Source organism: Scedosporium apiospermum (assembly GCF_000732125.1).
Source record: "Scedosporium apiospermum strain IHEM 14462 chromosome Unknown SEQ_SAPIO_0143, whole genome shotgun sequence".
Lineage (NCBI taxonomy): Eukaryota > Fungi > Ascomycota > Sordariomycetes > Microascales > Microascaceae > Scedosporium > Scedosporium apiospermum.
The window spans coordinates 350,789-472,684 of record NW_015971844.1 but is presented as its reverse complement, the minus strand read 5'-3'; the positions used below and the strand labels follow the sequence as shown (position 1 = coordinate 472,684).

Here is a 121,896-nt window from a genome sequence, read left to right as displayed (position 1 = left end):
CGTATGTACCCGAAGTTGAGTGTAGAGATACAACAATTTTGATGAAGAATGGAGAGTAGATCTGGACACCGCTACCTCAAGGAACTTCTTCTCTGAAATCAAATGAGTCTCTTGCATTTCTCTAGCTTCTTTGCGCGGGAGAAACTCGTTGAACCCGACGAATGGCCCAAGGAATTGAAACGGGATCTCTTAATAAACGACTCTGGAAATATTTTGGAACCAAGCTAGATTGGGCGCTTGAATCGCAATGAGTTGGATTTACGCAAGGCCTACCAAGATAAGTACGAGGCTTTCACGTGAGTTAACAAGATGTTTTACCGACCCGAAGTCAGTGTGCTTAATCAAGCTACCTTTCGCGTGCAGTTTCTCAGACGTGGGCAGCTCAAGTACCTTCACACTTCGCTCTGGCATCCGGCGGCACTAAGCTAACCTACTACTCAGTTGTCATGATGGATTGATCAATTGATAGCGTTCTGATATAGTACGGCGCACGTCGAGGTGCTCTCCTGAACAGCGGCCTAGTGACCACACTAAGCCCATATTCGACTGTTATCTATCACAGATCTAAGTCCATACCATTGGAGAATCAGCAAAATATACTGATCCTCCCATCCTCCTTGGCCATTTTAAAATGCAGCTACGATACCCTCCCCAAGTACTTGGTCTTCAACGTCAACTTTCAAACGCCCGCGCCGCATTGTACGGTTGTTGTTTATTTCACATCCGTCATTGGGTGGGTGTGGGTTGCAGGGTCAAGTACTAGCAGCTTCGCTAGCTTTCTAAAATCTTTCCCATACTTCGCCCATAAATATACTGCATTGCCTATACTCGAAGTTCACCAGGGCAATATCGGTTTAGTGGGGCCGAGCGCTATCGCTATGGTAGGTTGTTGCGAAGTGCTGACAAGGTAGGTTTAGATTTGACGCTAAATCTTAAGTATTTTACGGATCAGTGAATGGGGACGTCGTAATTCTTATATCAATCATTCCTTCCCTCTCAGGCCTCTTCCAGCTGGTGCCTCTGAGAATTAGTCCGTCTCCTGGATGGAGTACAACTTGGTTGCCGTTCTGGGCTTAAAAAGGATGATATATGCAGAGTAGATTCTGCCACTCGTGGTGTTGCTAGTCACCATTTCCCCACTTGATAAACTCAGGAGCCCCCGCAGCATAGTTTCACTATCAGTTAGTATGTTTACCTTCTCCTGTATATCCAGATACGGGCCGTCCTGTCAAAGGACGCTGTGGCAAAGCAGTCGCCGGTCGGGCTCGCGGCGATGCTTACGACGCCACCACTTTTGTGACCTTGGAGCATGAACTGAATCTTGCCGGTGCGAGGGTCCCATAACCGGACCATATTATCCGCTGATCCTGAGAGAGCCCAAGAACTATCGGCAGTATAAGCAACCGAGAGAACACCATCCTATACAAATCCCTGTCAGTAATATGCGCACAAAGAAATGCTCGGAAGCTACTTACTGGATAGCCAGCAAACGTCCTGACGCACTTGTCACCCCCAAGAACGAGGGTAGATAGACCACGGTATGTCGCAAGTTCCCACATCTTCACGGTCTTATCTAGACTATTACCACTAAGGAGGCTCTTCCCGTCGGGAGAGACTGCAATAGTATGGGTGGCAAGCCCGTCCCCCAGACCCCCAAGTGTCTCTAGATGGCGCCCAAGTGGGACGTCCCAAATGTGGACGCGCCCGTCCATAGAACCCGCAGCGATATACTTGGCGTCGGGTGAAAAGGCAACGCTTGTGACGACATCGTCGGTTTTGAGAACGAGAGTGTTTTGTCTCTGCTCGATGTCCCAGAGGCGCACGGTACGGTCACCGCCACCCGTCGCAACGGTACGACCATCGGAGGCAAAATCGACTGAATAAATGTCTTCCTCGTGGCCAGAAAAGGTGCTGCGTATTATCCTGGAGGCAATGTCCCAAATCTGCCGGAGAACGCGCGTCAGTACGTGGGCAGTGACCGGGATTAGAGATGATAAGAGAAACTAACTCGAAGGAGTTTGTCTTCGCCAGCGACGGCAAGATATTTGCCATTGGGGCAGAAGCAAACGCTGCGGACGAAGTTACTGCCCGACATGTCTTCGGTACCGTCTCGAAAAACACAGACATTATCGCCCGTTTTGACATCAAAGATTCGGGCAGATCTCTTGCAGCCTGTTGCTACATACTTGCCATCGTGGCTAAAGCCAACACATACGACAGCGTTGTCATGCTTAAGAGTATGGAGGAGATCGACATCCAGCTGGCGGGGGACAGTTTGGTTGAAATTCACAACCCAGTCATCACCTGGGTCCGGCAACTGACCATCGCTCCGAGATGGCTTCGCAGTTGCCGTACGGAGCAAATCGACGATAGCTTTGTGACCCCGACGAGCAGCTCTGTTTATAACGTCCTCATCAACCAAGCTGGATTGCCCCTGTTGCAGGAGGTATTGCACCACAGCAAAATGTCCTGCGCCACAAGCGTAGCCGAGAGGTGTTGTCGTCGATTCGTCGGACCCGTCGCTGTAGCATTCAGGGTGGCGTGCTGGGCGTAGATCAGCCTGGATCTTCCCTGTTTCAAACAAGATCTTGACAATGTCCAAGTGGCCAAGCGCACATGCTTCGCAAAATGGCGACCGGCCGTAGCCGTCGGGTTCGTCCGGTAGACATTCTTTCTGGCTAACAAGCAACTGAACGATGTCTCGGTTACCAGCCACCAGGGCCGCATGCAGTGCTGTCCGTTGACTAGCCCTACTTCGTCCAGTAAAATCGATACTAGCACCTCTCTTAAGCAACAACTCGCAAACATCAAAGTGACCAAATTTTGCTGCCAAATAGAGCGGAGTCTCCATGCCACCGGGTCTGCTTGGTTGGTTGAGATCTACGCCGGAATCTAGTAACGCTTCGACCATGGGTAAATCGCCCCGCGTGGAGGCCTTCCAGAGTGTTGCCTCCTCCTTCGTGGCTACCTTAGGGAACTCAAACCCATCGTCCAGCTCAGGGTGGTGATGTCTCTTATGATGGTCCAGTTGTGACTGAGTAGCGTATCCGAGTCGAAATGCAAAGCAATCTTCAAAGGGACAACGGAACGGAAGGTCATGACCGTCGACATGTTGTTTGCGCTCTTCCACATTTCCGAAGCCGACCGTGAAAAACTCGCACCACGGCTTAGAGCATTTGTAGAGTGCCGCTGTTCCATGGAGGTTGGTAAGAACATCTCGCTCTGCAGGATCCAGAAGTCGACCTTGAAGCGCTTCGATTCTCTTCCGAATTTCGATTGTCCTGAATTCGATATTGAAATATGCGTTTCTCTTGTTTCCGTCTTTGGGGAGCCTCTCGAGGGCTCTGGCAACATCCTCGGGCCATCGTATATCATGAATTTCTCCCATTTTTGATAAAAGCCCGTAAGATTTAATAAAATCTCGTGCCGATTTCATTGCTTCTCGGCATGGGTCTAAGGTTGCGCTTAACCCAGCACACTTCCGGAAATGGTCGTACCAATACTGAACGGCGTAGTCTTGGAAAGCATAGTATCCCTTTACCGCATGGCCATCAATATCGTTCCCGGCAATTCCACATTCAAATGGTCCTGATGTGAGATATCTCGAACAGAAGATGGCAGCCTTGGCGTGCTCAAGACTAGTGTCGATCCACTTTCTTTGGACAAGATATCTTCGCAAATTAGCTGATGCCTGTCTAAGGACTGTAAATAAGGACTGAGGACTTACGCTCGAGCAGTCTCATGAACAATCTTTATGATATCTTCGGGGCCCGCCTTCTTATCGGCCGGATGATGCACGTCGATGAGAGATCCGCAAATGTCTTTGCACGTAACCCTGAGCCTTCTTTCCTCGTAGTCAACGACCCCCTCGACTGGGTCGATGCAGAAAAGGGACTGGATCTCGCGCCATCGAAGGGGCCGTCTGGCGCAAATGACCCAACCTAAGATTTTCAATGCGTACTCGCCTCCGTCATCATCATCTGATGACTTTTCAAATATCCGCACAGCCACCCTTTCGTATCTATGTCGGAGTATTCGTCACTTCCAGGTCTTGAAACTAAGCTTTCCGAGTGTTGATGTACTCACGCCTTCTCGATTCCCCGGGGAAAGGTTCCTGGCTCAAGTTCTTGCCTGAGCCGAGAAAGTTGTTTCTGGTTCAGTAGGTTTTCTAATACGACACGAGCGTAAAGGAACATGCCTGTAATTTTGTTAACATCGATCAAGAGCGCCTTGGATTCATTAGATACCTTCTGCCTCATTTGCAACACGGGTGATGATGTCTTCTTCCATTTTTGGAGGAATATCGAATTTCTCCCGTATCTTCCCACAGAAATCCCGACAATACCGACGAACGTCCTCGATATGACAGGGTGTCTCCAGGGAGATTGAAGGTTGGGTTGCAAGCAACTTATCCAGAACGCCATCTCGCTGACCGCAGAACAACACACGCAATACAGCGCTCGTGGCCTGCAATTTGCCATTAACAAGGGATAGGAACCATTTGACCGACTTTGGTGCTTCATTTGGGGCGCACTCGTCCAGGCCGTCAAGGACAATATAAGAGATCCGATAGCTTTCCAAAGCAGTCATGATCAACTCCTCGAGTTTCTTCGTTGACCGCAAATTAACCTCTTCAGTAGACAATATACTGCCGTAAAGGTGATCGCATATGGCGGGATCTTTGCCAATGAGTTGCCACAAAATCGCTCGGAGAAGACTGTTGTGCGACTCTTTGTTTGGCTGCTCGTGCTTGAAGTAGAAGTAAGCGACGCAGTACCCGTTGGCACCAGAACCATTCTCCCCTAGGAGTTTCTCGATAATAGCTGACATCAACGTCGTCTTGCCTAAACCGCCGTCAGGACTTCATTTAATCAGTCACGCTAAGGGACGACGACGCACCTGCACCGGGCACGCCGTTGACATATAGAACGGCATGGCCTGGTTTGTCTTTGCTGGACCAGGCCTGGAAGTTATGATCCAAAAATATCCACCTCCCAGAGCTGTCTCCGTTTCTTCCTTCCGTGGAGACCACTTGGTCAATCTGATAGTCCGGAGCCTGTAACTTTTCCCCGATTTCGGATACTCGTGCCCTGTGCTTCCTGAGGCTTTCTTGCTTCATTTGCTGTCTTTGCTCCGCGTGCATGGCTGAAAAGTCCTGCCGAAGCTTTTGGATCTCGTAGAGAGTTGCCGAGCCTTTCTCACTTTCCAGCAATTCGCGTCGATTGGCCAGACTTTGCATAATTGGCCCGAATTCCGTCTCGAACCCTTTCCAGGAGGACAAGAACATTCTCTTCCATTCTGTGTAGTTTCAGCATTCACAAGCATCCGTAAAGTAGGGTTGTGGGAAAGGAAAGAGCTTACTGGGTCGTGTGAAGACTACCAGAGCTGCTTGATGGAATCTCAAGATGTCTGAATAGTAATCCTCGAGAACAGCGGCTAGAGCAGGGTGTTTCTCGAAGCTGGCCTGGTAATGCAGAAGACCAGGTATGGCTTTTCCGACCTGGTCATATACGTCGAGCAACTTGACGAGGAATTTTGGATAAGCCCGTACCATCTGAGATTAAGGGCTCCGTTTAGTTTCAAATTCAGATTCGAGAAGCACAATTTCATCGCTGGTACTCACCCGGAGCAGGAACTTGACCGGGCCCTTTCAAGCGTCAGCAAGTACCGACTATGAAGAAGGTTATCGTCACTCACCCATATGAAGCATACAAGCAGATTTGCGTCCACGAACACATCAATTACTTTGCCGAGCTGCTCTATGGCCTCGATGAAACCGTCAAGTCGTCGCATATGCCAGAGTTTCCCGTCCCATCCGTGATTCTGCTGCATATCGCGGCAAATGTCGCGCACATCTTGCAAAGTGCAGACGGCAAACTGACTGACAAGGTCTGGAGAAAGAGACCTTTTGAATCGACTGAGCGCTCGCTGAAAGCTATCCGCATTTGGTCCCGTCATCTTCAAGGGAGGTTACGTGTTACCGGAGTCCCTTCCTTCGGACTCTTATGGAAAGCGTGGCCAGCAACTAGATATTCTAGGACTGGTGGCGGGAACGATGAAGATTAGAGAACTAGCCAAAGGAGCTCATGGAAATGGATAAAATAGGATTGTGAGTTGCGCGAAGCCAAGGTGTACTTCAAGGCACCCTCACGCGGGGCCCAAAAGAGGGGAAAGGACATGCAAGGCTTGGGAATACCCGATCGTTTTGTGGCTGGGTACCTGCACATCTTTTCTCGACTTAGACGTGTTGGGCACTCATGCAGGGCTTGAAGGAATAGGAAATGTGCAGCAAACAACGGGCTAACTCGGTTTAACGGTAAATACAGTCATGGCCTTTCTGTGTCTCCAGCGTGATAGATTGTATGAAGTTATTGCCAGGTTTGACCCCTTGCTAATTCTCAGATGAAGTGCGCCATTGTGAGGGGCAGGCTGGCGATCCTTTCGAACAATACATAGAACAGTCGTCTTAGGGCGTCCAATCTCCCGTTACCAGGCTCCATCCTTACCCTCCCGGGGCCTCATCACCTAGCCTGGTCCACCAACTCCTGACACTACATGGATCGTAGGCTGAGCCACTCTTGCCTGGATAGGGTTACGGGTACCTCCGCCGCAAACCTCTCAGGTCAGCGTGGAGATTTCTAATTCGCAGGCATGTGAGATGCGAAGTTCGTGCATGACACCGTATTTCGTGGCGGCGGCTTAGCCACCCAGCTGTTGCGCTGTCACTCGTTGGCAACCCCTGGGCCCTAGCCCATTGGGTATGAGTCTATGACAATCGAGAAAACGCCCTGTCTCAAAAATATTTTGGTTGGGCGCCTTCAAGCGGTATGCCTCGCCAGAGCGTTTATTTAATTCCTCCAAGACTCTGGTTCGACAGCCAATAGTTCCGCCAGCCCCCCCCCCCCCCAAAAAAAAAAAAAAAAAAAAAAAAAAAACAAGATATTCTTTCATCTCAACACTATTATTGAAGAACGAAATGTATGCGGTGCTTGCGATGGGGCCTTTCACCCAAGATAAAGCAAGCCACAACGAGATTGACGAAACGCAGCCCCTAACTATGAAGAGGCTTGAAAACAGAGAGCAGGGAGGCCTTGGAACGTAAGGAATCCAGGTTCATTTAATATTACCATACGAGCTCGTCGTCGTGCCGTCCAGTGTCCACTGACCTTAACCTATATCAGTTCCTCAAGATATCCTGGAGAGCCAAGTGCCGATCACACATCGAACACAGGGCCGGTAGGAGCAGTTGAATCTCCTCCTGGCCCCAAATTGTTTGGCGATGAAGTCTGTTACGGCGCAGTAAGGCACAGAGTTTGTCAGAAAGACTGAATTATCACCTCTCACACTTTATCGTCAGTTAAATGATGCGGCGGCAAAGGTCCTGGGTAAAACCGGGATATCATGCCATTTGCCCGCTACCGAAAGCGCCTCACCATTCGCACACTTTTGTTTACGGGCGCAAGACCACTACTATGTACTCTGCTCCGAAACTGGAGCCGAGTTTGCGGTCTTGGATACACGGACCATCTCCAAGTTGAAGGCTCTCAGAGGAACGCCAATGGTGCGGTTTGAGGCTGTCGCCCAAACCAGCGCTCTAACGAAGCGTCAGAGGGGAGGTAAACTGGGATTGAAATCATTTGATGTGTCCATTAACATCTTTGGCTTAAGGTTGACCGCTGACGACGTGGCATCCCAACTATCAAGAGTCTCTGCATATCTCCAACACCCCAAGTCGTTGTCTGCTGGGGTCGAATACTACAACCCACAATTCCTCACATTTGCTGACGACAACTTAAATATGAATGACTTCATAGGCATGGGTAGTGAGTCCCCATGGGCTTTGAAGATCAAAGTTTCGGAAGAGGTTGGGAATATACTGGAGTCTCTGGCAGATGTGCCTGCAGAGGGGACCCTGGCGTTACCTGCTGGGCTCACCTCAACCCTCAAAAAGTAAGTAGTGAAACGAAACATAGCAATCAAGTGGAGAGTTTATGCTAAAGAGAGAAAACAACGCAGACATCAGGAGGATGGGCTGCGCTTTATTCTTCAAAGGGAAGATGAAGGATTCTGGCAGCAACTCTTGTCCCAGCTACGCCAAGGCGTGGCGAGTCTGTATGCAAAGGTCATTCTCCTCTTTTATAATGGATCCATCGGCTCATTACTTGCTAGTACCAAAGAGGTCACATCTATTTCCTTTGGCGGCCTGATCGCAGATGTAATGGGACTCGGCAAGACGCTTACTATGCTCACGGCGATCTTGCATTCTGCGGCCCTGGCAGAGAGTTTCGGCAACTTTTACGAGATGCGCGAAAACGAATCCGTGGAGGCCAAAGTTCGCACGAAAGCGACTCTGGTCATTGTCTCATCAGCTCGTAAGTCGGAGAGGCCGTACGGTTGAAAATGTTCTAACCATTCGCAGAGCTTCTCGAAAGTTGGGGTTCGGAAATACGAACGTAAACAATTGTGACATCCCCCTTCGATATTCAGCTGCTAATCTCCATAGTCATTTTTATCCAGGAGTTCTCAGTACCGTCAACTTCCACGGTCCCGATCGACCTCGAGATCCGGAGACTCTGAGATCATTCGACGTGGTATTGACTACATATGGAACGCTAGCCGCAGACCACGCCGGCCAAGGTATCCTCCAGCAAATGGAGTGGTATCGCGTAGTACTAGACGAAGGTACGGACTCTAGGCTACTTCTCTCTCATAAGTCGATGTCCAATAGCTGACGAAATCTAGCCCATTGGATTCGAAACTCTGGTTCTAAGCAATTTCGGGCTGCTGTAAGTCTCTCCAGTAGGAGCAGATGGTGCCTCTCTGGTACTCCCATCCAGAATAAACTGAAGGATCTAGCCTCTCTGGCTCAATTCCTCCGGCTTCCACCCCTTTCGACCAAAGCAGCCTTTCAGAAACACGTTCTGGGCCCGTTTTTGAAACGTAAATCCAACTTCGCAGGGCCCCTTCGAAAATACCTGAAGGCTTGCTGTTTGCGGAGGACAGAGAAGTGTCTGACTTTGCCACCTTCGAGACAAGAAGAGGTTGTACTCTCACTTTCATCTGAAGAGCGCAGACTTCATGATCTGGTATTGGATACGACAAAGCGGGAGATCGATTCTCTCAACTCTAAGAGAGATGTCTCCAGGCGCAATAATAAGCTTTTCACAGCGGTTATCAAAATGCGCATGCTCTGTAACGCTGGGACATTCTCATCGGTTGAAGATACTGAGGCGCCTCTGCTGCATTTGGAAGCCGAATGCGAGCGATGTAGGGCCACGGACGAAGACAGTCTCATGCTTCTGGACGACTGCTCGTTCTGTCCAGGATGCGGCAGACCATTGGATTTGTCTTGCGCCACCCCGGGCTCCACCGACAGCCAGGGAAGCGACTCGGATGACAGAATTGATGATATAAGCATGGCCTTCGATGAGGTAGATCATGTTCTGGTAACACAGGAACATCCTGTCCCTCTTAGTGGCTTCTCGACGAAACTTTCTGCTGTTGTGCAGAATGTAGCGCGCAGCAGGCCGGAAGATAAGAGGTAAAGCGTATTATGTCCTTACCTTCAGTGGTCTCTCGCTAACCTAGCCAGCATTATCTTCTCATACTGGACATCGACACTGGACCGCCTCTCCCAGCTTCTCGAGGAAGCCAAGATTCCACATCGTCAGGTAGACGGCCGGGTGGGTTACGCAGAGAGATCGAAACATCTCAAGGCGTTCAAGGAAGACCCCCAACTGCTTGTGCTCTTGATGACCATTGGAACCGGTGCTGTTGGGTATGTCCATCTCAGCCGGCTGACCCCTTTGCTAAGACAGATTAATTGATACCTACGTCGCAACAGATTGAACCTCGCAATTGCCAACAGAGTGCACATTGTCGAGCCTCAGTGGAACCCAGCAGTAGAAGAACAGGCGATTGCGCGAGTCCTTCGTATAGGTCAGACTCGAGAAGTCACGATTTTCCGATATCTCGTGGAGAACAGTGTGGAGCAGGTACTCGACTTGGAGATGCACTTCTTCTGGTTTAAACCCCGGCTAACTGTTTGCAGAATATCATCAACCTTCAACGAAAGAAAAAACACCTTGCAAGGTTCACCTTTGACGTGGAGACCAAAGGAAACCTATCAGAGACGCTCGAGGTGAGACACTAATGATGCTGACGGCTTTGCGTCATGCTAACAAAGTGATAGGATTTCCGACAAGTTCTGGGTATTAATTTTAAGAGGAAGCGGAAGGCTTCTGGGGAATGGTTATCTCGAGATAGGAGATTACCAGTGCGCCCCCTGAACCGGAGGGACCTCGAACCGAATGAAAGGCAAGACGATTTCATATAGATAGCCCTGGGACAGAGGAATTGGTCTCACTCAGATAATTGCCAGCTCTTCCCACCAGTTGAATAGAACCTCCGAGTTGATATGAAATCTGAACGGGGTACCTAGAGCGGAATCTTTATCTATGGGAGAAGAATTACCGTCTCGCTATTCATGATGCCGCGTGTTGTAATACGGAGACTGGTGGTTCACACAGGTTATGGTCTAGACAGTCTTCAGTAAAGCTTAATTCAATTTCCCCTATAGACACGGTTCTCGTTACCATTATCTATGATTGTCAACCGACTTGGGGTACAGTTATTATGCCAAGGTAATTAAAGAAACGATTAGGGAATCCGTTTCGAGGAGAGCTCTAGCTAGTGGCACTCATTTACTTGTTGTTCTGGCTTCTTCCCTTCGTCTTATGTCTGCCCTTGGCGTGTAACGCATTCCAAAGATACCAAAGACTTTGGAAGATCCCTTTTCATAGGTGCCACAGTTTGGCAGTCCATCGCGATATTTCTCAACACTCCATTGCAATAAGCTAACAAGATCCACTCTGTTGGCGAGCAAGACTTATTTCGGACTGCGCTGGCGCCATCTACTTGTAGCTCTTTGTAATGTGGACCACCACCAAAGAATGGGCGCATGGTTTAGTGGTATAATTCCTCTTTAGCATAGAGGCGGTCCCCGGTTCGATTCCGGGTGCGTCCAAGGATTTTCCTTTTGACTTTTTTGTCTCATTTTCAATCACCTTTTCATATACGTCTCCGGCTTGTAAGTCGCCATTTCGTTTATTAGCTTCCTTTTTGCCCTACATTCTTCACCATCTCGACAGTTTTGGGGTTGTCCTCTGCGGTCCGGATTGCAAGCCGCGGCAATGGTGCCGTCGATTTCGAATTGATGGCGGAGTCGAAGCTCGAGGGAAACCAAGGCATCGGTCTTGTCCCTCAGCCTCGACATCGGCAAATGAGGCCGGCGATGTCGCGGGCCTCAAACTCTACAACTGGAAACTTACAACCTCGACGTTCCGTCTACGACATCAAGCTGCCACGTTGGGTCCATAACTGTTGAGGCATGTGGCCGTTCTCATCTCATTGTTTGAAGTGGTACATGAACCATCTCTCCTCGGCGCTGTCAATCCTCGAAACAAAACTGAGATAACGCATCGATCGATCAGTATTCTGATAATCCTTCCCCAAGCTACTCATAAAAACCCCATATCCGGAAGGAAGACGGGAAGTCGAGATGGAACCCTGTCAGTGGCAACATCACCACAATCATCATCATCACTGCCCCTCCGACCCGTGCCACTACCACTACCACTACCACCAACACCACTACGACCGTCCGGGCGACGATGGCCGAGGTCATCACCGGCCCGCGCCTGTAGACACGAATACTAAAGATGGGGTTCTTGCAGAAACCGAGACTCCCCCCACCAACGCTCCACCAGACACATGGCCTCGCGTGGGCGTCGTCTGGGCGGTCTTGATCCTCGCAGTCGCTTGCTTTGTGGCACTCTTCCTAGATTTTTGCCGATCGCTACGCCCCGATCGACGTCTGGCCAAAAGTAAGGGAAGTGGAGATCGAGATCGATGCACCACGCAAAGAAAGGCTCTGGTAACTGCTACGCAAGCAGAAAAAGACGCCAAGAAAAGTCACCGAGAGCTGCACCTACTCGAAACAACCGAGGCAAAGGCTATCAGACTACGAAGAGCTATAGCGGATTCTAAAGGCGATAACCGACGGATATAGGGAGTAGCGGCTGAGTCCACCAGAGCAACGAATGCTGCCCGAGAGTAATAGGCAGAGAGGGAGGAGGAGGGAGGAGACTTCCAAAAGTTGTATCAGTAGCTGATCTTCTAGTTACCAGAGGCTGTGTGGGAAAGGAAAAGGGAAGAGGGCTCTCGCGATCATTATCTCAGTCTCAGCTGTCAACAATTGCTTCCAATCTATAATGATCTTACTTAGAAGAGGCTATATCATGTGGCTGTGGTCGGTCCCTGTTGCTTTCACTCCTTCCCTCTTTCCTCCTCTGATTCTAGCGCTTTCCTTCTTTATTGACTGCGACGGAGCCAACCTTCTTTTCCATGTTTGGGATACACGCGGACTTATTCTTGTTGGGTATTCTCCGCGGAACATATTATTGTGTCCCGATTTCTTGACCAATCCATCATCGCCATCTTCATCACCATCGCCGCCGATCGATACTCGGCAGCAGCTGCGACAACTTTTCTTCTTGAGGCTCCCATTACTTTTTTTGAGGTTTCGTCTTTGATTCTTGCTCCTTGCCCCAACGGACAAGATAACTCGCTGAATACACCGGAATCCAGCAATGGGACTCTTGGCAGAGCCACGGCCGGGAACAATTTACCCATCTCCTAGCATCGTGTGAGCGCCAGGTCTGTTTGCAAATCCTGCTGCAAGAACTGTCGAACGTAACCACCAGCAGAAAGCCGAGCAACAATACCACGACGACCGCCGCGACCACCACCACAAGGGACGCCGGTCGGCACCAAAAACAGGCACCAGCAACATGAGAGCAGGAGCAGCGCCCGTGAGACGACCGATAGGAGCACGAGATGCAGAAGTAACACGGGTAGTGAATGCATGTGGAGCAATTCCAGCCGGGACGGCATGACCTCGAGGCCCAACAACCACCAACACCAGCACTGGCATGAAGGGCCGTCGAAGGGAAGGAACGACAGAAGAAGGCGGGGGCCAGGGAGACGGTAGAAGAGTTGGCGAGATATATCCGAGAACCAACCAGCGTCCAGACCACACGAGCAACCACGACGACTTCGACTACTCGACTTACACAGGTGGCTCTTCAGGTCTGGTATTAAGGGCGCATAGGCCCATACTGTCCAACTCTTCCACTTTTCGCCGCCGTCATCTGCACGGCCGCACGATTGGCTTCACAACACAGAAGTCGACATCGAGCAATGGTTCGGCAGTGAAGCCGCGAATGTGGTCCTCACCACATTCTCCCGATACCCTAAATTATCCGTGTCTTTCCACGTCGGACCTCCCGGAAACCGGCAGTGCTGAGCAATCGGGTCTATGCTCTCCCAAATTACCCTGCGGGATCGGCTCCTACACCCTGTCGCCGCACAGCTCATGATGGCCAGCACACTGATGGCCAGGACACTGATCGCTGCAGGTATCAGCGCCTACGCCCTCGCACGCCCCCGCTGTCACGACGTCTGGCAATCCTGACTCCAGGCTGAGCAAGTCTAGATAGATTTGGGGGGTAGGCTGTGTTTTGCTGTGGGTATCTCGCTGACCGACGTGGCCTTTGGATTAATCCTAAAGATAAAGGACCTGGCCGACTATAGCACCGTACCATCTTCAACCCGAAATTATTTCGTTTTTTATGAGGAGTTTCAGATGAGGAAGACAGAATGGAGAACGGGGAGAAGGGCAGACGGTGCTTTTATATTTCCAGCCTCGAAGCCGGAACGCCATTCTTGCCCTGAGATCATCCAGAGGCATCTCGATATCCTAAAGTAGTAGCCAATCAATGCCATTCACCATCATGATTACAATGGATTAATGTCCAAAAAACACTGTGTCTTGACTTTTGTGATTGTGATCACTAACTAATAAGCCAAAAGTCATCTAACTCGGCTTCCATTGTCATCTTCAGAACGAAATGCGCAACCTTCTGCCCTTCCACGATCGCCCACAGGAGTGTCTCAGTTCAGGCATACCTCATAAGTGATGATATTGTGTTAAAGGTACCATTCCAATACCCCGTTCTCCCCGATGCAGAGATAACGCCACTACATAGGTCTCGCACCCAGAAGCTTTCTTTGCCTAGAAGCGGGATTGACGGTGTACGAAACCTTGAAGATACACCTCCGCCTCTGCATAGCTCGATGGCTTGAGGCGGCCACCAGAAAATACTTATTCCTAGAGCGGGCGTTGTCCAATTCAAGCGAGACAGATCGACACCGCTGGGCTTTAGAGCTTTAGATGAGATCATTCATTTAAAATGGGAGGACGGGACGGGCTCCGCCGAGTAAGTATAGAGATGCCTTGAGGCAGGTGAAGGAGTCATTGACCCTCTCGACCACAGTACTCCACCGGTTTCGGGGGAGGAGCGTTGCCACATGTGGACTGCTATACATCAGGAAACCCTGACTGGAAGGACGTCGAGGAGTATATTCCAACGCATAAGGCTTTCAGACATGAGGTGTACATGGATATCTGGTGGTGATCGGTTTCGAGCCACCCTGAAGGTAATAAACCCCGACGGGAACTATGCAAGTAAAATGCTACAACATAGCCGTAATGATTTCTCTACTTCAAAGCCATGGTTGATGTTCATCGGTGAATTCGGACATTATTCCTACCAATCTAACCACCAAAGCACTAAGAACCGAAGCAGTTGAGCTGTAGGGACATGTCTAAAAGTTTGCAGGCATATCCGGCCAGAAAGCCTCCTCGGCCGACAACACCGCAGACCACACCTTAACCGCCCTCTCGAATAAATCCTTCTTAATAGCCTCCCCATGGATGGCAACCTGCTCCCCCACCCCCTGGTCGATAATATCCCCCAAATCCTTCACAAACTGGACAAACTCGTCGCAGGTCCAATTATTGATAAACTCCGTCCTCAACGCGCCACCGTCAGCGTCCAGACTCGCCTCCTGCTCGACAAGTTGAGCCTTGGACCAAGTCCACGCATCCAAATAACACTTTTCCGTAGCATAAAACAAAACAGCACCCTCCAACCAGGGAAGAATTTCGGGCCCAGCCTCAAGGGACCCAAACAATCCCTCATACCGACGCAGACCCTCGAGTTTATCGGCATCTTCGACCTTGCCGCCACCCCGCGCTTTCAGACTAACCTCGATACCGAACTTCCTAGCTACGTCGATAAAGAACTTCTCCTCGCGACGGATGTTGACCATCGACGCAACAATCCAGTCCAGCAGTTTAATAGAAGCGGGATCGCGATCGGCGGGTTCGGGGACTTGTTGGGGCAGATCGAGGATGGTGAGGAGACGGCCGATGGCTTTGATGTAGCTGTGGATGTAGAGGCGGTCATTGGCGAGCCATGTTCCTAGGACGTCTTTGGGGGTCTTGCCGAGAGCGGCGGATTTGAGAAAGTTGGATTGGGTGGCTTTTTGGAAGGCGGAGGGGTTTGAGGAGAGGAGCTCCGCGGTGATCGAGTGTTTGGACATTGTGATGATGATGGGGAGATGGATGAGATTGGAATAAGGGAGTCGATTTTATGGAGTGTGCTGGATGTGAAGTTTTACAGACTAGTAATGTGAGAAGAGGTTGAGCCGGCGAAAGTGCATCATGATAAAATTGATCAAATGTGGTGTGCAGCGTGTCGTGCCAGTGACGACATTATTTGATGGCAGGAGCGGGGCACCATCGAAATGGCCTCAGTGCTCTGGGCACGAAGGAAGCTTGGGTGGGGGCTCCATGTGGGCTTGACAGCTTTTTGAGTTCCACTTGGTCTTTGGGGGATTCGTCGAACCCAGCATCAAGGTTAAGCTTCATTTCGCCTTCGTCGGCTAGAACACGCACAAAACTCGAAGAATGGTGGCATACCAACGCGGAGAGAGCAAGAAAGGTATAGTTATTATATGTGGCAGGGTGCAGAATACTCAAAGACCATGATCTGAGCGACGAATTGCTTCTACTTGCGAGGAACATGATGCGTTGAATCGGAGAAACAAGCCTTGAGTAGTAGAGCCGGCTCTCCCAACTGGCTTGACTATCCATGGTTCCCTCCGCTTCCCATTCAAGCACTCCTAATTACCGCAATAGAAAACTTCAAGTCAGGACGCCGTCGTTGCCGAGGTCAAGTCCCAGGGCGTCCCCCGGCTCCTAGCGTGAGTCTTTGGGACTGTTTTCAGGCTCGTCTCGTTCTTCCGCTGTGGCTTCCGCGACCCCCACCGCCCAGCGCCGCAGCTCGTCACGTTCATTCCCCTCCCACGTTACGGAGCCGGCACCAACACTTCTACCCTCACTCTCGTCATTCTCTCCGTTTGGTGTGTCGTCGGTAGCAGCGCCGCAGATCGCAGCAACGCGAAGGAGATCCCATGAGAGCTGTAGCAGCTCGATACTTGTGGTGTCTTTCTGGCCCTGGGCCCTGAGGATAAAAGTCTGACCAGTCTTGAGTTTCAACTCACCCGACTGAAGTCCTTCGTTTCCAGCGGCAAATAAGCGGCAATACAGGCCGCTTCGGGATCCAGCATCCCAGTAAGGACACACCTCCAGTTGTCTCTCTGTTTTCACTAAATGCAAAGGTTAAAAGACATAGTTCCAGCCGTGGGAAGGTGATGACTGGTGCTCACGACCTTGACGGCTTCACAAATTTGGTTGGTCTCCGTGGTATGGGGGCTTGAACTAGGTAGTATGTCCGACGGTGATTCGTGACTTGATACTTCCATCGGAGATTGAATTTGGCAAGTCTCGCGGGCCTGGCCATGATCAGAAGCCATAGAAGCGGGCGAGGATCCAGGGCGGTCGGCAACGAGGGCGATAACAGGGTTGGATGTCAGACGAGGGATGTGTGATTCGATTCGGGAGAGCCTCTGGGCAGAAACCCGTGCTTTCTTCGTCAGGTTCTCACTGAAGGAGGAGATTGAGGGGGGAATGACGCTTCTGACACACCGAAACCAGCCTGAAATGAGGTCCGGGCTTGGTGAGGACTAAAGGCAAAGAAGAACGTTTAGCGGATAGCTTCTTACATAGAACAGAGAGTGCTGTTCTGGTACCAAGAGACATACACGCCTTTATCCCTTGGACGGCTGTTTCACGCATAAAGTTGGTGAAGCCCTGAACCCACAACAGCTGGTTCAAGCCGGAAGATTTGTCGAGGCTACTCTTCATTTCTCTGACGAGTGCCTGCAACCTCATGATCGGGGCGACCATGACGATACCGAGTGTCATGGCGTTCAGCCCTGGTTCGTCGTAGGTCTTCGATAGCTTCTGTAGTTCTTCGAAAATTTCGCGCCTAGTTTCCAGGTCGGTGATGTAGTCCAGGACTGGTTCCTCGTCCAGCTCGTCAAAGAGGATATGTGAGAAGGCATCCGGATTCTCGTTTGGCAGTGCCTTGAGTCGCCGGACTTGGTCCCGGCCCAGTCGTGATTCCATCGATATGGTACAGCTCTTTGACGAAGTGACAGTGGTGGTGGAAGTGAAAAGGTGGAAACTGGGAGAAGGGAAAAAAAAAAAAAAAAAAAAAAAAAAAAAAAGAAATGGGCTCTCATGGAATTTGAAGCCTCCGGTGTTTGTTTGCCCAGGAGATTCCCGACATTCACATGCCGTTTTAATGATACCAGCATGCGACCTTTTTCAGTCAATGCTCCTGCCAAACCTGCCGACCGCGTCATGGTGAAGTATCTCGTATCTTTGGTGGGGAAGGAGCAGAAGGCGATGTTGCTTGTTTGCGGTCAGCACCAAGACTGGGCAGGAACGTTCTTCTCCGCCTTCCCCAGGCATGAAATCTTATATGGCGGGAAACTACAGGTTCTGGCAGATTTCAGATTTCTACGTCTTGGTATTGGTGGTCAGTGAAATGTCCGAGTGTGTCTGTGTCTTCATGCGGTGACTCTATGTCTGTCATGTGCGCTGCATGCCTCGAGCAAACTAATTACCTGATGAAGGCACAATCTCATCCACTCACTTTGGCAAAATATTCAAGAGAGAAAAGGTAGACGAGAGTTTGTTCATTGTCGTGATATCAGACTGTTCTTTTCCATCCTAGAGCCATGAAATCAGAACTTCCTTCCGAGAGAGTGAAAACTATCTCCGGAGCTCTGTCAAAACCTGCCATTCGAAAGGGGGAAAGGGGGAATGAGAAAAAAAGACAACAAGAGGAAGAAAAGGAAACCAAAGCAATCCAGACTCCCCAAGTCCAAACCAATCATCCATAATTCACACAAGCATCACTCACGAATCACTCCCACTCCTTGCAGAATCCCCCGGCGTCGACGCCGCTGGCGACGCGGACGAAGAACCCGACGGCTGCCCACGGCGCTCGGCGTCGCTGCTGACCTTCTTACCCATCGCTATGGCGGCGTGCTTGAGAAAGTCGTCGAAGCGCGCGAGGAGACCCGGTTCGCTGCTGAGGAGGAGCCTGCATTTGTCCTTGGCGGCCTTGATTTCTTCGCAGGTGGAGGTGGGTTTCATGGAGCCTAGTGTGGCCATGAGTTTGGTTTTGTCTTCTTTGCGGAGACGGGCCTTTGTGTTTGTTGGTTAGCCAGGATATACATGAAATGGATCGAAAATGACGAGGGCTTAAAACAGGGTGATGAGAGGAAGGGACCTCGGGGGCATGCTGAATGGAGAGGAGGGGATGGCTGGTCTTTTTTTCTTCTTTACCTCTACATCGGCCATATATCGAGCTACCTCGAGGTAGGAGACGGTCTTGGAGCCGGCCGCGAGAGTCTCATCGAACTCTCTAGCGCGGGCTTCGGGCGGGGGTGGACGAGACATGATGGGTCAATTGTGATTCACGGGGACTTGGCAGGAATGTTTGATGGGCTCGTTGTAAGGACAGTGTCTCCCTCTTATTTCTTCTTCTTCTATGCCTTCCTCTGTTTCTTCCTCTCTCTATTTAAACTCGTTCGCGGATGAGGCTGTTTTGGAGTGGTGAGTCTGCCCCGCGGAGGAGATTGCTTCGTTCGTCAAAAGGGCTTGAATTCCTTGTCGAGGCCCGCGATGTTGCTGACCACAGTGTCGCACCTTCCATGACGCATTCGGCCTCTACACAGCCACTTTTGGCCAAATTAGAGAGCCGAAAGCGGCACAACCCCGAAATCAAGCCTGCCAGAAGGCAACGCATTGATTTCTCTTGAGTGACTGACCAGTGCCGAGTCTGCCTTGCCAAATGCTAGGTGACATGGAGATCAGAACGACACCAAACACCACGCATACACACGCGACGTACGAAGCCCTTGTTCTGGGACCAATAATTTCGCGACAATGACATATTGACAATGAACAATGAAGCTACTCTTTCTGCATAACACACCAGGACCCGAGTCTGGAGACCGGAGAAATAAATAATAGGGCGACGCTACACTAAAAACAGAACCGCAAGGCACGTTCCGACAACCTGGGTCACGCCCGGAAACTGCCTTCCCATCGCGACCACGCCACCACTCTGCACCGGCAAATTATCACCGCCCTCGCTAGCACCGGCAGCATCAGTAACCTGCCTGAGCTGCACAGCGCCCTTCGCTTCCGATGGCGTTTCGATAGCGGGCAGCATAGCATCGAGGATCGCGCAGTTGTCCTGCTGCGTGCGTGGCATCTCCTCCATCTTCGTATTCCCCGTCTGGAAGAGCAGGCGCTGCTTCGCGTCCGTGGTCCAGGGCATCCACGTGGGCATGTCAGCCCTCTCTACTTGCGTCACGAAATCTGCTGTTTCAGCGTTGGGATCGAGCGATCGGACGAACTTGGCCCAGTAGGCCATGGTAACGGGAACGATTGGCGCATTGGACGTGGAATAGCTCTTCGGCGGGGCTCCGTCCGTGTTGTTCGGTCCGAACACGCCGTTGAGCTCGACGGTGTGGTAGGCCCCGAAGCCGAGCTCTTCCTGCTCCTCGTCGAGGACGCCGTACCGATAATTCCACGTCAAGACGCCGTCGCGGGCCTGCGCATCTTGGAGCTTAGCCGTAACGCAGTGCGCGCGGAAGTCTCCATGAGCATTCGCCAGCTGTCTCCATAGTCTTCCCGAATTGTTGAAAACGGGCTGCTCGACGTCGATGTACGTTTCGCGAATGAGCGCGAGCGAGTCGTCACTCAGCGCGCCGGAAGCCTGGTCATTGACAAACTTGAGCGCCGCCTCGACGGTGTCCGTGTCCCTCGGAACGCCCTTCGTGCCCTCGTCGGTACAGGATCCCGCGATCGTGGGCACGCGGAGGTATTTCCCCTCGGCGAACCGGTCCAGCATAGGTGCCGGAACGAGATCGTCGTCGAGGTGCGGGTTGAACTGGCAGTTTTGGGTCTGGAGTGCCGAGGCATTGACAGAGCGGAGACACGCGAAGGTGTCGGCGGATGAGAAGCAACCGGCTGCCGAGACGAGGCAGGTGTATTGTTCTTGGCCTTGGGACATGGAGCGGACGGTGGCGAGGGAGACGGATTCCATTATAACGCCTTTGAAGAGGTTTGGGTCGTTGTCTGCGAAGGCGGAGAGGAGAAGGGCGATGGATGTGGCGCCGGCCGAGTCGCCTGCCATTACGACCTGGTCGGGATTCCCGCCGAACTAAAGAAGTGTTATTTTGTTAGTACTTGTCGCCCCTATTCTTCTGTCCATGAGAGAGAGACATACCCCGGATATGTGAGCCTGAAGCCACTTTAACCCTTGGATCAAATCCTTCAACCCGTTATTCAAGCTCCCTCTTTCCTTGACCTCTTCAGACTGCAAGAACCCAAAGGGCCCAACCCGGTAATTCACCTGCACAACCACAATATCTCCAAACCTGGCCAGCGCGCTCCCGTTAAAGTTTGCGTTCGAATTCGACTCGAACCCGCCGCCCGGTATGAAATACATCACGGGCACGGGGCTCTCCGTGGTGGCTGCCGTGGGAGCGAAGATGTTGAGGTAAAGGCAATCTTCCGACACGGTGAAGCGACGGTTCGGTTGCATCGTAAAGTCATTGGGGCTCCTCGGGAGGCAGATCGGTTTGAACTAATCTTGTTGTTACGATGAAGTCCTTACTTGAGGAAGAGGAGTGCTCTTTTCTTTACCTGCGTCGCGTCGACAACCTGCTCAGTCGCGGGCGGATCTATCGGCGCGGAAAACCTCAGCTCACCCACTGGCGGCGCGGCGTACCTGACGCCTAGCCATTGCGTTACGCCGCTCTGTTGGCTCACGCCTTGGAGGCGCGTGTATCCTAGGTCCACGAGGGGGGCGACGGCCATCGCGGGGCCGATGAGGCCAACGAGGCCCAGGGAGAGTACTAAGGGTCGCATCTTTATTTCGAGCGATTGGGGATGGGTTTACTGCATTTTCCTTTGATGATTCGATTCGGGAGTATTTTCAATTTTCATTCCAGGCCAGCAGTAGTAACATAAAAGACCTCAAAAGCCGATCGAGGTTTTGGTGCCGCAACACCCATCTTGGCGACCTCACCTGACAAAGAGTTGGCGGGTTTCATGTCCGTTTTGGTTCTCCTTGCGTATGATTGACGATCGTTTATTATGGGATCTGTCTTTTGAGCCGTGATGTAGGAAAAAAGATGGTTCGTTTGTATAAGAAAACGAAACGGGGGTTCTTTACCCGGACCCTTTCTCCGTGGGTGTCGGAGAGTGGAGATCATAGTTGGGAATAGCATCATTGTCGGCAGAGCTCCGAGAGAAGAGGCGGAGGGGGGCAATTGAGCATCTCAATCAGGAGAGGATCTCCAGAATTAAAATTGAGGAGCCGGAAGGAGTCGAAAGAAAGAAGAAACGAAAAAGAAGAAACGAAAAAAAGAGGTAGAAATATTCTTAAATCATTTCATGAATCTGCGTCACTTCTGTCGCTCATTACCCAAACCTTATCGAAGAATCCGATTGGGGTGAATGGAATCCAGACAATCTTGCCCATTTTTTCGATGGTACAAAGACAGCATCAGACGGTGTTGGAGAGGGTCCTGAAGGGCAGCGTCCTCTTCCAGTCCTGGGTACTGCATGCCCCCCAGAAGAAAGCTCTGCTCTATCCTCAGACAAGAATCTTCAGAGAGACTTACATGAAGCATGCCTTTGGTCTGCCTCTCTCTCGATTGATCCAATGTCAGATATCACAGACGCATTTACCTTTCGGTCTTGGTGGACCTACTAGGAGCCTGTGGAATCCAACCTCTCTCCTATTCCTATAATGTCGACCCCCGATCGTAAAGGGCACCCATTGACGACTCGAGCCGACTTCCTTAACATCACTCGCAGAAGAGAATCCCCTCATAACGTCTTTGAGACTCGTCGTGATGGCGGGAAGGCTCGCAGGCAACTGTGCTGAGAATCCAGTGGTTGATTCGTTTCAAAGACATGCAGCCTCTCCCAAATCTCTTCAAATCATTCACCATACAACTTAAGATGAGAATGGCTATGAACACATCTTTTCTAGAACCTCACACCCCCCAGAGATAGAAAGAAGTTGTCGTCTTCATTTGGCGCCGGTACCTGGTAGGGTAGATACTCGATGGGTATATCCGGCACGGCGATGTCCTCGTGGCTACGAGACTCACCATTAACCTTGTCCAGCTTTCCCATAAGCGAAGCCACCGACGCCGCCACCCGCCCAGCCTCCTTTGAGACAGCGCTCTTCGCCTGCCAGATCTCGCTAGCGCGGATGAGACTTCGCTTTATGGCAGTGAACTGCTCATCGGCCTGTATCAGAGCGTTGGCTTCCTCTACGCTCCTAACACCCGTTACCGGTCTGTACAGGTACGTGCAAAGCACCGACGTAGCCGTGAGGAATTCGCGCCACACGGAAGAGGACAGTATCCGCGAAGTTCCAGACAGAACCCCATTGGGTTGCATTTCCGAATACATGACGAGAAGCTGTGTGACATGGACGTAAACTTCATCGAGTCGGGGATAGCCTCATACGTGCCCCGCAAAAGCCTATCGAGGCGGTCAACCTTTGTGGCTGGATCGGAATTTTGATCTTCGGTTGTGCTTAGCGTCACGTCGAGGACAGGCGTTGAAATGACGATAGACAAGACGATTAGCCACCCTCGGATGGGGGATAGCATTTACCAACTCCGCCTTAGATATTTAACTCTGGGATATTCTGTTGCTAGTTCGAGAACTTATTGCTTTGCGACTTGTCATGGTGAAGCTCATTTACTTTTTCTGCCTACAGGAGACGCATGAAAGCTGCTGTTTGTCTCTTCGCCGGCTTGGTGGAACTCTCGACGAGGTGCTGCTAGACGCTCCACGGTCCATCACAGAGATACCGCAAAAGTTCCTTGCAAAAAAAAAAAAAAAAAAGGCTTGTTTAGTGAGAAGCGCGATGGCCCTGGATTAGGAGGCCGGCGTTGACAGGACCGGAGCCCGGATATCGTTGAAGGCTTTAGACTTTCAGAATGCTCCCGGGGCTCCTTCCGATCTTTACGTCCGACCCTCCGGAGCCCTTCACACTCCGACCCTCTGAGGCGTGCAGTGTGGCTGATCTGGCGGAAAAGGTGGGGTGGACGATGTCAAGGGAGGCAAACTACTGGAGAGATCGATGATCAAGTCTCACGCATCTACTCCGTAGTAACAAGAGCTAAACCAGTTTTGTCGATAGTGCAACTACTCTTTCCTTACCAGGGAATTCTCCAACGATCAGCTGGTCCCAAAGAACTTGGGGTCGCTCTGTCTCCTGACCGTGTCAAGGTGAAGCAAAAGGGTGAAGCATCGTGCCGTTCTGTTGCAGAATCCTTTTTCTCCTTTTTGTATGGTATCGAGGCTTAAGCATTTCCACGGTAATGACAAACAATATCTCGATAATGCTACTCAGGACGAAAGCTGTGAATTTTTCCAGTTGCCTTTCCCCTTTTACTCTTTAGATAGGAGTAGTGTGTCCCGCCCGGAACCAGTGCCCCGGAACGAGCCCGGACGATCAGGTCCGGATGGTCGGGTCCTTGATGACCTTGGTTCCCAAGCCCGCGCGGCGATCCAAACCGAGTTTTCACAACGACAATCTCAGATGCATGCGTCATGTACGTCAGCAGTTACCCGGGATCGCCTATTAAAGAAGCTATTTTATTCCTGAATTTCCACCTCGAGCTTCTATCACCCATGTCTCCTCTCTCATTCCCTTCCCATCTAGCCTAGGACTCCGGGGTACTGTCCGTTGCACTTACTCTTCAAACCTGGCCATCTACTCCTTTTAGTCCCTCACTCTTTTCAGGGTGCATTGGTCATGCCTGCACAGTCCGACTCTAACTCCTCTGGGGAGGATACTCTCCGTGCCAAGAACCAGGATGAATCTGCCAACACGCTCGCCCGTGTGGCCACGGACTTACAAGCTCAAGGCATCCTGACACGAACCGGCGACACCCCCATAGACCCTCGATTAGACCCGACGAGCCCACAGTTCGATCATTACCGCTGGGCGCAAACTGCGCTTCAATCCCTTAATCAGGGTGAGATCACCCTCCAGCGCCAGGGCGTCGTCTTCTCCGATCTCTCCGTCACCGGCTCTGGCGCCGCCCTCCAATACCAGGAAACCGTCCTGTCCATCTTCACGCTACCCTTCCGTAAGCTCGCCGAGCTCACCCGCGGCAAGGACCGACTAACCGCCCGCCGACGCATCCTCGACAAAATCGACGGTCTCCTCCAAAGCGGCGAGTTGCTGCTCGTCCTCGGCCGTCCGGGAAGCGGCTGCACGACTTTCCTCAAGACGCTCTGCGGGCACTTTTCCGGCCTCAGACTTGAGCCCGAAAGTAACATCCACTACCAAGGAATCAGCATGGAGCAAATGACCAGACAGTATCGCGGCGACGTTGCTTACAACCAGGAAGTCGACGAGCACTTCCCCCATCTCACCGTCGGCGAGACGCTCGCCTTCGCCGCATCGGCCCGCGCGCCGAGCCAACGTCCTGGCGGCCTAACGCGATCCATTTACATCGACACCGTCGTCAAAGTTGTCCTGGCCGTCTTTGGCCTCGCGCATACCGTCGATACCAAAGTCGGCGACAGTTTTGTGCACGGCGTCAGCGGCGGCGAGCGAAAGCGCGTCAGTATTGCCGAGATGTTCCTCTCTCGTGCGCGCATCGGAGCGTGGGATAACAGTACCCGCGGCCTCGATGCGGCTTCTGCTCTTCAGTTCGTTCATGCTCTACGTCTGTCGGCTACGATGGGTAAATGCTGCCACGCTGTTGCTGCCTACCAGGCTTCGAGCTCCATGTACGAGTTGTTCGACAAGGTCATCGTCCTATACGAGGGTCGGGAAATTTTCTACGGACCTACTGACCGCGCCGTCGCGTACTTTCAAGAAATGGGTTGGCTTAAAGATCCTCAACAAATCGCCCCCAATTTCCTAACTTCGGTCACAAACCCCGGGGAGCGACAACCACGTCCCGGCATGGAGGAGAAGGTGCCGCGCACTGCGGCAGAGTTCTCGCAGTACTGGAGGGAAAGTGAGGACTACCGCCAGCTCATAGTAGAGATTGAGGACTACCGAAAGAAGTACCCTCTTGACGGCGAGGCACTTGCCCAGTTCCAAGAGACTCACACCAAGCAACAAGCCCGGTTCTCCCGACCAACAAGTCCCTATCTTCTCTCCAAGTCCATGCAGACCAGGCTGTGTCTAACAAGAGCGTATCAACGGATGCGCAACGACCTACCTACAACCTTGTCGACCGTCTTCGTGCAGGTTGCCCTGTCTCTAGTTATCGGATCCATGTTCTACAACTCGCCCAACACGAGTAACGCCTTTTTCCAAAAGGGCGCGGTGCTTTTCTTCGCCATCCTCATGAACGCCATCATCACCCTCAACGAGATTATGCTGCTATACTCCCACCGGCCCATCGTGGAGAAGCAGGCAAGATATGCCTTTGTCCACCCATTCACCGAAGCCCTTGCCAGCATTCTTATCGACCTACCCATCAAATTGGCTCGCTGTACCGTCTTCTGTATCATTCTCTATTTCCTGACAAATTTGCGTCGCGAGCCAGCTCAGTTCTTCGTCTTTTACCTCTTCGTGATCACCTCAATTCTGACCATGTCGGGCCTCTTCAGGACTGTGGCAGGGTTTACCAAGTCGATCGGCACAGCCATGGGCGTCGCCGGATTGACGGTCCTCTGCATTGTCGTATACACCGGTTTCGCCTTACCGCCGAAGTACATGCATCCGTGGTTTTCCTGGATCCGCTGGGTCAATCCCATCTACTACGCTTTCGAGGGCCTCGTCAGCAACGAATTCCACAGCCGTCAGTTCCAGTGTTCCGCATTCATCCCGCCCTACGGAACGGGCAACTCGGCCATCTGCGCCTCGGTAGGTGCACTCCCGGGCCAGAGGTTTATCGGGGGCGACGAGTTTATCAAGAACAACTACACTTATCGACACGCCCATCTATGGCGCAATTTCGGCATCCTGTTTGCCTTTATGATTTTCTTCCATTTGACGTACCTGCTGGCCGCCGAGTTTTACCATGTCGGGCATTCTAAGGCGGAGACCTTGGTGTTTCGTCCCGGACGCGCCCCTCGCTCCCTTCAAGAAACCGATGTTGAAAGCCATCCCGTCGAAGCTGATTTGAAAACGACCGCTGGCGATCGTTTGATAAATCTGCCAGAGCACAAGAGCGTTGTGATGTGGCGCGGGATCAGCTATGATATTCCCGTCAAGGGCGGAACGAAACGCCTTTTAGACGATGTCAGCGGCTGGGTCAAGCCGGGCACACTCACAGCTCTCATGGGAGTGTCCGGTGCGGGAAAGACGACGCTTCTTGACGTTATTGCCCAGAGGGCGTCCCTCGGAGTGGTAACCGGTGATATTTTAGTCAACGGTCGCCCCTTTACCGCCAGCTTCCCGAGACGCACCGGGTATGTCCAGCAGCAGGATCTCCATCTAGAGACAGCCACCGTCCGCGAGGCCCTCCAATTCAGCGCCATGCTCCGCCAAAGCCGGTCCACCCCGAAGGAGGAAAAGACGTCCTACGTGGAGGAAGTCATCCAGATTCTGGGCATGGAGGATTTCGCCGAAGCCGTCGTGGGTCGTCTAGGCGAGGGTCTCAACGCCGAGCAGAGAAAGCTGCTGAGCATCGGCGTCGAGCTCGCAGCCAAGCCCGACTTGCTGATCTTCCTCGACGAACCGACTAGCGGTCTGGACTCCCAGAGCTCGTGGACGATCTGTGCGCTGCTTCGAAAATTGGCTGACCAGGGCCAGGCTATCTTGGCTACTATCCATCAGCCGAGCGCTCTACTCTTCCAAACGTTCGACCGCTTGCTGTTTCTCGCCAAGGGAGGACGAACGGTGTATTTTGGAGATATCGGACCGCAGTCGAAGATTCTGTTAGATTATTTCGCTCGGTGCGGCGCCAGACCTTGCATGTCTGATGAGAATCCCGCCGAATACATCCTGGAAATGGTATCCGGAGACCAGGCAACGGATGTAGACTGGGTACACGAATGGAGAAGTAGCCCCGAGCAGAAAGAAGTACAAGCCGAGCTTGACCGACTTCAAAACGTTGCTGCCGCGCCCGCTCAAGACGACGCCGCATCGAAAGAATCGAGAGGGGACTTCGCCATGCCGCTCCGCAGCCAATTTTACCTCGTTTGCGTCCGGGCTTTCCAGCAGTACTACCGCCAACCCGATTACATCCTGACCAAATTCGTTCTCGGCATCGCCACCTGTTTATTCGTCGGCTTCTCCTTCTTCGACGCCGACACTTCCCAGCAAGGGTTCAACAATGCCATGTTCAGCATCTTCTTACCCTGCAGTATCTTCTCCACGCTCGTCAACCAGATCATACCCAAGTTCGTGGCCCAGCGAGCCCTCTACGAAGCTCGCGAGCGACCGTCGCGCGTGTATTCCTGGAAGGCCTTTATTTTCTCCCAGATCCTAGTCGAGATGCCCTGGCAGCTTCTCCTCGGAATATGCGCCTGGGCATCCGCCTTCTATCCCGTCTTCGGCACCAGCAACACCTCCGAATCCCAGGGCCTCGTCCTGCTCTTCCTCGTCCAATTCTATCTCTACGCCGCCACCATGGCCCAAATGGCCATCGCAGCCATCGAGAACGCCAGCGTCGCGGCTATGCTGGGCACGCTGATGTTCGGTCTCTCCTTCGTGTTCAGCGGCGTCCTCCAGCCTCCCGACGCGCTCCCTCGTTTCTGGATCTTCATGTATCGCGTCTCCCCGTTCTCCTACTACATCGCAGGGCTGTTGTCGGCGGCTCTGCATGATCGGGAGATCACCTGCTCGGACGTCGAGCTGAGTGTCCTGGATCCTCCCGCCGGTCTAACATGCGGCGAGTATTTTGCCAAATTTTTGACTGTGGCACCCGGGAGGTTGTACAACCCCAACGATACGGTCTCCTGCCAGTACTGCTCCATGTCTTCGGCTGATCAGTATCTCGCGATCCGCAACATCGATAACGGTCAGCGATGGCGCAATTATGGTATTTTCTGCTGTTATTCTATATTCAATGTCATCGCGACGGTTCTTTTGTATTATTTGTTCAGGGTGAAGGTTTGGAAGCTCCGCAAGTCGAATTAGATGGGGAAGTATCCAGCAAGCCCAACAATTTTTCTTTAATCTTACAAGCTAGATAGAAGCCAGAGTATTTATTGAAAGATACCAAACTTTTGATTAGAATTGGAAGTCTTAGCAAATAACCGTAGCTAGCAAAAGTCTAAGAAAGAACAAAGAAATAGACCCGTCGAAAAAAAATCGACAAAAAAGTGCGGTGAGTCGGGATTGAACCGACGACCTTCAGATAGACTGAACCGAAGTTTTAACCGAAGTTTTTCCTTCAGTCTGACGCTCTCCCAACTGAGCTATCCCCGCTTTGGATGATTTTTAACGGGTTATCGATGACTATCAACACCTGAGCATTCCCGCCAGAAATGAAGCGATGAACGCCGCGTCCATGAGTTTCCTCCCAGTTCGAAAAACGGCTTTTTTTTGCGGTCGGGTCAGGTGGTCTTTCAAATTAGGACCAGGTCGTATGTGTACCCGAATCCGGAAAAAGGGGGACTCGATGAAGGGAATACAGGTCGGCTCAAAAATATGAACAAGAAATCCCCCCTCCTCTCCAGATAATACGGGAACCCTAGAGAATATAAGACGGGCCCTCCTACGCCGATGCCTAATTTGTCGGTCATTCAAGCAGTCGACCCCCAAAGTACTGGTCGAATACACGCTTCACGACAGACATACCGTCTTGCCAAGGCCAACCGTCTTCACCCGGGAATAAGTAGTCCTTCGTACGCAGCAGAGCAGCGACACTCGTTTCCGTAAAATCATAACTCATAATTATATTCTATAAAGTATTGATACCCCATATTCTATACAATCTCATTCGTACACAAATCCCAGCCCGCCCCGTGGCTTATTACTTTGTACTCCCCTTCACTCAAGCGACATCCTTGCCTCGTCCCCGATGCCCCAAGACCCCTTCGAAAGCCCATGGTCCTGGTCTTGAATCGACATCGCCGCCGCCACCCCCAAGCCCGCCACCTCCACCTCGCTCCGCGCCTCGCTCGCGCCTCGGGACCTCTGGATCCGCTCCTTATCTGTATCCTGCGACCCGGGTGTCCCCGCCGGTACCGAGCCAGACGACGACCCCATCGTCGCTGACGACCGATCCGTAAGCTTCCGCCGAAGCGACGTCGGGCGGAAGAATGATCGGGACGATGTCGAGTGGAGGGACGAGCTATCGTAGCTGTCCTTTTCGTCGGCACGCTTGCCGTTGCCATTGCCGGCGATGGGCACACCGTTGGCATGGGTATTATTGTTGTTGTTCGAATAGACGGCGGTAGTATTGGCTTCGTAGTCGTCGCAGTCATCTGTAGCCCCGTCTGTTTCTTGAACAGGCGCTAGGGTGGAGATTGCCTTGCCAAAGCTACTCATAATGGGTGATTCCATCCTTTCTCCAATTGTGCTGTAAGCTTGTATCCTTGGAGGCGTTGTGACCAACGAGGCAGGCGGTCCATTGGAGGCTACCTTTGATTGTGCGGGAGCTTCGCTCTCCGCCGCAGTAGTCGCCACGCCAGAACTCTGCTCTTCCTCTTGCTCCTCGTCGTCACCTATCTCGACCAGTTCGGCATCGCGATACCACTTTCTTCGTCTCGTCCAGCGACCCCATCCATCTAATCCGCGTCGCCCATTTTGCCACTACGGATTGGTTGAGAGTACGTGTTAGCTTAGCTTATTATTCTTCGACCCGACAACTCCACAACCTCATCCACGTTCCCAGGGGTATGTACCACCTACCTTATTATCGTAATACACCCACCCATTATTTCCTTCGGGCCCATCATAATCCACCTCCTCCTTCCCATCATCTGGCACACCGTCCACCTTCCACTTGCTCCCGGACACCCACCGCCAGTGCATGTGACTCCCTTCCTCTGTCTCGGGTAGCTCGAAAGAGTCGCGCGCAGGCACGGGGTTGTTGTGCTCGTCGGTCCAGGCGCTGCGCTCGTAGGCAAACAGACTAGTCGTCCACCCGAGGCCAACCCACCGACGCTGGTTTTCGTAGATGATGAACGTAAACTTGACGCCAGCGTCCTTGCCCACGCCAGCGTCGCCGGGGCTGCCGTGCTTGTGGCCGTGGTGGTGCGACTGTTGGCGCAACGCCTTGGTCAGTTCCGACTCTCGCCGCTTCGTCAACGTCGACCTGGAGAGGTTGTTGTTGTCGGCAGCTTCCGACGCCGACGACGCCGCGGGAGCGAAGGAGACGGGCGTGGGTCGCATGGGACACTCAAAGGTGAGGCCCGTCAAGAGCGCAGCTACTTTCCTGATCATGGAGCTCCTCCACAACACCTCGCGCGCAACGCGCATAAACTTTGCGTGCCAGCTGAGGACGAGAGTGCCGAACACCAGCACCACGCGCCTCGTCGTGATAATCCTGAGGGGAGGTAGGGTAAGGGCAACCCAAAACGGCGTGCAAAAGAGGATACGGATAAACATTGTCGTGAGAGCAGGTCGCGTTGTAGCCGACGTGGGAGTGCGCTGAGTGCTGAGGAAATCCGTCATCTCAATCATGGGCTCCAGAAGCATGTTGCACCGGCTCGTAAACTCCTTTAGAGTTTCCACAATCTCGTCCAACGTCTTCTGGTGCCGCGTGTTTGTCACCTCCGAATTGCCTCTCCGATGGCCGGGCTTCGCAGCTCCGTTTGCCGCAGGCGGCTTTCCGCCATTCTTCTGGAGTCTCCCCGCGGCGGCAGCAGCCGCGGCGCCCGATACGCCCCTCGCAGACGAGTCCTTCTGCGCGGGCTCGCTCCACCCGCTCGTGCTCAACGGGCTAAAGCGACGCGCGTACATGCCGAGAATCAAAGCGGCAACGACGACAATGGGACCGGCCATGCGGATGACGACGTCGCCGTACAGCACGACAGCCCAGAACACGAGGAGCATGACAAAACTCTCCCACGGATCCCCCGTGGTCCATGTCAACAGCCCGGCAAACTTATTCAGGGGCAATAGGAACGGATGCGAGTAGGCGAGGGCTCGGGTAATCTGAGGAGGTGTCGCGAGGAGTAGGGGGGATTTCTGGTGGACGAGGATGGTGGAGCGGCGCTTGGAGGAGGATTTCGCCGAAGGATTCGAGGAGAGCGTGACGGGAGAGAAGGCGGCGTAGGTGGGAGGAGGGTTGATGAGAGGCGAGGTGATGTCGTCGGGGGTGGCAGGGGCGAAGCCGCCGTCGGCGTCGGGCCCGCCGCGAGGACGTTTGGGGGATGTCATTTGAACCAGCCACGGGGGCTCCTATTTGGACGACATCTAAATTAGTAATGCTGGAAAATAATATAGAATAATCGAAGATAGGCGTATGATGGGGGAAAAGATGAAATTTGAAGAAGACTGAAGAAAAACAGGGAGCGTTGGCGAGATTAACATTAACATTGAGAGGAGAGAGCGAGAGTAGGTTTAGGCCACGACCATGGGGAGAGGCTGATTGGAGGTCGCTGCCAGTGCAGGGAAGGTGACCAGCTCGACAATGACGTCGCGATTGGCCATGGAAGGAGCACTTTGACCGCCGTCGGCGCAGACGCTTAAAACGCTGACTGAACACGAAATCGGGCAGCACCATTATCGACCAGGACCGGCAGCACACACAAAGTTTCGTCTCGGAGCATGATTTTTCGGGAAAGGGAAAAACTCAAAACAAAAAGGAAGAGGAACTTACAAAGGCGGCCATTTATCGACTTCGTTTTAATCTCGATCGTAAAATTATCCGACTTTCCTTTCTCCGCCGTTTCAGCTAGGCGCTGTTCCTTCGACGGGGGTGGCTGGTCACAGGTGCAGCAGCATGACAGCGCTGAGCACTTGAGGGCATAAAAACCGAGGGAGTGTGCAGTGCAGTGCAGCGGAGTGCACAGCACAAAAAGCTCAGAAGCTCGAGGCAGGCCGGGGTGGTTTGATTGAATCGCCTGGTGGATTGAATCGTGTAGGTGCGTGCAAGTCTGAGCTAACGAGGTGGGGTGAAAATGGTCTCAGGAAGGGGAGGAACAGGGAAAGGCTAAGAATCGACTCAGGACTTGGGAAGATAAGTCTGTCCGTTGCAAGGCAATAAGATAACAAATAGCAGGATTTTTGTCTCTTCGTCTAGGAGAGGATTTTCGAGATGGGATGGAGGGTTAGAAAAAGAGGTGGCCAGGTTTGTTGGCGGAAGAATGACTTGATGGTTTAAACTTAGCGGTACTACATGCATCCCTCACTTCGACTGGCCTGGCAATGACATGTGTAAATGCCACTGATCCTCAGGTCCTGATCCGCTCTCTCTCAACTCTGTCTCGCCGCTGGGCATTCTGGGCAGCCACTGCCTTGAACCTGAGCACGTGAGGTGCCAAGATTCCCCCCTCCTCACCTTCACCAGGAAGGCGCTACTTCCGTTCTTCGTTATTGCGGGGAAGCACTGACCTCAGGCACTCGTATTAGTGTCGTATCGTTGGCGTATCATTGGCGACTAGCGCAGGATCAGAGGCTTTTCACTGTCTTTGTGCTTCCAGTGTACCAAGTACCTGGGTCTAGACTTGGTTGCACTCCCGAGGTGCCCCAGACTAGTCTCTAGAACTGGGTACCGCCTACCTGCAGCCCTGCAACGGCACCTCGACTCTTGACAATCACATGCAAATGCCGAGTCGAAGCTAGGAATGGGAAGTGTCTAGTGTAATGACAGTCCCAGCCAGCCCAGTTTGTCTTAACTCCATTCCCACTGCCATCTCGTTGATCATTCATCGAGACTGAGACAATCAAATCACTACATTTCAGGAACATCCCCTTCAAGAAAGAACTTCGATGAATTATTAATTGTAATTACTCCGTACTCGTCGGCCCATGTTCAGCCTTTGCAGACGAGACGAGACGCTCCCCGACGACGGAAGGCAAGCCCAAATTCCTATTGTAAACTAGCTTAATACGCCCCGTATAATATGATCCCAAGAACACCAATTATGGTACCACAGCCCGCAAACCCACGCCACAAGTAAAGATCCTAATAATAAATAAAAGAGACTCCAATCTTACCGATGCTTCCCATTACATAGAACATGGTCATGAATTGTCCTTCCCCCCACCATTGTCAGACCTCTCCCTCTTCTCCTTCGCCCAAGTCCAAAATTCCCGAGCAAGCCGAGAACTTGTCTTTCCCTCCTCCTCGTCCGCAAAAAAGAGCACACACTCCTTCTTCTCTCCAGCCTCCTCGAGTACGAAAGTAAGCCTCACGTATCCCGTCTCGCGATCGCGGATTCGATGCTGTGAGAGGATATGTCTGGGGTTGATTTCAATTTCGGTACCGCCCTTGAGAGCCCCGCGTGCCGTTCCCGTCGGCTCGTCAATGCGGAGAACCAATTTATTGTTATCCGCCCCTTTGGACCATGTAACGGTCCCGTCGCTGTACCTCACTAAGGGAAACGTCCCCGGTTGTTGCTCCGACCCCAGCGTCGCAGAGCATTTTGCCACAGCTCGAATGGGAGGCCGCGATATAGCAGCAGCCGGCTCCATGGAGGAAGTATCTCTCACGGGCTGAGTGGCTGGGAGAGTCATTGGCGAGGCTCGTCTACTCGCGCTTCTGGCGCCTGATGTTGCCAGAGCCTCTTGCTTATCCGAGTCACATTCCCGTGCCCGGGGCTCGGTTGGTACGTCCGGCTTGGGACTATTCTCTCGCTCTATTAAATGGTTGCCGGGCCCTTCGTCAGTCTCCTCGACTGTCCCTTCACCTACCAGTTCGTCTCCATCCTCGTCGAGGTGCTTAGCAGGTCTGTCATCTGGCAACGAGGGCGTCTCTCTAATGACCCTACGCCTGCTAGGTCGCTGCCTACTATTGAACCTACTAGTCGGGGCATCTGGGTCGCTGGAGTTCCCATCGGCGTCGTCAACAGGGCCTACGGGAACTGTGTTCTCATCGGCATCACGAACCGGCCCTTCATGAACTGTTTGGTTCATTTCCCCCAGTTCCGGGCTGCCGCGAAGGTAGCTGCCATTTGCATCCTTCGCACCCTTCTCAACCCCATCATCATCCTCATCTTTCTCCCCTCCCTCTACCTCCTTCCCCATGGCCCAATCGGATGCTCTATCATCCTCCTCCCCATCCCACCCCGCATCCACGTTAACTATCCGTAAAGACCTCCGCACGGCCCTCTGATCCCGGCTACTGCCGCTTCTCGTCCGGATGTTCGGGGTAATACCCGGCGACGGAGGAGAACTGTCCGTCACGGCACAGGGGCGAGGGCCACTCTCTCTGAACTGCTGATACGAGGAGAAGCCCCGGCATCTGGCATAGGCTTTGAGAGCGAGCTCCACTTGCTCGGGCTCGATGACGAATCGAGAATCCGCGGATCTATATATAGGATTCTCGGGGTCGAAGTGAGCCAAGTAAGCTGCTTCTATCCAACCCCCCGTGTTTTGACTGTATTGTTTTCATGAAGTTAGCTCAAGATCCCGATCTTGCTCTGTAAAACGTACAACGCCTTTTTGGAGAGAGATACGGATAGAGAAAGCCAACTTACGGAGTATCGAAAAACATAATGGGAAACTCCCGCGTAGCCTCCTGCGACTCCCCGTCGCGGTACCCCTCAACCCATCCCAGAATACGGGGGACCTTCCAGTCAATTTTGTAGCAGGGCGGGATCCTGGTCTTGTTTCGGTCCAGGAGGCCGAAGCCGTTGAGCCCGCCCCCGGTTTCTGGAAGCCCAGAGTTGGGCGAGCCGTCCCATCCAAGCACGAAGACCAAGTAAAAAACCTGGTCGGGAGGCCAGAAAGCATAGTAGATCCCCCCGTCTTCGGGTCTCGTAATCGGGCTCTCGGGAAGAATATCGCTTCGTTTTATTGAGGAAGATGATTTCTTACCCCGAACAGTAACACGATTGTTGTTGCTGTTGCTGCCTTCGGGGGTAAGTTTCTCATTCTTCTCGTCAGACTGATCCCGTTGGCCAATCGAGTTCTTCATGGTTCCGGCCTTGGAGCTGGTCCCGCACTCAACTGTGTTAAGAGGTTTGTATCCCTCCTTAATGGCCTTGTCCATTGCGCGGTTGTTCAGCTCCGCCAGCTTCTCATTGCAACCGACGACTTCCCATCCAAGGTGCTCAATAGAATTGCCATAAGACTTGTACAGCCCATGCAAGCTGGATGCCAAATGTGACGCAGCGCTTCGTAAGACGCCCCTTTCACCTGCAAAATGGACTTTATGCTCGGATGTCTCGCACTTGACAATGTACCACTTCTTCCGTCGCCCTTTTGCCGGGAATTGGACTATCGCATGCTTATATTCTGCCTCGCCGTTCTGGTACACCTCGTCAAACGTGATTTTGCGGAGCTCCTTGGGTGGATTTCCAGTCGCCGTGTTGTATCGTCCTTCGGCGCCGACACTGCCATGTCTTGCCTTTTTTCGAACGGGGGCAACTTCTATTGTGGATTCGTCTTGTAGGGGTCGTTTCCCAGACTGACACTCCGAGTAGAAATAGATTAGCAACGGCCGTTTTGGCTTAATAATGATGATGACGATGATTGATACGCACCAAGCGCTGCTCGGGAGGCAATATGCCTGCCTCAACGAGGGACCAACCCCGGCTTAGACTCGGAGCTGCAGAGGGCACAGAAGAACCGTCAACAGAGTCATTCGAAGCGGGGCCATTGCTCGGTCGTTCCCTAAGGCAGTCGCTTTCTACACCACGGAGGCTGATGCCAACGGGGCTGACTTCACCATCCCCAAAGAGAACCATGCTATCCTCGGGCGTGTTCTTAAATCAAGTCGATGTTAGCAAGATCCTCCCATTTACGGAAAATTTCTAGAAGTGCCCGAAACAAGAGTTAATCGAAGAAAACCTACCAAACCATCCGGCGGACCATCTGCCAGCCCATCCCTAATCTTCTTCAACTCCTCATGTAGGTCGTTCCGGTGCGCATCAATCTTCTCCCACGAACGTCTCTTGACCCAGCGGTACTCCGAGTCCTGGGGCATGAGCTTCATCCTAAGCAGTTCCGGGTCCCACCTCGGGTTCTCGAGCGCCTTGGCAAGAATCCGCCTGGTCTCGCGCTTGATTTTTTGTAGTTCGCCATCTCGAAGCTCTTCCTCGAGCTTGATCTTGGCTTCGCACTGGCGGATGAGATTCCGGACTCGGGATCCCAGGTCGTCCTCTTGCCGGATAGGAGTATCCTCGCTCCCGGTCGGGTCCATGGTGCGGGCTGCTGCCTTACTTTAAGTATAGGAGGGTGGATGCTGCTGTACGGAACCGGATAGAGGGCAAGAGTTCAGAAGACAAAGAAAACAATAGATCGAGTAAAGACCTCGAAAGGAGCAGGAAAGGAACCAAGAGTGGAAGACCTTGACGAAGACAAAATGCTGAAGTCCGGGTATGCTGGGACTCCTGCAGGGCGATGAGAGCAGCAAACGGGGAACTGATGGATGTGTTGGAGAAAAAAAAAAAAAAAAAAAAGATTTTTTGAACTGAGCAGAAGAACCAGCAAGGACAACTTGAGAAGAGAAGATTCAGACTGCGAAGGAGATGGATAAGGCTCGAGAGAAACCCAAAGAAGAAAGCGAGGGTTTGTAGAATCTACTCTGTGAGAGTATTTCTTGAGAGGGAAGGTACTCCCTTCCCATCTCAGTCGAGGATGGGTCGAGGATAAGTCTAGGATGCACCTGCCGTGCAGAAAGCAGGCATAATACTTATTTTCCGTTTGCAGGAGCGACCGAGATACAGAAACACCAACGAATATTGCCATTATTCAAATGTGCATGAATCCGTACATGAGGAGTACATGTTCTCCTCTCGCATGCAATACTGCTAATAGCAATACTGCTAATAGCAACCAAAGAGAACTGCATCATGGCCTCGAAGAGAGGTTGTTACAAGAAAAGACATCCTGAGAAGGTATCGAATTGGCTTACATGAAGGAGCTTGAGATGACAGTCCTTGTTCTCTTGATTCCGTTTGTATATACTAACACCAGAGTCAATAAGAGAAGTGATGGTCTCAAAAAGGGAATTGTTTGCTCTTTTCCCTTCCCAAAGCCAATCCCACCACGAGAATGCAGGCCTGCAAAGACGCCTGGGCCGATGAGGGCAAAATGAAATGCATATCACGACTTCTTTAGTCTTCTATTCGCTGCTCATTCAAGATTCATCCACCTTGCAAAACGACTTGGTCCTCTGAATACATCTCAACTACTATTTCCAACAATTACACAGAATGGGAATGTAGGCAAGCAACTTTTCGACTCGGCGCACACTCTCATCGACTGGCATGGTCAAGTTCGCTTCCAAGGAGGTGTGGGCGCGTCAGCAAACAGCGGCTTCTCTGCAGCTGCTCTCGCCGGCATGCCGGAATAACGGCCAACATGCGCGCATGGGCATGGAACATCGGCCTACTTAGGTCGAAAGCAAACACTCAGAGAGAAATGAGCCTCGACACTCTCCCGTGGGGGCCGGACGAGTCCAAGTGTTGCAGTGTCATGCGTTTGTCCGTACAAACCCGTACGTGTTGATCCGTGTTTACTCTGAGACTTTCTTCGAACTCCATTAACCACATCACCAAGGAAGCTCACTCAAATATCAGAATAAGAAGTAATTCATTCATATGGCGATAAAACGTAACTGGATATATAGTAGCTAAAGGAGTCCTATAACCTCAAACGCCAACAGCTATGCCATCAAATGCACTCCCCCCTCGCGCTCTTCCCTCAGTACCGTTCCTTCATCTATTATCAAATAGGTCGGAAAGATAGGTTCGCAAGACGTGAAGGCCAAGGGGGAAAAAATGCCTCCCAAAACTCGAGAAAATAGAATCATCCTCCTCCTACACATTAGAAATGTGAAAGAGCTACGCCAAGCTCGAAAAGAACAAGGAAAAAAGAAAAAAAAAAAAAAAAAAAGAAAAAGAAGGCAACGAAAAAAGAGGCCATGGCCTGGAAGAATCGCCCGAGATCCATCCCACTCCTTCCCTCCCTTCTACCAAAAGCTACACCATCCAATATAATGCTGGCAGAGATTCTCCAGCTTCGTCGCCTCAATGATCAGCTTATTAACCTGACTAACCACATCTAGCTCCTCGGCGTTCTTAAAGTCCCGACCCGTAAGTTTCTGCTGCACACGGTCGAGCACCTCGAGAGCCCTAGCGTTCTGCACTTCGACGACGTCGGTGTGACCGTTGCTGTTGCCGTTGACCACTCCGTCTCGCGCGACAGATGAGTTGGTCCTAGCCCGGGATCGCGTGCTGGGGAGGCCGGTTGGCATTCCGTCCATCCCTGCCTGGGCGGCCATGAGATCTTGCGGGCGACCGTCGAGGACCGAAGCTCGTCGACCACGGCCGCCATGCGGGCCCGCGATCGCGGCTTCTCGTGCCGACTGGAAGGGTCCGGCGGGACTTTGTGTGTTGGTGAGACGCCAGGTTAGGAGGGGATCGTGGATGAACTGAACCAAAAAGTTAGTAATAAATATGGGACGAAAAGGGTAAGGGAAAGAAAAAAGAACGGATAAATATGGATAGATCACTCACAGCTTCAAGGACAGCCATCACACTCTCCTTATTCTCCCGTAAAACTCTCATGACATGTTCACACGTAATCCTGAAGCTACCCTCGATATTGCTAACTTCCATGGCGTATGTGAGCATACGCGTGAGTCGGAACGGCACTCGCTCGGGGTACTTCTCTCGCTTCATGGCAACCTCGAAACAATCGCCGAAATCAATGTGGATAATCTTGCCCGTGATACGGTCAAGCATGAGATTGGATGGGTGGCGATCGCCGAGACCCAGGATGTAGCCCACCATCGACATGACGCCGAGCGACCGCGTGTAGTTGGTACGCCTCTCGAGCCAGGCTTCCGAGCTCTTGCTCTTGAGCCAGAGGACGCGGTACAAATCCTGACCCGTGGTGTTGTCCAGCGCATAACCAAACACCTCCACCTTTTGCATGAGCGTCAAGTTATCATAGTCAGGCGCCATCTGCAGCATGATGCGGTGCTCAATGTTGAGGAGAATCTTGCGACTTTCGCGGTATTCGCGAATAAGCACGTGAAGCGTGTCGCTGTTGGGAACCCAGCCGAGAAGACCTGAGTTTTGCGACAGGGGGATGGCAGGGTAGCGCTGGATGTTGAGGTGGCGCTTGTAGCACTCCGAATCATTGGCGAGGAGCGTGTTGCACAGGCCGAATAACTGCATAACTCTTTCGTCTTGGCGGATATCCTCGTGGCCTTTGAGTAGGAACGCGTACGAGATGCCGTCGCTGCCGCTAATGTTGAGCTTACGCGGCCGCTGCTTCGAGTTGATGACCGTGAATGTCGAGTCGAACCCTTGGATCCTGACGACCGGCGCACCGCTGCGGTACGTTCCGGGGACGGCAAGGTCGAGGTCCTTGGCTGCGAGGAGTTTGGGCGAACAGTAGGTGAGCTCCAGAGACGTCACCTGCGGAAGCTGTCTGGAAATCCTCCTGAACACTTGATAATAGAGGTCCCAGGCTTGGTTGAGGTCGTTGACATCCTGCGTCGTCTGGTACTGGCGGCACCACTCCCGCGCCTCCGTCAAGTCGCGACCAAAGGCCTGGACAAACGATATCTCTCGCAGTGTCTCTGGTCCTCGCTCTAGGAGATCGTGGAGGGGGCCGAGAACGGAAAACATGCCGTCAATGTTGTGATCGCCAAAGTAGAGGCGGGATGCCTCTTCCAGACCCTCATGCCAAAGTTCGTGCCAGAGTACCGCGACCCGAATAAGCTCTTGGCTGACAATTTCAGCTTGTGCGACGAGGTTGGCGCTGTGTTGACGCATGCTATCCATGATTTGAGCGGCCGACTTAGACCGCATCGAGCTCTGGGAAGATTTCATCGCCACAGTAAGCGGGTACACCAAGGCCTGGGGGTGCGCTCGACCGACATCAGCCAGGAGATTGTGAACCGATTGCTGCACGCGCCTGTTGGGCTGGTTGATGCGGGCAATGAGCTGAGGAATTACCTCGAGCCAGGTGTCGACGCTAATGTTGGCGAAACCTTCGGTAACGGCCGAGTTGACCTCAACGCTGCCACCGTGAGCGAACCAAAGCGTCAGAAGACGCAGTGTGTCTTGCAGCGAGCTCCCTGCAGACAGGGCAATAGACTTGAAGAATCCGCGGACGGCGGGAACGACATGGTCCAGAATAATGGCCGGGTCAATGCCAACGTGCTCTCTGTCGGCACGAGAGGTGATCTGGTTGACGATTTCAAAGTTGGCGAGCGCCCACCCGTGCCATGCCTTGTACCAACGAGGGTTGTACTTTGTAGCCGCCGAGTATGCTGACAGAACCTCCCGAACCTGCTCCTGGTGCCAGGTATCGCGGTGAAGCGCCCGTATCCACTCACCCTGTCGGAGGTAGCATTTCGCCAACAGCACCGTCTGGTCCTGAAGCGCCTTGTGAGTTTGAGGGCTCAGCACCGAAGGGTCAAGAGGATGTTGGAAATTGAAATCGCTCGAGATCTCGAACCCATTGGGCGCCTGAGCGCTCAACTGGTCCTTGATGTGCTCCAATCGAGCCGCCGTCTCGTGCGTAAACTTTCGAAGGGAGTATAGAGCCCTGGACGGTAGGTCGTTGTTCTTGATACCGCCAGACTGCACACCGAGATCCCATTGATACTTCAAGATACCGTAGATGACCTGAGCGGGAATGTTCCTATTGTGCACAGGTTGCTGTCGGTCTCCCCAGTAAGGAAGGACCGACTCCAGGGACCCCTCGATGCCGACAAGCTGCTTGAGTGACTTGTCGGCCAAGCCCATCCGGCCAGACTTGCGGCACAGGTTCGCAAACTTGATCCACATGTGCATATTCTCGGCGGGTGAGATGACCAGGGCCCGCAACCTAAGCATTCGGTGCCAGACTTCGACGTTGCGCTGGCAGCCCTTGAGTCGTGCTTCCCACGTACGCCGCATGGTCGCTTGCTTGCGTTCATCGCATTGTTTGTAGACAATAAGCTCCTCGAGCTCGGCAAGCATCTGCACGCGCACGATAACCTGGTAAGCCCGGTTGTACGATTCGCTAACGAGCGCGCTGAGCTCAGTATCCAGCCCTTCCCGCGTGTGCTGGACGCAGTTGAGGGCCTCGCGGAACTGATTGCGGTGCAGAGCGAGGATGGCGCAAAAGAATGAGCGATCTGTCGACGAGCGTCGCATGGATTGCAAGTAATTGTCCATCGAGTCCCACTTGCCCAGACCCCATGCAGCGGCCGTAGCAAGCGGGGCGATAAGGCGTTGTAGGTCAGGAGTCGCTGACTGCCATTTTTCGTTCGCGAGAGTTGCGAGGGTATCCCATTCACCGAGGGCGTGTAGACACCTCATCTTGCCCATAATAACCTCGATGGGGACGGCCTCGTTGTTATTTTCGGCATCTTCCAATCTCTTATCATAGAAGGCGAGGGCCTCCTCCCATCTCTCGAGCTTCTCGAACCAGGTCTCCCTCAGAGTGATTCCGTCCTTGTACAGCTGTGCGCGTCGAAGGATACCGATGGCAGCGTCGGACTGTTGCAGCTGATTGTTGATAACGATAAGAGCCTCAACGGCGCCACTGCTCTGGTCTTGAAGGAACTCGAGTTCCTTGTAGTGAAGGGCCTTGGCGTATGCGTGGCAGCGGGCGGCCTCCCGACCGAGGACGCGGATATCAATAGGGAGGGCCTTGTCGTCATGTTCCATAAACTCGGCGAGGTTGAGCAGAAGTGCAAGCAGATCAGGAGGCACATTTTCAGACTTGATAGCACTCTCAATATTTTGAATCAGCTCGTCCTAGAGAACATAAGAAAAGTTAGTTCCGCCAATAAATCGTTTGCTCAAGACCTCCTGTGGGTAAAACATACCTGAAACTGCTCATAAAGTTCCCCCCAACATGACACAAACGCCGAGTTAAATAGCTCCCGGGCAAGAGGCAGGTACACGCTGGCCAAGCTCGCGCAAGCCCTGAGGGCATGGTTCGGCGACTCGCTCAAGAGCGTAGTGCTGAATCGCCGGAGCCATTCCTGCCAATCCTCTTTCGTCGATTTGCCCTTTGTATCCCATGCGGCCTTGAGGTGCACGGGGTTCATCTCAAGTTTCTTAGACGCCAGATCACCAAACAGAGGCTCGTCCACCTGGTCCGCAGGCCTTTCGGAGGTCAAATGCTGAGGCAGAGGCTCTCCTTTTTGGAGCTTGCTCACGAGGAGCTCGTAATTCTGATGCTGAATTTGATTGCTTGCCAGAATTTTGTTAACGGAACTCATGAAGGGAATGTATTCCCTGCCGAGTCCTTGGATAAGGGCGCAAAGTGTGTCGAGAGCCGCAATCCGCAGGGAGGATTCGCCAAGGGTCAAGACGCGGGTAAGAGGGTGGATGATTCTAGACGCAAAGTCGTTGAGATTGACCTCTCGCGAAAGCTTTCCGATCGTCTCAATCGCAAGTTTCCGAATGTAGATCGGCTGACCCTGCTTTTCAAAGGTACGCACGATTACAGGGATGATCAAGTGCATGTACTCCTCACTGCTAGATCCAAAGACCAGGAACGCATGAAGGACTCGCTCAGAAGGGATTCGTTTGGTCGAAGCATCCCGCTCTAGGGCGCCGAGCATCAGGGGCAACAGACCAGCAAGGTATATCTTGAACTCGCCTTCCAAGGACCTCGAGATGGCTTCGATTAGCTGCAAGATCGTTGTCTGAAGCGAGGACGACGTGTTCCAGTACTCCTCGAGAATCTCAATGATATCAGGCAGGTAGTTTCGAATGTGCTGTCGCACAATGCTCACAAGCGTCGCGAGCTGGTTGAAGTAGGACTCAAGCCGCTGGGCGGTGGATGACCGAATAACGTGGAGGAATGCGGGGATAATCCGATCGAGGAATTGAACACATTCGAGTCCTAAGGTGCGGAAAATATTCATAATCGCCTCAATCACAGCGGCGTGGTGCTGGACCAAGGAAGGGTCATTCAGAATCTGCAGGAGAGCGTTAATCACAACAGTCGAGTAGTATTCCTTGTTCGAAGGCATCAACCCCGTCATCATCAGGGAGATGTCGGTCATTTGGGTGGCCTCGACTCGTCGTTGCAATTCCGGAGTGCGCTCCTCAACCTGCTAAGATGATAGAGATTTGTTAGTCCGACAACGACAAAGGTTTCTTGGGGTTCGGCCATCCACCCCATCGTAAATGGGCGGTAGGGGGATGCTGTGCTTGGGATATCTAATTGATGCGAATGTGCAAGGGTCTGACAGCTCGTCATGTCCCTCTTCATCATCTGAGACTTCAGACAGAGATTGTTGGATGATGTTGATATCCGCGTATGTAGTCGCGAAGGTCGGCTGTCGGACAAGGCTATGGTAGTCGGAATTTACCTGGTGCTTGTACGGATCCAGAGCGCCCAGAATACCCATCAACTTGATCGTTTCCTGCCTCAAAAGTCCGTGATGGCCTTCGGATCGAATGATTCCTTGCAGCAACTCGAGCAGTTCGGGGTACTCGAGGTAAGGCTGAATGACATATCCCGAGTTGCTTGCCAGTTGACCAAGCGCATGGAGGGCGGCTTCTCGCTTCGCGTTCGAGCTTTGGTCCTGGAGCGCACTAATGATGAGCGGCATAAGTTGATCCTTGTACGGCAAAAGGTCCTCGCCGCCGACAGTTGCCAGCTCGCCAATCGCGTTGAGGATGGTCGCGGCCACGGACGCCGTTGCGTCGCTCGCCTTGGGTAGCAGGACGGCGATCATGGGTTGGACGTACGGCCGAATCAGGCCCTGGGCGTTCTGAATTAGCAGACTTAGCAGCCTCGCGCTCTCTTCCTTGTTCCTGGCCACATCCGAGAACTCCAGCTCCGTAAGCATCTGGAGCAGAGACTTGCGTAGCGAGGGAACGATGTAAGCGGGGTTGTACTTGGCCAGGCGTCCAATGATTGAAATAGCTACTTCGCGAATCGCAAACACCTCGTCGTTCAACGCGAGGAGAAGGATCCTAATGTTCTCAGCCTTGGCGAGGTGCCTATCGAATCGTTCGTCGAGGGCAGCGAGCACCGTCCGCCGAATGGTTGGTTCAGGATCTGAGATTCCCACAGTAAGTAGTTTACCAATCACCTCACCTACAACCTGCAAGGCATGCTGGCTGGTCTGGCTGACAATGATGTCCTCCACGTAAAGCTGACAGCAGGTAAGGGCGGCTGCTTCTCGGATTTCGGGATCATCATCGTCGACGTACTTTATGGCGACGTCGCGTACGAACTCGTTCAGGACGTGGCCTTGAAGGTGTGTTAGTTTCCCTCTTCCGTTGGGTTCGTTAGGAAGCGGCGAGCTTGTCAGATACGACAGGCCAAGTGAGGTGAAGCTGATATCAGAAAGCTGGGGTACAGGTGCAGTGGGGGTCAAAGCCCGGATTGGAGGGCTGTCCACCTAGGACTTTGTAGGACCCGATCCTTGGCATGATTGACGAAAATAGGAGGTCAGGCGGGAACCAGGACTCTGGAGCCGACGATGCGCAGGGTTATCAGACGCGCTCAGGCCAAAAGTCTTCTTCACTGAAGAGAAGGCCGAATTGTTACGAGCCCGTCCGCCTTGGCCATACTTATGGCTCTGACTGTCGGGAGGTGGTTGCCCTGGGGTAAGCTCAAACCGCCGTGGCGGAGGTAGATTCAACTGATATCGAGAAGGGAAAAGCACTTCAGTACCTGAAAAGTCGAAGCTGCCCAGAGTGTTGAGGGCTAATTTGATCTCAGCCTTCCTATGCTCGTAGGCTTGGGGGTCCTTGGAGTCTTTAGGGACGACTGGTAAAGAGTTGAGCGTGTTCGGCTGGGGTGCGCCGAGGGGTTTGAATGGCTCGCCGCAGAGCACAATGCTCAGCATATCGAGGAGCCTCTCTTGGATAGTCGCTTTTACGGGAGGAATATAGAAGGCAATATCGACGAGCGCTTGCGTGAGCTTGGGTGTAAGCTCGCAGGCAAAGATTGGATCGAGCAACGCCTCCATGTACTTGCTCAGGGTTTGGCCCACAGCCACTGCTAACCGACTGATGCAGTCAAAGACCGGGTCGACAGATCCCCTCTTTCGAGAAGAGACACTGAGCCCCTCGCATACGTAAATCAGGACACCGTCGAGGTACGGCGCAATCGCACTCTTGACCGAATTCGCAATGTTTCCGATAGCAAGGAAGGCATCGTTGCGATCCTTGTCTCGCTTCAGCATGCCAGTCAAGTAGAGCATAAACTGGTGGAGGTATCGGCCCGCAAATGCAGCAGGAGCATAGCTCGCAAGGTCAGGAATAAGAAGGACGATGGTTTTTCGTATCGTGGGATCCCGATGGTCCTTGTGTTTGAAGACAATATCGCAGGCATCGTCGTACCGATCTTGCATGTACATTCCACCCTGTTCCAGGAGCTCTTTCAGCACGAGAAGCGAGCCGTGGATAGACTCGACAGAGTTGACCTTGAGGCCCTGATTCATTTCAGTGTACATCTTGTTCATCCAGGTCTGCTTGAGCTCCTGATCTCGCTCCCTAATAATCCTGAAGCAGGCGCTAACCGTCTCGGCAGCAGTAGTGCGGATGAGCTGGCGCTGGTCGCGGAGACCGACCCAGATGAGGTCAAAGATGAGGCCCACGTAGTTGTACATTAGGGTCGGGGCATTCCTAGCCAACTCTCGGAGCTCGAGGACGGCACTATATCGTCGTTCTTCGATCCGCTCGGACTGCAGCCATTCGAGGGCCGTTTTTACCTCGGCCTCGACTAGTTCTGAGGTCAGGGTACCGCCGGGTCGGCACAGTTTGCCGAGAGCCATAGCAGCCGCCTGCATGGGGTTGATGTCCTTGCCCCGGAGGATGGTCTTCAGGTTCTGCGTGAATCTCGTATATTTCAGCGCAACGTCAACACCTTCGAAGTCTATGAGGGCGTCAAGCGCATAAATGCCGCCGAGTCGTTCGGAGGAATCGCTCCCATGGGTGATGAGCTGTGTGATTCTGTTGTTGACGGCTGTGTAGAAGGCATGGAAGTGCTCGGGGGAGAGGTCTGGGGGAAGAGTACGTTAGCAGCCGGGAGGGATAATGCGCGAGAGAGGGCGACAGGGCAGAGTCGAATGGGGGTAAAGAACAAACCTCGGTGGCAGACGATTACAAGTTCCCGCAGCTGCGCTGCGGCCCGTCTGCGGACATCATCAGAAGTTCTAGAGCACAGAGTTAGTCGACGGGAAAGCGGGAAGGCCTGGCCAAGTTCGAGGAGCAGACGGAATTACCTGGACCGAAGCTCCTTCGCAATGACGTCCAGCCGCTCCAGCGCAACCACCTGTTGCTGCGTGAGCTGTTGCTGCGGCATGGCTCCTCAGCTACTCATCAACAGCAAGCTAGAAGAAAAAGGAAGACATGGACTTGTAGCACTATGGAGGGAGGTGCTTTTCAATGACGCTGTCGATTGAGTTTGTAGGATTTAGAGATGGTTTGATGTTTGAAAGGAGGACTTCGATGTGAGGTGGGGAGGATGAAATTAGACAAGTCGCGATGGCTTCGGCAGCGGTTTGGTCGTAAAGAAGAAGGGCGGATCGAGAGAAGGTTGGCTCGTGAAGATAACTCTGTCTTGTGATTCCTCAACTGCACAGGGAGTGCAGCCAAGAGACGAAGAAGGCTCAAGAAGTCATTAGAGAAAAAGAAGTGGTGTGTCGGCGACAATGGCAGGACGATGAACAAGAGAGAGCATCAAGCCTGGCTCGGGTCGGGGTTTCAAGGAAACGATGAAATGAATTTAGGAATCAAGCGCGGGACCAACTGGAGTCTGGAGCTGCTGGAGCTTGACGGCTGGCGTCGCCAGTCGGGAACCTGGATCCAGTGGTACGAAATACTTGATACAAAGTATATGGGCCCCGGATGGGCGTTCCTCTGGGCTCACGTATGTATAATCACGTGAATTGGGCCAGTTACATGTCCCTGTGTAAAGCGGAACTTTCACCCAACATGCTGACATAAGCTATGCTGAAGCAGCCAAGAATATTTACATGTGTGGGACGAACATGGGTGGTCTCGTATCTTATCTTGAATCCTGCATCTCCGCCACCCTCAACGGACTTGTCAATTCTCTTTTCGCGACATCAACCACTTCCCTTTAGCTACTTTCTAAGGTCAACGGAAGTCCATATATTAATCGCAGCTCGCTGCTTTACCACTAATCCTATCTATCTCACCTCCACAAGCGCGATCCTCCACAAGCGCGATCCTCCACCATCATGGGTAACGACGGTGGCTCAATCCCCACCCGCCGCGAACTCGTCAAATCCGCCACCCGCCAACCCACCGTCTCCGAGCTCAAAGCCACAGCCCTCGAATCCCTCACCCACGCCTGGACCCACTGCCCGCTAACCGGCGACGCCCTCGACCTCGAAAACGCCGTGTCCGACTGGCGCGGTCGCCTCTACAACTACGAATCCGTCCTCAAAGCCCTCATCCCCTCCGACTCCGACTCCTCGAACGATAATAAAAAGGAAGCCGAAATCGGCGCCGGCGATATCTCCTTCGCGTCGACGGGTATCAAGTCGCTGCGCGACATCGTGCGGATAAAATTTAAGCGCTATGTACCCCCCGAGGGGAAGAAGGCGAGGTGGGCGTGTCCGATTTCGCTCAAGGAGTTCGGCGCCGCGAATAGGGCTGTTTATTTAGTGCCGTGCGGGCATGCTTTTTCGGAGGTCGCGATTCGGGAGATTCCTGGGGAGAGGACATGTCCGGTTTGTAGCGAGGCTTTCGAGGAGGATAACGTGATTCCTATTTTGCCGACGACGGAGGTGGATACGACGAGGCTGCTGGTAAGGATTGAGAGGTTGCAGGACGAGGGATTGGCGCATAGCTTGAAGAAGGATAAGAAGGCTAGCAAGAAGAAGAGGAAGAGGGGTGAGAGTGAAAAGGTGAACGGGGCAGAGAGTAACGGCGGTGAGCACAACGGCGAGAGGTCACGTAAAGCTGCCAAGAAAGACGACAGGCTCAGTGGCATCAACAATGCCATGGCATCGTCGCTGACGGCCAAGGTGTTGGCTGAACAGGATGAGCTGAGCAGGCGGCGGAAGTTGGCAGCAGTACTTGGTAAATAAGATGGCAGGGCAATCTCTTTTTTGGAGTTTAGACATACAAGGTTCTTTTGCGAAAATTACGACTCGGATAGATGATACCCAATGTATAGTAAATGTGTACATTCCCCGTCTAAACGCTCTTCTCGCATATATGCAAGCAAAGGTGAGAATGAATTTTTTGCGTTCAATTGGTAGAAAAACAAAACTCCCACGCCATGCCACCATCTATCTACAGCTCATCCTTCCCCTTCTTAGCGGAGGGAGCAGCAGCCGGACCCTGAGGTTCGCAAGCAGCTGGCGTGCCGACCTCCATCTTATACACGCACTTCTCCGACTCGGACACGCGCCACAGCTCCTCCTTCTCAGCACAAGCGAGCCACACGTCCGTCCGCCTCCTAGGGCCGTTCCAGCAGCTCTGCCCGTTCTCGTACCTCAGGACCATGCGCTCGCCAGTGCCCAAGCCCTTACCGTCGAGGCGTTCCTCCTCGTCGGACATTTCGCGGCCGATTCGGGCAAAGTCGCCCATGTTTGTGTTTCCATGGCCCTTCTTGCTCTTCTGCATCGTCTTTTGGAACCAGCAGAGCTCATACGTGTACTCGCCGGCGTCGGTGCTGACACACTTGCCCTTGAGGGCCCTGAAGACGTCGTCGGGACCGTAGTCCTTTTCGAGATCGTCCTCTTCATTCTTGAGAGCCGAGGTCTTGGAAGTAATTTCACGATCGACGGCGCTGAGAGCATCGCGCGCGGCTTTGACTGCGGGGGATTCCGTGGTCGTGGTGCCCGAGTCGGCCAATATGCCGTTAGATACGAGCCACTGGCGCAAGGCTGCCATCTGCTTGTAGAACAAGTCGAGGATGAACCTAGGCGCATAGGCCTCAAGCTTGTAGACTAGAAATAGATAGTTAGCACTTGGCGGTGAGAGGAAGGAGAGGATGAATAGCAGAAGGAGACATACTGATATCCGTATCAGCAACATCATCATCCGAAGGCTCAAAGTCCTTCCAGTTAATACCGTTCATCTCTCCATCTTCGATGAGCACATCCCTAACTTCGGCATCGCTAATGATCTCGCTATGTTCATTGGCAATCCTGGCGGCATAATCCTCCCAGGACTTAACAGCCTGCTTGACACCTTCATCGTTGAAATTGGGATTATACTCCTCCTTGAAGCGCTTCAGGATACCCTCAAGATCGGCGACCTTGGTCCGCAGCTCATTACGCTGCTCAACCACCAGCTCGAGGGTGTCGCGAAGCTCCTCAACTCGCATCTTGGACTGCTCGAGAAGCTCGGCGAGCTTGCCGCCACCAGCACCAGCCTTGACGACCTTGCGACGTTCCACGCGCTCAGTTTCGTCGTACTTCTTTTGCAGCTCGATCCTCTTGAGCTCCAGATGGGCAATCTCCCCCTTAAGGTTGACAATCGTAGTTTCCGCGTTCCTCTTTGCCTGCTTCGCCTGGCGAATGAGCTCGGCGCGGGCAGCACCAGCCTGTTCCAGGGACTTACGCCTCTCTTCCTCAATGCGGCGGTACTCCTTGCCAATCTCGGCGCACTTGTTCGGGCACTTGACGCCTCCTACGCCAGAGTACTCCTCGCTACCGTCGCAGCAGAGTTCGTAATCGCAGGCTCCATCGTTCACGTAAGCGAAGGGTACGTATCCGCCAATATGGCCCTTGTTAACGCACCAGAAGCCGGGAAGCGCATTGGTGGTGTTAGTCGAGCCGGTCGGAGAGCCGGGAAGGGGCTGCGGCGGAGAGAGCGGATCTAGGTGGGCGCAGGCAGAGGTGCCAGGTTCGTCGGAGCCGTCGGGGCAGTCGCACGAGTTGTCGTTGACTTGCTTGACATCGAGTTTGATGGAAGGCTGGGTGATGCACGCAAAGCTGTCCTTTGATTCGTAAAACTTGGCGACTGAAATTCCCCTTCTGGTTAGTTGACGTAACGATTGAGTAGAATTTTAGTAGTTAAAATTCAAGAGGATGTCAAAAGAGATTGTAGAGAGTAACCGAGTGGGAAATAGGATCAAGACATTGTGACGGATACTTGACGTGGAAAGGGGAAGCTTACAATCTGGGCTTACGCCCCGAGGCAAGCTCCCAGAGGCGGCCCCGAACGAGGCAAGAGTGCCGACGACCACAGGAACAACCAATTGCTGCATGATAGGTTCAGATAAAACTAATATTCATCGGGAAGAGAAAGAAATAGCCTGTCCAGGCAGGTGCTGAAGAGAAAATGAGCGTTCCGTCAAAACGTCAATGTCGGACCAGGGGAGGTGTCGCAAAGCTGCAGGAATAGCGTCGTGTCGTCCCTGGAATAGTGTCAACTTGTACTTTGTAGACTGCACCTTTCACAATAGAAACGTGGACCTTACGGGTAAATATCGGCACTATACAACAATCGATAGATTCGTACTTCGTAGGGAAAGTTTGATGGGGGCCTGCTTACATCAGACTAGAACCCTAAGCCGACGTCGATCTACTCTAGCATCGGGATCTTGAAACTATGAGAACATAGAAGACTGGAATATGGGCTATGAGAAATGGAAATTTGGTTTTTTTTTTCTTGCCTTCCATTTTTCCAGACGTTATTTCCGATTAGTTGGCGCTGGGATAGGAATCGTCATGGCATGACTGATACTGCGGAGCCTGTCTGTCGTGGGACGGGACCTCGCCAACCCCCGAGTTGAAGTCGTTGATGGGTATAAGCGCTGCAGGGAACGGGCACACGTTGTCCGCCGAGACGGGAGGCTTATTTCCCTCTTCCCTCCCTCCTCCTTCCTTTTTTTCCTTCCTCTTCCAAGTTTAGCCAGCTTTTGCAGTTTACTCGGTTCAGTCGTTCGTTCAATTGACGATATGGTGTTGAATGGAGGCCATCTTCATTCTCAGGACATAGGATTCCAGTTGTTGACTCCTTCACGTAAAGTGCATAACCTACACAAATGCTGTGACACTGTGCTTACTTCGGCCTCGTTTTCCGTGAGGGGCTTCTATTGTGCGCCCGCTCCCGTATTCCATTGATCAACGGGATTCATGCCAGCATCTCAGCGGTTTCTGGCAGGAGTTATTTCGGACCATTGGCCACCATTTGTTCCCATTTCTATCGCGATATTTCAGTCAGGGATGCCCTGGCCGTCTCATGATCTTTGAGAGTCTGCGCTTCCGCTAGCAATATCAACGACTCCGTTCTCGCTATTCTCAAATGTTGCCGGGAAGTGGCGTTTGTACAAGACGAGCACCCCCACGGCAGACTTACTCCAAAGCAGTCTCAATTGACCGTACGTTTCCGGATTTCTTGTTATTGAAGTCCTGCCGCAGCCATTTTCGCCGGACAGTGGCAGATGTGTGATTTTCGGTAGACTTCCAAAAACGGTTACTTTTTTTTTTGCCAGCGCAAGTCGAGCATTTCTTGCCGACTTTCTAGTTACTTTAGAGTTTTCGTTTCCTGCCACAACAGGCGATCCCCGTGTCAACTTTCCCGTTCAATTCCAATGCTACCAATCCAGCTACCAGGAGAGCAGCATTGTAGTACGAAGAGAGGTAGCTGGGCATTCACTCGCGCAGGAAGCGCGTGTCACAGCTTCAGCTACACCCTCGCGGTGAATGCTGTGTGACAAGTATCCGAATAAGAGGAGAAGACGGAAGACTCCCCCTCCCTGTTCTATCTTCCGCATCGGCGATTTCAAAGTACCCCAAGCTGTCCTTTCCAGAACATCAACGCAGCTTCAAGTTTTCCTTACTGTCATTTGCGACACCGAAATCACCTCTAGGCACTGCAAAATGACACCCCGGTGCTTTTCGCCCGCTCTTGGTGGCAGCTCCCTCTTAGCGATCTTAATTAGGTATCTCATATGGTCTTTGAAAAATGCGAAGCGATGATTTTCGAAGGTAGGAGCCGGTTTTCCACAGGCCCAGATGTTAGGAGGATTGACATACGGACGAAAATTAGTCTTATGAGATGTGCTACTGTTGCATAATGGTTTTTAGTGGGCTTGGTGCAATTAGAGATGACAGGCCGCCAAACTAGGCCGTTGGCGGGATTGGACGTCCACGAAACTATTCAAAGTATCGAGCGCCTTTCACGTCTTGAGATAGGTGTTTTGAGAGGGTCCCCTTCAACCAAATGGACTGACTGCGGCTATTTACAACGATTAAAACCCACCACCGCACACTCAAGCAGTCCCTTTGGTAGAGGACTTGGAGCAGAACAATAGAGAAAGAGACGGCCGGTAGCACCTCATAACAACAATAATGAAATTGCTTCATGTGGAGCCTAGGCTATTTACGACCGTAGGCCCCTTTCCAAGCTCAGCAGCTCGGGAATGCTTCATGCCCAAAGCAATCACACTATTCTGGAGCGAGTCTAACTTAAAATCGTCAGTCACCGAGAAGGGTATACATAAGTAACGATATCTAGATGCTCACCAATATCCCGTGGGAGTTGGATAACTCCCTTAGAGTCGAGGGCGACGAGTGAATCCTTCGCCCATGTCCCACAGTTGAACTCTTCCCCAGTCCTCTGGGAAGGTTTCCCATCAGCTGGGATGCTCTCCATGACGGACTCGGCATCGTGTACACTGGTCACGGAGCCTATCCGAACCAGGCAGACCAAAGTGGCCGAGTTGTCCACCTTTGCAATCTTCTTCTCATACTGCCAACTGGGGTTATCTTTCGCATGATGGAGAGTCCCTCTGGACTGAGAGTCCGTGACGAGTAATCCCCAATGCTGTGCTCTGTTAGTCAAGGAAGGGTATGTGGAACGAAACACGAGTAACCTTACAAACTCCCCTTGTATGCTGCGAGCATAGAGCGAGACGTACAGAGACAACTTCTGGATATTATCTCCAGGACCAGTCGCCATTTTACCAGAACACGTATTAAATGAAATAAAAGAAAGGTGAAGTTATCAGAGGATACCTGTCTTGACTTGGCCGTCGAATGATATAGTCTTGAGAACTGTCCACTTTCTGAAGGCGTGGGACCCTCACTTATACTTACATCTATCCATTGCAGTTTAAGTGACACCTAATCTCCCACAACCGACCTTAATCGGGTGGGTGAAGTTTATGCTTCCGGATTCTCTTGGAATTGCAGGCACCTCTTGGTGTTAGAGCTCTTTTCCGAGGGGAGTGACAACGGCACAACTTCTGCAGACATCCCTATTTCTATCAAGTATCCCTGCGCCTTCCCGATACGAACGGCTACCACCAGGCCGCCAGCATTTTCAGCACTTAGGGAAGTTCCTTTTTGTTTTCCAGCTTATTGGCTGATGGAAGAGGAGCTCGCCATCGGCTTCAGGGTGCCGCTCTCTGTCTCTTTTTTTTTTTTTTTTTTTTTTTTTTTTTTTTGTCTTTCCGAAACAGAGATTTCCGTACGGGCGTTCGTAGAGGATCGCAGTCTCTATCGTTATGACGTATTATTAGCCCCCCGCCGTGTTGCCTATTCGTCATCTGTTTCCTGTTCAATCGTAGATCTTTGCCCCCAGTTCTGGCGGATGGGGGCCCGGGAGAGGCTCGGGCCCAGTTTAACTCTTCTCGCACCTAATCCTTCGCCCCGGGCTTCGGGAAGTCTTTTCGCTGATGTTGCTCTTGTAGATTCTGCCTCGGGTTAGTGTTCTATTAGTTATTATTCTCAGTTCGATCATGTGTTTCATGTAGGTTCTTGTCGCTCTGATGCCCTATATCATGTCCCGTGAGTTCTATGAGAATCTTAAGCAAGCCTTCCACAGGGACTAAGCTGAGTAGTGGTAGATAGTCGATTACCTATACCTGTCCGTCCCTCTTATTCCCGGGCTATGGGCCATGCCTCTGTCTACTTTTATTTATTTGTTGTGTACCTCGGTGCCGAGAACCTCAGGGAGACCGCATTTTAATGTTGTGTTACTAGGCGGACATTGTTTCTCTTATAGACCTTTCAGGAAATACACAATGCTACAATCTGCTCTTCGCAGCCCATTAATCTAGGAATACTAGGCTGAGAACTTGCATAACCTCTGAGAATCTACGTTCCGGCTGGCCATGTAGACTCGTCTATTTTAATGGGCCTGATTCCCTGAACTCGGATTGCTACCTTGGCTGGTTGCTGCTAGCCTTATCTACCCATTCGTGCGTCCCCTGTCGATATCAAAGTTCCTACTCTCGCCTAGCATGTCCCTTCGGAACAACTCTCGTTATCTAACCTTGTCCAGCTTGTCCGAGATCCTTGCATCATGTGTCTGACCGTGATATCCTCTATACAGAGCAAGCCTATCGCTCGAGGGCAGGCCCTATCAGGCAACTATTTCCGACCTGAGCCACTTCACCCTCTGAGCATTGCCCAAGATTTTGGATTGAGTCTCATCAATGCGGATAATCGCAGCACGCCGGGCCGAATAAATCTAGGAAGGGGTTATCCTTAGGTACCAAACCGAGTGCGAAGGCATGGGCAACAGATACTTCGCAAGCAGTGAGGATAGTGCATTGCGAAATTGGCGATATTTACAAAAGGTACTTGAAATTGAACTGGTGCCAGAGGTACTTTTCGGGTCGGAAAATACAGTTCAAAAAGTCGATTGAGGTGCCGGTACAAGCTAAGCCAAGTACAAAAGGTACATTCGGGAAACATTTTCGACTATACTTCGTATATATCTGTGATGGGTATGGTAAGAATGCCAAAACAGGGCTTAGAAATGTTGTGTAACCATCTCTGTCACAGACAATGATAATATTGATGTGAAAGGAGAAAGATTGCTGCCGGATACGATGCCAGAACTGATCATTGATGCTTGGCAAGGCGATGTCGTACATGAGAGATTGGCTGTACTTTGCCGCTTCTGATGTTAAACAATGGCGGAGGCCACTTCTTTGCCTCATAAACAATCCAATCATTCCACAAGTCCAAGGAGACTCACATTCCCAGTCCGAATCCGATCCGAGAACGTGCATGGGTGTTGCCGTGGAACTCGAATTTACATAATCGAGGAGACTTGTCCAATTCCAATGTCTCACAGCCTGCATAGGATTTATTCTCGAGGACCGCATCAGCGCCTTCCCTGCCCCTGTATTCTCTTTCTCATCCAAGTGTCAATAATCAAAGATGACTCGTAATGATCCGATGGCCCAACAACCCATCAACTATGCTACCCTGGCCCTCGAGCTCATCCGCCGTGCAAAGTTACCGCATCCGAATGGCGAGTTGCTCAAGTGCTATGTCAAGGAATCCGTCGGCAACGAGGTGGCCGCAAGATACTTCCTAAAAAGGTGCTCTCGCAGCAGGTGCTGCGAAGGAACTGGCCTCCAAGGTTTCTTATCGGACTGGAAAAAACTTGTGTCATCCTGTGAGCTTCTCCATTGTGTCTTCACTTCGATAGACTCTCTGCTCATAGGATGGGTTTAGTTATCAGCGATTCACCAGTTCATCCCATCACAGATAAGAGTCTTGCCTTAAAGGTTGCGGAACGAGATGGGGGGGTCTGCTGCCTGACAGGGAAAAGTCACTCTTTCTGGGACCCGTTACAAGTGTATCCTATCTTCCCACGCAAGGACAATGCAATCAATACGGTAAGCACAGTTCATCTTTTATTTTCTTCACTGGAAGCGCGCTAACCAGTGACCAGAGCCGCTACACGAAGACGCTCCGCGACATGCTCACCGCTTTTCTTACTCCAGACTTGCGAGACCGAGTCCTAGAGGAACATAAAGAATTGCGCACCAGCCCTCGAAACTGTTGGCTTGTCCGTCGGTCGGCAGCCGCCGCTTTTACTCAGGGCTATTTTCAGTGCGAGCTTATGAATAGTACCCAACACGAGGTAAGAGATTCTTCTCCCTGCCCCATCAGCCCTGGTCCGTGCCGCCTAAGTAATGCAAAGCCTTCAATAATGATCTAACACACGAATCCGTCCGATGCGTACATTTTAGTATCTCGTTTGTCTTGTGCTAGTAGGGGGTCCTGCCTACCCGCCGATTCTCTCACAGCTTGGGCTTGTCCGAGGGGTGGTATTCGGAACCCGATCTGGAACAGAGGGACCAGATCAAGATTTACTCAAAGTTCTATACCACTTCGCCGAACCAGTCAGATGGATTCATGTCTCCCGAGGAATCCTCCAAAGGCAGCAAAACCAGTCTTACACATACCTCAAGTCTGTAACCTGCAAAGCCAACTCTATCTTGAAATGGCTCGCTGTGACCCTCATTGTGGCGTTCTTCGCCGTCTGGAGACTTATGCCCGGCAATGTCCGTATGCGCGGCTACAAAGCTTTAGCCTACGTTGGAAAGCGCATTTACCCAGCGTCAGAAAGCTTCAAGATCCAGCGCCTTCCGTTCGGTCTCTTCCTCAAAGGGACGGATTTGCGATGGCAGCAGGGCCTTATCAATGAATACCATGCTCTAAAGATGATACCGCGTTACTGTACCACAGCGGTCCCTCGTGCCCTGGACCTCGTGTCGGACTCGGACGACATCTACATGGTGATGACCAGAATTCCCGCCTGCCACCTGGGTCTCTGTTTTGATACACTCGACGATGCCGAGGTTGAAGCTCTCATCAGGGATTTGAGGAAGTTCGTCACGGAGTTGCGTGCAATTCCTCGAGCACCCGAGGCGGAGGGCAAAATATCCAATGTGATCGGAGAAGCGTGTTTTGACCATAGAATCAACCTCGGGTTGACATTTGATCAGGGACGAGGACGCGATTTTGTCGGTCCCTTCGCGAACGAGGATGAATTCAATGATATCTTGACACACCCAGGCGTGCCAGACGTAAGGCATCGCAGCGGGCATCCAATAGTCTTTACTCACGGAGACCTTAACATGCGCAACGTCATGATGGAGAATGGCAAGTTATCTGGTGTTATAGACTGGGAGAACTCGGGCTTCTACCCGGAATACTGGGATTACACGAAGGCTCACTTTATAACCAAGATCAATAAGCGGTGGCTGGGAATTGTCGATCGAGTATTTTCCCCCAGTGGGGAATTTGAGACCGAACTCGAGACGGAATTCAAGTATTGGCGTTACTGTCAGTAGTCTTGTTAAGTCTATGCTGGAGGTGTTGAACTGTAATAGCATTTGGAATATCAGGCAGGACTTTGAGAAATTGCGCTTATATTAGGAACTGGAATTAGGGGCAGCGTTTCTTGACTTTTTCAATAACATCAACGTCTCCCAACACCCACATATTATCCATTTCTGTAATCCATTTGAGTCGATGTTTTTTTGTCAGATATTTTTGCTCGTCTATGTGTGAACAAAGCGTTCATTGTTGTTTCCTAGGTACTTTGCACCTGCAATGCATAGTTGACGAAGGAAGGTTCGCCAGTTTATGCCAGCTGTTAGCAGACCATTCGGGCCGCCAATACGAAAATACTGGCAGAAATTTGGCGGGGTTCAGACGGCATCAATATTTCTCAAGCTTTTCATCAACACCCCGCTTCGTGGTAAGACCGACCTTCTTCTCGACGACATCTCGCACAACTCCCCCATTCTATTCACCCCCGATCATGACGACCGAAAAGCTTGATCCTGCTATTGAGCAGCTCAATGCTCTCGTTTCCAGCGTCACTGCCCTCCTAACCCAGCTCGAGGCCACTCTAACCGAACTCACCAAGGAGACCGAGCCCCTCATGACCGTCGAAGAGACCTCCAAATTCTACAGCAGCTTCGACAGCAAGCCCGCAGTCCCCGGCTTCGATTGTCTCAAGGCCGCCTCGGGCTCGGCCGCCCTGATCAAGGCCCACACCACCAAGCTCTCGCTGCTCATCATCACCGAGCCGTTCACCCCCACGGCCATCTCCAAGGTCCTGCGCGAGCTCGTGTCGGGCGCCGTTCCTTCTCTCGCCACCGCCGCCGAATTTTGCCGGCCCGCCGGCTACACCTTTATATTTAGCCAGGCGTTTCGTCTCAAGTGCCACTCGCTGCTTCGAGAGCTTCGGACGTTTGTTCAGAAAATTCCCGCCGATGGAAAGGTGCTCTCCGAGGAGCAGAGACAGACGGCTACCGATGGCACCGGCAAGGGTAGCCTCCCCATGACGGGGGTTCTCTGGTCGATTTGCGACGACCTTGCGAGATTCGCCGACGCTGGAGTTGGGTCCTTTTTCGTCAATCGGATAGAGGAGACGAGGCTGACGCTGAAGGATATTGTGGACGAGCTCACGGAGTGGCAAGAGGAGTCCGACAACCGAGATGACGACGACGATGACGATAATGATGGCGAAGACTCAGATGGGGGCGCCGCCGATTCGGACTCGGCCGTCGGCCTCGATGATAGCTTGCAGACTTTGAATGCCTCGACTAATGCCCAAGCCCTTCTCGACGACCTAATGAACTCAGCCAAGCTGATCCCGCGCGACGATACTCAGAAGATCCGGCCTCGGCTTAAGGAGTGTCTTCGCTCTTTGAAGTTGACCATGCTCATGTGTCAAGCAGTTTCTAAGAGGCGATTGAAAACACTACCGCCCTTCCCCGTACAGAACTACAAGATTCCCATGACCCTTCAAAAGGTCTTTAGGCACCTGGGAATCCTGCCTCAAAAGTACGAAGACGTGGTGATGGCATTTTACGAACTCGATCCTACTTCGATTGACAAGAATCTTTCGGATGCCATCTCCGACGTCGTGGGAGTCATCGCTGAGCTGAAGCAGCCCTGGGCTGGCTCTCCTTCTGACGGCTTTTCGTCATGGTATGACAAGTTCCGTGACGAGCTTCAGTCGGTTGGGAAAAACTATTAGTCGCTAGGGGTGATTGAAAGGATTACAGAGCCATATACCAAGGGTTGGGGAGGTCATGCATATACGGCGGGCTTTGTACAGAGCTCTAGATTCGTAAGCACCGGGAGGGTCTTCACAGGAGAAGAAACCTGGGGGAGAGGGGAGGAAAGGAAAAGGTTAGAAAGACAGGGTCCCTGAAATATAAACGGATCGGGCTTCGCAGCCATTGAAACCTAGTCAACCGAAGAGCGAGAGTCAAAGACCGTTGAAGATGTACTTAGTGATCGACGCCACCAGAGCTCAGCCTAGAGAAAGAGTGTAGCCCGCACCAGACACCGTTTCTTCGAGGCTAGCATCCCGAGGCAGCACTTAGCAGCTCGATGGGCTAATGCTACACTTGTAGTGCAAATCCGACCGGGCCCAAAGTGCGGCGCAGCAAAACATTCCGAGTTTATTTCCGGAGGCGCTGATCTCAGCCCGAATCTGAGTCTATACTAATCGGAGGTGGTAATCTTCCTCTCGAAGAATTGGCCGCCATGCCGCATTCCACCCGGAGTGTCTGAATTTTGGCTTCACGACCACCGAGCCTCGATTATCCCTTGGGATAACAGAAGTTAACAAGAGCACATGGCTACGGAAGAAGGTTTGCAGCATGGAATGCCCTCACTAGGCCCGGCCCAGGTTTCGCTTTTACCCGACTGAGATCATTAGGTAGTAAGCGGACCGGACTGGGCCTGGTGCTGTTTCGAGGGCATATTGATCATTGACGGCTTTGATCAACCGATTCTGTCTAAGAACTAGTATCATTCGAACAAATCTTCCTGGTCCAGCCCTCGACAGTCTACACTCAACTTACAGTTACTTAAGAACGAGTTATGTACGATAAGAATACCTAAATACCAATATCCGGCTCGCCCAAGCCAGGATGGCCGAGGGAGAAAGAAGAGTAGAACGTTAAAGTTACTCGTTGTCCCGTCATCCCACGACGGCGTCGTCCGATAGCGGCATCAATAGAGAGAAGACGAGATCAACCCAGAGAAGAGGACGAACAGATTCACAAGGCAGATCTCAATCAACTTTCCACCCTCCCCGCAAGCAAAACGCAATTTTATTAATCCCCAAATTCCAATGTGCGATCCCAATACTTTGCAACCCGCCCACTTCCCAATTAGCCGTCAATAGCATCAATGATGAATGGCCCGGACGCTCACACTCCTCCGAAGAGGTTATAATTTGATCTTTGTATTATACCCGGAACGCCATCCCATAGGAGGTTCTATTTCCGCGGTCCACTTGGCAAAAATATCGACTCTCGATTCATGGAACCTCTCCTTGCGCCCCCCCTTATTCCTTAAAGAAACCATCTGAGTGCTTTGATACCCTTCTTTAAGGAAGCTAAGGACTCGGCTGAGCTGCCCTTCGAAATTGCTTCCTTCTTACCCGGGGCAGACTTCTATTAAACGAATCCCCAACTCGTAGATTCTTTTCTTTTCCTCGGCCAAGGGAATAGCGTGTGCCTATGCCCGACGTATCGGCGATGACCTCTGCGCTAATACCACCCTCGAACCATCCCAACCTAGGGAAAATATCCGGAATGGGGTTGCCGTTATTGAAATTATGGTGCCAAGGGGATCATGAGAACGGAGAGTAGATCATTCCCTTTAAGACGTCACGATCGGGTTCACTTTATGTGAACCCGAGGCTCTTCGCTCTCTTCCTCTTCCCTCCTCCCCATCACCCACGCTCCCCAGTCCGTTGCTCTGTTCTTCTCTCATCCTTCTGGAAGCCCTCTTTCCTTCCTGGAGCGTTGTTACTTGTTCTTGTATTATTCGTCTCTCCAAGGCGGAAAATAAAGAACGAGAAATAAGGTAACCCCATCCCACTCCTTTTCGTTTGACATGCCGAGTCTCCGAGCTTGGCGACGCGCTCTTGCGCCGGTCGCGATCCTCTCGTGGGCTTCTCTCGTTGTGGCTCATCCCCTCGTTAGCGACAAGCTACTACGCCGAGCTGAGATCCAGATTGAGGATGTGAAGGAGAGCTATGACTACATCATTGTTGGTGGTGGCCAGGCTGGCATCGTCTTGGCTAGCCGTTTGTCTGAGGATCCTGATGGTGAGTTCCCATTTTGTGCTATCCAACATTGTCGCGTCAATTTGGGGAAAACAACAGAAGAGGATAAAGATCTAATAACTTCGGGCTTTAGTGACTGTCCTCGTTGTCGAGTATGGCTACTTCAACAATGCCCCCTCTGTGCTCCAGCCTTCTAGTGCCACAAGCTACCAGCGCAACGTCCAGTTCAACATCACTTCAGTTCCTCAGACCGAGCTTGACGGGTATAAGCAGTCTGTATTCGCTGCCTGCTGTGTCGGTGGCGGTTCCACTATTGTGCGTTTGTCCCCAAGTTCGAGTTGAATTGTTGTTGGGTTGTTTCCTCCTTCTCTCTTCTTTTGCTTCCTAACTCCATGGCAGAACGGTATGCTTCTAAACCGTGGCTCGGCTGCCGATTACGATGCCTGGGAGGCACTCGGAAACCCCGGCTGGGGCTGGGAAGGTCTTTACCCGTACTTCATCAAGGTTTGTATAACCCGTGAAGGCAGAGAGTGGAAGAGAAAAGAGCTGACTTGTTTTCCATCTAGAGTCAAACCCTCGACGAACCAAACCCTGCGTCGGCTGAGGAATTCAACATCACCTGGGGCCCCGAGTCCTATGGTGACGGACCCATCCATGTCTCTTTCTCCTCCTTCCAGTGGCCCGGCGTCAGTACGTGCTCTCTTTGTTTCCCATCTGGAAAGAAAATGGAAAGAAGAAATTGAAGGGAAAGTAAGAGCTCAAATTAAATTAACAATTACGTCTACAGAGATCCAACGCCAGGCCCTCATCGAAGCCGGTGCCGAAGCTCCCATCGACGGCTCCGGTGTAAGTCCCGCAACGCACGCACCCACTCTCCCAACAAGTGCCCAACTAACAAACTGCACAAAAAAAATAGGGCGACGCCTACGGAGTAATCTGGTACCCAACCGCCCTCGACAACTCAACAGCCACACGCTCCTACGCCGTCAACGGCTACTGGGACCCAGCCAAGGACCGACCCGGTCTCAATCTCCTGACGGGCTGGCGCGTCGATGAGGTAACTTTCGACGAGGACAAGCACGCCACGGGCATCGTCATGCGCCAGCGCGGCGTCGAGGATGCCGAGCGCATCTCGGTCAAGTCGAACCGCGAGATTGTCCTTGCGGCTGGAGCTCTGCATAGCCCTCAGGTGCTGCAGAGGAGCGGTATCGGACCCAAGTGGTTGCTGGATGAGGCGGGTATCGATGTGCTGGTTGACCTTCCTGGTGTTGGGTCGAATTTGCAGGATCATGCTGTTTCTGGAGTTTCCTATCAATGTAAGCCTGAGCGATGCTTCAAGCCCAACTTTCTTCCTCGCCTTTTTCGGGGTCTCAAGCCACTAACGATGGAAAATAATAAAAAGTCACCACCAACCTCGAGCTCAACCCGCAAGACTCCATGGCCAATACCACCTTCGCCCAATGGGCCGCCAAAGAACTCGCCGAAAATCACGCGGGACCCCTCCGCATCGCTACAGGCAACATCGGCGGCCTCATCCCCTTCCCCGTCATCGATCCTGAAGGCTACGAGGCCCTCATCGAAGAATACCTCGACCTTGACCTCGCGCCGCACCTACCCTCCTCCTACACGGAGGAGAACATCGCCGGCTACGATGCCCAACGCACCGTCATGGCCGACATGCTTGGGCGCGCCGACAACGCCTTCCTAGAGCTCCCTCTGCAAGCGGCTCCGGGGTACTCGGCGGTGCTGATCAAGGTTCTGAGCCGCGGCACGGTGCATCTTAACCCGGAGGACATCTACGGTGAGCCGATTGTGGATTATTTCACGTACGGGATGCCGATCGATAAGAGGATCATGAGGAGGGTGGTCAAGTGGGTAAGGAAGGTGCACGCGACGGACGCCATGAGCGAGTTGGGTCCCAAAGAGGTTTCGCCAGGCGAAGATGTCGTGACGGATGAGGAGATTGATGCTTGGTTGACGAAGTCGACGAGTTGTTCGACGGCGCATAATTCTTGCTCGAATCCGATGATGGCGAGGGAGCATGGTGGCGTTGTTGGGCCGGATTTGTTGGTGCACGGTGTTACCGGGTTGAGCGTTGCGGATTCGTCCATCATGCCTATTGTTCCGGTATGTGTGCTCGGAGGGGGGGATATGGAGAGATGGAAGGGGTTGAGAGAGGAACTGGACTGACTGTGGTCTACAGGGCGCGCATATTTGCTCGACCGTCTACGCGATTGCTGAAAAGGTAAGGCCTCTTTTGCTGTTACGTCTTTGGTCTATTGTCGAAGAAGAAACTAATGAGACTACGCAGGCCGCGGACATCATCAAGGAGCGCCACGGTGGAAAGGCCGAGAAGCCCGAGGAGCCCGAGGAAGAAGTTCCCGAAGAGGGGGAGCCCATTGAAGAGGACCCGGAGGACGATTCTTGTTGATGGTTCTGGGCAGAAAGGACAGGAACGCCGAATATAACCTCTCCGTTTCTGCGAGTTGCAAGTCAAAGGTGAAGAATGTCGAGATATTCTCATAAAAATAGCCAATTTAATCCCACTTATTGATATCCGCTCCATTATAGTCTCTCTCTCTCTCTCTCTTTCCAACTTCCGCCATTCATATTGCATATCTTGCCGAAAATATCCCCTGCTTAACCATGCCGGGGATTTTCCAGCGGATATTTCCTCTCCTCCTCCCTTGGCGGATATCTTGGTTTAAGTGGTCAAGTGGAAGGGATCAAGACATTTTATGCACGGCCAGGCTAACCATTCCAGAACAGGATCCGAATTGGATAAAAAGTGGCGAGCAGAGAGATGGTGGTGAGTGAAGCGATTTATCTGGGTGTCCTCGCAATCAGCATCAATTGATGTTCATCTTCATGTGAGAAAAGCCGAAGCTTCAACTAGGCGCTGCAAGGCGACGTTTTCAACCAAGGGTAATGGTCTCCAGCATGATAAGAGAGCTTGAGAGATCAACAAGCGAAGAACTTCGAGACACCTCCCCTGGAAGCATGATTGATCTGTAGGCCCAAAAGACAAACAGCCTAATTCATTATTACAACTGTGCTTTCCATCAGTCTTCAAATTGTTTATATGCTGGTGAGACATTGGAGGTTGAGTGTACCTTGTACCTTGGTACATCAAGAAAACCTAAGATGAAAAAATGACTCAGCAGCCCCCACATTACCCACAGTTGCACTTTCCAATTGTTAGTCGTTCTCACAAGGATTGTCCTGTTTGAGTCTGTCTTTGGCCTCCGTGTGGGAAAAGTGCAGCACAGTCATTGTCTCTGCAAGGATGGATCATGGCCGCAGGAACCAGGGAGCCTGCTTGAGGTGAGAGAGGAGTCACGAATATCATCTCGTTTCTGAACTCCCTCTTCTCATGCTCGCCAGGCCAACCATCCATGTATTTTCTATTTTGGTAGCAGATCTTTTTATTTCCAGTCCCTGGTCAAAGATCCCGTTCATAGCCCCGCGTTTCTAGTCTTCGAGAGGAAACCTCAAACTCCATCCAAGTCTCTCTTTTCTCCTCCTCAAGCTGTCAACTCCACACAGTCTGATGGGAATGTGGGAATGCGCACACCGAGTATTCATATTCATCATTACACCTATTTTGCCGCAAGACCAGTTTCCATATCCCAGAAGAGATCCAGTTCATTGCCGCACTTGCCAACCAGGGCGAGACCTTCATCCGTTCGCCTCTCCTCCAATATTTCCAAGCCTGAGATTATCATGGAACCAGGTCCTCCAAACCATTCAGCTCTCCTCAATACCTTACCCAAGACCACCAACACATTATATGGGCGACTATGAGTGAAAAGCTGGTTGTACGTATTCTATATCCTACTGACGACCTTCGACGCCCTATCTACAATGGTACCTCAGCCTGGGTCTGGATGGCGGCTAATGAGTAACGACTAGGATGAATTTCATTCCAAGCTGGAAGAGGGCTTGATCCTCGCCATCGGGAGAGACTATGACCTCGACAACCGGGAGGAGTTCGAGACGGTTCGAAGGGTTCTCCAGGAACTGGCAAAGAATGTGCCTGACGAGGAAGCGTCCAGCTTCGCCGCTAATGGCTCGGGCCAAAACGTGAAAGCCTTCGCGCGTGATTCCTCTTCCTCTACTGATCCCACGAGTAGTCACAGAGCATTTCAACGCCAGGAACCCTCCGGCACCGATCAGTCGGTGGACGATTGCTGTCTCTACAGCGACGACGCGGCGGGAGGCGAGCGGGTTGAGATCTCTCGTGTGAGCGCTTTCGATCATGAGAGCGAAGATGCAAAGTTCGCTCAGCTGGCGTCGATGTTTCCGGGCTTAGAGCTGCGGAAAATCGGGGACGCGCTGAAGCGTGCTGCGGGTGATTTCCCGGCGGCGATGGATGAGCTCCTCGCGGTTGTGTATGTTGAAGAGACGGAGGAAAAGACGCCGGCTATTGATGCATTTTTTAAGCCTGAGGATGAAAATAACGGCTCTCAGTCGAGATCGAAGAAAAGGAAGGGAAAGAAGCGAGGCAAGGGTAAAGGTGATCTCGGAGAGAAAGGTCAATAAATCCCACCGCAGCTCTCTATATTTCCCATCTTATTGGCTAACGTAGATCTTATAGAAATGAATGACATTCTGTTCCTTACTGAAAGGCTAGACATACCCCACGAGATGGCTACGGCGGCCTATCTCGGGAGCGGCAGGTCACAGGCCGCGGCAACAGTCGTTATTTTGGACGACTATATCCGCGAAGGCGTGGAGGCCCAGGGCGAAGATGCCCAAGGCCGATTGAGAAACCTCCAACGTGACCACAAGCACGTTCCCATCGAGTATCTCTCCTCCATCATCCAGGTAGCGGGCCCCATTGAAGAATGGCAAAACGATGTTGCCGGGTTGCTCAACAAACACTTCTCCGATAAGGAAAAGGGCCCGCTGTCGATTTCGTACACCTTGACGCCCATTGAGGATGAAGTTGAGGATGGGTATTCTGTCGTCACTTCAAAGAAAGGTCCAAAATCCAGACAGGCCAGTGGTCGTGATTCCCAAGTGTCCTCGTCGAACCGGGTAACCGCCCTCGGAACATTAGCATCCGCTTCGCCGATTGGCGGCTTCAGAATGGGAAAATCCGGTCCTGTGTACTCCCAGACAAATTCCGCCTCTTCTTCCAATACAATCATGGAGCTCAGACAAATGGCACGTCAAGCCAGGACCGAAGCTGCCCACCAATTGGTCAACCAGCGACGCACGGAGAATTCCATCGACCTCCACGGTGTCACCGTTAATGACGGTGTTCGAATTGCTTTAGATTCTGTTAGATCATGGTACGATAACCTCGACGGGGAGTACAAGGCGCGCGAGGCAAAGAAGGGGTACACGATCATCACTGGTCGTGGCCTTCATAGCCAAGGCGGCGTCTCTCTCTTGAGGAAGGCCCTGTTGCCTCAACTTGTAAATGCAGGATGGAATGTCCAAGTTGGGACTGGCCTATTTACCATTTATGGGCGCCTGCAGAAGTAAACTATTTGTATAGGTCAAAAGAGTGACGGACTACACCATGTCAAAATCAAGAGTACATATGTTTATTTGTACGTGGGATATTAGAGATGTTTTAGCCAGCCCATTTCATAGAATTGTCAATGGATATGATTGATGTTTGAAATGTCTGACTTTAGACTAGGCAATTCACAGCTATAACAATCATCCCCTCTCCAGATTTAATTCTCGTCTACACCCTGGGTTCTTTACAAAAGCTATCCGCCGCCTTCCCTCACAGACGCTTCTAACTCTAATTTTTCTCTACATCCATGGGCGCGCCACAACCGCACCGCGTCAAACTTTGGTAGCCTTAGCCTTCCGGAGCTGGACACCACACCTCAACCACACGTCGTACCCCGACAACAGCGTAGACACCAGCATAGCCCAACCAACCACAGCAGGATCAAGAACAGCCCATCGCAGCGCCGCAGTCGGAAGACACAGATCCAGCGTATCCACCGCCAATTTCCTCACAAGCGCGTTCTTCTTCGCAGCCGTCCGCGCCTTCTCCTTCTCCGCCTCTTCCTTCTTCCTCTTCACCTCGTCCTTCTCCTGCTTCGCACCGCTCTTCTCATCCTCAACCAGTCCGTAAACCTCGCCGCTGGGAGGAACCGGCGCGAAGGCGTAGAGACTGGCCAGTCTCGAGATACCGGCCAGGATCCCGCACACGAGAGCCATGAACCAGAATCTTTGCGCTTCGAGGTTGATCGCCTTTGTCATCTGCGGACCGAACCCCGTGACGCCCGCCAGGTCGGGTATCGTGATGGATTCGAGTAAGCCATACATGCCCAGGAGGCTCATGCGCAGAATGTCCAGCCAGAGCTCCAGAGTCGGAGTCGATCCTCCTGCGCCTGCATTGTAGAGAGCTTGGGCGGTGGAGAAGCAGTCGAGGAAGCGCCAGAGCCGGATGAAGCGGCGGGTGAGGTTTACCGTTGCGCCGAGGGTTAGGAGCTCGGCGACGGGGATGGGGGTGAGGGATATTGTGAGGGCGGTGTTGGCCGCGATTTGGCAGGCGGCTTGGACGAAGCGGAGGAAGCGCTCAAGTCCGACTTGAGCGGAAAGTTAGTAAACTAATGGATTAGGCTGTGTGAGAAGTTATGTACGTGTTGGAGGCTTCCACTTGGACGCGATCCTCGACTTTGACCGGAGGGCCTGAATTGATGGGGCGCGCGAATATGATCCGACAACAGCATTCTCCTTGGAAGTTAGGTAAAGGACACGGGAATGTATCTACCCCAATTGAGGTATGAAGAAAGCGGGAAATGAGGCTTTTCACGTACAACTGTCTACGCCAAACAAGGCAAACTGTTCATACACAGACATCTTGACGAGATGTCTTTATTTTTTAGGAACGAACGGCGAAAGATCTTTTGAATTTTGTATCTTCAAACCACAGGTAAACCGAAGTAAATACTGGAAGATTACAAGTACTCTATCATGGGAATCCAAGAAACAAAAGATCGGAAGAGTCCTTTTTGCGACGTTGAAGTTGGATTCAAGGAAGATTGTGAGACTTTGATTGGTTCCACGTTGCAGCTCCAGGTCAACCAAACCCGCTAGCCGAAATGAGACGAGCTGGAGAGAAGATGGCTCGTTCACTGTGGACACGTTCTTGATGGTGATCCTTGGCAGCTACGGTTGGAAAGGGAAACGAGAAGAGCAGATAGAGAAAAGGGAATAAAAATAAAGTCGTGGTTTTAGTAAATACAATGCTTCCATCCTGTCCCCAAAAATAGACCACCAATCGGACAGTTATGGAGTACAGCGCAGTATGCACATAGACAGCCATGCGTTTCTTCTATAGATCAAACAACCATTTGCTCAAGTTTTCGTTTTATTCCTAATTACTGGCCGGGAGAAACAAGCTTTCCCTTGGACCTGGTATCGTGGTTCCAGCCTCCAGCGAGGGCTTCGCCGCCAGTGAGCTGTGCGAACTCCTGCATCCTCGCCTCGAGCTCCGGTCGGAAGTGTCGGATAAGGCCCTGGATGGGCCAGGCGAAGGCCTCTCCAAGAGCTATTTAAGAGGGTTAGTAACCGTGGTTGGATTAGGTAAAAGAAAAGAGAAAGAAACAAAGCAAAAAAGAAACGAGTCAACGATAGGACATGAAAAACTTACCGCAAATGGTGTGACCCTCAACCTGCTTCGTTAGCTCCTGAAGCATGTCGATTTCCCTCGCCCTTCCCTTACCCTCAACAAATCGGCTCATGATCTGTTCAGTCCACTTGCTTCCCTCTCTGCACGGCGTGCACTGGCCGCAGCTCTCGTGGCGGTAGAACTTGCTGAGACGAGCGATCGCACGCACGACATCAGTGCTCTTATCCATAACGATGACGGCCGCGGTACCGAGACCAGACTGGCTATCCTTGAGCGCATCAAAGTCCATAAGCTGGTCCTCGCAGATGCGCTTGGGCAGGATGGGAGTCGACGATCCTCCGGGGATGACGGCGAGAAGGTTATCCCAACCACCTCGGACACCACCACAGTGCTTCTCAATCAGGTCTCGAAGAGGGATGGACATCTCCTCCTCAACGGTGGCGGGGTTGTTGACGTGGCCAGAGATACAGAAGAGCTTCGTGCCCTGGTTCCTCTCACGACCGAAACCAGCGAACCAGTTACCACCACGACGACAAATTGTAGGGGCAACAGACACCGTCTCGACGTTGGCGACGGTAGAGGGGCAGCCGAAAAGACCGACGGCGGCAGGGAAGGGAGGCTTGAGGCGGGGCTTGCCCTGCTTGCCTTCGAGGGACTCGATGAGAGAGGTCTCCTCACCGCAGACGTAGGCACCGCCACCACGGTGAATGTAGACGTCGAAATCGTAGCCCGAACCGCAGGCGTTCTTTCCGATGAGGCCGTCGGCATACGCTTCGTTGATGGCTTGTTGGAGAACGGCAGCTTCGTAAACGAACTCTCCGCGAATATAGATGTACGCAGCGGTGGCGTTCATGGCCCTACCGGCGACGAGACAGCCTTCAACCAGCTTGTGGGGGTCCTTTCGCATAATCTCTCGGTCCTTGCACGTTCCGGGTTCGCCCTCGTCGGCGTTGACCACGAGGTATCGGGGCTTGTTGTCCTTGTCCCAGTCCTTGAAGTTCATGAAAGACTACGAGGAGAGGAGCATGTTAGCATATCCGGTTAATTTCTGTGTCTCTACTCAATCGCAAACAGGCTCTTGAGATGAGAATTGCTCACCCATTTCAATCCGGATGGAAAGCCAGCACCACCACGTCCACGGAGTCCCGAAGCCTTAATCTCATTGATGATCCAGTCGTGGCCCTTGAGAATAATCTCCTTCGTCTTGTGCCAGTCACCAAGCTTCTTTGCGTGCTTGAGATCGGCAGGGTAGCGACCGTAGAGGTTCTGAAAGATGCGGTCCTGATCCTTCAGGTTTCCATACGTCCGGCTGGGGGTGCCATCCTGAACTGTGGCGAAGCCGCGGATGGCCGTCCGGGTGATGCCCGCTGCCGTTCTCGGCGCAGCTCTAGGGGCGAGCATCTTATCGTCGAATTGATGTGGGGAGGTTACGAGTCGCGAAGCAGAGCTTGCATCGGACGGGTTGAAGTCGGGAGCTGGTGATGCTGTGGTTGCGGCACTTGAAGGTTTGTCGTGATTTTGTGAGAAGCAATCCAGATTCGGTTGTTGCTGATTGGCCAATAGGAGCCATCGGATTGACATCACGGCTAAATGTTTTGGAGGTACATGGAATCTAGCGGAGATGCTATGAAGTGTAATGTACCTTGTTAACTATCTCGCCTGGCACCAATTGGCACCTGGCAAAAGTTCCTTTGTTGCCATTGCAGCTGCCTGGCATTCGAATAAGGAGTAGCTCGTCGTTGGGATTCAACCTCGAAGCACGAAGCACGAAGGAGCCTTGTTCGGATGCTCGTCCTAACTAGGCATTTCGATCCTGAAATGCTGTCCCTTCCAAACGACAGAAAGCCACGGGTATAGCAAGAGCTTCTCTATTCTCAATCAAGATGTCCTCCTCCAGCAAACGCAACTCCATGTTGCCGCCTGTCGCACAACATGGCCCAAAAGCCCCAGTGAAGCTCTCCTCGACCCTGGTGATCGCCGACAGTGCTATCCTAACTGGTACACACTCCATTATAATCATGTCAGAGTCAGTGGTGCATCCTAGGTGTAGATTAGAGTCCATGGCGGGCAGTCTTCTCATCGGCAAGCGATGCATTATCCACGAGCGAACCCATATCGGTGCTATCCCCACGACAGGCGATGGGATGGGTGGCGGCGTCACGATTGGAGACTATGCGACGATAGAGGCCACGTCTGTGATTGAGGCAGGTGGAACTCAAATCGGAGAAGGCACTGTTGTTGGAATTGGGGCGAGGGTTGGTGGCGGCGCACGAATAGGCAAGGTGAGCCTCCCCCGTAGTATCCTTTAGTCCTAAGACGCTTCCCGAAAACCAGTTCGCCCCCTTCTGCAGCTACCTACTAATAGTGGTCATAGAATTGTACAATATCACCGAAAGTAGCCATTGCGCCAGGCGACTACGTCCCCGATTTCACGGTCGTCCTACCTAACAATATCAGGCGAATCGATCGACGAGAATTGGGAGATATGCGGTATCGGGCCCAAGTTAGACAGATCGAAGTTTTGCGACGACTGATACCCTCGAATCCTGCGAAGTTTCAATAGAAAGATGCACTTGACCTGTCGTGGCACTTGACCATGCATCCGATAGGCACCTCATTCATTCCCTGAGGCCAGTCCGAAGCCACGAGTGCGTTCATGCGCACACCGAAGACACAAGGAAGGTCTAGGAACTATTCTATGGGAAATACCTGGAAGACGGGCACACAGCATCTTGCGGAGTAAACGAGCGTCGCTTATTCTCACTGCGCGCCTGGCCTGTTGAGAGCCACCAAACCGTCGACCCTGACCATTCTGATGAGCCTGGTAGACCCTATTGGTGTTTGGATTTACCCCTCACAGAATCGATGCCTCCGTCACCATGGCGATACCAGAGCGTAGGCAGGATGTTCTCTGGAGATGATCAAATTGGTCTTTTCCCGCATCCATTAGCCCGGAGGTATTGGTGTATTAAGGAGTGCAGTTGCTTTATTTCCAACCAGGCTCTACTCTGCTTGCTCATTTGACCCCTCTTCTCAGCCCTCAGGGTCCCGGAGAATAACCTTGACCTCGATATTCTCGAATCTCTCGCGAATACAGTATCTTCTCCGTTTAATTTACCAAACTGAATCTTGCGGTGCGGGCGAATATATCCCCGTTCCTCAGAGTTCCCCTTTGGCCGTTTGGCTCTTTTTAGGAAATCGCTGGATCGCCCCACTGTTCCGTTCCTTGCATTGAATATTAAACATGGGGCGTGGGTGAGGTCCTCACTTAACACGTCTTGGGATATCGATTCGGATAAAGTCCGTATTTACCCCGCCGTATGCATACGCAGCCTGGAGAACGGGCAATGTCCCCAAATGAAGAAGGGAATCATCCGTACCTCGTCCCCGACCCCGGATTCAGAGATGAGGGTGTGTTTCTCCGCACGGTAGTGCCGTGCCCTCAGTGTGTGCGGTCCCTATTGGGGAATGAGGCTCGGCGTCTCGCTTGACTTATGCCGGTCCGTGTGGGGTATTCTCTTTCACACTTCGTCCGGATCCTTATGTGAAAGGGAACCACTCCGCCGCGTTGCCGCTTTGAGGGCCTCTTGCCTTTACTATGCATGGACAAGATGGGGATAAACAATTTGGAGGATATCGAGTGTGGAGAACATGTGCTGCCTCCCTCTATCCTCACGATTATAACCCTCCCGATTATAACCCTCACGATTATACCGGTGAACCTGGTTCGTTTCCTCCGGCTGAAATCCCATCGCCAATTCCATCCCGACATTCTGCCCCGGAGAATAAAGTTGAAGCGAAATATCGATATTGATATGTGCAAGGCCAAGGCCCCAGGATAAATGCCCCTGGTTGCATCGGGAGAAAGGAAGGGGGGGTGGATTGCCTCGTCTCTTCGCAAGTTGGAGATGGCAAAGGGTAAATGTATTTCGATCATCATGTGAGTAGTTAGTCTATAGCATTACGGATGTCACAGTCGACATCGACAAGACTACTTAAAGTCAAGTGGGCACCCAGCCTATTTTCATAGAGGAAGGGTGGCTTGAAATTACTCGTCTCATACATTGACACCCTTTGATATCCCAGAGTACTGTCGCGAAAGATCCGTTCAAAATGGTCTCGTTCACTGCTGCCATTCTCCTCGCCGCCGGCGCTCTTGCCACCCCTCTCGAGCACGAAGCTCGTCAGGCGAGCTGCCCTCCAATCCATGTCTTCGGTGCACGGGAGACGACCGCTCCCGCCGGCATGGGAACTGCAGGCCCTATTGTCCAAGCCATCGTCCAGGCCCACCCCGGTGCCACGTCCGAGGCTATCGACTACCCGGCCTGCGGTGGCCAAGGCCAATGTGGCGGCATTCAATACGGCGACTCTGTCAAGGCTGGCACCGCGGCGGTCGCGAAAGCTGTGAATGCTTTCAATGAGAAGTGTCCCGAGACTCAGATTGTGCTCATCGGTTACTCTCAGGTTAGTAGACCTATCTGGGCAGCGATCCAAAACAAGATGCCGAACATCTTTTCTTGTCTTGCTAATGCTATCACGTACGTAGGGAGGTCAAATCTTCGACAACGCCTTCTGTGGTGGAGGTGACACCCACTCAGGGATTTCTGATACCGCGATACCCATCTCAGAGGCGGCCCAAAAGATGGTCAAGGCCGCCATCTTCTGCGGTGACCCACGACACATCGCCGGTCTTGCCTACGCTGTCGGCACTTGCCAGGCTTCTGGGGTAAGAAATTATTCCGTGACCCTCGATCCTCATTTCAGAGAGCTCTTAAGGCTAGATACTGACTTTGTTATGTAGTTCGCCCCGCGGCCTAATGGGTTCGAGTGTCCTTACGAGGACAGGGTCCAGCTGTACTGCGACGCTACCGATCCATACTGCTGCAACGGAAACGACGCCAACAGCCACCAACAATACGGAAACAAGTACCGGGCTCAAATCATGGAGTTTGTCAATGCCAGGCTCACATAAACCCTTCTTATGTCCATTTTTGGCGAAAAGTCAAGTCTATAAGGCAACCGTACAAGGTCGGTGACATGTTTCTCCAGCCCTACTGACCCCTTGTATATATAAAAGAAAAAGAACCTGTATGAATGAAAGGACCGATTCCCGTCAACCTCGTGGGTCTCACTGGCTTGTCTGTGCATGGTTCTTTTACCACCTGACCATGTTGGTTTCATGGCTTCCAATAGATTGTATAAGACCGGCGGACGCGCATTGCTTTTATATTGGCCCCAACAAGTCCGCGGATCCGGTTTTTTGAACCCCATTTTAGATTGTCCGGGGGAGGGCCATCCATGCGACCATCATCGTAACTATTACTTACAAACGCACCAGGGTTTCTAGGCGGAGGACCTCGGACGTTTGGTTGATAAGACGCAATCCCATCTCTGGTTCTTGTTCGGTGCGTCATAGTATCCGCAACTCTTTCGAGTATTTTGCTACTGGATTTCCTTTGAAGTGCTATCTGTGAGCCTCTCGGTTTTCCTGGGCGGCATGAATGCAAACAAAGCTACCTGCACACACCGGAGATCTAGCCCGAACCGACCCTGATAGTTCTTCGCTCTAGATATCCGAATGACCCTAGATCTGGCTCTACAAAACTCTTCAGCTTTCCCTCAAGATGGGAATGCAATACTTCGGAGTCGACGCAGACCTCAATGCTCTTCTGCTCTTGCAGCACTTTCTGGTGGCCAGAGCTGACCATCTTCTACTAAGTCTCGTATAAGGTGCCACTTTGCGAAGGACTCGCCATCTGTGGTCGCCTTGCGCCCTTCAGTGTTGCCACTGATGAAGATGAGGACGTGGACAGCTTCTGCCTTTTTTTGTCCCGCGTCAAAAGAGAGGGTGGGAGATTTTGTCATCTGTGGAGGTACTTGTACTCTGCATTACAAGCTGAGGTAGCTCTTGCATTAAAAGAAAGTAAAGGCGCACGTGCTACCATTATGTAAGGATACGGTACAGGTACTTACTTATTCAGCCCGCTGCACTACGGAAAGACATGGAGGAAGCTGGGGATTGCTCAGCATGTCCACCATTCTTTCCTTGGCCAGGGCTGATGCACGAAAAATAGGGACCCCGAATCGTATTACGAAGTAGACGGGATTCTATGCAAAGAATCTGGGTGCTGAGGCTTCCATCATTTAGTTGTTTCGTTTGTCCTGGAGCGTTGTATTCAAACGTTATTTGTTTCCTGCCGGCATTTATACATTGATAGCACCTTCTCTGGGGACCACCAAGCTAATAGCACCAACCGCCAGACTAAACCACCACCTCGATAATCCAGCTCCCATCACAGCTTGGTCCCTTTACCTTCGCCTTGAACCACCCTGAAACTCCGCCTTCCAGCTTCCAACCTTCTATTTCTGCATCGAGAGCACGAGGGACGCTCTATTTTTAACCACGACAGTGCCATCAGAAGGCAATCATTGATCCCGTCTCCCTCGCATCGGCCATCTCGGCGCAGCTTGTCAGCCGCGTCAGATGACGATTGCCTGGTTGGTCGCCTTCTCCTGACGACACTAGTAGAATCGACATCGCGCCGATCAGCTTTTCGCCGCGCCTGCCCTCTTCCCACCACTTTCCTACCTGCCTCCTCTGTCGCCAACCGTCCGCTTCGTATTTCTATCAAAATTCAAATGCCATGGACGATACGTCGGCATCCCATCGCCCCAATTCGGCTGCCATGTTAGAAGCTGCGAGCCATGCCCAACTTCTAGTTCCCAAGGTCACCATCGTAGAGACCATCTCGCGATCGACCTCGCCCGGCATTCCGAACAATAAGCGGCCTAGCGAAGACGAGAAGAAGCGATACCGGCCGCGCACCTTCAGCTACTTCGACCACCTGCCCTTCGCAGTCGAGGACCAATCCCATCGTGACGTCGCCCTTGCCGGGATCCTGAAGCAGCTTTTCATCGCCGTCAAGGCCGAAGATTTCTCCCCGGGCGCGCTTCACTGGACCCGTGAGCTTCAAGCATGGCTGAACTTGAAGTTTGAGATGACGCGGGAGCTCCGCGCTACCCTGGCTCGTCTCTACTACCATATGTCGCTAGCGCCAGGCCTCGACACGGTCACATCAGATCGATTTGCGAGGATGCTGGTTTCTCTAACCAGGTAATGTCAAGCGGCCTGTCCATCACCCTAACGTTATGCTGTTGAATCGGCAGCTTTGCCCTTTGGCCACGGCTAAGCCACTTTTCGATACTGATTGTCCCTCTCTTCTTAACAGAAAATACCATTACCTGAAACCTGTCGAAGATCTCGTGCTCGACTGGCGGCCGCTTTGGCGCGAGATCAAAGCTCTGGTACTACCAGGAGAGGTGCCAACCCATCAAAGTAGCCGTCGCAAGTCGCAAAAACAGCTATGGAAGCTCCTTGTCCATGCCCAATTCTACTTCGAGCCCCGAGAACGCCGACAGATCCTCGACGAGATCCTGCCATACTTCAGCACCTCTGACATATCAAATGCCTTCATCGTCATCGGGGCGTTGGGGGCCCTTTTGCCGACAACCCCCGGCCCTGACGATGCCCTCGACTGCGAGCCTGAGCACTTTTTCCCAACTCTCTTCCACTTGTGGTCACTCATCTCAAGATCGAAGCTTACCGATATCTTCATGATCGACCTATTCTCCCGCTTCGCCCGCGAGTACCTACCCAGTACGACTTCGGACTACACGGAATACGGGATATTCACGCGCGACCAATCCGACTTGATATTCACCGCAATTTTGCGGCTGACTGATATCCCGGTTGGCCAGTCGGGATCGCCTTACTCTTCTCTCGATCTTTCGAGTGGGTTGGGAATATATCTCGAGAAAGACAAAAAGAAATACCCTATAACATACATGATTGCCCGATGGATTGTGTACTCCTTGTCCCCCTTGTGCCTGGAGAAGGAGAACTCCGTCTTGTCAAGTCTTGAAGGACTGATCCAATCAGTGGATACGTTCTTCCACCCTTCCAATCAGGGTTCCTGGCATGTTTTCCTGGGCCAGCTCACCGTCTATCTTACGGATATCTTTGTCTCGCGCTGGAATCGCGAGGCTAGCGGAGAGTTGGAGTGCCCCCCGGAGCGCAAGATCAACGAGGCCTTGAAGAGGCGCTTTGTACTCTGCCTCAGGGACGTGACCTTTATGGGCATTTACTCGAAGAGCATGCGAGTGGCTAGCTACTACTATGCGACACTCCAAGGACTCGCCTTCTTGGAGCCTGATCTCGTGCTCCCCGGCGCGTTACAGCGTTTCTACCCCAGTTTGCAAGGCCTTGTCGAAGTTCACCGAACGACGTCCAGCCTCAATGGACTTCAGATGATTGCCAACACCATGTCCAAGCAAAAGGGATATCGCTGCCATATCACCGCGCTCCTTGGACTAGCACTCCCGGGAATTGATGCGAACGACCTCTCGAAGACTATTTACTCGCTCAATTTCATCCAGAGCGTAGCCTATAGTATTCCCATTGTCTCGCTCGCTACCGAGGATCAGCAGGTCCATGACACCAGCATCGCGATGCAATGGGTGCAGAGTGAGATGGACCGTATGGAGCGGGAGGGGCCCGATGTCAAGATTGACTACAAGAATGAACTGTCCGACGAGGACGAGGCAAATATCCTGCGTTCTTCGACGGCAGGGTTCGGGGAGTTCGTCATGGCCCTCCTCGGGAAGGTCTTTACTTTGTTAGAGAACCTGCCCGATTCGTCTCAGCGAGGGGCTACTCAGGAAGACAATGTCATCAACGCCCTTCCAGCGGCTCTTGCGCCGTTGTTTGCGTCGCTGTCTCCGGAGCTCTACGATATGGCCCTCGAAAAGCTTGCCACTTTCGTTTCGTCGCACGTTGTACATCAGGCCCGGGATGCCATGGCGTGGATTCTGAATGCATTTTGCCGCGTTGACCCTCAAAAGACGCTCAAAATATTTATCCCCATGCTGATTGTCAACATCCGCAACGAGATCGATTACAATCACGCTGCATCGGATCGCAGTAGCGGCACGGAATACCTCCCCAGGGATCGGGCACTGGTGTGGCATGTGAGTATGCTTGGCATGGTTGTCGTTCATGTCGGCGCAGAGGTCCTGAACTACCAGGATGAGCTCTTCTCGATTGCGCAGTATATGCAGGAAAAGTGCCGTGGTCTGCCGACGATCCACATCTCAAATTTCATTCATCACCTCCTTCTAAACCTGACCCACACGTACCCGATCGACCATAGCCTCTACGAGCCGGAGGCTATTGAGAAAGGGCTTGATGTCGACGCCTGGGGCCGCCTTACCCCCCCCTCAGAGCTGAGCATCAAGTGGCACGTGCCATCCCCCGAGGAGATCCAGTTCGCGGTGAAATTGTTCGATGCGCAGACCAAGTCCGCGTCCGACAAGTTGGAGCTCCTTATGGGCGACGACCCTCCAGTCAAGCGGGCTGGCAAGAACAAGGAATGGTCGGATGAGGTTGGGAGGCTTCTCGGTCGAATTCGACTCGCTATTTCCGGCATATCCACCCTCTTCGACCCCAAGAAAGCATCTGGGCATACTGGTAAGAACGGTACTCGTCAGGCCCCGGAGATTGACGACGATGGCGATCTGAACATGGGCGACGACGGCAACGAGGAGGACGACCCGCTTGCCGAAGTCGCAGATGATGAAGAGATGCGTCCACAATTCCGATACGAAGCTGGCTATTTCCTTAAGCCTGATGACCCTGCATACATTCGCATTCACGAACTCCGTGAGGAAATCGGCCATCTCCTATCGAGGATTCACCGATTCCTTTCCACGAACGCGGAAGATGAAGTTGCCTGTTTCCAATCATTATACTACGTCTACAAGGTCTGGATCACCGATGTTGGTCTTGAGCGGTCTGCTCGTTCTCTTGACCGTCATCTTCGGCTGTACAAGGCGGACATCTCCGCATTCAAGATTAACGGCCTGAGGAAGCAATATCCTCGGCCCCTGTTGATCAAGCGAGCCGCTGCATACTACATGTTACGGCTGAAGCACAATGCCACTACCCGGCACAAGAGTGATCTAGACAAGCAATTACTCTTGGATCTTGCCGAATCATGCATTTCGCCTTACGCGGATGTTCGTCGGACTGCGCAGAGCGCGCAGGATTCCTCTCTAAGGGCCCTCATAGGTGGACGGCCTATCGTTATCCCCGTTATTCTTGACGGCTTACGGACCGCAATTGAGGAGAACGACCATGACCGAATTAAGGGCTCACTCTACACTCTCTTCTTCACCACTCTTACGAAGACAGTGAGCCGCGATTGGAGGTTTGCCCCCGATGCTCTGCGGCTGTACATAGAGACCGCTGGAATCGATAAGCCTTCGATCCAGCACCTAGGGACAACCGCGCTTTATGCGTTGATCGAATTTGGCAAGCCGATCGAAAGAGTTGTTCTGTTAGACCAGGACCTCGTTGATACCATCAAGCCGGAAGATGACTGCTCAACGGCGATTCGTTCGCGACACGCGTTTATTGTGCAAAGGAGAAGCCGCGTGGAAAGTAAGAAAGCTGCGCTTGGTCTCGAGCTTACCCAGAAGGCAAGCGTTGCCCATTGGAAGGTAGCATCGAGATGTGCCATCTTTGCCAATAATCTTTGTCTTAGATTTGACACTATCGCGCCGTCTGAATTCGTCGAGCTTGTCACTCTCGGGGCCAATGATCAACACCCGACTCTTCGTTCTCATTATCTCCAGGCCTTTACCTCAATCTTCCAAGCGATCGATATGAGGGCGGCCTACGATCATGATTACCACAATTACCTTACCGAAGAGCAAGACGACGTGAATCGGTTAGAGATCGAGGTCCCCAAGGGCGATGCGGAGTTTACGAGGAACTTCCTTGATTCCTTCGCAGATCCGGATATCGACCATGCCGAGTACATGGTTGACGCGGACCATCCTGGCTGGCTTGTTTGGGGCAAGAAGTTCATCGCCTTCCGTGCGAAGCCGCAGCCATTCTTAGCCTACGACGAACTTGAATCCGGGGTGAGAAGGCAGATTGGAGATTTGATTACCAAGGAGTGGCTAGCCAAGGCCTTTGAATACATGAAGCAGGAGCCTAGGGAGTCCTCAGACAGGATACGGATGACAAATATCTACATGCTCATGCACGTCTTCGATCTAATGTACTACGGCCAGACGAAGATTACACTCGACGACGTGGTTGCGCTTGTAGAGGATGTGTATGGCGACGGAACCGACCGTAACCAGCACCGTGCCACTGCGGAGATTTTTGGCGCTCTGTTGACGGGCTCTAGCGACGATCCACTAGAGATGCGCAAGCCCGTATGGGACTATGCAGCACCAAAGCTCCTCAAAATTCTATCAGAAGAGTTGACGCCAGAGAATCAAGGGTACTGGACCAACTGCCTTCACTTGATCGTCGACTCCAAGGATCCGCGACGAACGTCCCAGATTCAAGAAGTGTTGAGCGCCTTCCGCTTAGATATGAGCTCTAATGCGGCCTTCAAAGAGGGCTCCAAGATCCAGCTGCTCGAATACGTCATCACAGATGCGGGTTGGCATTATCGACATGAGAAGCCTCTGCTAGAGGACTTCCTCGCGCATATCGACCACCCCTACAAGACTGTCCGTGAGGCCATGGGGCGAGTCATCGCAACGATCTATCGTACTCGGTACCACGAATCATTCGAGAACGTCACTGCTCTTCTAGAGGCAAACAGGGCCGAGTCTTCTATCGGGATTCGCCCGTACAAGCCGAGCGAGGAGTTCTCGGCCGTTATAAACGATGTGTTTACGAGGCTTGAGCAGTGGAGGCGGGAGCGCACGCCTGGTCAGCAAACGCCTAGCCCGTACACGTCCGGCTCCAAGACCGTGCTCACCTGGTTCGACTGTGCGCTTTCGAGCCAAGAATGTACTGAACTCCTGCCCTTCTTCCACACGAACATGATCGAAGCACTTCTACACATGATGGACGTGAAGGAGGATGTGGAACTCATGAGACTTGCATACTATGTCTATCGGTTAATGCCCAACATTCCCTTCCAGCGAGGCGAAGACGGCCCATTCATCGAGGCCCTCATCCGCGTCGGCAAGACCTCGAGCAGCTGGCACCAGCGCCTCCGATCCCTCGTAAACCTCCAGGTCATCTACTTCCGGCGGATCTTCCTCATGACGAAGGAATACCGCGATAAGATGTTCGACGCCGTAAGCGACATGCTCGAGGACGCGCAGCTCGAGGTACGGACGTGCGCCTCAGCAACCCTGGCGGGCATGATCCGCTGCTCTCCGATCCCCATTCGCGAGCCGGCCATCGAGACCCTCAAGCAACGCTTCGCGCGGCAGCTGCAGCTCAACCCGATGCCCAAGAAGAAGCTTCCGGGTACGGAGACGCCCGTCAACGTGCAGAAGCAGGTTGTCCGGCGGCACGCGGCCGTGCTCGGTCTGGGCGCGCTTATCGAGGCGTTTCCTTATGCTACACCGCCACCGAAGTGGATGCCGGAGGTCCTTGCTACTTTGGCGAATAGGGCTGCGAATGACCCTGGGGTGGTGGGGAAGGCGACGAAGAGCATTCTTTCGGAGTTCAAGAAGACGAGACAGGATAGTTGGACGGTTGATCAGAGGGTAAGTTGTTAGAATCTTTGTCTTTATCTATTTTGGCTTTTCGTGGTCCTGAGCTAACACTTTTTTCAACAGTATTTTACCCCTGAACAATTAGAAGATTTGGAGGGTGTTCTTTGGAAGAGCTACTTCGCCTAAGTTGGTAGGGCTTTTCAACCCGCATATAAACGCAACAGCACAAAACTTAAAAGAGTGCCAATATATCTATCTTATAGTTCAGCCACGGTGGGTTTGGGGAATACGAGTTTATGGAGCTCACGAGGCCCGGCAGCGAGGCGTGTGTTGACGCCTGTGTACTATCTGTATGTTTTTATTCGATAGACAGGATCGGGGCTGTTTCGGCAGGAGATGGAGATGAGCGGGACATTGAGGGCTTTTGTGCATATCTTTTTGATTGTTTGAATCTGCTTGTGGCAAGCAGGGTTTCCTGCTTTCATCAACTTTATGGCAGGTTGAGGATTTGTGCGATGTTGATGTGGATTTGTAGCTGTAAGGCGTCCCGATCTATCAACTTCCCTAGATCTTACCAGACTCGGCGTCCCTGGCATAGGAGGTCGTAGCTGCTGTCGATGTAAGTCTGGCTTACGGATTCTCAAGCTGTCGAGGAGGCGGACGTTTTTCCTCAAGTGGTTACCTATGCCTCCTCATCATTCAACAGTGGAAGCGGCGTCCGGCCCCGTTCCCGCGCATCCTCGCCGACGAGACTGCCAAGGCCAAACCCGCGTGGAGGTTATTGCGATGGGGCCTTTACCGCATGATGTTAGAGATATAGATGGTCTAATTTTTTTTTTTTTTTTTTTTTTTTTTTTTTTAAAAAAAAAAAAAAATTTCTTGAAGACCACCAGAGCACTAATAAGATGACCTTACAAGTTAGCCCTTCTCTCATATAAAGAGCCACCATGAAGGATCATGATTTAGACCTCGCCGACGATTAGTCCTTCGCTCTTTCTCGATGACGTGTGAAGTACTTCGTAGTGCAGACTTCACATGCCCGGTCCCATGGGGAAGGAACCGCCTCGCCGTTAAGCATCACGCTAATGCTAGCTTGCATCAATCAAAGCTCGCGACTGCCGCTAATGTTTGCGGCGTGGTGTCGCCTGTTACGTACCCATTGATGTAGTGCACAATTGCAGAAGTCGCCCAGAGATGTAGCTTTGGGTTTCTGGAAGCAACGTTGGAAATTTCCCGAAAGTCACTAACACCAGCGGCGGCGGCAGGAGCTCCCGCATCCCAAACTTGGTCGCAAATCTCATCGAACGACTTGAACAGCTTCACCTTCACTCAACCCCTCTTAGCTCCAAACGCCTTCCCTCCTTTCATTATTTCCTCTTCCTATTTCTCTAAATTTATTTCCGTTCCATCACAATCATATTTCGTATCTCTTTCATTTTAGGTCTCTTTCTACCGTCCCGGCTCATTATTCCCCGCCACCCGAAGCACCCTTTCTCTGGGCGCTTAAGCTGTGCTCCTCAACTTCCCGCAATCACATCGTAACGTCTGATCAGAGGCAAGCAGAGTACACATACACCATCCACCACGACATTGCCGGTGCTCAACGCTGTACTCTACCCCGATCAACTCTCTCTCATTTCCCAGCCTCCATACCCTCCATCAGCTCGTCTTTTCCCCTTTCTTCCCTCCAGGTTATAGATCCCCATCATCCTATGCTCCTTTTCCCCTCATACCGCCGAAAAGACAGACACACGAGCCCATCCGCCCTTCCTCCCTTCCCCTCTTATTTTTATCTCTCCTTCTCCCCGCTTCCCGAGCCCTCCCTGCCCCATCCTACCTTGTGTAAATAGCTCAACTGGCAATTCTGTCGATTAACTCTTTTTATCAATCAAATCTTTTTCTCCGTTTGTCTATTTCGCGACTGTTGAAAGTGATAAAAGAGTATTTCTACGCCACCCAGGCCCGCTTCTCAATCGTGGGTATCTTTCCCGCTGGTGTGTTGCGTCGCATTCACTTCCTTGAGCGCCTGAATCCTCTTGACTCGATCGCCCTGCATTCCCTCATCACTGACGGACCTCAAATCCAACATCTCCATCCCCGTCCTTGCCTTCTTGTCAAGGATTTATCAGCTCGTCCTAGCGCAAAGTCCCTCCATCCTTTGCGCCCTTCTACGCCATCACCTAGTCGTCGGTGAACTAACACTCTATTCGCGCCCTCAAAGAACATCTCAATCTAGGTCTCAAAGAACTCTACATCCTCTTCGAAATGGCTCGCGAAGGTACCCGCTCGCAAACGGGCAACTCCCGCCCCCGAGTCTTCCACACCATCGACACCGGGCCGACCATCACCCGCAAGAAGCGAACGAACACGACCACCACGTCGAAGCCCAAGACGAAAGTCGCCGCCACCAAGAAGAAGACGGCTGCGGGAACCGAGTCGACCACGGACAAGGTCAAGGCTGCGCTTAGTGCTAGTAGCGCGAAGAAGGAGGATGGAAAGAAGCCGAGGGGCGTGAGGAAGTCGAGCGCTAGCGGTAGCGGTAGTGTTAAGAAAGCTGTTCAGAAGGTGAGTTGGATCAAGTTGTATTGTTTGCGCTCATGTTGGCGCTGTGGTATTCCCGGCGCATCAAACAGATGCCTTGAAGACGCTACGAGATTACAAGAACCGAGAGGGGGAAACCCGATCGATGAATCGCCGAGACTAACACGATGCACAGGTCAAGGCTCAGACGCAGCGCCCTGCCGAAACCAAGGCATAGAATCTGTGCGCTTATCACTCCCCCGAGAACCAGACGAGGTACATCGGGCGATCCCCAGAGAGATATTGGATGTCGGGCTTGCTGCGCGCGAGTTCCGATTGGGGCCCGACCGTGACCGGGACAGCTTCGTTTCTTCTTTTCATGCTCCCTTGATATTCCCTTCAATCTCGATTCTTTCTTAAGCTACTGGTATAACTGCGCGTCGACGGATGGGAATGGGTCTTACGGTACTGGATATGAAATGGGCGCTGGGTACTATGGTGTTTGTATTGATGTTTTGATGTTTTGATGTTTGTACGTCTCTGCCGAATAGCTCGCGAGTAATGTAGAAAGCTCCTCTTTCTCTTGAAATGGGCAGTTCCCGCTCCCATTCTTCGTTCCTGAACGTGTCTTCGGCCTTCTTCAGCTTCGCAAAGAATCATCAGTAACCCGTCAATATCAGAATCATATAAAAGGAGAGAATGAAAAAGAGAAGAAGAAAAAATAATGGAAATGCAAAAAAAGAATATCGGAACCCGCGTAGAGCCAGCCTACCATGAAAATCTGATTACATCCTGGTCCAACCTGGGGTCGAACCAAGAACACCTCTAGCGCTTTCACCAGCTGCCTAGAGGGAGCAGATTAACCAGCCGGCTTAGCTCGCGGCTTCCTTATGAGTCCTGGGAATTGTTTGATCTTATATGGTTCACTCGGGGTCCCCATTGTGAGAGGTGGCTCCTTCCTCGATGGGGCTCTTTCCTTGGGAGTGTGAACTCAAGCCTTAGTTTGGATCCCAACTCGAGGTATGGGCCTGAGAGCCTCGATCGAGGCGGCCATGGCTAACAGCATCTTGAAAGATAACAAACCTTGGACCTGGGATAACGTGGCCAGAGACGAGGGATGTCTGTTTGGGTTTCAAAGCCAACGGAGGCAATCTGTCCCTAATCTATCGGAAAATCTTCTAGTCGATGCCCTTTGGAGGAATTGTCCCCTGGCCATGGGTTCTCTTTAAGAGCGAATAGTATCTGTTGTGCCTCGAGGTGTGGACTGTCTATTCAACGCGTACGTCATAGTTTAGCCATTCTTGAATCGACTGTCACTTCTCCATCCTCGTTAGATTCTACTTCTCGTGCCAGCCGTCCTGTCCACGGCATGCAAAGCTTCAACGCGGAGCCATGTTTGTCATTGAAACAGCGCTGTCTTCGATATCGGTCATGTGTGGTCTTCTCCTCCCCTCAGCAAAGACGGAGCTTGGCTATTGTTTGCAGTCAATCATAGTGCAGGGCACCCAACACTCCCTCTCGTCACAAGATCTGTCTCCACCCCCTTGTTCTTCTCTCCTTTGTAAGTGTTGTCATAAGTTATGTACATGGCGCAAGGACTGAACAAAGCGCTGCTTCTTCTTTGGAGCCTAGTATCGTCAAACGAAGTCGCTACTTGCAGGTTGAATCAAACAGGGAAGTGATGGGTGGAATGCAGAGGACACACTCTGATCAGGACACCCCGGTGTCCCCCTTAAGATAGACACCCCACAGAGGGATCCACGGGAAGTAGATGCATCCTACTTCACAAAATAGATATGTCGATTGCGGTGGTGGTGCCAAGGAGTAGGATGGGAAACTACTGCTAGAGGATGCTAAGACTGAGCAGGAGGGAATGAACAGGTTTACTCATCTCCTAGACAAGATCTCTCCTAAGAGGTTGGTGTCCTTTTCAGTCCCTTTGCCAAACATACCACTCCATCAAACCTCGAAGCCGACTCCTAGTTTACCTGGAATCTCTCAGCTTTCATCGATAAACGTCTCTATTAAACTGACTCCTCATCTAAACTACGCGTATCATTGCCCATTCTTTGTTGGCCCTGTCCGAAAATGTTCGACCACTGCTGCTACGTCGTTCCCCCCTACCTTCTCCGGTCGATCTCCGAATCCGAAAACAACCCTGAGCCCATCAGGAAGGCAGCCGAAGCAACACTCAACCGCCGAATCAAGATTAGCAACTCTCTTCATAACAGATCCAAGGTCCTCGCGGAGAATGCCGGGATCAGGAAGTCGTCTCGATCGCTTTCCAAGCCCAGCATCGTACCGATCGACCTCTTGCGGCATATTGCCAACTCGGAAGATGTCGACGAGAGGGTTCGAAAGTGTGCTAGAAGGGATCTGGCTCATTTGAAGGGGATTCATGAGAAGGCTTTGGCGGGGAAAGATGGTAGGATCCCCGTCTTCAGACGTACAAACAGTAACTCGGTGAATGGACACACTTCTAACCTAAACGGGAGGTGCAGGAACAGCGACGTCTAGCCGCAAGATGGCCGCCGTGGCTGAAGACGAGAGTAAGAAAGAACATACATTCTATTGGGCTGTTTACGACGCCAAGAACTCGTTTGCGGAGTTCCAACTTCCAGGAGAGCTCATCCGAGCTGAGGGCCAGCCAGCCGCAAAGGACAAGGCCGTTAACGACGCATACGATAACGTAGGACAAGTATTGAGCGCGTACAAACAGTTGTTCAACTGGAACTCGGTTGACAATGACAATATGCACATCATCAGCACTGTCCACTTTGGAGAGAATTACGAGAATGCGTGTAAGCTGCCAACTCTCCCGGACGTGTTGTGGTGCGCGTGTCTCAAGCGTCTAGCTGATTTGGTCACTGACGTACTTTTTGTGTATAGACTGGGACCCCGACCGCATGCAAATAGTATTTGGCGACGGAGATGAATTTTTGAGCAACTTCACTGGTTGTGTCGACGTCATCGGCCATGAACTCACGCACGCCGTAACTGAGAACACGACGCCACTTCTTTACTTTGGCCAGAGCGGTGCTTTGAACGAGCACGTATCAGATGTATTCGGCATCATGGTCAAGCAGTTTGTCGAGAAAACTGATGTCGAGGCTGCCGACTGGCTCATTGGCGAGGGATGTATTGCCCCGGGCGTCAAGGGAATTGCTCTTCGGAGTATGAAGGCCCCGGGAACTGCGTACAATGATCCGCGATTCGTAAGTATATATTTCGCTTTTCACGTTTATTTTATACTGGAGATGTCCCTTTCTAACTCAAGTGTCCGCTTTGCCTTTAACACAGGGAAGAGACCCGCAGCCGGATCACTTCAGGCATTACAAGTCAACGTTTGAAGACAACGGCGGCGTCCACATCTACTCGGGCATCCCCAACAAAGCCTTTTATCTCGCCGCCAAGGCATTCGGTGGATATTCGTGGGAAAAGGCTGGAAAGATCTAGTGGATCACCATGACCCAGGCCAACCTGTCCCCGCAGTGCAACTTCCTCGAGTTTGCAAACGCGACCATCAACTCTGCCAAGACGGCCTTTAGCGAAGATGTAGCCAAGATTGTAGAGAATGCCTGGAAGGAGGTTGGCGTCATTGAGGGCGGAGATGGCGGGGATGGTAATGAGGGGGGAGACAAGAAGGATGACGACAAGTCTGACGGCGGCTGGCTCGACTGGATCAGCGACTTGTGCAAGCCCTTCTAAACTTGGCAAGTCGGTGTTTCCGAGAGGCCGAACTGAATTAGAAGGGTCATGTCTAAGTTAAAGATCCTGGTGGTGGGAGAAACGAAAAATTGTGCTCTTGTTAACGGCCTCGCTGCTGAGTCTTGTTTATCGCTGGGCATACAAGGCTCTGGCTAGTTTGATGTCCTATCCTCATCTACCTATGCTTCCTTCTCTATAGACAGTCCTATGTAACGTTACACTATTTCGATCTGGTGTTCCAAAGTCTCGTAAACCAGATGCAACAGAGGTAGAAATGGGAACCTGGAGGGGAATGATACAACATAGAAAGACAGTTTGTAACCCATCACATATTCTAGCAATCATGGCCTTCTCCACTGCGTTACCTCTACTCCGTATGCTCAAAATGTGGGCAACGGGGACATGAAATCATAGCCCTAGGTTCTAGCATCGGAGTTGTGATAAGATAGCAGAAGCTCTTCCGAGTCTCGAGGCAGACAGGAGACAGGAGACGAGGTACGAGAGACCAATTCTCCAGGGAAGGGGCGAGGGTGACCTGGCGTCATCGATCGGGGAGGTAGGAGCCAGCCGGAGCGATTTCCTTTCCTCAACAACGGGAAGGAGGACTCGAGGAGCGTCGGCAGGGGAGATTTCCACCTTCCTCCCTTGGTCCCTTGGCTCCTTCAGTTCCACAATCTGCGAATCTGTGTGTAAGTCTGCATGTGATTCTTGACAAGGCCAGCCTGGTGATGACGGAATCCTCACCTTCCCCATCATATTTGAGGCGGCCTACGCCCTCGTTTCTCTCTATACTAGGGCTTCGTTATCTACGAGAATCTACCTCTATCTGCCTCTTCGCCTCCTCCTCGCCTCTTATAGTCTCATATATTACAACCCTTCTCGAATCAGCTTACTTCGTTAGACATATAAAAATGGCGGCACGTCAGAACAACGGGCTCGCCAAAGGTAATGGTCCATCTTCATCCTCTCCATCATCGGCGACGTCAGATCGCAACAGCATTCCCGATGAGTTCGTCCCTCTCCGGCACAGGTACGCGTTGACGCCAGAAACACTAGCGAACCTCTTAATGCTACCCTTGCAGCCCTCACAGAGGACACTTCTCGAGGCGGCATCGCAAGCCCCAGAGCTACGCCGTCACTCGATGCTAGCCGAAGAGCGGGCATTTTTCCGAGCCATCAACGGTTCGAAGAACGTGCGATGGCCCGTGGCAGCAGGGTCTCCAGTGGCGGCCTGGCAAAAGGCGTTTCTTCTGGTGCAGATGCAGCTGAGCGGCGGCGAGTGGCCTGGCAAGATCAACAAGGGGAGAAGAAGGGAGTTGGTGTCGGAGAAGAAGGAGATATTTAAGGTGCTGAATAGGATTGTGAGGTGCGTGATTGATGTGATGGGGCTAAAGAAGGACGGAGTCGGAGTCGGGAACGGGCTAGACATTTTGAGGGCTCTAGAGGCCGGGGTCTGGGACGAGGAGCGGAAGGAGATTCTCCAAGTTGCGGGGATCGGGCCGAAGTTGGCGGAGAAGCTGGCTCAAGCGGGAATCACGACGACCAAGGCGCTGGCGCGGATGGAGTCCTGGAACATCGAACGGGTCCTGAGCAGGAACCCGCCTTTCGGGGTAGGTATGATGGCTAAGATGAAGCAGTTCCCAATCCTGGGCATGAAGGCGACGCAGGTCGGGCGAATGCAGGAGGATGACCGCATGGCGGTAGTCAAGGTAACCCTGAGCTTCGAGAATGCCGAAGTCCCGAAATGGAGAGCGCTCAGGGTCAAAGTGGTGTTTTGGGCTGAGAGGAAGTCTGACAGCCGGCTCGTATTCTTCTGGCGGGGCGGGATCCAGAAGCTGCAGGATGGGAAGAGTACGGGAATAGTATTCGGGTGCGACATACAGGCTGGGGATTCGATGTCTTGCTATTTCGCCTGCGAGGAGATTGTTGGGACGATGGTGCGTGATGTTGTTGGAATTTCTTAGGTGAAATTCTGTCCTCTCCCTCTACAATGGGTTGGTAAACTTGTGGAAATTGCGTTCTATATTTGGAGTTTATAGAAATATAACGATGTCTTCTCTGAGACCAAAACACACACACTTCCTTCAGTGAAGTGAACTCTTCTGAGAACTGGTCGGAACATATCAAGGCTGACATGGTTCTCTCGAGTCTTGGCTGGGATGTCACTCGTTGGGCTTAGCAAGGTTTACAGAATATGAACCAGAAAGAGCCCCCCAGCCTTGGGCCTGGAGCGAACAATCCCAAGAAAGAAGAGATGAAAAAGTAAAGAAAAAATGAAAAGGAGGTGGAGGAACACATGGGAGGTGAAAGGGATGGCATGTGGATTCACAACTCGAACTGTTGGTCTCACTCCCGAGGAATACGGTAGCATCTTGAGTTCTCGAGAAAAGGAAAGAAAAAATAATAATAAATTTCAAGTTCACTAGCTACTCGAGGTGAAACCCTGGCTCAAGTACAGAAGATAACCTTTTTTTTTTTTTTTTTTTGTATAGAAAAATCGGATAGCGGCAATAAGAGGCCGTTGATCCTCACGGCTGAGTCGGGGTCTCCCCATGATGCACTCCGGTCGATACGTCCTCTCAAACGGGGCTAGTGACCTCTCCTCTCCTTGGAATAAGCGATGACCGAGAGACATTGTCGATCTCGGGCGTCAGCTTTAGGTTACAATCTTCAAAGTCATTGGTCTTGAGGTTTCGAGCATTCTTGATATTCTCTTTGCAAACCCGAAGGCCTGGGACAATCAGCAAGGTTAATTGAAAGGTTGATCCATTGCGTTGCTGGAGGCACTGGCGAATGGATTTGACACCAATACCTCAGACGCGTCTCCCCCTTTTCTTTCTTCATCGCACTCTCTTTACTTATTCTTATGTCTTTCTCGATACTAACAGCAGGTGAGACATCGGTGACGAAAGTGTCGTTTTTGAGAGACACCATACAGTAACATCGCCATCCAAACTTGGAAATTTGTCTTTTGTTTTTAGCACCCATACAGAGATCCATTCCTGTCCTGCGCATTGCAGAATCTAAGCTGAGAGGACCAGTTCTTCTCGGTGCAGGACAGTCCGGAGAACTGCATAGTGAATATCAAGTTGTACAGGACCTGGAGCCTGGCCCCAATGCATCATCCCGCTAACTTCGTCTGATTTCCATCACCATCTCCATCTAATCTCCGGCCCCGTAGAACCCCGCTACAGGTTCCTAACTTAAAAGACCAATGTGCACGTTAAACCCGATACCCGATAGCCTGGCTTACATGCGCGTTGCTTATACGGCTCAGTGAGAGTCCTACTGTAACTAGCCGCAGGTGGACACATGGAGCAGGAGCAGGAACACCAGGAATGTTGTGTCACCTGCTGTATTGTGCAGGAAAGATGGATGCCAGTTCGCTCCGGAGAACTTAGTCAATATGTGATCTTCAGGCCCACCGCCAACGGTGCATGCTAAAACGGGATCCGACATGTTCAACCCGGGGGGCGATTTCTCTTCTCCCCACAGGGCATGAGTGAACAACTTCCGCTAATGCGGAGATAGCGATCGGCGACGGAACACTTTGCTCGTGCAGTTTTACATTTGTACATTAGTGCCGGGACTTCCATGCAGATCGACATTCCGCCTGCGGGGGAGAGTCAGTGAAGACACCGTCCGCTCAACCTTGAATGTACATACCAGGGTTCCACAGCACAGCAGCCTGGTGTCTTTTTTTCTTGGGCCGTCCTACCCTGCAGCGAGTTAAATCTGTGCTACTTTGCTTGCTACTTTGCTGAGTAGGATCTCGTCTGCCGATTATACGATCATTGGGGAACTTGTTGCTGCTGTACACATATTCCCGTCCGACGACGGGTAAAATAAGGGTCCTAAACCTGCTCTTCAGATGACGGCGAGGCGTCCGGAAAGATTATTCAGGACCCTTTCACGGGAGCCCGAAAGCTTCGGCCCGGGGGGCCATGGCCAAGGAAACGAGTGGAATTACGAATTGGCATCTCTCGGGACAGCGGACTCCATCTGATGTTGCGATTGTTACCCCCGATGCGTGCCAGCGATGTCCGGAACTGTCCAATGACTTTCCCGTTCTCTGCGCTGCAGCTGCGGCGTCGGGGTCAGTTCTCGTATTGTGAAATGTCTCCTGCCAGAATAAGTAAGTCAAATCGAGGAAGAAAACAGATGAGGTGAAATGTATTGGATCTATACAACGCTGGTCCGAGAAGAGAAAATAGAAGTCCCTGCGGCTGAGCATGGGAGAATGTCTGGTGTCACTGGCTGCAGTGGCTGGGAAATTATGTTTGACTTCATGTCTCTGGTCTGTCGGGGAATGCATTACTTCGTAAAAATCATCCATCTTGCAGATTTGGCCGCCGCCACCTTGGATAAGCCAGCGGTCACCGTTGCGGTCTGAGTGGAGGGAAGGAAAAGCAAGTCCGGATGTGTCTCTCAACCGACACCGTAGGATTGTGGACGTGATGAGGCATCATGGAATTAATAGGGGTCACCTCCCTCTCACTTCAGTCCGTCGGATATGTTGCTGTTCGTCAGTCATTTGTCTAACGAGACCAGGAAGGATATATAGACAGTCCTCTGGGCAGATTGCACGCCTCGCTCGATTCTCCTCCGCATTCACTCGTTTCGTTTGGTCCTTCCTCTCCCATATTCACTCGTTTCTAGGAAGTTGCGACCACGTTCACATTCAGACTCCTTTTTTCAGATATATAATCTATTTAAATTATTGTAAGTGACCCGGAACAACAATGGAATGAAGGAGCAGTGGAGATATAAACGAGGGCTACGCTTACAATATTCGATGGCAGTTTAACCCCCAAACACACACACATCCGTCACCAACTGCAAGAATGCGTTTCCCCAGCCTCTCCAACCTGGCCACCCTTGGCCTCATCGGCAGTGTCGTCGCCTCTCCCCATGTGAAGAGAGGAGGTGACAAGGATAAGTGCGACTGCCTCACGAAGAACGACGCCGCCGAGCTCGCCGACGTATACAAGAGGCTCATCGGCGCATTCGACGCCGCCGACGCAGAGAAGTACCTGACCGATGACTTCGAGGACGTCAGCCAGTCCATCAACACCTTCATCGGCAAAGACTACGGTGCCGTGACCTTCGACAAGGCATCCTTCATCACCTCCCAGAGCGACCCGCAACTACCTCAGCCCGACATTGTCCTCCAAGGTGACCCCATCTTCACCTGTAGCAAGATCGTCCTTATCTGGGAGGCCACTTTCGGCGCTGGACGTCCCGCACGGGGAATCAGCGTCATCAAGGCCGTCAAGAATGATGACTTGTGGCAGATGAAGCACTGGGATGTCGAGTTCAACTCGCTGAACTGGGCTTACGACATGGGTGGATACTACTGCTTGTTCGGCCACCCGTTCGGCAACGCCGCTGCCTGTGGCACGCCAACTCCCCCCGATCCTACAACCCCCGTGGACACCCCCGAGGTTGACTCTGCCCCTACGGCTATCTCGGATGCCGTGGCCACTTCTGACCCTACAACCCCCGTTGACACCCCCGAGGTTGACTCTGCCCCTACAGCTATCTCGGATGCCGTGGCCGCTTCTGACCCTACAGTCGCCGCGGACGACCATGCGCCTACTCCGTCACCGGCTCCCGCTCCTGTCCCTGTCCCTGTCCCTCAGCCGGTCGCCGAAAATGAGGTGACTACAGTAGTCGCTTAAACACCGTCAGAACTTGACAGCTGATATCGCCTCCGCTTCGTCTTCGTCAGCGACATACAGTCCCTCACTGTCTCATCTACCCTGGTCCTGGTCAACACGATGAGGATGCGTGGAAGTATCACCCTAGCAACGGTACTTGAGAATGAAGATGAAACGTGCGCCATGCAAAAACGGGAACAATGGGAAGAAAATGAGACGAAGTCGACGACACGATGGGGGGCGTGTGTGTGGAGGGTGGGAGTTGGCAATTGTCTCACATTCTTATGCGGGAAGGGTCTTCTTGTATTGTTATTATCTATTTTGACTTTGGGATCGGGTTGTTCTTTTGCGTGGATACTAGGCAGACAGCCGGAGTCTATTAATCCTGGGAGGAGTTGATCTTGGTTTGGGGACCCTGATGAGCAGTTGCCGTGCTGGTGATACAGAGCATTCTTGTGCATTCCGGGCTGTTTTCGCTGTTTCTTGTTGTTGATGTTACTTCACTTCTATGCCAGGACCAAGATGCGAGATGCGAGATGCGGTCCTGGATCTCCGTTATCTAATAATGCCATAGCTAGCTAAAATGGGAAAGAAGTTGGGAGCGAAACCGTTTATTCCAAGTATCCAAGTACAATTGGGTGTGGCACTATCGTGGCATCCGATCTCCTTGCTCCCCTGTCTTGCTGTACGGTACCAATTCAGCCGAGGTGTTGCGTCGCAAGTCCACGATTCGAGGTCATCTAGGCCAAAGAGATTTGGAATGCATTTCCTCTGCCGGTGAACCAGATCTGGAGAGGGATCGATACCGGGACCAGCAGACGAACGCCTCTTGGCCCCTAGTCATGCAGGGACCGACGACACGACACGACACGACACGACGACAGGTACTTCATATAGCAATCCCCGGTTTCCGGTCATTCCGGAGGAGAAGGGTTGAGATAGACCGAAAAGAGTGCAGATGAGGCCCTTGGCTGTCATGCTGTGATCTGCGATCAGGAGGATTGACAGTTTTAAAAGAGGCACACTGAGAAGCCGCAAATGGTCGAGGGACGAGAAGAAGATGGATGACTAAGCACCCTGAAGCGCCTCAAGTCCGTCCCGAAATGTTGGAATTTCCTAATTTGGCAGCACGCTTCAACTTTAACTTCAACCCTTGAAGACTGATGGACACAATGGACGACGATGGTGTTCGGAGAAAGATTCGACATAGACTGTTCAATCCCACCTTCGACGCCACATCCGGTATTTAGATCAACATCCGAAATTGGGGGGTTATTGACAGAAGCAAAGGCCAAGGCAAGGCACAGAGCGACCATGAGCCGCTCGCTACCTTTGAAATCCCAGAGACCGCCGAGCCAAAACCAGGAACTCACCCTTTCTCTGTGCGGTCGAGGCGAAGAAACGGGTTTGAGACCGACGCCGGCTCCAAAATCCTGCCACTTCATCTCTCCGGATGAATTGGAAAAAAAAGAGGCGAGTTGTTTGTGAAAGCCGGCTGGTGCCGATCCTCCCAGCTCCAGAGCCTTCGCTTAGCTTTTGTTTTTCCGGGAATTGTGGCCTGAAGAGTCTGGTCCTAAGCCCTCCTCGATTCATTATTGTTGTTTGGGACCGGAATGAGCCCGGAAAATAAGCCAAAGGGAGGAGGGAATGAGAGAAAGAATATCGACGATGGGACGGGAACGTGTTTTCGGCACGCTTACGACTTTCAGACGCGGCTCAATCTTCGGGAACTTCAAGCTGTTGTCAGCTAATGTCCCCAATCCGTCAAATGCGAGCTTCCGCATAATCTCCAAAGTGTGGTTCCCGGCACCTGCGAACCGCAGCTTAGCTGGAGGGTCTCCTCAGTCGACAAACGGCCCAAGTCTGTCAGTCTTAGCTGGTAGCCCGTCCCCATCCCATACCTATAACTCAACTCATTTATCAAGATTCTGGACAATACTGGTGCTAACACCCAAACAGACATGAACATGTCACTCGAAGTAGTGCCGTCGCAATTTCGACTCGTCATTTCTCCCCAATCTTTCTGGCCGAGGACGTTTAAGCTTGACCGAGCTAGCTCCCTCAAGCCTGCTCCATCCTATTGCCCTCTCCAGATTTTCATGCTTACCCGTTCGTGTTCGTGATGGCATGGGAACCATTCTTCAAGGTCTCCACATGCCAATGTCGCACTACCAGTGTCATCCGATTCTGGTTCCTCCTCTCACTCTCACTCAACCCTTGTCTCGCAATCCGCGACGGCCCCATCCATCTCAACAATCTCCCAAGGTTCCCCAGAACATATATATACCGTTACCCTTATTTCTTCACCCTATAATAGAGGAGGCCCTTCAGATACCCCGGGAAGACCCTGGACGTTACATGGCAGAGAAATGGATCCTCTGAGCTGGACCCCTCGACAAGCCGCTGCCCAACTCGCCCACGGTTGGAGATAGTCCGGCGCGAAGGGGCGAGAAAACGGACTTACCCTAATGCGGAGAATGAGCACCAAGTGGATAGCCAATTCTGATCACCAGTTCCGTCCCTTTTGTTTAGTTTTGTTATACCCTCGAGTCTCTTTTCTGGCTCCTCATATACTCGTCGATATTATATCCCCTCTCTTACGGATTCGATACTCCACATGCGACGCCTCGCTCGTATCGCCAATGTCCTCGACGATACCATATCGAGACCAAGAGGACACGGGTCTACGTGTCAGCGCATGACGGCCATGCCTCCGCTTCCCGCCAAGTCTATGAACTTTTCCCACGCAATTCCTTCTCTAGGAGGGAAGAGCAACTTACCACCACCCCCCTCCTCCTCTCTTGGTTTTGGGCCTTTCGCTGTGGTAACCCCCTCCCTATAGTTTTCACATGATAGTAATTGTCGTACCCGTGTCGCCGCATTCTAGCGTACCCACTCCGGCACACATCCCATTCGAGGATGGTTCGTGGACAGAGTTTGGCCGACCTGGATGCCATACACATATTGTGTTCCCCTCAGACAAGGCGACACACCCTCTCCCCCCTTCCCTTTCGTACTCTTCAACCAACCACCATCACGACAGAGTTCTGGCCCGTCCATGATTCCTATATTTCCCCAACATATTACCGCAGAACATCGCTGCCCGCCTGCCCCATCCAACCCTTACCGACCCACAATCCGTCCAACCACCCGACCCTGGCCGGCTCCTCGAACACAATAGGGTGTACCACGACTCCATAGGAACCGGTCTTGCTTTCTTTCTGGCTACCCTTTCTCCACCATCGAACCCTTCCTCATGGCCTTCGCGTATCCGTCCTCGATGTACACGTACACACCAATTTCAGTCGAAAATCTCCTCTTTCGCTCCCCTCCTCTCTCTTATTCCAACACCCTCCTCGCTCGCAATATCCTCAGTCCCCGCATTAGTCCCGCCTCCCTCTCGCCTCCGCCTTCCTTATCCCATTACGCGAACTCTCTCCTGAGACATTAGCACCCACATATCACGCCAACAGACGCAGTCCCCACTCCCCCTATATCACCAACATCATTGTCTTCCAAGTTTATCATTGAACGAACATTAAGAACAGGGTTTGGCCACAGAGTCCGCCTTAGTATTCCTGGTGTACGAGTCTGAGTGTAGAACTTCTACTAGTCACAAGGGGGACGCAGGGCGACGGCCATTTCTGCTCACTAATGTGCCCCCTCCTCCTGAATAAGGAAACAACTGAACGTTTCCCACGCGTCTTGGGTTCCGCCGAGAATAAGGCCATACACTACTGACCTTTCCCGTTTTTGACTCTTCCCTTGGGACCTTCCACGGGAACTACCCGCCAAGTCCGTCTGCACAGAGAGAGTCCACCACCCCATAACCACCTGCATCCGGCACTTCACACCGACCTTCCGCAGTAAACATTTCCCGGGCTCTAACCACTATCGCCCCCAATCCAAAATCCCAACCACCGCCCACCCCGCCCCTCCACTCTCTTGTTTTGAAACATCTTCTCGCAGGGAACAAAAACAGAACCAGACTTTTCACTCGCTTGCTTGCTACAGACGTCCGGGCGGCTCAAAACTCCCCTAATGTACTATCCTTTTGCTAATGGGGGGGTTAATATACCCCGAATAGGACACCACAACAAGAAGCAGGTTCCCTTTTCGTCAATACCTGCATACTGAAGTATTACGATGTGGGTATAGCATTTCTTTTTCTCTTCTGACATTTCGCCGCGATAATGCCTGGAGATTAGAGCCCATCGTCCCGTGGCCTCCCCCCCCTTTCTCCGGCCTTTAAGCTTAGAGGAAACTCGAAACACTCTAATGCACAAAAAAAGGGTCTTATGAACAGGAGACCCTGAAATAATTGAGGTGGCGAGATTGGAAAACGGCGAGGGAGAAACTCTAGATACCTGATATTCGTAGTTTGGCAAAAACGGTAGACCATCATCAAGAAGATGAGGTCGAAACTGCCCCTGCCCGCCACTTCTTAAAAAGGCCTTGTCGCTTTTTCCTCGTAACTCCCTGAGTAGCCTTAACCTCGACTAATAGTACCACACAAAGGGGGGGCCTATGTTCCCAGTCCTCAGCCAAGTAGATCTGTCTTGGAACAGAACGCAGTAGATCGAAGGAGCATTCCCCCATGGGGCTTCCTCCGCTTCTATTCTGCCACCTAGAATAGGGTAGGGTCCCTCATTAGAGAGCGAAAATGTTTCCCTGTGGGTATACTATCACGGCTGGCCAACTCGTGACAACCTCGTACTTCGTAGATCATAATAGTCTACGGTCCTTGGATCCTACCATTGCGGATCAGCCCGGGCCCTCAATGTTACCTTTGACGGATCCAACATTCTTCTTCTACAATTGATCGTGGTTACACTCCCATCTCGTATTTTAGAACCATTAATAGCAGCCAGTGGTTAGAAAAGAACACAGAAACAATGGCATAGGATAGAGAGACTATCAGGCATCAGATTCATTGCAATACGTTTGTATTTTCGAAGGACACGACTAGGATAAGGAACACCAACTGGCCCCGCGAGGGGTCTCGCATCCACATAACTATAAAAACAAAAGAGCAGTCTTTCTGTGAAAAATAAGGGGACGGAAATAGAGAATAAGACACTATATGTAAAGGTTTTTTTTCCCCAGTCGTCTCGTAGGACAAGAGAGTAAAAGGGAGGAAATGTCTACCACTTCTGTCGAGGAAAAATAAAAAGGTAGAGAGAGAGAAACGAGAAACCAAAAACAGACACGCCCGCCTCCTCGCCACCTAGAAGTGAATATCCCAGTCTCCAGAATGCCCCGACCGACATCATGATAGAATATGAGCCCTAACGCAAGAAGCAAACCAAAGAAGGAGATAAGAGATGGGAAAAGAAATACCGATGCCCTTGTCCAGATCCATAAACGCCCACCAAAAGGGGTATTGATGCGAACCAAAGAAAGATGAAGGTGATGATACGTCCGAAAGGAAATTATCACTTTTGATTTTTTTTTTTCTCGTCGTTTTTTTTTTTTTCTTTTTTGTCTTCCTGCTCGCCTTTAGTCCAGTCACGTTACCATTTCCCAAGGATATCTACCGCCAAGTCATGTCTTCCGGTCGTTGATTGTAAATGTCATGAAATACCTAAAGATCGCACGCGTCAAGTTATTGCGGACCGTAGCGCGGAGCAGAGGGATCTGCGCCGTACCCTCCGGTCTGACTCGTGGGTCCGTACGGCCCTGCACTTGGAGGCCCACTGGCGCTGACGGCACCTGGTGTATGTGGGCTGCTGTGGCTGGTCCACCAGCCGTTTCCTTGGTGCATGCTTTCGTAGGCTGAAGGTGGCGGAGGCTCTATCCGCGCTCGGGGCTGATATCGCTGCTGCGACATTTGATCGGCGAGCTTCGCTGCCTGGCTGTTTCGCTTTCGGGTCGTCATACTCCTCGAGTCCTTCCGAAGGCGAAGACGGACACCTTGGTCGCTGAACGATCGGGTAAGGAAAGTTGACTCCTCCATTCCTGGGAAATGCTTCGGCGAGTAAACCTCAAACACGCGGGACGTAATATCACCAAGCTGGACAACCTCTCCATTGGATACCTCGTAAAGCGTAAACTTGAGCCGGAACTTTCCTTCAACCTTTACGGACAAGTCCCCAAAAACAAAGAATCCACCGTCTTGGTTATTAGTGTCCTTGAGCTTGTGGAGGCTGGATACTTGGGTGCCAAAAAGAGGATTGCCGTTTTGGCACGAAACAGGAGTATCCTCCTTCTCGTCGATGAGGAAAGCCATGACGAAATGGTAAGGGCCTAAATTTCAAACCGACAGTCAGCCTGTGTTGCCACTCCACAATTGAGGTCCAAGCGAGGATCATTTCTAAAATTACTCACTCTGAAGAATGTGGTTGTTCTGGGGAGGGACTTCGAGTTGCAGGATCGGGGGAGGGTCAACAGGCTTTCGATCTGGACTACTTGTTAGGCCATTTTTCTTTCCCGCACCAGGTGAAATAACGGCTGGGCCGCGAGAGGCTGATATCTTCTTACCTTTGTCCTTACCAAGGACTACTTTGGCTCGATCTGGCTCCTGCCGGATGGTCAAAGTGAAGGGTGGCGTTGGCGAAGCAGGTTCAGTGGTAGGCGAGTATCCAACATATGAGCCGGGCTCTTGCTGCAGTACAGGAGACTGAGTGAGAGTCGGAGTCGAAGCGGTAGGCATAGGTGCGGGAGGGGTCATCATCGGTAGTCGCTGCATCTGGGCGGGAGGAGTATGGCCTTGGGCGAACTGGGAGGGAGAATTTTGAATGGGATCGTACTGGGGAGGCCGGGGCTGGGGGGCTGGATAGCCACCATACGGGTGGCGAGGATTGTGTCCACTCGTCATAGCTGACATGAGATTCGATGTTCCCGTGTTCGGATACGACTGGTTAGGCAAATCCAGGGACGTCGACTCGAGGCGGCCGTTGTATATTCCCTGGCAGTAAAGAGGCTCCAAACTGCGAGGTGCCTGGATTGCGATGCTCATGAGCCTTAGAAACTGAAGGGTTGATGGCACTTCAGAGCCGTTGCGGGGGAGGTTCGTTTGGAATTTTGTCCGTCGAAGAGACGGGAATAGCTGACGCCTAGTATGTGGCAGAAAGAGGCGCTCTCGATGGGACGAAAAACCACGTTTGCGTTAAGCACCAAACACCAATGAACCAGGCTCTTCAGCGGGCTGGCGCACACACTCTATGAGCTAGAGCTAAAACGTCTCGAGGCTTCGAATAAGTATGCGCCGACGAGTTCGTGAACTCTCAGTTGATTCGATCTTGCCGACGTCACAAAGAGAAGCGAAGAGGGAAAACTCAAGAGTGGTGAGGCGAGACTGGACAGTTGTGGGATGAAGAGTAGGAGCAGAGAGCAAGGAGCAAGACACTTGGGGAAAGGGTCTTCTTTAACACTTCCGGCTGTAAGGTGTGGCTGATCGATATATAACTTGGAATCGAAGATCGGAGGGAAGTTGGAATGGGAGGTCCCAGGAGAGTCGAGATGCTGGGTTAAGTGTGGGGAGTCCCTGGTTCTTGTAATGTTGGGGTTGCTGGTTTCGCTACCCCTCCTGGAAGTCGACGCTGGAGGAAAAGGGAACCGGGTTTCTCTAAGAATCTGGGCTTGGAGGGCAGACGGTGACAATTCTGGTATACGTAGTAGAGGATAAGAACAATAAGTAGTGGTTGGAGTTGTATTCTGGGGGATGTTATAGCAATGCCGTGTCTGAGACGTTATGATGAGCAAGCCAAAACGCGGGAGTGGGCTGGATTTAAAGAGTACCCAGTACTGAGGTACGTCGATCGGCTTCAAAGGCGTGGAGGAGGAGGGGGTGGCATGTGTGTGTGTACGAAGTACGTGTGTGGAAACGTAACGAGTAGGTAGGTCGTAGTCGAAGGAACGGGAGAGATGCCCCAATGCAGTAGCAGCAGGCTTGACCAGGATGCGTGCACGGAGAAATAGACAGGGCAGGCCACACGAAGCCAGGCAGAGGTGGTGGTGCTGAACTCAAAGACTAAGTACGGTTTATGTGGAGTTCAGGTGAGGCATGTGTGTGAGAGAGAGACTGCAGAGAATGGAGGAGGTAACCCAGAGAGGTGTAGGGTCAATAATAAAGAAGTGTTATATGGGGGATTAGAGTGAGACGACCTCGAGTCAGGCTTGATGCGAGAGAAAGTTAAGGACGCAGGAAGTACGAAGTACTCAGAGGCCGCGAAGCGGGCAGGGATAAAGAGCCATATGGCAAGGTACTTCGTACTTGGCACAATAGTGTACTTTGCAGCGGTAGTGAGTTGTGGCAAGGGCAAGGATACAATCCACAGTCTTGAAGACAAGGGGGGGGATGGCTCTGAGTCTACTTGACTGGGGTTAGCAGGGCAGACAAGGGGGAGGGGTGGGGGAGAGAGGGTGGGGTGCGATGTGGAATGTGGAATGCAGTGGACGAAGTACAAGTACTGTGAGCCTGTGAGGTGGTAAAGCAATATGCTTTTCGAAGAGAAGTGTGGGAGGGGGCGTGCCTCTTTTGCGGAGGATCGATCGGAAGCTAGGTTCCAGTAGGAAAAGCCAGGAGGAAAAGCAGGGAACAGATGACAGATGATAGAGCGCTCGATCGGCAACAGGCAGGCTTCGAAAGCTAGGAACGACCCAAGATTGCCAATTAGAAGGGAATGTGGTAATGCTGGGAATCAAGGAAGCCGATGGAGATTTCCTGGAGTCAAGATCAATGTTGATGGGAAGGCTGGTGTTGGGGAAAGCAGAAACCCCGGAAACAGCTGAATCCGACGGGCTCGACAGCAACGTAGGCGAGGACGATTTGTCTGATCCCGAAAACTCTGAGATTTACCCGCCCGTGTCGAGGTCTATTTCCTACACAGGGAAACTCGATCACTCTGCTTTCCTTGGGCGCGAGACGTGAGAGTCCCGGTTTCCAACTCTCATGCGGCTCCTCTAATTCCTTTACGTAGGGCAGCAGAGACGAAAGTACGGCGCGATGACGGATTGAGCAATTAAATCTGCAGGCCATGAAATAAGCTGTGAGTCTTGCGTTCGACTCATTGCCGTTCCAAGCCTGAGAATGGGACGAATACTCGGAACGAGGTTACAGCCGTTCATCATCGGGTTGGACGAACGACTAACCCCTGCCTTTCCGAAGTTGACATTGATGCTTGGACCTACTCTGCCTGCACAGGCGAAGTGGCGAGCACTGGGCAGACGCAGCAGGCCAGTGAATGGGAAAGGTCGAGACCCCATCACTGATCTCTGTTGTTTGATCAAGGGTCTCGACGAAGGAGGGTGGCGGCCACGAGACTGATGACTGACAGAAGAAGGAGATCGATGGGCTCGTGAGACAAGGGGGTGAAGAGAGCATGTCCCTGCTCCGGGGGATTAACTTTTCGCGATCAACGGCCGGCCCTTCCAGTAGCCCTCTCATGTACAGTACTCGTACTCTCGAGAGGACGGGACGGCAGGTGGTGTATTGACGGGTGCACTGAAGACCCCATTGCTGAGTTCGGAGTGGCCGTATCCCAAATTGGGGCAGGATGGAGTATAGTAAGGCCTCTTAAGGCATTGAGACTTGCGCTATCCGCTTTAGTGGATGAAGCGGAGTCGCAAGTAGAATCCTCAGTGCTTCTTGGGATGGAACATTGAAATGTAGCAACCCGATGATAGCAGAATGCGCAGCCAAGAAGACGGGAAAACCTGACGCCAACGCCCAATGCTTCAGTGCTTCTGAAGCCCCTCGGGCTCATGACACTACCGAGTTCGTCTGATATCGAAGCCGACTTGAACGGGGCAGTTTCCTTAGTAATACTGGTAGAAGCGCACAGGCGATTTGAGAGAGAGGGAGAGAGAGAGTGTGTGTGTGCGCGTGCGTGTGTGTGTCTGTCGGTGAGTGACTTCAGATGAAACGGGCTCGTTAATCCTGGTGGCACTCTCCCACTCTCAGGCCCTCTCTTTCCACCTTCAACTTTACAGTGTAGAAGTCAATGAATGACAAGGGCATCGAATATTATTACAAGTACAGAGGACTGGCGAGGACTGGCGGCGGCATCCGGGAGGAAGCTCCGATAGAGCAAATACCGCCCAGGGACTCCCTTGCTCTTTCCTCGAGTCCTGGACCAGCCTGCACTAGCTCAAGGACGCGAGTTCGCCTGGCTCTCGAGCTGGGGACCTAAAACTAAGATTTAAGTACCTGTCACACACGGAGAAATTCACTGAAAACGGAGCGTGGAACCAGTACTCGCGAGTACCTGTCATTCACTCCTCGGGTCTCGGGGATCGGGTCAACTTGCATGCGTCAACGAAGGAGAGCCAGGATTCATGTACATGTACACTAAACCTCAGCACTAATGCGTCCTTGGAACACTAGTGGCCGATGTAGTGGATACCCCCGGAGCGTGCACCCCGTTCCTTCCGGGAGTTACCCACGCACGAATGCTGTCTTGCCATCAGCGTCCTTTGTTTTTCTCACTACACTACGAAATACAAAATTGTCTCGTTCAGAGCCAATGCGTCAGTGGTGTTACCTTGGCCCGTCGATCAATCGCTGCAGCAAGTCCCTCGGCTTTCGGATTCCTCGAGAGCATCAGAGGTAAGCTAGTAAAATATGAGGCAAGAACCCATCTTCGCTCCAGCGACACATGTGAGCATGTGCCATGCGCACATTTATTTGTGATACGGAGCGGAAAGAGCAGTGGACACAATGTACGAAGTACACCGGGAAGCGTGATTGCATGTGTTCTTGCACCTTCTTCCATGGCAGTTACAGGTACAATTGTACTCTCGGCACTTGCTCGCTGTACATAATATTGGTCACCGCGATTGAAGATAATAGTTGGGCTGCAGTTTCCAGTATTTCCCAAAAGCTGTCAAGCGAACGGTTCCAGACTTCGAAAAGTCCAGGGTCGATGAGCAACTGTCGGGCTCGGTTTTTTCCTCGTTTGAGCATCCTCCAGGCAAGGAAATCCCGGCAACGTCCCGTCCCAGCTCAAGTTTGTGCATACTCCTAAATGAAGTTGAGACCTGTAAATATAATTGATCTGCATCGCTCCTGTACAATTTGTTTTCTCTTTCAATTGAGGCTTTTGGATTTTATCCGGCAGGTAATAATGCCCCCATTACTTAGACCGCGTAATAATAACGGTTTTCAAACTCCAGTCATGACGCTGGAGATGACACGGCTCGCCTAACCTGCGATCATTGATGTATTCCAAGCCTGTGGAGAAGCTGCCTCGTGTGGGTCACCCTCAATGCTTGTCATTCACGCAAGATTTAGAGAAGCCACTACTGTAATCCTTCGGAGTTGCCTTTAAAATTGTTCGCTTGAAGAACATGACTCCAGGATGGGATCTTTATGCAAACCCCATGCGTTGCACGTACACCCAAGCCGTAAAATTTAGGAACATACAAGACGTGCTTAAGCGACGCGCTAAAAAGAGACACGAGACAACAACGGGGCCATGTCGAGTGCTTGAGTACTTGGTACGACGGGAATTATTGCACCGACCCCGAAAACATAAAAACACTCTCCAAGAGTTCCAATGTAAGTTTGGAGAATGCAATATCGACATACCAGATTGCAACTCCCGTCGCTTGACCTTGCCCTGATATTTTTAGGCACTACAATTTGCACTAAACTCTGGAAGAAATGGGCGAAGTCGCCCGGGGGAAATAATATCACGATTCAGACCTCAAATGTCTTCCAATATTATTTTCTTCCTCCAGTAATATCTCGTCCTCCTGTCGGCCTAACAGCGGCCATCGCTTCATCATCGCTTCGCTAGATGCTCCTGGCCTCATTTCCGTACCGCCAGATCTGCTTCATGGAAAGTCCAAGCTCCGGCGAGGCCTGCGAGTTAGGTACTTTAGACTCTCTCGTCGACGGTCTCGAGGGGTTCGCTCCATCACCCTTCAATGTCCTTGTCCGCCACGCCAGCCTGTCTGTGCGCGGTACGAACAGGTCCGCCCCGGTTCAGTCAAGGAAATGGAAGCTTCTTCCGCATCAGATCGATGGAACAGGTCGGCCTAATTCGGAATTTGAACGACATGTCCACCCCCCTTGCTTTCGCTTTGGGATCTTCTGAAAAGGTACGCGATCGAGCTCTTTGCTTTTTGCTAGGGCGGATAGGCTAGAGCCATTGGCTCTTGCAATGTGGCGTCCTGATGTGGACATCAAAGGATCAATCCGTTCGGTTCTTGACCGCCACCCCACGAGAGACTAAGCTCAGGAGGAAGCCATCTAACGCAGGTCACCGAGTGCTAAGAGGTTTAGCTTGTCTTGCGATTAATACCTCCTCTCCGGGAATAGTCACTTCTCCCCACAAATTTAACACTTACAGGAAGACCGTCCTTGATAAATTTCTTCGTATTTCTCTTTGTTTCTGAACCTTTATTTTTTATTTTTTATTTCTTCAATCATTTCTATATTCATTTATTTCATTGAAGCCCTCGGGAGGATGGGCATCTTTGGATAACTACCAAGGACAAGGACTTTGCCTAGGTCCTCGAAAGGTACAGTGCCCCATAGCAAATTTCGGTCTCTTTAAAGACTTGCATGCAGCACAATTGGCTCGCGGAGATATTCCTGTCGCTAACGCACTCTAAAGTACGAAGTACAGAGCTTCATCTGCAAGGACTGCTGTCAGCCAGGTTGACAGACACATTAATGATCCTTCCGGTGGGACTTGAATTTATTTTGATTTCCTGCTGTCCTATGAAATGCAGGGGCCATTACTCCAGAGACAGACATCAAATGAGAAGATGAGAGCCCTCTCCCTTGAAGACTACAACATTCACAGTTCCCCTCAATACTTCTTACGCACTCTTTTCCTCGTTGCATTAAATCCCGTCAGGTATGAGCTAACTGCCACGGGCCACCCGTATCAGAGTCGTCGTGGTATTGATACAACGACGCAACGCGTGTTGTCGCTTCCCCACATTGTGGATACAAGTGTACCTCGTACCTCATACTTCGTAGTTTATCGACCTCCGGCATTCCGGAGCTTCGTCTCCCCCCGGAAAACAATACTGAGATCGGAGTTGCCTACGATTCGCGCAATATCAGATGGGGCACCAACATTTCCTTGCTCCCAACGTAACAATAGTACAACGGCATAGCGGGAAGAGACATGTATCCTGCGTTGCACGAAGGGAAGCACCATGGTCTGTACGAAGGATCATTGGAACCCAATATCCGGCAGTCGAAATCTTTGTTGGCGTTTGACGTCTGACATCTGTCAACAATGACCAAGTGCATCTGTTACATATCCGCGGGTATTAGATCGATAATGAGTGCATCAAAGTGGAATAATGGAATAGTAACGCTCGGTTCTAGCAGCCTTCCTTTCCCAGAAAGAAGGAAGACAATAGCTGCAGAGACTACCTCCTCGTGTTATGACCATTAAGAAATCCATTCACATTCGTACGAGGACGAACCACGTTTCCGCTTGCCCTCGCCTAAGTTCTGTGGGCTTCTTCCTCCGAGGCCCCATTTAGCGCAACGCCTGGTCTGGGGAGAGAGTGGGTACCTTCTTGGCGAGAGGTACACTACCCCATGAGACTGAGACATTCGACTGGTACGGATAGACAACGTTCGAAGTCTTTTTCCCCTCTCAAGCGCCTAAAGCACGTCAGTGACCAAAAAAAGTAAAGCGGGTTACTCTGACCTCAAGCGAGGCAAGCCTTGTTAACCTCAGAGCTCCAAACATCCCATTTTTTATCTCCTCCTTATTTTGCTTATTTTGGATGCAAGCCACAGAATCGTTCCAAAGTCATCTTGGAAGGATTCCGTACATCACGGTACAGGCAAGTACTCCTCTCCTCCCTGTGCTCTCATGGTGTACTTTGAGGGACGCGAAAAAGCTCCGAACATAGGATTGGCCGACAACGATGCTCATGTTCCAGGGGGCTCCCCAGCCGATATGCGTCTGTGTGCTCGAGGAACAGGAGCAACCATTTCGGCATTAATGGCTAGCCTCCCAAGTCCAGACGAACGTCAAAGGCCCTCAGACTTCAGCCCAAGCGCACGTCCCCATGCCGTATGACTCTGGGTGGATGGCCTTCGATCCAATCCGAAGGGCTGCTGAGGCGGAAGAACGCCACGTATGCACGCCACGATTGTGCGGCACAGCTGCTGTTATCTCCGCCGCTGCCATCCCCCCCGGCCCTGTCCGTGCTAGGAGCCCGAAACAGCCCATTCTCGATTCTTCTGCACATTCGTCGACTCACGTTGGCCTTTTGGGGTTTCTTTAAATAGGCGTTGTGTGGGTAACTCCAAACATTTCGTCGCGGCGGTATTCTAATTAAGGGCCATTGGTGGCATGTTTGAGCTGTTGACTCACATAATATGTTGGCTCCCGTGCGCGAGCTTTGCATCTCGAAGGTTGGCTGATTGAGGGTGTTCGTGCAGAGGTGAGCCCAATCCAAGGCTGAGACTGAGCTAAGTTACTACCCTAGCCCCAGATCTAAAAATCGACAATTTCTGTTCAGAAGCACGTTCCTTGAGTTGTTTGCTTTGTAGTTTACTTGTAGCGACTCGGGGCTCGGAGGAACCGGCTCTGGAGAGAAGACCCAGCAGTGGCTAGACCCACGACACACCAACTTAGCCTATATGGGAGACCGCGCCATATCGTTGATGCCAACGCCGAGCAGCTTTGAAAATTCCTCAATAACGCACCCTGCAATATCGGATGCGCAGCTCATTCTCCAGGATCAGCTCCAAGATGAGCTCTTGGAGCTTGACCAGTTACCCTTTCAGCGAACTAGCAGACCGGGGATCTCAGCGAAAGAGCAGGGGCGGTTTCAGTCTATCCCGAAAGAAGAGAGATCCTCGTCTATCAATCGCACGGAGTGCACATCCAGAATATTCCGTAAATCTTCGTTCAGTACTCACAACCAAAAGAAGTTCAGATGACGATATCTGATGCTTGCGCGAGTGAACATCAATCCGGATCATCGCCAGTCTGTGTGCCAGGATGTACGGTCCATCCACCAGAATAAGAATAAGAAAGAAAAAAACGTGAAACCCAGGTCTTCGATCTTAGCTTTCCCCAGGTCTGCAGGTAGAGTTTTTTGGCCTTCCATATTCTCGTTGATTACTTCTGATCTGCACTGCCTACCCCAATAACCGAACCCCGCATCCATTAGGAAACCAAGGTTGTGGAAGGGATGAGGTGCGGGAGGATGCATTGTTCCCGCACCTGGAGGACCCAGACTTAAACAGACGCTGGTTAATAGCTACCACTCGAGGTCGTATCGTCGCTCTTGTGCAATTCGAAACAGCTCAAGGTAATGTTATAATTTATTACGATACGAATTGAAGCTCGGTCTCCTTGTGCCTGGCAACATTCTCTCCTCCAGGTCCTCCAGATCCTCTGGGTGTGGTCAGTTCAGGTGTTGCTACGAAAAGGTCTTTTCTTAGGCCCTCAAAACTACGGCCGGCACGGAGGCTTCCCCCCTGGAAGCGAGAATGGCAGGCCAATGAACAGAGCTAGGGCTGACAAGCTCTTCCCGTTTGGCCGACATCGTAACCTGCCAGCAGAAGGGACAGTGCGCGCGGGATGGACAGGCCGGTCTGCGGAGTGCTCCGTTACGTAGCACCCAGGAGGACTTTGTCGCTGCAAGGACGCTTCTATTGTCTGACCCTGGGCGGGTCTGGGGTGGGTGTGGTTGGTGGGCGCACAGAAAACGCCTCAAGGAAGGTCTAATTGCGCCACCACGAGGAAAATAATATTTGACGTGGATTAAGTGGTAAGGATTACTGGAACAGGCCCGATTGTAAGACAGCTCTAATATCTCCGGGCTTTGACGTCTTGCAAGACATCCAGGTCAAAGCCCGTCTCTGAGATGGGATTTCTCGCTCTCGGGATATAGATTGGGCGCGACTTTCAGGCCTGGAGACGTTTATTATTCCGAGTAAAACAGAATCCTCATTTCCTCCTCTGTTCATAAATAGTAGTTTTAGGATGCATAGCCTGGTCCGCACTGAGGGAGGGGGGCTCGTCCGCCACTGCATAATACGTCCGTCGGCCATGAGAAGACGCGTTTTCATACATGAACTGTGTCTGTCGCATCCATCGATGTAGCGTTGCTCCTCTCTCGCATACCATGTCTTGGCCATGGCCTTGGCTTTTATTAGTGTGTTGACTTCCCGTCGCCAACAACACCCGTGCCTCGATGCAATCAGACGGTTGTTCTAGTTCCTGATCGACCGAGTGCAGTCTGGGCCTCTCGGATCAAATCCGTCATCTCATGTACAAGTTAAAGAAGCTCGGGAAGACACATCCGGGGTGCGAGACTACAAGCGGTCGTATGAAGTACAGGGTGAAGGCATCACTCGCTGTTGGATGGCTCGACTCAGGCCATCCTCGTAGAGAAGGATTCAATAAAATGTCTGGCGCATTCCTTCTGGCGGGTGTGATAGTCCCACCAGAGCCGCCAGCTGTAAGTGCGACCATTATTGAGAGTCCAGCAACGGTGAGGCATACACCCAATCAACCCCAACCAACAAGAGAAAAGATCAAAATAAACAATAAGCAGAGCAAGAACAAGACTCGAATTTATGCCACCTCCTTATCCCAGTGATCGGGTTTTTTTTCCCAGGACCTCTGTTCCAAACCATGGGCATGGCCCCGGTAAAATCTCCAACCGACATTCTCGGTTCCTTAACATCAGCCAAACGGCGACCTGCCCAGGTAAATTTTATTCGCTGCCGAGACACGGCAGGTACTGAACTGGAGCACCAGATTGCCTTCCCGTATTCTCCATGCCGTGTTCCCGTCCTTGTCCTGCTGATACCATCGGGCTCGACAATATCAAATACTCTCGACCGACTTCCCGTTTCACATGACCTTGGGCGGCTGGCTGGGATTTTCCTGCGGTGTCCTACCTGCCTTCTTCTTTACCAGCCAGTCTCTCACCAGCAAGCGGATTTGGTGAGTAGACGGGAAGGTGCGACACGTATCCTCAGTTCGAGCCGTTCATGCCGTGTCTGTCGGAAAGCTCAATGAGGCAGCTGCAAAGAGCGGGCAATATACTTGTACGACCACAATGGGAAATCCCAGATTGGAATTGCCTTCCTCAAAGTTCCAGGTCACGGAATCAACACATGGCCCCCATCACAGACACGGGAGCCATTGAGCCGTTCCTTCTCCAATGTCTCGGCCACACCCGAGAGTTCTGCAGAGCTGGAAGGTCCATTGCAGCTTATCCGGGTTTCCACGTGAGAATTATGCCCTCACAACCACGGATCCGAAAAGTTTCGTTGCCGTTTCGCTGCTGTCACCGTTGGACACGGTCTACCAATGGTACAACACCGGCATATAAGTCGCAGCCCAAATCCAAAGGAGGGACAATATCGGTCTGGTATTCGAGTGAGAAACCAGGTGGAATCGAGACCTGCAAGAAATAGAGTACCGAGACACGAGGGCAGAAGTTCCTTGGGAGGGTTCATCGGGAACGGGAGAGTCCAAAGAGGGTGACCAGTTGCTGCTTTCCGTCACACCATCAGCAGTTTCCTGAATCGGGGCATATGGTGGCTCCGCGTCATCCCCGTCATATTGGAGGAAACAAAGATACAAACGAACAAGTTTTCTGGGCATTGAGGCAGTCTTACCAATCTCCTTTCTCGATTGTTATTCCGTTGTCCCTGAGGCTGACCAAAGCCACCGGAACGCACACGGCTTGAGATGAGACCTGCAAGACCTTTGGGTCTCCGAACGAGCGAGTACATCCCGCAATTGGTAGGTGAATATACTTACTTGCCTCGATATAACTCTTCTCCCTTTATTTTCAGCCGCTCAAACATGTCATCCGTGACTACATCCCGCCTGTTGTCGAAATAGCGTAGGTATCTCAGGTCAACCTCGTATCGTTTGCCCCCCAGTCTCGCAATGGAGGCCCGCTCTGCTCTGATTACTGTTGCATTGAACAACGGAGATTGGAATCATTTTATTGCACTCCATTACGCCTTCAGGTACGACGCAGGTAATTTGCAAACGTCCAGGTACTAATTACATCATGTCCACCGCTCCATAACGGGTCCAAACCTAATCTCGCAGCGAGATACGCGGGCACCCTAACAAGGATGAATGACACAACGCTAAAGTCGTGCTGAAGTTACCGGTCCAGTTCTTGCGGGGGCTTGTTCCGGGGTGTGTTGAGACCGTTTTTACATAGTACTTGTACAGTCGCATTCATTCATCTATCGTGTAGCTTCCAAGCCTCGCTCGTAGCCTCGTCTGGCTACCCTTAACCCTGACCCCGGCCGCTTGCCGCCCTTAGTACTAGTCCATCGATTAGACTCGAATTGTAATGCAGGCCCTGCATAGAAACTCGGTTCTTCCACAGTCATGTCTGGGGTAAGGCCGTTGCTGCAATCATATTCTCCAGCCTGGAGAAACGTGAGCTCGGACGCTCAGCCTTCCTTCTTTTCGCGAGTGCCGAACTCCCACGTCATTCAAGCCGATTGAGAAAGACAGTCGGCCCATATCGCACAGGACAATAGGCACACGACAATTTCATATCACGCAAACCAAGTGCCAAAACATGCCGGATATTGGCAGTGTAACAATTCTAAGGAACGGGGTCAATTGTTTCTGACAAACCGGTGTGATACACAAGAATAGAAGAAATTAACCCAATCCATACAATTACACGGAGGGCAGCAGCACTATTGCGGTTGCTGCATCTGCAAACGCCCGATGGCGTTCGTCACGGCTAACAACAGCCGAATCCTCCGAGTGGCTTTCTTTGCTTTTGTTTGTTCCGTAGCCCCCCCTGCTTGACGTTGAGCTACCCACATGCCCACATGTGGTGGATATGTGGCGATGCGCTTGTGCAAGCCAGAAACCGAAGTGTGAGTGCACAAGTATCCGCTACACTACGAAAGGTACGCTCCAATGTCCTACTTCAACTGGCTGCCCACTAGTGTGGCTTCTGTCCCACGTTCATGTGAGCTTATTCAAACGACTTCACTTCAAACGTAATTGTTTTTCAGACAACTCAGACACGAAGTTGTTTATGACCGAAATAACAATACAGAATTAGAAAAAAATTGGAGTCAAGGGAAGGGGAAAAGAAAGAAGCAGCCGTTTCGCACCCGTTTTGAACGTTTGAGCAACCCCAGTTCATTTCTCGCAAGGTTCTAGCGAAAATAAGCTCTTGGTCAGCAAAAGGAAGGGGGCAAGCTAGGCCAAGTTCATCCTCACTATCACTCACGGAATAGGTGGGGGAGAGGGAATGACAATGTTCCTCGATCTATTCCTGCAAACTCCCCTCCAACATGCATGACCCCAGCAGCACGATGAAGGTACTCCAAGGCCATAGGTTGTTCGCTTCTCTTACCCTTGCCTTATGTTACATCTCATCCGTGTACAAGAACAACGAAGGAAAAGATCCGCGCTCGGGCACTAGCTCTGACAGGCTCTCTCCGTGGAATTTTCCGAGCGACAGGTCAATTTTAGTCGGAGCTAATTTTTGTTTTTTCGGTTTTCTTTCTTACCCTATTTTTTCTCGCTCGTTTCTTTTCTTTTTATTAGTCGTGGGGAGAATGTCACCTCAATGTTCAGAGGCGACTCTTCGAAATGAACTGTAGGTCTGTGCGAAACGTCGAAAATGTCACGATGACGGTTGCTGACTGGTCTGGGCTAACCTTTCCTGGGCCCGGCTTCAAATCTTGGTTGTGTTCCTCTGAGCCGAAAGCCTTGCGCCAAGGCGAGAGGCACGAACATGATGTTCGTGTTGGTATGAACCACTTCAGGCAATGCCACGAACAGGTACCATTCGCCAATGAGCTTAAGAGAAGATTAAAATCTTGACAGGTCACCTGCTTGCAGGCAGTAGTAGTTTATATTTTACTCTGGAAATGACGAACTCAACGACATCAATATTGTTACATGGGATTCAAGATCGGGCAGATGAAGGCTTTAATTGCCCCGTTTCTACGAAGTAGTACTATTCTTAGACTACATAGTAAATGACTGCTTTGCCCTGTCCACTCCAGCATTTCCGTGCAGCAACTATCACTAGCTGTAGACGTTGTGTACCGTCGCGTAGGCATCAGTAAAGAGCATGCAGATGGCCTTTTTTACGACGGTGGATAGGCAATCAACTACCAAGTACAGCCTTCATTCGAAACCCCGATAAGCCCCGATTCGAAATACTCGGTGTTTTTTCCCCTTCCCTCTTCTTACAATCTCACTCAATGAGACTTCTATTTTGAGCTTCATTTAATGCCGTGGTTCGAGGATCAAGATGTTGTACGCCCAGGTTACGGCTAGGCCCGCCCGCAACACAAACCACAGTTGGCACAATCCAGGAGCCGTTCCAGTTGCAATCAGTGTCCACCCGCTCAAGAGCATGCGTGGAAAGGCATACTTGCGGGGTACATCCAAGGTTCCTCGAGACGCCCGCCGTTGCTAGAGATGGTGTAATTATCGCACAACGATTGGAGGTAACTCTAAAATACCCGAGCTTTCAGCTTTGGGTTGAGGTGCATCCCGCCTGGCCTGTTCCTCCTTTTCTGCACGATGTACTGAAAGGTTACCATAGATATTATGCACCGGGTCACGCCTCGAGTAGTCCTGCCCCAAAGGCATTTTACCCCTCCTTTCTGGGATAACAGCTTAGGTACTGTCCTCGTCGCGGTTCCCGGGTGAGTGCTTTTTTGGAATTGATGCACTGCAAGCACGCACAGAGAAACTTTGGATGTGCGCTGCTTTCCACGTGGGATAGGCGTGACCGGGTCCACGAGGAACTCAACACTAGTCGGAGCCAGGTGAACGGAAGACGTGGAGTGGTCATTTTGTCCGCCAACCAGTTCGGCTCAGTCGCCGGGCTGTCCACTAAACTGGGCAATGATGAGGGGTTCAGCGTCACTACATTGGGAAACAGTAAATGGCGCCAAGATCTGAAAGGGGCTCTTGTCTCAAAGTCTAAAGACCCATCAAGTATGATGAACCAACTCTCCACGGAGTAGTGTACAACCCAGTTTACTTCAATGTTCGTCCCAGTACCTATGAAATGCTCCAATGTTCACTCTTCGTAGCACCAGTGCAGCATAATCCATGTACGAAGTACGTAGTGGTTGCGTTGGCATAGATTACCCTGGGAGGTAGAAAACCCGCACCTCCACCTCCACCTTCCCCGCTAAGGAGACATCGGAGATCTCGCTTGTCGCCCAACTTCCTTAACCGAAATGGCATTCGGGGGAGCAGTAGGGATCGGTAGTGGGAAACCCTCCTGATGTCGGCCAAATATTACATTTCGGGGCCCCAGACCACGGGACGTAACCCCACACACCTGGCATGGTAAGGGAGGAGGATTTTGACTAGTTTAGTTTATCATTTCGGCTCCAGATTGGTATGTCCCAGGATTCACCAAACGTAGCCGTCTTCAGGAATTTCTCATGGGAGTTTCTAAACTATCTCCCCATCACGTTCTCTTCCACAACACAGACCGTTTGAGGTGACGAATTCAAAGAGCACAGACCCGGTTGAAGCTAGCCAGAAGAGGTATTGATCGCAAGAGTATGAGTACTGAGTACGGGCGCATGACGATACTCCACTATCCGAAGTCAAGAACGTCGCACCACTAATTTATATCGAATCATGAGTCGTTTGCCACCGCTGGCGAACAGCGATAGCTGGGATGTGATCGAGTGATGGGGGCCGTCACTGGTCAGGCAGCGTCGACTGAGCCGTCCAGAAGAAACGGAAATGGCCCAAGCTACGCATACTTCGTAGATTAGATAGCAATCTCCCCTTCCAGCAAGAAGTTTCTGAATATCTTGAAACCGTCAAAGGTGTGGTTGTTGGATTGTAATCTACTTGTACAGCTTATTAAAGACCCTACTTTATATCCTCATATGGACAGTGGCGCATTGGGATTGTACATGTACCTGATTGTCGGTTCGTCGTCCGAGGCGAGTACCAACGCCGATGGGCGCAGCGATGCCGCCTCACACCCCATCTAGTTTATGATTGACACGGAAGGAACAACATCAATCTACAGCTAGACCGCAAACGGTAGTCATTTCCCCAAGTGGCAAGAACACCTGGACAAATGGCACCAGGGGCATGGCAGACTTGTAAACTATACTTCGCAGTTTACTCCGTAGGTAGATTAGATAGTGGACCTTCTCTGCATGACCAGATAGACAGCATGTGAGATCACGAGGAAGCCAAATAGGAATTCTCGGAAGGAATATGCGACCATTTCTGCGACCGCCTCGCCAGGTAAACTTACCTAAGGCCAGACCCACAGGGTGATGGACGACACCTGTCATGCTGTCGTCGAGAGCTCGTGCGACCTGCCCTTGCCATTTCTGGCACAGGAGGGATCTAGCGGCTTCCTGATTCGATAAGGAAACATAGTGGCCGAACTGCCCCAAGAGTGACAACAGACGCTCCTGCAAGTGCGGCAGCGAAGCTACCGATTCTTTCCCGATCTGGTGGGGTGGGGCAGTTTGGGTGGCACCTTCTTCCCAAGCAATGCCGGAGCTTACCATTCGTGGTCTTATGACAGTTGAAGACGTATTGAACGGGACCGTGCAGAAACAATGAATTGTTCGTCAATGGTTCAATGCTCCTTTGCGAAGGACTACGAAGTGGTTTAGTTACAGTTGGCTTCGCAGTGGGCAGACAGGCAGCACGTCCATCAACCAACCCTCTCTATCAACCAGACTCTCCCGACAAAACGGCTCGATGCCAATGGCCACCCCCTTTCTTGGAAAGCGACGGGCATAGGCACATCTTTGACGTCTCTACGGTTGCTTCATATTTTCATTCATTGTTCTCATCAATCTCACTTCAAACTCGGGGCGTGTCACTATCATTTTCAACATCGCCTTGAACAGGGGTCGTGAGGATGGAGGGATGGGAGGGATGTCGAGGGAGCCTTGGGAGGTCTATATCTCAGCAGTTATATACCCATCCTGCGCCCACTCGGCGGGGTTCTGAGGACCAAGTTAATGTGCTAACAATCTAGATGCAATATGTGCTTCAGGTGAGTCCCGGCCTTCACCTTTCCAACCAAAGAGAGTGCAAGACATCTTCCACCCAATACGTACGGGATGGAGCCTCTGACGCAGGGAGACGCAGTCATTATTATTAGCGTGCAGTTGTCTGTCCAAGACGAGGAAATGGCCTGGTCAGCAAGGCCTCGACATAGCGAGCCGCGTAGCACAACATTGAACCTTCGAGCACTACCTGGCACTCCGTCCCACTCGCACGATGTCTTATCACTGCGACGCTAGCATCCCCACGCCTCCTCCGTTTAGTGTACGACGTACGAAGTAAGTGAGAACATACTCACTATCAATGGGGCATCGACGTAGCCTGGAGGAACTTTTGTCCTCTTTACAGCCTAAAACCCCCTGTAGCTTTTTTTTTTTCTTTCTCCCTTTTCGTTGTCTTCTTTTATATTCCTTTTTTTTTTTTTTTTTTCTTTTTTTTTTCAAATTTAATTCTCCCTCGATTATTCCCGACCAACGTACTCAGTACTAATAGTGCAACGGCGGAGGGCACGGGGCTTAATTTTCTCGAGTTCGCTCTCTGCTTCATCCTCATAAAAGAGGCTAACATACACTTTGATATTGGGGGGTGCATGCCACGATTTCCGAAAACAGTTCCTTTTTTCATCTTCACCTGCACAGATTGCATACCTACCGCAGATGCTATTCCTGGCAAGCGACAGGGCGGGCGGGCTCCCGAAGAGTCACACCTCCTTTGTAAAGGAAACGAGGGTACGAAGTACTCTTCATCAATTCCCCGACCAAGGCATTCTCCAAGGAAGAAATGGTAATGCCCGTCCAAGCCCGCCCCGGGCACTCGACTACAAGTGTAATCTCCAGGGTCGCCCGAAGCGCTCCATTGATCGACTGGTGCCCTGATCGCCTGGCCGCTAATGCCTGGCCAGCTTCTAATTTTATCGCTGGTTCTGGACTCGGCTGCCGTGGGATTAGTGTGACCAGATTTCTAACACATATCTTCAAGGCAACAAGTCTCCAGCAATTAGCGAAATTTCATCTCGGTGATTAATGTTGTAATATTATTGACCTCCTGAGCAGATCACATCAAGAGCGGAATGGCTCTCACTTGTACTCTTGGATTACGATATAAGCGTTGTGCGGCTTCAAACTCCACCTCTTATATTTGATTCTGGGGCTGAGGAGCGTCGTCGTGTCTTATTCGGTAGGCCATGACACGAGATATCAACATGCTAATGGGCTGCATATGAACACAACTTGAAGACGCAGAGCGAGACGTGAGAAGTTGGGCGTGGGGCCAACACTTCGTACTCTCAACTGACACATGAGCCACGCGAGTTACCTGTCAAGAAACATAGACCTCAAGCATACGAAGTAATAGTCTCATTCCGCGGTCAGAATCTTGGACGGACGAACACACCCTTCGGGGAGGAATGACAGAGCGCAGTGCCACCCACACCAGCACACCCTTTCACCACAGCGTGACATCTATCCCGCCGTTACATCGCCTGGTGCATGTCTTCTCTCACCCCTTCTGAGAGCTTTGAAGGCTCTGAAAGGTTGGCAGATTACTTACTTCATAATTGCTCCATCCCGCCTGTCAAGGAGCTACAATTCGGCGGTGAATTTCGTGTTGCCAGGTCGTTAACAAGCTAAGGTTTACATCTGATACCCTTGCCTCCTCATGGGATAATGTCCTTTTTTTCAAGAGACTCGCCCCATCACCTGTATGTCGCTTCCTTTCTCCTTGCCGTGATGGCGACAAGATCTCGCTATTAGGAGACAGTAAGCCTGTGGCAAGCTCCAACTTCCCGTTCTGCCGAGTGGTTTTGGTGGCGCAAACTGGGTGAGGGAACCCGATTATAACACTGGCCGAATATAGCGTCGTAAGATCTGATCAGGCAGAGGCTTCCTTATGTCTCCTTATTACTGGGGCAATGAATAAGGTGAACAACCCCAGGCATATGTAAGGCAACTTTACCAACATTCCCACTTTTTACACATTTCAAGCATCATTATTGCATAATTCTCGAGTGTTTCCCCGCGCAAGCATGCTCCCCATGTTACCCGTGACCCTAATACAGTTTATATCGTGCAATATTGCTCTTCACTCTAATTCCCCCGTCGAGCCCCACTCAATAAACATGTCATGACCCTTTCCCTGGGTTCGTCTGTGACAACATTTTGGACGGTTCACCAGGGAAAGTGGGGCACGTCGTGAAGCTCCATCTAACAGGGTCTTCTCTGACACTTTAAGGAACGAGAGCGAAAGGGGGTGTGTTACTCAATGCGCTCGTCTGGTCTTGGTGATATACGGGGTAGGAGATGGGAGCCCCGGGGTGCGTGAGGGGCAGATGTGGGGAAGCTTGTTTGTCTGTTAATGCGGTGATGGTGGGTGGGTATGACGCTGAAGAAGCAGGGTGAAGTAGGGAAGAAACGGAAGGCGTGTTTTTGGTACGCGATGGGCTCATGTGGTCTTCTTCCCCGCCGCTGCGAAATAGAGCAGCTTCGTTTTTTTTTTTTTTTTTTTAGATTACTTACGAGCTGGCGTTTATCTTGTCTTTGTGATTGACTTCTCTGAGGACACCGGGAGGGGAGAAGGAAGGGATTAATATCGGATCCCTGGTGTGGGGAAAGCGGATTGATCGCGGCGGTGGGATCTCGAGGCTCCCGGAACCTGAGGATGCGGAGTAGCTTTTGTTGCGATCATGTGGGTTGGGGGCGAGAGAGAGGGATATATTGCGCAGAAAACGGAGGATGGATCAATGGGTTTACGGTACGTCTTTTTTCTGGTGATGTAGATAGCTCTCTATTTGCTTACCCGTGGTGTTTCTGGGTTGAGGATGCGATGCCAGGTGAATTGGGGAGCCTTGCGTTGGAGAGTAATACGCAGCGGCACTTGGTGCTTTGGAGACTGCGAGGATGCAAAATACACCGCATTCCCTTGAGGCCCATGATGCTCATGATTTCCGGGTGGTTGCCGTAGTTTCTGAGACTACACACTTCCAGCAATGAATAAACTCAGTCCATGTCTCAATATTGGAGAAGACTTGATTGTAAGTCAAATAGAAGGCTTGTCTTTTATACTCGTTATTCTCGGTCAAGCTCGAGAAGAGCCAGGCGCAGTTCTGGGCTTTTAGCAACCACAAAGCGGGATCGGATGTTCCCATCTATCCATGTTAGTTCTTGCTTTTCACTTCCAAGATGGAGTTGACGCATTGCTTGCCTCAAGATCTTGGACAAACCGAATCCTAGTCGAGCCTACAGCTGTTTCCCAAAATGCTAGACAAGCTCGGATTGGCCTTTGGGATCTCGATAACGGTGAAAAAAAGGCGCCACTACTCGCCTGAGAGGGTTCTAGAGGCAAATGGAGCGGGGCATCACGCGGGATGTAGATGAAGAGGAGATATCTTGAAAGATTGAGTATCGCTCGCACGACATTGAGAACAGGTAATGGGCATTCTCATACCGGGATCGTAGCTGAGCTTCAATGGGACAAGGCGACTGTTGGAATCGGCCGGAATCTGTCGATCCTCAACATGGGGCTAGCCTGTCATGGCATTTCCTGTTAAAAGAGTAGTCACAAAGAGCTATAGAAATAAAAACGCCGAGTCAAGGCTTGGGCGGCCCAAGCAAACGCTGAGGATGCCTGGAACTCGTGTACTGAGTACTGAATGAACGTACTCCCCATGCTGATAGCCGGGCACTTATCCCGTGTCTCTCCCTATGGGCTTCGAACAGATATCTAACTTGTCAGAGAGGTCATGCTTCTCATGTTTGGGGGGGGGGGGCATTTCTGAACTCTTACTAGAAGCCTAGCCTCACAACCAGTGACACTCAGATCTATCAACATTGCAGATGGCAAGTGAGCGACATCATCCCAGAAATCGATGTCCTCGAATTGCCCAGGAAACGCCAAGGTATTGAAGCCGTTTCTGATGGCCGTGTTGATCGGTACGGCCGAGACTGTTGTGATGGTTCGAGTTTGGCTTCTCTCTTATCATCTGAACATTTCAACATGGATAGTTACCGAGACAATGGATTGGTTTAACATTAAAAGAAGCTCTTTCGCGATACCATCATACTATCATACCCATCTCAAACACCCAATTCCCCTCCAACGACCTTCAGCGCCTCCCCCAACACCCCCAAAACACCCTCATCCCCACACCGTCCGGCAACCCCAGCAGCCCCCACCAAGAGCGGATACACCCTCAACAAGTGCTTCCTATTCTCGCTATCCACGTTCGGCGTGTCCGGTATCGCCTCGCTCTCCGACTTCAAATCCGCCAACCGTCTCAGCACATGCAGTAACTCCTTCCGCTGCGAGAGCGGCTGCGGCATGCGACCCCGGAGCGGTTGGTCCGCCACGTACGCTCTAAGGACGAGTGCCGATCGCAAAATGAGGTAGGGCGCGGCCGTTCGCGCGATGCGTACGTGGAGAGCGGAGGGGGCTTCTCTTGGGCCGGTGGCGCCGTCGCGGGGAAACTTTGGCGTTGGGGGTTGGACGACGATGGAGGGGGTCGTCGCCGCTTCGTCGTGTGCTGAGATAAGGGAGAAGAGTTCGTCGAGGCAGACGTAGCTCATTCGTGTGCGCTTGGCTGGTAGTGAGACGGCTGTGCGGCCGTGGCGGGATTTGTGGAGTAAGGTGGCAAGTGCATCTCCGCTGCTGTTTGACAGAAGCTTGATTTCCTCGGGTGATGGTTGGTGGATGATGGATGTTCGGAAGAGACTCTCCGCGAATGCTTTCCGCGTCTTGTCCGAGATCACCTCCGCCCCGAGAGAGGGGATGATGAGATCCCGAAGCTTCAGGAAGGACTGGACGTCGAACACTTCGTCTGCGGCCACATGGACCCCGTCCTCAGGTGCTCGGTGACACTCGGCGCTGACGATGCCGTTGGAAATCTTGACAATCTCTTGCCAAATATTTTGCACCATCTGGCTGGGTATGTTGTCGAGGTTCTTCAGCTGCGGAAGTGTGCCTTCTAAGACCGCCAAGGCCGTGCTGGTCGCAAGCCTCCACGGCTGAACTGACCTCGTAACTATGGGAAAGCTGTACTTCAAAGTGATGGGTCGCGCAAGCGTGCTAAGCGCCGAGACGTATGCGCTACTTATGTAAATCTCTTCGTCCGTAGCGTTGCTCAGGATAAGATCCTGTAGAATCCCCATGCTCGTCTTGGACATTGCCACGAAAGTTCTCTTGGGAGATGACTGTGCGGGCTTGTTAGGATCTATTTCGAATGCCATCGCGATGAACTCGGCGATCTTAGTGAGCACCACTGCTGGCACGCCCGGAAGGTTGACGCGTATGCGGCGCACGGCTTCTAAGATCTTGGATTGGAGCGGCGTCATGTACTCCACGTCGACGACGTAGGCGCCTGTTGTCGCGTACTGCGTTGATTCCCGAAGTAGCTTGAGCATGGTGTCGACTCTCTCAACGGTGAGATCGGCATCGATCAGCCGATACACATCCTCCAGTGCCGAGACGTAGGCAAGAAGACAGTTTTGATTGTCTTGCTTCGACTCTTCCTCGTCTACTGCCACAGGAATGCCCCTGCTCCACAGGCCCCAAGAGAGATCGATGCTCTCTTTACTCAGTGCAGCCGGAGAGCTGTCTCGTGTCTGCGCGAGTATCTTCCCTAAGGCATTGAAAACGGCCGTATTGATGTCGAGAATCTGAAAGTCGAGCAACTTTCCAAAGTGCCCAATCAGCTCCTTCCACAGTGAGTCGAAAGAAGGATGCTGCGTCAGGGCATCCAAGTAG

General features: G+C 51.9%; 19 protein-coding genes and 9 pseudogenes across 19 annotated transcripts in view; 14 read left to right on the top strand and 14 right to left on the bottom strand.

Annotated features, from left to right (window-relative positions):
- Positions 1-1,191: 1,191 nt before the first annotated feature.
- On the bottom strand, positions 1,192-5,958 carry SAPIO_CDS9422 (annotated as a pseudogene; the record flags this gene model as incomplete).
- A 1,099-nt stretch (positions 5,959-7,057) lies between these two features.
- SAPIO_CDS9421 (uncharacterized protein) lies at positions 7,058-10,218 on the top strand (the record flags this gene model as incomplete). Its single annotated transcript, XM_016790827.1, has 10 exons — positions 7,058-7,098; positions 7,182-7,299; positions 7,358-7,950; positions 8,017-8,372; positions 8,518-8,682; positions 8,743-8,786; positions 9,105-9,541; positions 9,593-9,778; positions 9,845-9,939; positions 10,193-10,218. 10 exons carry the CDS (start codon positions 7,058-7,060, stop codon positions 10,216-10,218), a joined length of 2,061 nt encoding a protein of 686 aa, XP_016639337.1.
- Positions 10,219-14,727: 4,509 nt separating this feature from the next.
- On the bottom strand, positions 14,728-15,507 carry SAPIO_CDS9420 (annotated as a pseudogene; the record flags this gene model as incomplete).
- A 658-nt stretch (positions 15,508-16,165) lies between these two features.
- SAPIO_CDS9419 (uncharacterized protein) lies at positions 16,166-18,781 on the bottom strand (the record flags this gene model as incomplete). The annotated part of the gene is made up of 4 exons (XM_016790826.1): positions 16,166-16,575; positions 17,071-17,450; positions 18,240-18,526; positions 18,668-18,781. 4 exons carry the CDS (start codon positions 18,779-18,781, stop codon positions 16,166-16,168), a joined length of 1,191 nt encoding a protein of 396 aa, XP_016639336.1.
- A 583-nt stretch (positions 18,782-19,364) lies between these two features.
- On the bottom strand, positions 19,365-21,265 carry SAPIO_CDS9418 (Carboxylesterase; the record flags this gene model as incomplete). Its single annotated transcript, XM_016790825.1, has 3 exons — positions 19,365-20,555; positions 20,622-20,981; positions 21,041-21,265. 3 exons carry the CDS (start codon positions 21,263-21,265, stop codon positions 19,365-19,367), a joined length of 1,776 nt encoding a protein of 591 aa, XP_016639335.1.
- Positions 21,266-22,393: 1,128 nt separating this feature from the next.
- Positions 22,394-22,825, bottom strand: SAPIO_CDS9417 (annotated as a pseudogene; the record flags this gene model as incomplete).
- Positions 22,826-24,182: 1,357 nt separating this feature from the next.
- Positions 24,183-28,478, top strand: SAPIO_CDS9416 (annotated as a pseudogene; the record flags this gene model as incomplete).
- Positions 28,479-29,333: 855 nt separating this feature from the next.
- On the bottom strand, positions 29,334-31,670 carry SAPIO_CDS9415 (Integral peroxisomal membrane peroxin; the record flags this gene model as incomplete). The annotated part of the gene is made up of 2 exons (XM_016790824.1): positions 29,334-30,098; positions 30,198-31,670. 2 exons carry the CDS (start codon positions 31,668-31,670, stop codon positions 29,334-29,336), a joined length of 2,238 nt encoding a protein of 745 aa, XP_016639334.1.
- Positions 31,671-33,479: 1,809 nt separating this feature from the next.
- Positions 33,480-36,600, bottom strand: SAPIO_CDS9414 (uncharacterized protein; the record flags this gene model as incomplete). The annotated part of the gene is made up of 4 exons (XM_016790823.1): positions 33,480-34,833; positions 34,934-35,865; positions 35,942-36,163; positions 36,253-36,600. The coding sequence occupies 4 exons, from the start codon at positions 36,598-36,600 to the stop codon at positions 33,480-33,482; spliced, it is 2,856 nt and encodes a 951-aa protein (XP_016639333.1).
- Positions 36,601-38,373: 1,773 nt separating this feature from the next.
- SAPIO_CDS9413 (Target of rapamycin) lies at positions 38,374-46,688 on the bottom strand (the record flags this gene model as incomplete). The annotated part of the gene is made up of 7 exons (XM_016790822.1): positions 38,374-38,835; positions 38,921-42,166; positions 42,238-43,479; positions 43,738-44,627; positions 44,847-46,385; positions 46,472-46,539; positions 46,609-46,688. The coding sequence occupies 7 exons, from the start codon at positions 46,686-46,688 to the stop codon at positions 38,374-38,376; spliced, it is 7,527 nt and encodes a 2,508-aa protein (XP_016639332.1).
- A 901-nt stretch (positions 46,689-47,589) lies between these two features.
- SAPIO_CDS9412 lies at positions 47,590-48,444 on the top strand (annotated as a pseudogene; the record flags this gene model as incomplete).
- Positions 48,445-48,652: 208 nt separating this feature from the next.
- SAPIO_CDS9411 (uncharacterized protein) lies at positions 48,653-50,576 on the bottom strand (the record flags this gene model as incomplete). The annotated part of the gene is made up of 3 exons (XM_016790821.1): positions 48,653-49,311; positions 49,379-50,329; positions 50,486-50,576. The coding sequence occupies 3 exons, from the start codon at positions 50,574-50,576 to the stop codon at positions 48,653-48,655; spliced, it is 1,701 nt and encodes a 566-aa protein (XP_016639331.1).
- A 2,100-nt stretch (positions 50,577-52,676) lies between these two features.
- SAPIO_CDS9410 (uncharacterized protein) lies at positions 52,677-53,275 on the bottom strand (the record flags this gene model as incomplete). Its single annotated transcript, XM_016790820.1, has 3 exons — positions 52,677-52,777; positions 52,840-53,140; positions 53,195-53,275. 3 exons carry the CDS (start codon positions 53,273-53,275, stop codon positions 52,677-52,679), a joined length of 483 nt encoding a protein of 160 aa, XP_016639330.1.
- A 2,213-nt stretch (positions 53,276-55,488) lies between these two features.
- On the top strand, positions 55,489-57,416 carry SAPIO_CDS9409 (uncharacterized protein; the record flags this gene model as incomplete). Its single annotated transcript, XM_016790819.1, has 2 exons — positions 55,489-55,729; positions 56,464-57,416. 2 exons carry the CDS (start codon positions 55,489-55,491, stop codon positions 57,414-57,416), a joined length of 1,194 nt encoding a protein of 397 aa, XP_016639329.1.
- Positions 57,417-57,889: 473 nt separating this feature from the next.
- SAPIO_CDS9408 lies at positions 57,890-59,116 on the top strand (annotated as a pseudogene; the record flags this gene model as incomplete).
- Positions 59,117-60,993: 1,877 nt separating this feature from the next.
- On the top strand, positions 60,994-63,596 carry SAPIO_CDS9407 (uncharacterized protein; the record flags this gene model as incomplete). Its single annotated transcript, XM_016790818.1, has 9 exons — positions 60,994-61,207; positions 61,299-61,480; positions 61,565-61,669; positions 61,732-61,855; positions 61,953-62,011; positions 62,082-62,481; positions 62,568-63,292; positions 63,369-63,410; positions 63,477-63,596. 9 exons carry the CDS (start codon positions 60,994-60,996, stop codon positions 63,594-63,596), a joined length of 1,971 nt encoding a protein of 656 aa, XP_016639328.1.
- Positions 63,597-64,965: 1,369 nt separating this feature from the next.
- SAPIO_CDS9406 (uncharacterized protein) lies at positions 64,966-66,658 on the top strand (the record flags this gene model as incomplete). The annotated part of the gene is made up of 3 exons (XM_016790817.1): positions 64,966-64,983; positions 65,078-65,699; positions 65,763-66,658. 3 exons carry the CDS (start codon positions 64,966-64,968, stop codon positions 66,656-66,658), a joined length of 1,536 nt encoding a protein of 511 aa, XP_016639327.1.
- Positions 66,659-66,970: 312 nt separating this feature from the next.
- On the bottom strand, positions 66,971-67,999 carry SAPIO_CDS9405 (uncharacterized protein; the record flags this gene model as incomplete). Its single annotated transcript, XM_016790816.1, has 2 exons — positions 66,971-67,725; positions 67,957-67,999. 2 exons carry the CDS (start codon positions 67,997-67,999, stop codon positions 66,971-66,973), a joined length of 798 nt encoding a protein of 265 aa, XP_016639326.1.
- A 521-nt stretch (positions 68,000-68,520) lies between these two features.
- Positions 68,521-70,352, bottom strand: SAPIO_CDS9404 (uncharacterized protein; the record flags this gene model as incomplete). The annotated part of the gene is made up of 3 exons (XM_016790815.1): positions 68,521-68,690; positions 68,793-69,780; positions 69,870-70,352. The coding sequence occupies 3 exons, from the start codon at positions 70,350-70,352 to the stop codon at positions 68,521-68,523; spliced, it is 1,641 nt and encodes a 546-aa protein (XP_016639325.1).
- Positions 70,353-70,654: 302 nt separating this feature from the next.
- On the top strand, positions 70,655-71,080 carry SAPIO_CDS9403 (annotated as a pseudogene; the record flags this gene model as incomplete).
- A 1,804-nt stretch (positions 71,081-72,884) lies between these two features.
- SAPIO_CDS9402 (Acetylxylan esterase 2) lies at positions 72,885-73,743 on the top strand (the record flags this gene model as incomplete). Its single annotated transcript, XM_016790814.1, has 3 exons — positions 72,885-73,235; positions 73,318-73,497; positions 73,573-73,743. The coding sequence occupies 3 exons, from the start codon at positions 72,885-72,887 to the stop codon at positions 73,741-73,743; spliced, it is 702 nt and encodes a 233-aa protein (XP_016639324.1).
- Positions 73,744-75,415: 1,672 nt separating this feature from the next.
- SAPIO_CDS9401 (GPI mannosyltransferase) lies at positions 75,416-81,488 on the top strand (the record flags this gene model as incomplete). Its single annotated transcript, XM_016790813.1, has 3 exons — positions 75,416-75,885; positions 76,001-81,353; positions 81,426-81,488. The coding sequence occupies 3 exons, from the start codon at positions 75,416-75,418 to the stop codon at positions 81,486-81,488; spliced, it is 5,886 nt and encodes a 1,961-aa protein (XP_016639323.1).
- A 2,079-nt stretch (positions 81,489-83,567) lies between these two features.
- On the top strand, positions 83,568-84,060 carry SAPIO_CDS9400 (uncharacterized protein; the record flags this gene model as incomplete). The annotated part of the gene is made up of 2 exons (XM_016790812.1): positions 83,568-83,867; positions 84,019-84,060. 2 exons carry the CDS (start codon positions 83,568-83,570, stop codon positions 84,058-84,060), a joined length of 342 nt encoding a protein of 113 aa, XP_016639322.1.
- Positions 84,061-85,910: 1,850 nt separating this feature from the next.
- SAPIO_CDS9399 (Thermolysin) lies at positions 85,911-87,530 on the top strand (the record flags this gene model as incomplete). The annotated part of the gene is made up of 4 exons (XM_016790811.1): positions 85,911-86,247; positions 86,324-86,623; positions 86,712-87,037; positions 87,315-87,530. 4 exons carry the CDS (start codon positions 85,911-85,913, stop codon positions 87,528-87,530), a joined length of 1,179 nt encoding a protein of 392 aa, XP_016639321.1.
- A 911-nt stretch (positions 87,531-88,441) lies between these two features.
- SAPIO_CDS9398 lies at positions 88,442-89,494 on the top strand (annotated as a pseudogene; the record flags this gene model as incomplete).
- Positions 89,495-92,374: 2,880 nt separating this feature from the next.
- On the top strand, positions 92,375-93,211 carry SAPIO_CDS9397 (annotated as a pseudogene; the record flags this gene model as incomplete).
- Positions 93,212-98,795: 5,584 nt separating this feature from the next.
- Positions 98,796-100,148, bottom strand: SAPIO_CDS9396 (uncharacterized protein; the record flags this gene model as incomplete). The annotated part of the gene is made up of 3 exons (XM_016790810.1): positions 98,796-99,436; positions 99,518-99,589; positions 99,671-100,148. The coding sequence occupies 3 exons, from the start codon at positions 100,146-100,148 to the stop codon at positions 98,796-98,798; spliced, it is 1,191 nt and encodes a 396-aa protein (XP_016639320.1).
- A 20,082-nt stretch (positions 100,149-120,230) lies between these two features.
- The window catches only part of SAPIO_CDS9395 (Endosomal peripheral membrane protein), a gene marked incomplete at both ends in the record, with an annotated part of 5,635 nt that continues 3,969 nt past the window's right edge, over positions 120,231-121,896 (bottom strand). Inside the window, one exon of the mRNA XM_016790809.1 lies at positions 120,231-121,896. This exon is cut by the window's right edge and continues 220 nt beyond it. Within this exon, the coding sequence (XP_016639319.1) occupies positions 120,231-121,896 (1,666 nt within the window).